Here is a 109,376-nt window from a genome sequence, read left to right on the forward strand (position 1 = left end):
AGGCGCTGCTTCACAAACCACTGACCACCTCCAGGCGCGTATCCATTGTCTCTCGAGATAAGGAGGCCCAAAAGAAAGAAACACTAATCCCATATTCCTACCACATCCTCACCTGTCCCTATATTCCCCTACCACCTACCTATACTCGGGGCAATTTATAATGGACAATTTACCTATTAACCTGCAAGTCTTTTGGCTGTGGGAGGAAACCGGAGCACCTGGAGGAAACCCACGCAGACACAGGGAGAACTTGCAAACTCCACACAGGCAGTACCCAGAATTGAACCCAGGTCGCTGAAGCTGTGAGGCTGCGGTGCTAACCACTGTGCCGCTATTGATCTCAGCTTTGAATATACTCAGCAACTGAACATCCACAACTTTCTGGGGTTGAGAATTCCAAAGATTCACAACATGCAGTGAAAAAATTTCTCTTCATCTCAGTTCTAAATGGCTGACCCCTTATTCTGTGACTATGCCCCAGGGCATTCGACTCCCCAACCAGGGGAAAAACAGCCTCTCAGCACCTATGCTCCCAAACCCTCTCAGAATCTTGTGTTTCAATGAGATCACTTCTCATTCTTCTAAACTCAAGACAGTATAGGTCTACTCAATCTCTGCGCATAGGACAATCCTCCCATCCTAGGAACTATTTAGCCTTCTGCACCTGTGATGGCTCTCCAAATTATCTATTTCGGGTCCAGATCAGGATTGTCCAACATTTTTATTTATTTGTTAATGGGATGTAGGCTTCGCTGGCTCGGCCAGCATTTATTGCTGATCCCTAATTGCCCACTGAAGGCATTTAAGAGTCACATGTAGATCAGACCAGGTAAGGATGGCAGATTTCCTTCCCGAAAGGATATTAGTGAATAAGATGGATTTTTACAACAATTGACAATGATTTCATGGTCACCAGCAGATTAACTTTTAATTCTAGATTTATGAATTGGATTCAAATTTCCTCATCTGCCATGGTGGGATTCAAACCCATGTCCTCAGATGATTAGCCTAGGCATCTGGATTACTGGTCCAGTGACATTCCACTATGCCACCGCCTCCCCCATACGGCCCACGGGCCAGAATTGGCCTACCAAAGGTTTCCATCCAGCCTACGAATGTATTTCAGAGATACGTAATTTCCCATTGTTGTCTTAGAGTTCAGAAAAACTGAGCATCTGACAGACTAATGTTTTTAGAACTCAGATTCAAATCCTTCCAACAAAAATACTACATTCAGTCCTTTTCAAATACGGAACAAAAAGCTACATTTAAAATCAATTAGGAATTAGACAGAAAACCCATGCTTTGACTATTTTCTGCCTGTAACAATGAGCAGTGTTGTGGCAATTTGGCACAAAGATTTTTATAACTAACCAATATCAGGATTAATTAGTCACTTTGCAAATGGAGGAATGAAATAGATAAAAACGAATGGACAATGAGCATGATGAGTTAGGAGAGATGACTGAAAACTTGGTTGCAAAGATGGGATTTCAGAAGGTTTTCAAGCTGGAGAGAAGTGGAGGCGGTCAGGAAATTAAGGAGTTCCAAAGTTGGGCTGAAGGAATTGAAGCAATGATTGGGAGTGGAAGCAGGAAGTTTCACGAAATAGGCGGAATAAGGCTGTAAAGATTTGAAAATTAGCACTTTTAAGTTTAGTGCACTTGGGGATAGCGAACCAAAAATGATGGTATCTTAGAGTGGCGATAATGATGCCAGATTCTATACCTTATGCAGAGGACTTGGTTGAGTGTTTCAGTTGCTTAATGTTTTCTAAAACTCACAAAACACACTGAACACTTGCTATAACTGGCAGAGAAGCCATTATACGAATGGAAGATTTTTCTTGATGTTCATAACGACTGTGTTGGTTATTCATCCCAATCATTCTTTATAAAATCCTATTGAACAGTTTATTCACTTGATTGATTTAAATTAACATGTTTAAAAAAGGGAAGCCTAGAGGAGGTAAAAAAAATTCTCTTTATGGAGCCAAGCACTGAACAACAGCCTGGTGGTAGCAATGACGATTGGTGGGGCAGGGGGGTGGGTGATGGCGGGTGTGAGGAAAGATTTAGGCGAATGGTTCCAGGGATGGGGGAATTTCAGTTATGTGGATAGATTGGAGAATCTGGGGTTATTCTCTTGAAAGAAGGTTGAGAAGATCTTGGAAGTCGAGACCCCCATTGCCTGGATAAAATGCTAGTTCTCAATTAAAAGGCCCTCACACCACGCAAAGCAAAAGGAAAAATCATTGGCACAAGTCCCACTTTAAACTTTGTCAAAGAGTTCAGATTTCAAAGATTAGATTCTCTTTCTGTGTTTATGACTGAGTTTGCATCATTGTCAGCGTACCCAAGTTAGAATATGTTTACCTAGTACACAATGCACATTTCCCCAGCTGCCTGATCGATTGACAACACCCATATGCAGTCAGCCACCAATTTAACACATTGCAGGTATTATTTTTAAACACTGAACACCCGATGAATATGGATAAACTGGACCAAGTGCAGCATCTTACCTCTTCACCCAGATGATAATCAATTTGATGGCAGCATTGTTCCTCAAGCTCCTCGAACAATCCCATGCTGCTGCGAATCAAGAGAATGAGACAAATTAATCATGAGAGAATAGAGGCAGATTAATCAATGGCTGTCAAAGACTCAGACATGTAACAGACAACAGAGATAATGGGGGGTTGGGAAGGGTTTAAGAATTTCTCATAACTAAATGCAATGCAGGGCATGAGCTAGCCTTTGGTAAATCTCCTGGCAGCAAGAGAAACTTCCAAGAAACCTAAAAATGCAGACAGGATCAAATTGTATGTGGCAAAGGGATTAAACTACAGGAAGTTGCTTTAAAGAGTTTAGCGCTCTTCCACAGCAGATAAAAGATTGTCTCGTCTGTGCTTTTAGCATCCTATACAAACCACCATCGTACATCACTGCACACAACATATCCACAGAGAGAGTATTTTATGGCCAGTTACAGCAGATCAATTTTGGAACGCAATAGTTTAAAGTTTAAGTTGCTGAACAGTTTTATTATTCTATTGAAGAAAACTGCCCAGTAACCCTCATTCTTGAGCCAAATAATGACAGACTTCTGGCAATGAGCCAGTTGTTAGAGGTGCACCATAGTGTCTCTGGTAGCCCTGCCAACACATCTAGAATCTGAAGCTCACTGAGCAAGGAAGCTCAGGGTAGAATCTGCAACTCATCATCACATTTTTATGACAAACATTACATGGCTATTTAGGAAAAGGAACTTACTTTGACACAGCAGCCCAAGTCGTCTTCAATTTATAGATTGGACTGGACTGCAGGGCTGCAACAATGGCCCGGAGTGAGGAGAAATTCTTCATTATTCTGGATTTCTATTTGGAAAAGAAGAGAGTTATTTGTAAATATCAGTGACTGCTAGTTTCCTGATACCTCAGACTTTTGAACTGTTCTACCAAATAGGTCAGCTGTGAAAATAACAGCATTAAAATCAGATTCATGGAAAAAAACATTTTCACACTTCTTGCCAACTCAAAGTTTGTTCACTTATTTTGCTGCTTTAACAACCTATTCAGTTCATCGTCTGTCAACTTTTGACAGATGGCCTACAGCTTTGGTGATTGACACCGAAGGGGGCTTCAAATTGAGCATGATCGAGACACAGACTCTTTTGGGGAGAGGTTGGTGGGTAGGGTGGTGGGGGGGAAAGAGGGGAGGGGGAAGCCTTCCTTCTCATTACATTTGGCTGCTGAATAATAAATTGTAATTTCTGGCATAAAGAGCAGACGGGCAGGACTGGCAGCACAAGATAACCATCTAATGAAAAGCATACAAAAATCAGAAAATTTTATGAGCTACGTTTGGATTAAAATAAAACTGTTGATACTGAGTTAGCTGATATCAGCAAGGACAGCAGCAGGAGTGTCCTCCATGTCCTTGGCCAATGCAGGCAGCGAGAGAAATAAGTCAGTCAGAATTCCCACTCCTGACCTCTTTCCAATCATACCTGTGGGAAGGTGCATGTATTCAGATATATGACAAGGACAGACCTGGCTTCAGATGTGATTCCTCTGTCTCGTCCACCTTTTCACAAGTGATTAGCATGCTAACATTCAGCACAAAATGTTGGAGGGCAGTCATTTGGGCATGGGATCATACAGCAGCAAGAATTTAGACTGGAAGGGAGAAAATGGAGAATGAAATGGAAACATTAATGAATTCCAGCTGAGTTGGAGGGGGTGGGGAGGTGGTAAACAAACTACACTATGCAATAAAGGCCTGCTCAGGTATAACATTTAAACCCGACCTGGGCCCGATCCGATCAAAGCCAAACCAAACCCAACTGGAGCCTGTGTCCTTTAATTTTTTTTAATACCAGACAGGAATGTCGCAATAAATTTAATAATATCAGACATGTTATTAAAACAGAAAAAAAGCGCCAAGACGTAGATTAAAAAGAAGACAAATTGCCTACTCTCACCTGGCAAGAGACAGTTAGGGAACATTTGATTTCATAGTCTCAGTTACAGATATAGCAAGTAGGTAGTCTCAGTTACAGACCGAGCAAAAAAAAAAGAAAAAAGGTCTCATAAATTGTCATGTTAGAAAAGGATAGAGTCAACAGGGTCGAAGGCTTAAGGGCAGTCCTCCGCTGGTCAATTGTCCTTCCAACTACACTGAAGTTCTTCTCTCTGCTGCTACTGCTCGCCGGAATGCAAAGTATACTTCTAGCCAGCATGGCCAATTTAGGGTATGCAACACTGTATTCCTTCCGCCAGCCCAACAGGTCATGCTCGTTATTGCATCGCCAGCACAGCAGGCCTCTGTGCTGTGGACTGCTGCACTTCATCATTTGTGTTCACTTCTTCATGAACATTCTCCCACTCAGCAAATTCGGTCAGCTGTAGGTTCATCATCAACCACTTTTGTTTGCTTCACAGGGTCTTCTGTTTTAAAGTTGTTGATCAGTCAGCGCACTTCAGAATGAACTTCTTCCCTATCATGGCCAGACAACATTCGCAGCTGATTAAATTTAGTTCAGAGAAATGTTGCTCTCTTGTGCACATCATTTACTTCAACTTTCTTCAGAAGCCACTCTCTTTGCCGTTGCTTGACAACTGCTTGCATTGGAGTATCTGAAGAAAGTGGCATACAGAGTCATTTCTCAAACCACGGAATTACCAGATTCAGTGGAGGATACTGGTCTCCCTCGAGTTCCCTCTGAGCTTCATAAAATGGTTGGAGGAAATCAACCAAAAACTGCAAGACATCGGGGGTGACGTTTTCCAGCCTGTAGTTTTCCCCAGGCTGTTCCAGTTTCTCGTGCAGCTCATGATAAATATCCTGAATTGAATTCAGTGTCAGATACACAGTACTGTACCTCGTTTCTCCCATTGGATTTACTGTTTTAGACAACTGTGCAGCAAGACCAGACTGTTAAACATATATCACCAAGGCTTTGGCATGACGTATGGTTTCTACAACATCCAGAGCTTCAGAAGCTAATTCCTTTGGATCAAGTGAATGTTGAAGAACCGTGTTATATACGTGGTCCTGACAATCCAGACTTCGATATGGCCTAAGAGCAAGCACTGTGTTAACACCCTGATCTGTCACCCAGACTAACTTATTTAAATTTGCTGGGTCGAATTTAAAAGTGTTCACGAGCAGCTTTAACATCTTATGCCTGATGTCCTCCAGTGGAAACATTGCTGTTGTGAAAACTTTGGCATTAAGTTTAAAATCTGCTGTGATGTAATGACAAATTAGCAACATATAATGGATTTTACGGTATTTGTCCGTCCATATGTCAGTTGTCATTCCCACATTCACAGCCTTCAGTGTGTCAATAATCTTGAGAAATTAGTTGTTTTCTCTTTTCTTTGACCACATCAGAACACCTTGAAACTGTACTTGGATTTGGTAACATAGTGGTTGCTGATACTCGACCGTATGTAGCACCCACATTGATGAGCTCTTGTGCTCATTCATTTGTCTGTAATTTCTGATTTCTTGTGAGCTTGAATGTTCAAACGAAGTTATGTACAACATAACTTGTGTCACTGCAAAGATGAATTTCCCATCTTTTTGCTGTCATATTTGAGTAAAAGTTTGCAAGATTTGCATTGAAATTCACTGGAACCTTTACGATCACGGCAAACAACAGTGTCAAAATGTTTCCAGATGGAAGATTTATCTTCTCCGGCTACAGAACTTCCCACTACTAAACATTCTCCCGTAGACAGCATTCATTTTACATCAACGGCCTCCATACTTAGTGTACTGTAGAATCACTTTTGGTTGTATTAATTACAGCATAAACGCGATGACGTAGGGATGCTCACTTGCTCACTGCAGAGTGCAGACTGCACGTTTCATGCCTTGTTAACGTTGGATGGAAGATTACTTCTGATTACTGTGGAATCCACGGTAATCGGAAGTAATTATAGGAGCCATTTGAACATTGAGAAGTGGAAAAAATACTTGCTAAAATGTAATAATGCATTTATTTATAAAATATGGAGCCAGTACAGTCCAGCCCAACCTGACCCAAGTCCGAATGCTGGACACAGAATATAGACCCGGTTCGGGTCGGGTAGCCACGGTTTACTATGCAATGCCTAATAGGCAAGTTCATCTTTGAAGTACAATTAAAATCCTGAAATAAATTTACTTTTCCCCTCCACATAGAATATTAGATATGTTTGAAATGTTCATCTTCAAATGCAAGCATTATCTGAGGCATGAAATGTTAGCTATGTAATGCCAATCTATTCCTCCTCAGACATGTTGCTGCTTTATTTTCCCTCAGGGATATCAATAGTTATAAAGTCTTGGTTTAGACATGGCTTAGAGGTGTTGAACCAGAGCCCAGCCAGCAATGGCTTTGTCTTTTTTAAAATATAAGATGATCATTGAAGCATTTCAGTTAAAAAAACAGACACATCGAAGCCACATGTTTTGTATAATTAAGTGACGCCTGACTGCAATGTGACCGTGGGATTTCTAATGCATAAGAGCCAGCACAACAACTTCAGTAATAGGCTCTGAGAATTAAGAAGGGGTGTGTTATCCGGTTTACTCCATTATTTGAGGCTAAGGGATACCATTTCTAGCATATACGAGGTGCTTATTGAGAATAAACACAAATTAGATTGATTTACTCTATAAGCTCTTAGCCCAATGGAAATAGTGCCAGGATTCAACATACTATAGAAGCATTCAGACTCTTCTTCCTCATAAACCTCCCTTCCTGAGATCTTCTCTCCCCTACAATCTAATAAGTTTTCAAAACCTGAGCTTAACATCTAATCACCCATTCCTGAGCTGCTTGGTCTTGACTTACAGACTCTCTTCCACCTTGGTGGCTTCCCGTACTGTGGGCTTTGGCCTTTCACATAGGCTAATCGATAAACAATACAGTACCACAGCAATAGTGATCCACTTCTCGATCACCCTGGCTTTCTTGTCTGGCTTCAGCTTGACGTCTTTGAGGATGGTGCTGATCATACATTTTGTGATGATATTAAATTGTATGACCATGGCCCGGATGGTAGATGCCAGGTGCTGATTTTTCTTTTTGTGCCGCTGAGACCAGATGCACCCCAGGCAGTGGTGGACCACTACTTTGTTGAACAGTTCCTGATCAAATGTGAAAAAGACAAAGATTAATGATGTTTCCAGTACCATGGACCACTTAAACACTGAAGTAAAGACAAAAATTATCCATTTAAGGGTCAATTAGCCTTGCTGCTTTGCAATGGTACAATTAAAGCTGAAAGACATGGTTTGCCAGTGTCCATGGGCTGGATTTTACCAGCCCTTGCAACATCAGCGGTCGTGGCGGGAGGGCCCAGAAAATGCCTGTGGGCCTCAATGCCAGAAAGGCCCCGCCCCATATTATGCCGGTGAGGCCTCGTGGCGGCCCCCTTGCCGCTCAGCGATGGGAACAGGATTTAAATATGTTATTTAATGAATTAATTACCCACCTGCTTCTGTCGACCGTCCTGCTGTCATCTTCCGGCCGGTTTCCCGACTCCCTCTTCCAATCAACATCAGTACAACACTCGCTCCGTGATTCATTTCTAATCAACTTAGATAAACTATAAATTCTGAAGTAATTTCAAAAATCCAAAAGGAAATACAACTGAACTTCAAAGCCAGTGGACAGAGTGGCAAACTCTCCAGGAACTCATGGCTATTCAGTGGGTGTCTTGAATTAGTTTACTTCAGATTGCCATTCAAAACGAAAAGTTTTATACATCATGCCTAAATGAACACTTGGGCGCATCACTATTCCATTCAGAATTGATTCTTTCATTTGTGCTGACAAATCCAATTCGTAATTCTGCAATACTGTGATGTTTTTTGTGAAAATTAGTACAGATGGCTAAAATGGTTCTGTCGGAGCCAAATGTATGGCACGTTGGTGATTTCCATTGCACAACACTGGTCTAAAAGATCACTGGTGAACGAAGTGGCAAAACGTCATTCCACCAATTTAATTAATTCCATCACAATCCATTGCATAATTAAACCATCTTATCTTTCATAGTGATTCAAATACTCAATACCTGTGAGTTACCATTGAGCCCTGGAATTAACAGTTTAACTGGCAGCAATTCAAGCTCTTTCTAAAGATGCTTCACTTTGAAACACAGAAATTACAACACAGAAGGCAGTCAATTGGCCAAAGGTGTCTGTGCTGGTCCTTACTCTCAACTGGATCCATCAACTGCAATCTCATTTTCCTGTCCTGCTTCCCAGATCCTGTTATATTGTTCAAATGATGATCCAATTCCCTCTTAAATGACGTTATTTGAGGTAAAGCATTCCACACTGTAATAACTGGTCATTTAAAAAACTCTTCTAACTGGCTCCTTTGTCCTGCTACAATAGTTTAAATGTTACATCAAAAGCTGACTGGTGAGATTTGCAATACAGCAAAAAAACAGATTCTCTTTTGAAGGAATGGAATTTGGAGTAAGAGTGTTTCTGGCTCTTATGTTACTCTACCTGCATGGTATAATATAACTTCTCAGTGATGAATTGAAAATAAGCTCCAGAATAGCAATTGCAGCCATCATCAAAAAAGGGGAACATATCTCCCCCAGTCCCACCCTCCACCTCCATAGCTTTTAAAATTGAAACAATTTTTTTCATTGCTACACAAAGATTAATCTTACTGTCCAGCTCCTGTTCTGCCACTTCTTGCTGCTGAAATTGTTCGAGGAGTTTCTGGGCCTGTTTCTCCAGTTCTGAGCCTGGCATCGTCTGCCTCAGGTGTTTGAGAATCTTCTGCAGGCATGTGTAATTTGGAATGTTGAAGTTTTCAGAAAACTGGTCCAGCCAGGCTTGCAGAATCGAGGCTATTGCGCTGGAAATATACATGCAAGACAGAGTCAGTAACTGTTTGTCAGGAGAAGCAAAAATGTTTAGAAATAAAATTCTAACTGGTAATTTGGAAGCTTCTAATGTTGTAATTTTAAACTCAATAAATTAAGGCTGTTTATTTGTAATTTATTCTTGGGATAAGGGTGTCACTAGCAAGGCCAGTATTTATTGCCCATTCCTAGTTGCCCTGAGAGGGTGGTGCTGAGCTACTTTCTTGAACTGCAGCAGTCCATGTGGTGAAGGTACTCCCACAGTGCCATCAGGGAGGGAGCTCCAGGATTTTGTCCCAATGAGGCTGAAGGAACGGCAGAATATGTCCAAATCATGATGGTGTTTGACTTGGAAGGGGACTTAGAGGTGATGGCGTTCCCAAGTTTTCATCTTTGGCAGTCACATATATGAGCCTCAGGGCTTATATAAAATTATTTTGCATGCATTTGAAGATACTTATACAAACAGGTCTTTGTGTTCGGATTTGGCTTTTTCCAACAGTCAGGCAGAAGTGGGTTACAAAAAGATCTTTACAAACCTTCACCAAAATTCCAACAGGACGAACCAAGCAAATAAAAGCTACAAGTATAAAGATGACTTGGTTGCTTGGGCTCTGAGGGCTAAATCGCCAAGGCTTGGACACTCCTATAATTTTTTTCTCAAAAATATACTTTATTCATAAAAATCTGTAAAAAATACATTACAAAGCAGTTCAAAGCAGCACTAAGTTGACATTCCAAAAAGTGCAAAGGAAATCAGTTTTCTTCAATTATAGGAGTCAGTTGCTTCCATTCCATTTTACATGCCATGTACATTTTACAGCTCAGCCATATTCAGTGTATACAGCCTGAGCGGTTTTCCATGGGTCCAGCCCCTCAGTTCACTATGGCAGGAGGACCCTTCCACAGTGGTCTTTCCCCATTGATTCTTTGCGGCGGCTGCCCCAAGCTTTAGTGCATCCCTCAGCACATAGTCCTGGACCATGGAATGTGCCAATCTGCAACATTTGGTCGTGGACAAATCTTTGCGCTGGAAGATTAGCAAGTTTCGGGCAGACCAATCTTTCATCGAATTGATAGTCCTCCAAAAGCAGTTGATGTTTATCTCGGTGTGTGTCTCTAGGAACAGCCTGTAGAGCACAGAGCTGCTTGGTTTGAACCTCGACAAACACCACTGCATCTCTTTCCACATCTGCTTGCAAAGGTACATTCCAGAAAGAGGTGGGCAACAGTCTCTTCCCCACCACCGCCACCTCGAGGGCAGCGTGCAGAGGGGGTAAGACTCCGGACATGCAGGAAGGATCTGACGGGGAGGGCCCTTCTCACCACCTGCCAAGCTACGTCTCATGGTGCTTGCTTGAAAGTTCTGGTGATGAGGGATTCTGCCAAATGTCTTTGGCAGTCTGCTCGGGGAACCGTCCGACAGGATCCACCATCTCCTTATGCAGTCGGGCCTTGAGGACATTCTGTGAAGACCACTGCCTGATGGATTGGTAGTCAAAGGTGTTTTTCCGCACAACCTTTTCCACGAACGATAGGTGATACGGCACGGTCCAACTGGATGCCGCATTCTGCGGCAATGTGACCAGACCCATACTTCACAACACCGGGGACAGATAGAACCTCAGCACATAATGACACTTGGTGTTTTCATACTGGGGCTCTCCACACAGCTTGATGCAGCCGCACACGAAGGTGATCATCAGGCTGAGGGCGACGTTGGGTATGTTTTTACCGCCCTAATGCAGAGGTTTGAACATTGTGTCCCTGTGGACACGGTCCATTTAGCATCTCCAAATGAAGCGGAAAATGGCTCAGGTGACCGCCACGGTGCAGGAGTGAGGTATGGGCCAGACCTGCGCCACATACAGCAGCAGCGTGAGCACCTCGGATCCGATGACCAGGTTCTTACCCACGGCGGAGAGAGATCGCTGCTCCCAGAAGCTGAGTTTATGGTGTACCCTGGCTACTCGCTCCTTCCAAGTTTTGGCGCACACCCCAGCCCTTCCGAACCATATCCCCAGCACCTTCAGGTAGTCTGACCTGACGGTGAACGGGACAAAGGATCGGTCGGCTCAGTTCCCAAAGAACATGGCCTCGCACTTGCCGCTGTTTACTTTGACTCCCGAGACCAGTTCGAACTGGACACAGATGCTCATTAATCTGCGAACGGACAGTGGATCCGAGCAGAAGACAGCAACGTCGTCCATTTACAGGGAGGTTTTGACCCGAGTGCCTCCGCTGCCTGGGATTGTCATTCCTCTAATGCCCACATCCTTCCTAATGGACTCAGAAAAGGGTTCTATACAGCAAACAAAGAAGACAGAGGAGAGAGGACAGCCCTGCCTGACTCCAGATTGGATCGGGAAAACTTTCTGATTCCCACCCATTGATTGAGACTGCACTACTGATGTTTGTGTAGAGCAGTTTGATCTAATTGCGGATTCCCTCCCCAAGCCCCATTTTGGAGAGCACGTCCATCATGTATGTGTGCAATATCCTGTTAAACGCCTTCTCCTGGTCCAAGCTGATAAGGCAGGTGTCCACCCTCCTGTCCTGTACATAGGCAATCGTATCCCTGAGTAGCAGGAGACTATCAGAGATCTTCCTGCCAGGTACAGTACAGGTCTGGTCAGGATGGATCACCAACTCCAGAGCAGACTTGACCCGACTGATGATGACTTTGGACAGGATCTTGCAGTCACCATTCAGCAGTGAGATGAGCCGCCAATTTCTGATCTCCGCCTCTACCCCTTCCACTTGTTAATGAGGGTGATAATGCCTTTCCTCATGGATTCTGACATGCTGCTGGTCAGAAGCATACTCTTGTATACTTCCAGCAGGTCTGGGCCGATCCAGTCCCACAGAGCCGAATACAACTCAACCGGTAAGCCGTCGCTTCTGGGAGTTTTACTCGTCTCGAAGGACCTGATGGCCTTTGCCAGTTTGTCCAGGCTCTCCCGCATACTGACATCTAAGACCTCCATGATAGATGACTGGGAGGCCGTGCTGTCCCCGGGCTTCACGTCATACAGCCCAGCATAAAAGGATTTGCTAATTCTTTGTATGTCAGACTGCGAAGATGTTACCGAGCCATTCTCTTCTTTCAGGCTGCTGATCACAGAGCTCTCTGTACCTTTTGGAAGAAAAAAACGCAAGCACGTCTCATCCTGCTGAACGGAACGGACTCTGGACCGGAAGATGATCTTGGAGCCTCCGTGGCAAAGAGCGAGGCCTGCCGGCTCTTCACCTCTTGGAGATCCTCCTTGACCTCAACCCCCATCGACTGCAGCCACAGCAGATTTTGCATTCTTTTTTGGAGTCAGGACATTTCCCTCTGTGTGTCTCTCGTTTTCTGAACACCTTTGAAGGTAAAGAACTTCTTGATATTCTCCTTGATCGCCTCCCGCCAATGCACTGGAGACTCAAAGAGGGGTTTCATGGTTGTCCAACGTTTGTAATTCCTTTTGAGTTCCTCAACATTTTCTGAGGTGAGCAGTATAACATTGAGCTTCCATGTTCCCCTGCTAGCCTGCTGGTCGTCTTGTAAGTGACAGTCGGCCAGTAAGAGGCAGTGGTCAGAGAAGAACACAGGCTTGACGTTGGTGGATCTGACCATGAAAGCACGGGACACAAACAGGAAGTCAATTCTGGAACAGGCAGACCCGTCCAGTCTTGACCAGGTGTATCTACGCTGCACTCCATCTGCAGAGTTGCTAAAGATGTGGTGCAGCTTGGCTTCTTTTACTGTTTCCATTAGGAATCTAGACGTAGCGTCCAATTTGCTGTGGTCCTTGCTGGATCTTCCAGCTGCGTTAATAATGCAGTTGAAGCCACCACCTAGAATGACCAGTCTGGATGTTGTCAGCAGCAGTGGGAGCTGGTGGAAAATGGTCAGCCGCTCGCTGCATTGAGCCAGGGTGTAAACGTTGACCACCCAGAGCAGAGCAGTATTGTACATTACATCTGCTACGAGGAGTCGACTGCCCACCACCTCCTTAACTTCGGAGATGATGAAGTTGCTTCCCCACAGCAGAATACTAAGGCCAGAGGAATGGGAATCATTTCCCCCGACCAGATTGATGACCCTTGTGACCACTATCGCGACCATTGCCTCTAGGTGCCGAGGTGCGGTATTCCATACTCCCGCAGAAACAGCAGGTCAGCTTTGACCTTGGCGAGGTTAATCAAAGCAATCTTTATATCCATTTTAAAGTTGTGTGTTGCTTCCCACACCAGGTGTCCTTGTTAGTCCTTGTCCTTGGGTATGTTCCTGCATACCAATAGTGTACACAAGCTGTTTCACATTTGTCGGGCTCAGAAACCCCTCCTGGTTACACATTGTGGGGGGGGGGGGGGTCTTGTTCCGCTGGGGTGTCAACGGGGGGTCTTCTAGGCAGCAAGGCTTGGGCTGTCCTCTGCTGTTGGTGTTTTTCCCCTCCGTTCCTCCTCGAAGACATTGCTGCTCCTGGCTTCCTGGAGCTGCAGTGCGCCAGATGCTTCATTGCTCTCGGTGTCCCGGAGCTTGGATGCGCTGGGCATCTCGCTGGGTTTGGGGCACACTGGGCCCATCACAGCTTCCAGTACCCTGGAGCTGGGGGGCTTTATCTTCCAGCTGCTTTGAGTTCTGCCGTTTCTTTTGCAGGTGCCATCGTTCCAGCCCTTCCTCGTCCAATGCGGGGGAGCTGCCATAGTCTGTCTCAGACGGTAACCTCCTCTTGTCACTGGTTTGGGTGCTGGCCTTTTCCTTTTTTGGAGGTTTCTTCTTTGTGGTTTTCCTTTGTACCATTTGCCACTGACCAGTTTGTCCATCTGCTGCCTCCTCCTCTATTGATTCTGTCTGCCCGGCTTCCGGGCACGGGGTAGGTGTTGGGTCGCTGCTTGCAGCTGCCTCCCCTTTCTTCTCCTTCTCAGGTAGACTTTCCTCACTGTGGAGAGGATTGCTTGTCTCCTTCCCAGCACCAGACGTATTCACTGTTCCTTCTCCCGGCCTTTCCTTGGACCTTGCCGCCTGAGCATAACTGAGGCAATGTTTGGGGCAGGTTTTGTAGAGCTGACCTGCCCCAGAGCACAGGTTGCTGCACTTATTCTGTTTACAGTCCTTGGTCTGATGGCCTTCCTTCTTGCAGTTCTTGCAGACGACTGTGCTTTGGTTGCCATGTGACCAGATTTGCCACAGGTGTGACAAACTCCGGCTGCCCCGCATAGATCAGGAAGCCTCAACTTTCTCCAATTGCGAAGCTGGAGGGGGATGGATGATGGCTCCGTTGGCCTCGACCTTCAAGGACACTCCTATAATAGAGGACAGTCAGGTATAGTTAAGGATATCTAATGAGATGCTCCAATATAGTCAGCTTGCCACTCACTCACTTTCAGCTCCCTGTTTAGTACTGGTGACCATATAGCATTACTTACTAGGCAGTTTAATTGGTCTTGTCATAAAAAATAAGCAGAACAAGCGATCAGTTGTACAGTGAAGCTATTACAATATTGAAACCCAAACCTTTAACACAATAAAACATCCCATGGCACGTCACAGGAGGTTAATCACACGAAACCTGATACCAAGACAAAGATGAAGATATTATAATAGGTGACCAAAAGCTTGGCCAGAGATTGATTTTTCATGAGCTTCTTAAAGGAGAGAGGTGGAGATGTTTGTGGGGTGGATTTTTAAGCTTATGGCCTAGACAGCTGAAGACCATACTAATGGTGGGGCAAAGGAAGTGGGAGATGCACAACAGGCCAGAGTTGGTGGAGACCAGGAGACAATGTAGGTCGGTGAACACAGGAGTGATGGGACTTGATGCAAATTAGGATATGGACAGAGTTCTAGATGAGATGAAGTTTATGGAGGGGGTATGTTACAGGAACTTTATATTTTGCCAAGAATAAGCTCCAAAAGCAAAATTTTTTTCACACAACAATTGAGACTTAGTGAGACTGACAGTGCTGTTCCAGCAACACATGGTTTCACTTCTACAGACCCTTGCCAATACTGGGTATAGATGAACATGCATTTTAAAAGCTGCACATATAACAAATCTAATCTTATTGCACAGCAATTCCATATTCTGTTGACCAACATGGGCTCTGTGGAGACAACCGATTCCATTCCGACTAAACTAGCTGGCAGGGGGTGTGGTGGGGTGTGGGTGGTCAGGTTGCAGTAGACTGCAGTGTCATGCAGTAAAAGCCTTATATTCGTAGAAATATTTTGTACTGGAGGGACTGTCTTTACATCATCTGACTTCAGTGCAACAACATTCAAGTCAGTTGGCATAGTTAAATCCAGGGATAAAAGCTATTTTACATCAGTTCCAAAACCTTGATGGGCCATATTTTTAAGGGTGCTGAATCATATTGGCTGTAAAAACATACAGCTTAGGAAATGAAGTACTATAATTTTTGCAAACATCAGTCGATGCACAAAAGGGTAGAATTGGAGGAACACAGAAATTCCAGTATTGGGCTTGAGGAGGCTGCAGAAATAGAAGGGCAAGGCCAAGGAAATTTTTAATTTTGTTTGGGGGTGGGGGTGGTAGTTATGTTTGTTAAAGAAAACAGCATCTCTAGGTTGAAACACAGTGGAAACATGACCTGAAGAAGAAGCCAAAGTTCATTTGTTATGTCAAGGAAGCCTCTCTTCCTTAACCATTTTCATACTGCTTAGGAGGACACGTTACATAGACTTGAATAAACACTCAACCAGTGACATTGCAGAAAAAGTTTAAAAAGAAAAATCAGTTCAAAAGATCGCCACTACGAGAGGATACCCCATTAACAAAATCTCAGGTGGAAATAAATTACTGAGTTAAAGAGGCTCTACTCCGCTGACTCACAATGCATAGAATTTAATCTGTACTGTCTAGAAAACTTGGCCCAAAGCACTCTTCTGTAGTCCCACAGAACTGAAGTCTCTATCTCCAATGTATACATACAAACATCCGAATTAGGAGCAGGAGTAGGCGATTTGGCCCCTTGAGCTTGCTCCACATTTGATAAGATCATGACTGATCTGATTTTGGTCTTAACTCTCCGAGTTAATCAAGAATCTATCTAACTCTGCCTTACAAATATTCAATGACCCTGCCTCCACTGCTCTCTGGGGAAGATTTCTCATCTCCGTCTTAAATGGGAGACACCTAATTTTTAAACTGTTTCCCCTAGTTCTGGTCACTCTCATAAGGGGAAACATCCTTTCAGCATCCCTCCTGTCAAGTCCCCTCAAGATCTTATATGTTTCAATAAAATACTCAAACTTTGAAACTTCAATGGATACAGTGCCAAACTGTCCAACTTTTCCTCATAAGAGAACCACTTCATCCCAGAAATCAGTCGCGTGAACCTTCTCTGAACTGCTTCGAATGCAGTTTTATCCTTTCTTAAGTAAGGGGACCAAAATGTTACGCAGTACCCTCGGTGTGATCTCACCAATGCCCTGTACAACTGTAGCAAAACTTCCTGACATTTATATTCCATTCCCCTTGCAATAAATGACAACATTCCATTTTCCTTCCTGATCACTTGCTCAACGTGCATACTTTTTGTGAATCATCTACCAGGATAGACAGATCCTACTGTACCACAGAGTTCTGCAGTCTCTCCATTTAAATAATAATAATACTGCATTTCTATTCGACCTGCCAATGTGGACAAATCCACATTTTCCCACATTACACATCAACAAAATTATATCCCTACGGAGTCATCTGAAATCTCTAATCAGCTGCACTGTACTATATTATTTACTTTCATGATTCATTATCATTCTTTCAGTCTCTGAAACCATCACTTCTTAAGTAGACACTGAAAGTACTCTTGGATGGTGGTGGCACTGGAGAAAGTGTAAGGAGGTGATCGAACTGGAGAAAGTGCAATCTTGGATAGTGTAATTGTAGTATTCTGGAGTTCAGGTTAATTATGCATGGATGCACTTTGCTTACTTTCCTCCGATTGTGGCCTCTTGAGCATCTCTGATTTTAATTGTTTCACCAATGGCGGCCGGGCCTTCAGATGCCAAGACCCTGAGCTCTGGAAACTCCACCCGAAGGGGGGAATTTTATGATCTACCCTGCGGCAGGTTTGGAGGTGGGGAGAACATAAAATATGCTGTGATGGTGGCGGGGCAGGGGTTGCCGCTACCATCCCGCCTCTGTCAAAATTTAGTCCAGGGCAAGAAGGCCTATGAACAGCCTCCCTCACCACCGCCCCCCCCTGCCACCGCCACCAATTGAGGCCCTTAACTGGGCAGTTAACCCCCAGTTAAGGGTCTCTTCCCGTTGCAGCCGCAATTGGCCATGCGACAGGCGACCCTGTTGCTGCATGAGAAGCACGACATAGCAAACCGTGATCTGGAGTGTAAAGGCACTTAGTGCCTATACAAGGGACACTACATCGGGAAAGGGCGGGGGAGTGGGGTGTGCTGAGAGCCAACCATCCCCCTCTCCCAAGCCCTTGCTACCAACCCGACTCTCCACCCACCCCCCCCCCCCCCCCCCCCGCCCCGCCTCCCACTCTGACCTACCTGTGGCCTGGGTCCAGCGACCCTCCTTGGTCTCCACAGTGGTGCTGCAGTTTCTGGCATCTGATTGGCTGGCAGCTCTCCAATGTGAGATTTTCAATGACAAGGTCCTTGCTCCTGTAGAAATCCCGCCACTGTCCATGTATGTGCCTGATTGACACTACATTCAGTGAGCCTTCTGAAGCAGAGACAACGTGGGGATCACATCATCCATTTTTCTGGACATCGTGACCTCCGCCGCCACGATAAAATTCCCCTCTAAATCTCTGCCTTGCTCTCCTCCTTTAAGACTCTCCTTAAAACCTACCTCTTTGACTGTGCTTTTGGGCATCTACTCTAATGCAACCTACTGTTGCTCGGTGCCAAACTTTGTTAAATAATGCTCCTCTGAAGCTTCTTAGAACGTTTTACTACATTAAAGAAACTACATAAATACCAGTTGTTGTTGCTGTTGAGATTTGTTTGAATAAACACAATATTCACATGTTGAAAACCACTCTGCTGTTTAAAACAAAAACAGCAGCTTCAAACCTCCCTCCACCCATGAAACTTGGATTAAAGTGGATGTTAATTTGCCAAACAACATGTCCAACTAGCACAGTATTTTAACATGAATTAGACTTTCCTCAATTAGGAAATGGTGGTATTTTGGCCCCTGTATGTACTTCATCACTACATACCTCCCAGTACAAGAGACAGGTACCTTGTAATGTTAATTAGGACTAATGTAGTCTAACGGACTAGCTTTGCTCATCTAAAGTGGGTGAGGGGTCAACTCCCTTATCTCTTTAAAAAATACTCAAGCTCTTTATGACCACTACGACACAATCCTTATTGCGGACACAACTCAATGTATTGTTTGATGTAGTGCACCAGTTTAGCAAGCATTTCTTATAATGCACAGCCCCCAATTTCACCGAGCTTAATTTCACATTAGCAATTATGGGAAGTTTTGTTGAAAAGCTGTTTTGATGCTTTATCTTTTCTTCCCCACTTCGAGCTCCGAGTTTAGTTAAAGAGCAGCACAAAGCAGAATAATCCTGGGTTTCATCCCATATCTCTCCTGAGTTAACATGTTTGATCCAGAGCAGTAAAATGACCTCAGCATCTGGGTGGGGGGATAAACTTAACTAGGGTTCCTGTTTATCTTTGATGGCTTCCGCAGAATTGCATGGATGTGAAACTGCCTGCTCTTGAAAGCATTTATCTATCAGGATTTGACATGAATAATAACCACTTGGGGGATGTACTTGAAGCCATGAATTCAGGAGTCAGCTGGGCAAGTTAGATTGTGACACAATGCAAAACATTCAATAGCAACACAGAGTTGAATGTCTACCAAGAACAGGTCACGCTCCAGATGTATGACTGCACCTAGATGATGATTTACATTTTTCTTCAAACTTTGAAAGGAAGTTTGCTAGACCTCATAGTGAGATTGAGTGGTGGAGTGGGGCATAAAGAGAGGGGGAAGGAGGAGAGGAGCCCAATTCTTCAATATTTTACCCTGACTGCAGAGTCCAACAATGTCAATCTAAGGTAAAAAAAAATCAAGAGCTTGATATTGAAGGAGGAGCAATTTTCCACTGAAGAGTTTTGGATGTTTGTGTTGATACAATTTGTATGATAAAAACCTCTCTAATCTCCAGGAATGTAGGGCAAATATTCGAGAGGCAATCAATCATCTCCTTTAATGTAATTGCTATGGCCAAAAAGTTATCAGCTGAGCAGTGGTGAAAATTCTTGTGTGCCCTAACTGAGTTTTGAACAGCGACCCCAATTAACCATTCTTGAAGCACATAAACTGGCAAACAATTCCACCAACATCCAGAGCACAGAAAAGCAAAGAATGGAAAGAATGAAAAGAGGTGGAAAAGGAGGAGTTCAATGTGTATGCTTTTTTCATTTCTTTCCCAAACCACCAGATGAAGTGGTTTACCATGCTGAGCGTCTCCTTTATTGGGGGAGGGGTGGTTGAAGGGAGATGGAGTTAAAGCGGCTGACTATAACTGGCTTGCCTTGCTGCAAAGATACAATTTACCAGCTAGCTACAGGGTGTTATCTAGAGGTGTTATAGAACCGTGCAGAATGCAAATCATTGAATTCATGAGGCTGCAGGATGGTTGTGCAAAAGAAAACACTTGCTACCAAAACTGATTTGCTGCATTAAATTTCATCTGCCACAAGTCCACTGATTCCACCAGCTTGACTGTGTCCTCTTGAAGTCTATCATTATCCTCCTCGAGTTCATAATACTTCCAAGTTTTGTCCCAAGTGCAAATTTTGAAAATGTGCTCTGCACACCCAAGTCAAAGTCATTAATATAGATCAAGAAAAGCAATGTCCCAATATGGATCCCTGGGGAACCTCACTATATATTTTCCTCTAGTCCAGAAAAAAACTATTCATCACTACTGTCTGTTTCCTGTCACTCAACCAACTTCAAATCCGTGCTCTCACTGTCCCTTTTCTTCCATGGCCTTCAACTTTGCTAACAAATTTGTTATGTGGAACATTATCAAATATCTTTTTGAAACCCATGTACACCATATGGACCACGTTACACTCATCAACCCCTGACCTCATCAAAAAAATTCAAGACAAACATGATTAAACATGTGCTGGCTTTCCTAAATGAATCAACATTTGTCCAAGTGACTGTTAATTTTGCCACAGACCTTCTTTTCTAAAAGCTTTCCCACCACTGAGGTTAAACTAACTGGTCTGTAGTTGATGCGCATATCCTTACACCCTTCTCTGAACATAAGGTATAACATTTGCAATTCTCTAGTCCTCCATAACCACCCTGTATCTAAGGAGGACTGAAAGATTATGGCCAGTGCCTCTGCAATTTCGACCCTTACTTCCTTTAGTATCCTCGGATGAATCTGATCTTGTCCTGGTGACTTATCACTTTTGACTTTTGCGTTGACACAATTCTTCTTTGACCTCTCTGATCTCGAGGAATAATGCAAATATTAGAGAGGTAGTCAAGCGGCTTCTTTAATGTGATTGTTATGGTCTGGAATGGTGTTCGCCACACTACTATGGGATGCTTTTGTGGAAAAGAAGTTCCTACATAACTTTACAGGAACTGCCCGCTGTCCAACAATTTCTTTTCACATTGTTGGAATCTGCATGAAGCATAATTTAGGCACACATTAGATCGAACTTACTTTCTGAATACGCCGCTCATTTCTTGAGATCTTAGTTTTCCATGTTCTTCACAGTTTGGACTGTCCAGGTTTCCACGCCTGCAATTGGTCATAAAGCACAAATGAAGTCATTTTCAAGAAGCACTTGCATCCAGATTTGGCTATCACTCATTAAAAAATAGTTATCCTCTTCACTATCAACTACAAGGCCAATTTTTGTGCATCAGCAAATTTCCCAATCATGCCTCCCACATTTAAGTCCAAATCATTAATATATACCGCAAACAGCAATGGTCCCAACACTGAGCCCTGTGGAACACCACTGGAAACCACTTTCCATTCGCAAAAACACCCGTTGACTACTATCCTTTGTTTCCTCTCACTGAGCCAATTTTGGATCCAACCTGCCACATTCCCCTGTATCCCATGAGCTTTCATTTTCTGACAAGACTGCCATGCGGGACCTTGTCAAATGCCTTAATAAAACCCATGTAGACCACATCCACTGCATTACCCACATCTATCCTTTTTACTTCCAAAACCTGAATCAAGTTAGCAAGACATGACCTTCCCTCAGCAAATCCATGCTGACTATATCTGATTGATCCATGCCTTTCTCAGTGGCAGTTTATCCTATCCCTCAAAATTGATTCTAATAATTTACCCACCACTGAGGTCACACTGACCAGCCTATAATTATTTGGCCTATCCCTCGCATCCTTTTTATATAGTGGTAATAACATTCACAGACCTCCAATCCTGTGGCACCTCACCCGTATCCGGTGAGGATTTGAAGATGATCCTCAGCGCATCCGTTATTTCCTCCCTGTCTTCCTTTAACAACTTGGAATGCAATCCATCTGGCCCTGGTGATTTATCCACCCTCAAGGATGTCAGACCCTCTGGTACTTCCTCTCTCACTGTGCTTTTCGTATCTAATATTTCTGTTACTACAATATCTGCAATCTTTGTCCTGGATTTTATACTGACAAGTCGGTGGCCCGTTCCTCCAGTATCTGCAGGAGGCTTCACGTACATGCTGAAGCCTTTCTGGTCATATGATCCATCGGGGGCTGGACAGAATGCAGCAGACTAGGAAAGGTAGGTATTTCAATGTCTGTCAAAAAACCCAATATTTCAGAGCCCTTTTGGAAGATCGTGAGTGAGGGTGTCACTTGCAATAAAATGGCGTGTGTTACAATGTGTGGTGTCTGTGCGTGAGTTTGTGTGAGTTCATCAGGAGAAACAGCACTGTTTGGAGATCCACCAATAATTACAATGGCACAACAGAATACTTATTGCAACAAAATATTTATTTATTTACAATAATTTACAAATGTAGAAATCATGTTGAGTGGAGGATCAGTTTGATGTTAAGAGGAGGAGCTGGAGGAGGGTCGGGGCCTGGGTCTCTCTCTAGGCTTTATTCTGGGACTCGACAACAGCAGTTGATTGCGCAGTTCTTTCATCACCAGAACTTTCAAACAAGCACCAAGATATAGCTTGGCTGGTGGTGAGAAGATCCCTCCCGTCAGATCCTTCATACACGCCCGAAGTCTCGCCCCCTCTGCACAATGTCCCCGCGGTGGCTGTGGTGGGGAAGAGACGGTTGCCCACCTCCTCCTGGAATGTGTCTTTGCAAAGCAGGTGTGTAAAGAGATGCAGTGGTTTTTGTCGAGGTTCATCCCAAGCAGCTCTGTAACACAGGAGTCTGTGCTCGACGGGCTGTTCCCAGGGACGCATGCCGAGACAAACATCAACTGCTGCTGGAGGACTATCAATTTGGTGAAAGACGCCCTTTGGTCTGCCCGAAACTTGCTGGTCTTCCAGTGCAAAGGGTTGTCCACGACCGAATGTTGCAGACTGGCACATTCCAAGGTCCAGGACTACGTGCTGAGGGTCGCACTAAAGCTTGGGGCAGCCACAGCAAAGGCTCAATGGGGAAAGACCACAGTGTAAGGTCCCCCCCACCAAGCTGAACTGAGGGGCTGGATCCATGGGAAACCCCTCGAACTGTATTGGGAACATTTTGTGTGCTGTAAATGTAAAAATGTATATGGCATGACAATGAAATGGAAGGGTTGTGAGGCAACTCATAATTGTATAGAAGGAAACTGATCACCTTTGCACTCTGTATTTTTTGACTTGATGCTGTTTTAAACTGTTTGGGAATGTAATTTTTACAGATTTTTATGAATAAAGTATATTTTGGAAATAAAAAAAAGTTCTTCCACCAGGTGGCCCACCGGCTGAGTCGGTAACATGCTGGCTGCCTCAGGAGGAAAGTTGAAAAGGCCTTTGCCTGATCTCAGAGCTGCTCCTGGTCATTGTTGAAAAATGATTCACAATCCATGGCGAAGACATTCACCCGTTGGGAATTCTTGAGCCAACTGGCATGACATGCGTCATGAGGGAGTCCATGTAACTCCAGTTGGGGTCATCTAGATATCTTTCAATTAAACAAGAACCCTTCGCAGATCCAATAAGTCGGAAGATCATCCACAGTGTTAAACTGCATGATCAGGTGATCTCCTCAATCCATCCAAGTGCAACAACAAGTGCACCAGGTTGGAATGGACCTGCTGGGAGAAGAAAGATGTGGACCCTCCAATTCCGCACTTGGTCAAGCTCCCCAACACGTTGAATACTTCCACCCGCACTTTCTCAGACTCTGCCCTGAAGAGTGGCTGAATTCTGGTAAGATTTGGATCCACAAAGAGCTGGATGGTGTTTGCCATTGACTGGATTATGTTCTTACTCAGGCAGGACAGCACCACATGCGTTAGCAACTCCGAGTTCTGCTCATTCCCCAACAGTCTAATCATTGTGTCCATCACGCTCCAAGACCGTCTTTTAGCTCCAAAGTTAATATTTCTCAGGGCTCAGACACACAGCAACTGGGTAACAGGAGAGACATACCTTATCAAACCGTTTACCACAGTGTCCGTGAGCTGCTGCCCTGAAGCTATTAGCAGTTCTCTAAAGAATGTGATTACTGTAACTGTCTGACAGTCTTGGAGCCTCATGATGTGAGAAGCCAATTGGTTCACGATATGAGGCAGACTGTAGCCAGCATGTTCTGCCATTGCTGTGGCCAACAGAACGACCCCCTTGTCGAAGTGGCTCAGCTTCATCATTTTGCACGATCCTCCATTTGTATTCATGTTTTCAACGATGTCCCCATTTGTTGCTTTGCTTCGAAGGACCTTTAGTGTCTGTACACACTTCTTACACAAATCCCAACTTGATGATGTTTGAAATAGGGCTGCGAAATCTCTCTGCTGCGATTCAGTATCTGAATGATCGAGCAGAGAAATATTAACGCAGCTGGTTAAGGACATAATTAGGATACTGAATATCAGTGGAAATAATGTATTCACCACCTCTGCCAACACAGGCTTAGTGATAATCTCACACAGCCCGCAGACAGCAACCAGTGATACAGCGGTTGAATACGTTTTTCTGTCCCACTGATGGGGCAGGTGCTTTTCCCAAGTGTGTACACCAGCTCCTTGATAGTCCTGACTGCACATTTTGTGTGTTCGGCCACTGATCTCCACATGTCTCTGACAAATTTCTCCGAAGGGATGGAGGAGATGAGGAGATGGGACACACTGCTGCTATATTGTGCCAGGCCAAAATGGTGAAAATACATAGAACTGAACGTTTTACATCTTTATACGGAACTGACTCCAACTTAACCCTCAGCGTGTATTTCTGAGACTTGGTCCCGTGGATCACTGCCTCACCTTTAATGATGATTTTTACGAGCACAGCGGCTGCAAAGGAACAGCTGGGGTGTTGGTCAGACAGTCCTTTAAAGACCATGAGGAGCAAGTTGCACAGCTGGTTATGGGGAAAATTCTTGGAAATTACCTTTGCGATCTGATGGCATTTTTGCAAGAGGACTGAAAGGTCATTGTTGTCTAACTGTTCTCTGAGTGTGTTCAGATCCTCTAGCTGCTCCTGTTACTGATCCAGATCAGCACCTTCATATTATAACTGAATGGACAGGATGGTGTCCACAGAGACCAGGGCCATCTGTCACACAGGTAGCGAACTGTCTGCACAGCGCAGCATCAATCGTCCAATTAGAGTCCCCATAATATTTCCAGACGCAAGGTTACTGACGTTGAGCTTCTGCAAGTAAACTTTCAGAAGCTCTAAGGTGGTCTGCATGGCTCTCTGTCGCTCATGGTCTTCAGTTGAAATGATCCCCTCCTCTGCATGATGGATTGTATTTGATATATTCTGCTGAGAATTTTCATTTTTCTCAGCGATCTCTTCAAGGACAGTTGTGAATAAATCTACTTTGATGTCCATTTTATACTCATTCCACAGCCCACTGATTGAAATCAGCTTTTGTTTGATTGACCTCTTTTGGATTTCTTTCGAATAGGTGATTTTCAAAGATTTGGATGTTTTTACGCACTTGGCTTTGCCTCTGCAGACCATAGGGACATTGCAAATTCACAGCCCTTGGCAGCCATATTTGGACTGAGCAGCTGTTTGTTCTGAATAAGAGCATAAGAAATAGGAGCAGGAGTAGGCCATTCAGTCCCTCAAGCCTGCCCCGCCATTCAATAAGATCATGGCTGATCTGTTCCAGGCCTCAATCCTCTTCCGGGCCTGCTCCGCCTAACTCTTAACTCCCCAAGATTTCAAAAATCTATCTACCCCCTCCTTAAATACATTTTGTGATCTAGCCTCCACAACTCTGAGGCAGAGAATTCCAGAGATTCACCACCCTCTGAGAGAAGAAATTCCTTTGCATCTCAGTTTTAAATGTGTGCCCCGTTATTCTGTAAATATGTCCCCTCGTTCGAGATTCCCGCACTATTGGAAACATCTTCTCAACATTTACCCTGTCAAGCCCCCTTAAAATCTTATATGCTTCTATAAGATCACCTCTCATTCTTCTAAACTCCAATGAATAAAGGCCTAATCTGTTTTGCCGTTCTTGATAAGACAACCCCTTCATCCCAGGAATCAACCTAGTGAACCTTTTCTGAAATGCCTCCAATGCTAGTATATCCTTCCTTAAATACGGGGACTAAAACGGTACACAGTACTCCAGGTGTGGTCTCACCAACACCTTGTACAGTTGTAACAAGACTTCCCGATTTTTAAACTCTAACCCCTTGCAATAGAGGCCAAAATTCTATTTGCCTTCCTAATTACTTGCTGCACCTGCATGCTAACCTTTTGTGTTTCATGCACAGGAACACCCAAATCCCTCTGCACTGCAGTATTTTGTAGTCTTTCTCCATCAAAATAATAATCTGCCTTTTTATTCTTCCTACCAAAGTAAATTACCTCACAATTTCCCACATTGAACATCATCTGCCAAGTTTTTGCCCACTCACTTAACCTATCTATATTCCTTTGCAGATTCTTTATGTCCTCATCACAACATGTCTTCCCAGCTATTTTTGTTTCTTCAGCAAATTTGGATACACTACACTCTGTCCCTTCCTCTAAGTCATTAATATAGATAGTAAATAGTTGAGGCCCTAGGACCAATCCTTGTGGCACCCCACTAGTTACTGCTTTCCAACCTGAAAAAGACCCATTGATCCCGACTCACTGCCTTCTGGGTGTTAGCCAATCTTCAATCGATTAGAATCCAGGACCAGCATGTTCCTGTGAGGAAGAAAGACAACTTTGGCAAGTTTCGGGAAGCTTGGATAACATGGGATATTGTGAGCCCAGTCAAAAAGAAAAAGGAAGCATTTGTAAGGGCTGGAAGGCTAGGAACAGATGAAGCACTTGAGAAATATAAAGACAGTAGGAAGGAACTTAAGCAAGGAGTTAGGAGGGCTAAAAGGGGTCATGAAAAGTCATTGGCAAACAGGATTAAGGAAAATCCCAAAGCTTTTTATACATAGATAAAGAGCAAGAGGGTAACCAGGGAAAGGGTTGGCCCACTCAAGGACAGAGATGGGAATCTATGCGTGGAGCCAGAGGAAATGGGTGAGGTGCTAAATGAGTACTTTGCATCAGTATTCACCAAGGAGAAGGACTTGGTGGATGATGAGCCTAGGGAAGGGAGTGCAGATAGTCTCAGTCACCTCATTATCAAAAAGGAGGTGGTGTTGGGTGTCTTGCAAAGCATTAAGGTAGATAAGTCCCCAGGGCCTGATGGGATCTACCCTAGAATACTGAGGGAGGCAAGGGAAGAAATTGCTGGGGCCTTGACAGAAATCTTTGCATCCTCATTGGCTACAGGTGAGGTCCCAGAGGACTGGAGAATAGCCAATGTTGTTCCTTTGTTTAAGAAGGGTGGTAAGGATAATCCAGGAAATTATCGGCCGGTGAGCCTTACGTCAGTGGTAGGGAAACTATTAGAGAGAATTCTTCGGGACAGGATTTACTCCCATTTGGAAACAAACAAACTTATTAGCGACAGACAGCATGGTTTTGTGAAGGGGTGGGGGGGTCGTGTCTTACTAATTTGATTGAGTTTTTTGAGGAAGTGACGAAGATGATTGATGAGGGAAGGGCGGTGGATGTTGTCTATATGGACTTTAGTAAAGCCTTTGACAAGGTCCCGCATGGCAGACTGGTGCAAAAGGTGAAGTCACACGGGATCAGAGGTGAGCTGGCAAGATGGATACAGAACTGGCTCAGTCGTGGAAGACAGAGGGTAACAGTGGATGGGTGTTTTTCTGAATGGAGGGATGTGACTAGTGGTGTTCCGCAGGGATCTGTGCTGGGACTTTTGCTGTTTGCAGTATATATAAATGATTTGGAGGAAAATGTAGCTGGTCTGATTAGTAAGTTTGCGGACGACACAAAGGTTGGTGGAGTTGCGGATAATAATGAGGATTGTCAGAGGACACCGCAGGATATAGATCGGTTGGATACTTGGGCGGAGAAATGGCAGATGGAGTTTAATCCGGACAAATGTGAGGTAATACATTTTGGAAGGTCTAATGCAGGTGGGAGGTATACAGTAAATGGCAGAACCCTTAGGAGTATTGACAGGCAGAGAGATCTGGGCGTACAGGTCCACAGGTCACTGAAAGTGGCAACGCAGGTGGATAAGGTAGTCAAGAAGGCATACGGCATGCTTGCCTTCATCGGTCGGGGCATTGAGTATAAAAATTGGCAAGTCATGTTGCAGCTGTACAGAACCTTAGTTAGGCCACACTTAGAATATTGTGTGCAATTCTGGTCGCCACACTACCAGAAGGACGTAGAGGCTTTGGAGAGGGTACAGAGGAAGTTTACCAGGATTAAAAACAAGGAATGCTGGAACCACTCAGCAGGTCTGGCAGCATCTGTGGAAAGAAAAGCAGAGGTAACGTTTCGGGTCAGTGACCCTTCATCGGAACTCACTGCCCCGAAATGTTAACTCTGCTTTTCTTTCCACAGATGCTGCCAGACCTGCTGAGTGGTTCCAGCATTTCTTCTTTTTATTTCAGATTTCCAGCATCTGCAGTATTTTGCTTTTATTTTAGGTTTACCAGGATGTTGCCTGGTCTGGAGGGCATTAGCTATGAGGAGAGGTTGGAAAAACTTGGATTGTTTTCACTGGAACGACGGAGGTGGAGGGGCGACATGATAGAGGTTTACAGAGTTATGAGCGGCATGGACAGAGTGGATAGTCAGAAGCTTTTTCCCAGGGTGGAAGAGTCAGTTACTCGGGGACATAGGTTTAAGGTGCGAGGGGCAAAGTTTAGAGGTGATGTGCGAGGCATGTTTTTTGAACAGAGGGTGGTGAGTGCCTGGAACTTGCTGCCAGTGGAGTTGGTGGAAGCAGATACGATAGCGACGTTTAAGAGACATCTTGACAAATATATGAATAGGAAGGGAATAGAGGGATATGGGCCCCGGAAGTGCAGAAGGTGTTAGTTTCGGCAGGCATCATGATCGGCGCAGGCTTGGAGGGCCGAATGGCCTATTCCTGTGCTGTACTGTTCTTTGTTCGATGCCAACACATTACCCTCAATACCCTGAGCTCTTATTTTGTGTAATAACCTTTTATGTGGCACCTTATCAAAAGGTGCCGTCTGAAAATCCAAACACACTACATCTACCGGTTCCCCTTTATCCACTCTGCTTGTTATATCCTCAAAGAACTCGAACAAATTTGTCAAACATGATTTCCCTTTCATAAAACCATGTTGACTCTGTTTGATTGCATTATGTTTTACTAAATGTCCTGCTATTTCTTCCTTAATAATGGACTCTAGCTTTTTCCCAGTGACAGATGTTAAGCTAACTGGTCTGTAGTTTCCTGCTTTCTGTCTCCCTCCTTACTTGAATCGGGGTGTCACATTAGCGGTTTTCCAATCCGTTGGTACCCTACCAGAATCCAGTGAGTTTTGGTATATTATGACCAATGCCTCCACTATCTCTGCAGCCACTTCTTTTAAAACTATTGGATGCAGGCCATCAGGTCCTGATGACTTGTCTGCCTTTAGTCCCATCAGTTTGTCCAGCACCTTTTCCCTCGTGATAGAGATTATTACAAGTTCCTCCCTCCCATTTACACCTTGTTCATCTATTATTGTTGGATGTTTATAGTGTCCTCCACCGTGAAGACCGATGCAAAATATTGGTTTAAATGATCTGCCATTTCCCTGTTATCTGTTATTAATTCCCCAGTCTCATCCTCTAAGGGTCCCACACTTGCTTTAGCTATTCTGTTCCTTTTCATATACCCGTAGAAGCTCTTACTGTTTGTTTTTATATTTCTTGCCAATTTAGTCACATAATCAATTTTGTCCCCCTTTATTATTTTTTAAGTCATCCGCTGCTGGTTTCTAAAAAATTCCCAATCCTCTGGCCTACCACTCGTTTTTGCTGCATTGCACGCCTTTGTTTTTGATTTGATACTCTCCTTAACATCCTTTGTTATCCATGTGTGGTTCATCGTTCTCTTCGAGTCCTTCCTTCTGACTAGAATAAATGTTTGCTGAGTGTTATGAAATATCTGCTTAAAAGTCTGCCACTGCTCATCTACTGACTTCCCCTGTAGTTTATCTTCCCAGCCCGCTTTAGACAACTCTTTCTTCATACCTCTGTAATTGCCCTTGCTTAAGTTGAAGACACTGGTTTGAGACCTGAGTTGCTCATCTTCAAGCTGAATTTGAAATTCTACCATGTTATGATCGCTTCCCCCAAAGGATCCTTAACTACAAGATCTCTTATTAATCCTGCCTCATTACACAATACCAAATCTAAGATAGCCTGTTCCCTGGTAGGTTCTGCAACATATTGCTCGAAGTAGCAATCCCGGAGGCACTCTACAAATTCGTCTTCCATGCTACCCTTGCCAGTTTGAATTGTCCAGTCTATATGCAGATTAAAATCATCCATAAATCATCCACAACACCACAGTCACTCAAAGTATTTATGACAAGAGATGTAGAAATGGGAGTGTTGGACAAACTGTTCTAGCAGAATTTCCCCCAAATTAAGATGTTCAAGTGTCAGATCATGGGAAACTGCTAGAATCTATCATTAGGGACATGAAAGCAGAACACTTGAAGAATCATAAAAGCAAAATACTGCAGATGCTGGAAATCTGAAATTAAAAAACAAAGTGCTGGAAATACTCAGATCAGGCAGCAACTGTGGAGAGAGAAGCAGAATTAACATTTCAGGTCTGTGACATTTCATCAGATCAATTGTAAGGCAAAGAGGTTTAAGCGACTTCAGTGGGGCTGGACACTGTCCTGTGTGCACAATTCAAAACTCCCAACTTGGCCAGCAGGTTCATCATGTGATTAATCCCTTATTTGAGATCAACTGCTCCTGCAGTTTCTGGATTCCAAAGCTTTTGGTTAGGGGACGGGGTGTTGTGCTGTATCTTACACCAAAAAGGTGTGGATCGCAGTCACCCAGCCCAATCTCTGTTAATTGAATCAGTGAGCAATTCTTTTGTCTCTCCAAGCACTGTCTCTTAGTATGCAAATGTCCTGCAGCCAAGTGTCTGGTGATCTCTTTTTAAACAAGTCATTTCTTCACTCCAGCAACACTTTAAAATTAATGTTAATATGACAACATTAATAAGCCCCATTCTTGGCAGGTGGGGGGTCTTCATGAAAGTATATTTTCTCTTGTCGACAGCGTTGGTTGTGGCCTACACAGTGGTCCTTCACAGGCCTGTCATTAAAAGGGCAGTGGAACACCAAGTTCTGAAGCCAAACAAGCAGCTGCCCACACTTGCCAATTATCCTGATTTTGAATCCTGGAGATCCATAGTCTAATACAGTAAATGACAGCTTCCCCTTGCTTTGGACAGGAATCACCATTTATAGAACCCATTGTGAATTTGTTTGTCATTTTGGGAAAACCATTTTTTTTATTAGTGGCATCGAAATCTTTGAGAGGGAGACCCGGTGATGTGACCAAAGGGGAAACAGAAGGGGCTGAACTTTATCAGCCCTTAAGGGATGGGCAGGGAGGTGGAGGGGCCCATTAAATAGCGAGGGGATGTTTGCTGGGTGGAGGGCCCGTTGCCTTCCCAATGCCATTCAATTTTTTCAGTGGTTGGGGGGAAGGCCAAGAACAGTCTTTCCACCCAGTGACCATTGAGATCCGAAGTGGACAATTAAGGGCCTGCTCCTGTCACAGTTGGCATTTAACCAGCGGCTGGTGGGGGGTGGTGATTGGGGCTTCCGCCATATGGGGAGGCCATCCAGTCCTCCCTGAAGGCTGCAGGGGCCAATCTGTGGCCCAGGGATGGTCCCCAGCAACAAAGGTTGCCCTGACACCAACACCCCTCCCCGGGGCATGCCTGACTAGCCAAGGTGAGCCAGCCCCACTTACCTGCAGTCTGGGGCTCCATGGCTAATCCTGGTCCCAAGCTTCCTGCAGTACCTGCAATGGCCACCACTCCCACTGGCATTGCTGTGGTGCTGAGCTTCCACCCAATCACAGGCCAGGATCTTGTCCCTTAAAGGGGACAGCAGGAAGTTAATAACTTGCCTACCGTTGAATTCGGATGGGGGTCCAATAAAGGGCCGAGGCAGGATTGTCCCTCCCGTCTTCTGGCACGTCGCCTGCAGAAATAAAATCCAGTCCGAGGAGTCAGTTGCATGGTCAAAGTTGGAGGAGAGGGGTTGCCTAAACTCCAGATTGATCTGGTCGCCACCCTGCTGACTGTGGCTGCAGATTGACCCGCTTGCAGCATAAATTCCTGGAGCCTAGTAGCTCGAAGGTCAGTGTGAACTCACAACATCCTGATCTTTACCATGGAGCCATTCCAGGAAGTAAGGGGTGACATCACTGAAGCTACTTCACACAGAAGGTGATGCTACACAAGGATCTCCAAGACACCAATAAAACTGGCATTGAGTGCCAGATGGTCCACCATAAACCTCCTTCACCTTTAGGTAAGATGTATATGATGTGTGATCATGTCAGTGAAAGAGCTCAAAGCACATCACTTCTAGAATACATATTTATTTATTTATTTATTTAGAGATACAGCACTGAAACAGGTCCTTCGGCCCACCGAGTCTGTGCCGACCATCAACCACCCATTTATATTAATCCCATTACCCTCTCACATCCCCACCTTCCACCTGTACTAGGGTTAATTTATAATGGCCAATTTACCTATCAACCTGCAAGTCTTTGGCTGTGGGAGGAAACCAGAGCACCCGGCGAAAACCCACGAGGTCACAGGGGAGAACTTGCAAACTCCGCACAGGCAGTACCCAGAATCGAACCCGGGTCGCTGGAGTTGTGGGGCTGCGGTGCTAACCACTGCGCCACTGTGCCGCCCATGAACATACAAAATTGATGGACAGGAAAGGACCAGCTAGTCCATCAAGCCTACCCCAAACACAGGATGCCTGGTCCATCGTGGTTAGATGCTTTGAGAGCACCCCACAGTTATATAACTTCCTGGGAGAGGCAGAAAACCATTATTCCCCGACTCCCTCAGGTAATTGAAGGCAGTCGAGGAGATCACATTGAAGCAGTGGCTGCTGTTACATAAACGAGTTGCAGCTAATCTTCCCCACCAATGTCAGACAGTATGGTGAATGATCCAATCGCTTATTTTTTGATAGTATTTGTTGAGGGAGGAATCATAATGAGGACGATGACAAAAACAACAATAGTGCTTTCATACGGTGCTTTTAATGTTGAAAAAAACATCCCAAGCTACTTCACAGAAGTGTAATCAGTCAACAATTAACATGGAGCTAAGGAAGGAGATAATAGTGTTTGTGACCTAATGAATGAGGCAGGTTTTGAGGAGGACCTTTCCCTCTGCTCCTGCAGCCCCTTTAGAATTATACGCTTTAGTTTATATTGTCCTTTTGAAGTTCTACACATTATCCTCCTCACAGTTCACAAAGCTTCCTAGTTTCATCTGATCTGCAGACTTTGACTTTGTGCCCTGTACACCAAGGTCTAGGTCATTATTACATATCAGGAAAAGCAAGGGTCCCAACACTGATAACCTTCCTCTCGCCAAAATAAAATCTATTATCCACTGCTGTTTGTTTCCTGTCACTCAGCCAATTCCGTATCCATGTTACAACCTCTCTTTTATTCCAAGAGCTATAACTTTGCTCACAAGTCTGTTCTGTGGCACTGAATCAAACGCCTTATGGAAGTCCGTGTACACCACATCAACTGCATTGCCCTCATCAACCCTCTCTGTTTCCTCCTCAAATAACACAAGAAAGTTAGTTAAACCTGATTTTCCCTTAAGAAACCCATGCTGGCTTTCCTTAATTAACCCACATTTGTTCATGTGACAATTAATTTTGTCCCGAATTATTATTTCTAGAAGTTTACCCACCGCCGAAGTGAAACTGACTGACCTATAGTTGCTGGACTTATCTTTGGAGCCTTTTTTGAACAAGGGTGAAACATTTGTAATTCTCCAGTCCTCTGAAACCGCCAATGAGTCTAAGCAAGACTGAAAAACTATGGTTAGTGCCTCCACAATTTCAACCCTCACTGCCCTTAGCACAATGAACTGTACACATGAATAGAGATCAGAGCTCAGGCTCTGGGTTGATTATCCAGAGATTTTTTCATGTCAGCTAAGTGACATATTGGATTTACCACCCTACAGGCTGGTGTAAAGATGGTTACGGTCATAAAACGTGTTCCTGTTGCAGCCTAGTGGATTATAAATCAGCCTGTAAAGCGTTATACTACCACACACTACTTCAAAAGGAAAAGTATGAAGATACAAAAACTATAATTTTAAGGATGCTGTAACTGATTTTCATGAATGCAGTTTCTTGGATTGTAGAGCTGGAAGCTTCAAGGCCCAAAGTTCAGGCGGGCCTGAGAGGGAGGAGACAGCAGCAGAGAAGTAGGGCAAATAGCGTTGGGCAACAGGCCTCATTTTTAGAAGCAGGTGTTGGTGACAACAGCAACTTGCATCTTTGAGATAGAACAGAGGGGTCAGTGTTAAATATCCCATAGCACCACATGTTTTGGAGACTGAATCCTCCCAGCTTAATCAGGGGCAAGTATCAATGTCCATCACCAAGAGCAGCTTGGTAGCAGCATTACTGGCCAAGTTCTAAAGGATATGGTTGCAAGTCTGGGCTTCACCAGGTGATGAGAACACCGTGAGGCAAAAGTCTACTTGACCTCGTCATCATCAGTCTACCTGTCGCAGTTGCATGTGTCCATAACAGCATTGATCGGAGACCTTGTGGAGTCAAAGTCCCACCCTCCATTGTGTTATGTAGTGCTGTCAATGTGCGAAATGGGATATAATAAGAACACATCTAGCAGCTCAAAACTGGGCATCCATGAAGTGCTCAGGGCCAACAGCACAATCTCCAGCCCAGCATATCCCTCACTTTGCCTTTACCATCAAGCCAGGAGACCAAACCTGGTTCAATGAGGAGTATAGAAGAATATGCCAGGAGGAACACCAGGTGTACCTGAAAATGAGTTGTAACTTGTGAAGCTGCAACACAGGACTGAACAGTGGGAGCAGCATGCTTTAGACAGCAAAGCGATCGCACGATCAATGAATTCAGCCGTGAATGATGGTTGACAATTAAACAACAAGAGGAATCTCAGAGAACATTCACATCCTGAACGATGGCAGAGCCTACATGAGAGTGCAAAAGACAAGGCTGAAGATAACTGAAGCAATTACCACCATCTTCAGCCAGGAGAGCTGCGTGGATGATCCAACATGGCTTCCCCATCATGGCAGCTTTTCCAAAACTCTTTCATTCAAATCTGGTGAATCTTCATTTTTAGCACAAGAATAGTTTTTAATAATAATAAATCCCCTCCTTCTCAAAATTCCACCATCTCAGCCACACAGCCTTACCATTCCCTCCATCTCATGCCATACCAATTCCATGCCATTTTATCTTTCCCATGCCTTCCCTCTCATGATTCCCATGCTATTCCCATCCCATGCCACCCTCATTCAATTCCTTCTATCCCTCTCATGCCATCTCCATCCCTCCCATCAATCCCATCTCATCCCTTATGAAAGCAATCTCTCCAGCCAGGGTAACTTTGTTGTGCTCCCTTACCTTCCACTGTTTATCTTCTCCCAAACCCCAGCCTGCCATCGCTGCAGCCACCAACAGTTGACAGCCTATGTACATCACGCACTCCAATCCTCTGCGTTCCCCATGTGCCTCTGTGTGCGACAGGCATCACCCACCAACAGAGGCCTGTGTTAAACTGAACAATCAAAATAGTCTGGATAGACAAAAAAAATGAGTATTATTGTAGGTGTACTTATATCTATGTGTTATTTGTGAATGCATTTTGTATTTGTGTTTTTTTAGTTTCCAAGTGTTTGATTTTACCTGTCTGTATGTTGTTTATCAATATATTTCTCTCTGTGTTATTGCTCAGTCTCTCTATCAGTTGTAAATGTTGTTCTGTGAAGTTTGTTCCTCAATCATCCCCAGTTTAATCATTTCCCATGATTTCTGCACTGTCTTATATGCCATCTTTTCGTTCCAATTGATCTGGGCTGCTTCTCTTTTTAAGTTATTGAAATTGGCCCCAGTAACGATCATTTATCATTGACTGTCCCCTTTCCTTTTCAGTTTTTGTATCAAACCTAATTAGATTGTCATCTGGCCATTGAGTCTCATGCTCTAGAGAAAGCTGCAAACTGATTCCTCTTAAGAGATTTGACACCAATGTTGTGTTTAAACACTAAGGATCCAGTAGATCCCTGTCCATAATGCACCAAATCCCAGCCTGCTGCCTCCCTCTGACTCCCAGTCACTCACACGACCAAGCTCAGGCCGTCAACTGCAATCTTTGTCCTGGATTTAGTAGTGACAAATCTGTGGCCTATTCCCCGTGGATCTACAGGAGGTTCATGAAGCCTTTCTGGTCACATGATCAATCGGGGACAGGACAGAATGCAGCAGACTCGGAAAGGGAGGTATTTCAATGCCTGTCATAAATCCCAATATTTCAGAGCCCTTTTGTAAGATCGTGAGTGAGGGTGTCACTTGCGATAAAATGGTGTGAGTTTCAAAGTCGTGCGTGAGTGTGTGTGTGCGTGTTCATCAGGAGAAACTGCACTGTGTGAAGATCCACCAATAATTACAATGGCACAACAGAATATTTACTGCAACAAAATATTTATTTATTTACAATAATTTACAAATGTACAAATCATGTTAAGGGGAGGATCAGTTTGATGTTAAGAGGAGGAGTTGAAGGAGCATCGGGGCCTGGGTCTCTGTAGGCTTTATCCTGGGACTCGACAGCAGCAGTTGATTGCACAGTTCTTCCACCAGGTGGCGGTGGCCCACCGGCTGAGTCGGTAACATGCTGGCTGCCTCAGGAGGAAAGTTGAAAAGGCCTTTGCGTGATCTCAGAGCTGCTTCTGGTCATTGTTGAAAAATGATTCACAATCCGTGGCGTAGGAATTCACCCGTTGGGAAATCTTGAACCAACAGGCATGAAATGCGTCTGAGAAAGTCCATGTAACTCCAGCTGGGCTCCTCCAAATATCTTTCAGTTAAAGAGGATCCCTTCGCAGTTCCAATGATTGGGCAGGTCATCCACAGTATTAAACTGCATGATCAGGTGATCTCCTCAACCAATCCATCGAAGTGCAACAACAAGTGCACCAGGTTGGAATGGACCTGCTGAGAGACAGAAGAGGTGGACCCTCCAATTCCGCACTTGGTCAAGTTCCCCAACACGTTGAATACTTCCACGCGCACTTTCTCAGACTTTGCCCTGAAGAATGGCTGAATTCTGATAAGGGTTGGATCCACAAAGAGCTGGATGGTGTTTGCCATTGGCTGGATTATGTTCTTACTCAGGCAGGACAGCACCACATGCGTTAGCAACTCCGAGTTCTGCTCATTCCCCAACAGGCTAATCATTGTGTCCATCACGCTCCAAGACTGTCTTTTAGCTCCAAAGTTAATATTTCTCAGGGCCCAGACACACAGCAACTGGGTAACAGGAGAGACATACAACAAATACCTTATCAAACTGTTTACCACAGTGTCTGTGAGCTAAGGCCCTGAAACCAGTGGAGCTTTCAGCAGTTCACCGAAGAGGTGATTACTGTCACTGCCTGACAGTCTTGGAGCCTAATGATGTGAGAAGCCAGTTGATTCACAATATGCGGCAGACTGTAGCCAGCATGTTCTGCCATTGCTGTGGCCAACACAACGACCCCCTTGTCGAAGTGGCTCAGCTTCATCCTTTGGCGCCATCCTCCATTTCTCTTCATGTTTTCAACGACGTCCCCATTTGTTGCTTGGCCTGGAAGGACCTTTAGTGTCTGTACACACTTCTTACACAAATCCCAACTTGATGATGTTTGAAATAGGGCTGCAAAATCTCTCTGCTGCAATTCAGTATCTGAACGATCGAGCAGAGAAATATTAGCACAGCTGGTTAAGGGAATAATTAGGATACTGAATATCAGTGGGAATAATGTATTAACTGCCTCTGCCAGCTCAGGATTAGTTGTATTCTCACACAGCCCGCAGACAGCAACCAGTGATACAGCAGTCGAATAGGGTTTTCTGTCCCACTGATGGGGCAGGTTCTTTTCCCAGGTGTGTACACCAGCTCCTTGATAGTCCTGACTGCACATTTTGTGTCTTCGGCCACTGATCTTCACACTTCTCTGACAAATTTCTCCGATGGGATGGGGGAGATGAGGAGATGGGACACAACTGCTGCTACATTGTGCCAGGCCAAAATGGTGAAAATACATAGAACTGAACGTTTTACATCTTCATAAGGAACTGACTCCAACCCAACCCTCAGCATGTCTAGTATTTCTGAGACCTAGTCCCGCGGATTGCTGCCTTACCTTTTAATGATTTTTATGAGCACAGCGGCTGCAAAGGAACAGCTGGGGTATTGGTCAGACAGTCCTTTAAAGACCATGAGGAGCAGTTGCACAGCTGGTTATGGGGAAAATTCTTGGAAATTACCTTTGCGATCTGATGGTATTTTTGCAAGAGGACTGAAAGGTCATCGTTGTCTAACTATTCTCTGAGTGTGTTCAGATCCTCTAGCTGCTCCTGTTGCTGATCCAGATCGGTACCTTCATATTATAACTGAATGGACAGGATGGTGTACACAGAGACCAGGGCCATCTGTCACACAGGTAGCGAACTGTCTGCACAGCACAGCATCAATCGTCCAATTAGAGTCCCCATAATATTTCCAGACGCAAGGTTACTGACGTTGAGCTTCTGCAAGTAAACTTTCAGAAGCTCTAAGGTGGTCTGCATGGCTCTCTGTCGCTCATGGTCTTCAGTTGAAATGATCCCCTCCTCTGCATGATGGATTGTATTTGATATATTCTGCTGAGATTTTTCACTTTTCTCAGCGATCCCTTCAAGGACAACTGTTAATAAATCTATTTTGATGTCTATTTTGGAACACATTCCACAGCCCACTGATTGAAAACAGATTCTGTTTGGTTGACTTCTTTTGGATTTCTTTTGAATCAATGATCTTCAAAGATTTGGATGTTTTTAACGCACTTGGCTTTACCTCTTCCTTCTTTGCTGTTGCAGTCACAAGGACACAGTTTTTCTCACTTTGCTGTGTTTTATACAGTCCTGCAGTTTCTCTAGTCATGGCTCCCATGTGAATACAGGTTACATTACACTTCAGTTGTGATGTGGCCCTGGTTCTTGCACCCACATAGGACCTGCCACCTACGCGTGGCCATTTAAGATGGGTGATGGAGATTTAAGACCCAGACCTGAGATGTAGACCAGAGGGACAAGGAAAATTCACAGCCCGTGGCAGCCATATTGGGACTGTAACCACTGTTAGGGAGTATCACTAAATAGGAAGGTAAGTAAAGAGAAAGGTAAGGTCTACAGTTTTTTCTAGTAAGTAGTGATTTTTTAGGGAATCAAGATCCCAAGTGTAAATAATCTCTAATTTATGAGTAATTTAAATGAGTAAATTAAGGGTAAGTCATGACAGGGCAGCTCGGCAGTGTGGAGTGCTTTTCCTGTGCAATGTGGGATGTCGGGAAGACTTCCATTGTCCAGGGCGAACTTGAGTGCAGGAATTTTCTGCAGCTGCAGCTGCTCAAAATCGGCACTTTAGTTCTGGAGCAGCGGCTGGGGACACTGTCGAGCATCCGCGAGGCTGAGATGTTTGTGGATAGCACGTACAGGGAGGTGGTCACACTGTAGGTAAAGACTGCTCAGGCAGAAAGGGAATGGGTGACCGCCAGGCAGAGTAGAAGAACTAGGTAGTGCAGGAGTCCCCTGGGTCCATCTCTCTCTCTAACAGATTTTCCGCCTGGATACAGTTGGGGGAGAGAGCTTCTCAGGGAATGCAGCAAGAGCCAAGTCTGTGGCACCACGGGTGTCTCAGCTGCACAGGAGGGGAGGAAAAAGAGCGGGAGAGCTATCATAAGGGGTAGAGACAGGTGTTTCTGTGGCCGCAAACCTGCCTCCAGGATGGTATGTTGCCTCCCTGGTGCGAGGGTCAAGGATGTCGCGGAGCAGCTGCAGGACATTCTGAAGGGGGAGGGTGAACAGTCAGAGGTCGTGGTTCACATTGGTACCAACGACATAGGTAGAAAGAGGGATGAGGTCCTGCAACAAGAATTTAGGGAGCTCGGTAGCAGATTAAAAAGCACGACCTCAAAGGTTGTAATCTCTGGATTACTCCAAGTGGCACGTGCTGGTGAGTATAGGAATCGGAGGATAGAGCAGATGAATGCGTGGCTGAAGAGATGGTGCAGGAGATAGGACTTTAGTTTACCGGATCACTGGGTCTGTTTCTGGCGAAGGTGGGACCTGTGCAAGTCGGACGGGTTGCACCTGAACCGGAACATGACCAACATCCTTGCAGGGAGTTTTACTAGTGCTGTTTGGGTGGGGGGGGTGGTGGTGGGGTGGAGCAGGAGGGGGTTGAAACTAATTTGGCAGGAGGATGGGATACAGAGTGGAGGTACAGTAGAGGGTGATGCACGGCCAAATATAGATGAGAAAATAAGTCAGTCTGGAAGGCAGAGCAAATATAGACCTGTCAAGGCACAAGCGAATAATGCAAGGCTGAATTGCATTTATTTTAACGCAAGGGGTCTGACAAGTAAGGCAGATGAATTGAGGGCATTGGTTAACACATGGGAATATGATATTATTGCTATCACAGAGACATGGTAGAAGGAAGGGCAGGACTGGCAGCTCAGTATTCCAGGGTATAGAATCTTCAGGCGTGACAGGGGAGGGTGTAAAAGAAGAGGTGGTATTGCACCGTTGATCAAGGAGTCAATTACTGCGGTAAGGAGGTATGATATCTTAGAAGGTTCCTCAACTGAGTCCATATGGGTAAAACTTAAAAACAAAAAGGGGGCTTTCACTTGGCTGGGAGTGTACTACAGGCCTGCTAATAGTCAGGGAGAGATAGAGGAGCAGATATGTAGGCAAATCCCAGACAGGTGTAAAAATAATAGGGTAATAATAGTAGAGGATTTCAACTTTCCCAATATTAACTGGGATAGTCTGAGTGCTGAAGGCTTAAAAGGGGCGGAATTCTTAAAATGCATACAGGGAGCTTCTTGTGCCAGCACGTAGAAAGTCCTGCGAGAGAGGGGGCGGTATGGTCCTAATCCTAGGGAATGAAGCCGGACAAGTGGTAGAATTGTCAGTGGGGCAGCATTTTGGGGATAGTGACCATAACTCTGTAAGATTTAAGGTAGTTATGGAAAAGGACAAAAACGGACCAGAAGTAAAGGTACTGAATTGGGGGAAGGCCGATTTCAGTATGATAAAACATGATCTGGCCAAAGTGGACCGGGAGCAGCTACTTGTAGGAAAATCTACATCAGACCAGTGGGAGTCATTCGAAAAGGAAATAGTGAGAGTTCAAGGCCAACATGTTCCCATAAAGCTGAAGAGTAGGACCAAGTCCAGGGAACCCTGGATGTCAAGGAATCTAGAGGATTGGATAAGGGAAAAAAAGGAGGCTTATGGCAGATTCAGAGGGCTGAAAACAGAGGAGGTCCGAGAGGAGTATAGAAAGTGTAGGGGGTTACTTAAAAAACTAATCAGGAGAGTGAAGAGGGGACATGAAAAAACACTGGCGGGCAAGATAAAGGAAAATCGCAAGGTGTTTTATAAGTGTATTCAGGGAAAGAGGATAACCAGGGAAAGAGTAGGGCCTATTAGGGACCAAAGTGGCAATCTGTGTGTGGAGCTGGAGAACGTAGGTGAGGTTTTAAAAGATTACTTTTCATCTGTGTTCACTATGGAGAAGGATGATGTAGGCGTCGAGATCAGGGAGGGGGATTGTAATATACTTGAACGAATTAGCAATGAATGGGAGGAAGTACTAGGGGTTTTCGCAGGCTTAAAAGTGGATAAATTCCCAGGCCCAGATGAGATGTATCTGGGCTGTTATGTGAGGCAAGGGAGGAGATAGCAGGGGCTTTGCCACAGATTTTAAAATCCTCTCTGGCCACGGGAGAGGTATCAGAGGATTGGAGGACAACAAATGCGGTACCATTATTCAAGAAGGGTAACAGGGATAATCCAAGTAATTACAGGCCGGTGAGTCTAACATCAGTGGTTGGGAAACTGTTGGAAAAATTCTGAGGGACAGGATTAATCTCCACTTGGAGAGGCAGGGATTAATCAAGGATAGTTAGCATGGCTTTGTCAGGAGGAGATCATGTCTAACAAACTTGATTGAATTTTTCAAGGAGGTGACTAGATGTGTAGATGAGGGTAAAGCAGTTGATGTAGTCTACATGGACTTCAGTAAGGCTTTTGCTAAGGTCCTGCATGGGAGATTAGTTAAGAAGGTGAGAGCCCATGGGATCCAGGGCAGTTTGGCAAATTGGATCCAACATTGGCTTCGTGGCAGGAGGCAGAGGGTGATGGTCGAGGGTTTTTATTTATTTATTTAGAGATACAGCACTGAAACAAGTCCTTTGGCCTACCGAGTCTGTGCCGACCAACAACCACCCATTTATACTAACCCTACAGTAATGCCATATTCCCTACCACCTACCTACATTAGGCAATTTACAATGGCCAATTTACCTATCACCTACAAGTTTTTGGCTGTGGGAAGAAACCGGAGCACCCGCGAAAACCGACGCGGTCACAGGGAGAGCTTGCAAACTCCGCACAGGCAGTAACCAGAATTGAACCCGGGTTCCTGGAGCTGTGAGGCTGCGGTGCTAACCACTGCGCCACTGTGCCGCCCCCTCAGTCACTCAGATCTCAGGTTACCATTGACCAGAAGCTCAACTGGACCAGCTGTATAAATACTGCAGCTATTACAGCAGGTCAGAGGCTTGGAATTCTGTGCTGAGTAACTCACCTTCTGACTCCCCAGGGCCTAACCACCATCAACAAGGCACTAGTCAGGAATGTGAGAGAATAGTCTCCCTTTGCCTGGATGAGTGCAGCAACAACAACACTCAGGAGGCTCGATGCCATCCAGGACAAAAGCAGCCCGCTTGATTGGCACCTCATCCACCATCATAAACATTCACGACCTCTACCATCGGTGCAAGTGGCAACAGAGTGCACCATACACAAGATGCACTGCAGCAACTCGCCAAGTCCCTTCAAAGGAAAAATTCTCAATTCCTCTGGTTCATTTGCCAATTATCTTAAACTTTACAATCATAAGAAAATTTGGAAACTCTTTTCCCTGAATACTGTTTGCTCCTCTAAAATCCGAGCACATCAACTGAAGGTGATCAGCTCAGCAGTGGTGAAAATTCTTTTGTGCCCTGACTGAGTTCTAAACAGTGACCCCAATTCACCATTTGAGAAGCACATAAACTGGCAAACAAATCTACCAACATCTAGAGCACAGGAAGGTAAAGAATGCAAAGTGGTGGAAAAGGAGGGGGAGAAACCAAAGGCTCATCACTGATGGTGTTTAAAATGTTTTTCAATTCTGTTACTGCAGAATGGATTTGTCGTATCTTGCATATTTCAGTGTTAAGCAGACATTTATTTAACCAAGATCTGGACAACAGATTTCCCAGAATAGCTTCTTTTTTTGCACTCGTTTCATAAACTCTGATTGTCATTAAGCCCATTTTAAAACCCTCTTTTATTGAAAATAACCTTCCCCCTCAGACATTTACACATCCAGGGTATAATTTGTTGCAGGTAGCTCCAACCTCCACATAGAGACTCACACTGAAAGTCTCTGTCACTCTGTTAAACTTCAATACCTGATAATACCTGATCATCGTTGTAAACCATTCACTGAACATTTCAAACTTTGCATGATTTACATTAAACACTGCGTTGGCATGGGGCCAAGATCATTTAGATATTTTGTGAAAAATTAAGCAAAGATACTGCCACATGGTTGTGGATTTGAGTTCCAAGGTTCTATTCCAAACCAGCAGATGGAGTGCTTCACCATGCTGGGTATATTCATTTTGACAGGAGTGGGGCATAGTGTGGATGTAAATAAGGGGACTGGCAATAACTGCCTTCCCTTTCTGCAAAGGTACAACCTACTGTCTGGTCACAGGATGTTATCAAGAGGAGTCATAAAACCATGCAGAACCTAAATCATTCAATTCATGAGGCTGCAGGAAGGTTGTGCTGCAGAAAATAATTCTACCCAAAAAGTATAATTTCATACAGTCTGTATCAAATTTCATCTGCCACATGACTGACCACCAGCCTATCTATGTCCTCTGGAAGTTCAACAACATCCTCCTCACAGTTCACATTACTTCCAAGTTTTGACATCTGAAAATCTTGAAAATTGTGTCCTGCGCACTCAAGTCAAGATCATTAATATAGATTGAAAAGCAGTGGTCCTAATACAGATCCCTGGGGAACCCCAGTATATACCTTCCTCCAACCCAAAAAAAAAATCATTCCCCATGACTGTTTCCTGTTACTCAGCCAACTTTGTATCCATTCTGCCACTTCCCTTTTATTCCATGGACTTCAACTTTACTGACAAGCCTGTTTTGCAGCATTTTATGAAACGCCTTTTGAAAGTCCATGTACACCACATCGACCGCAGTACCCTCAGCAAAAAACTCAGTCAAGTTAGTTAAACGTGATTCAGTCTCAACAAATACATGTTGGCTTCCTTAATTCATCCACATTTGTCCAAGTGATTGTTAATTTTGGCCTGGATTATCGTTTCTAAAAGCTTTGCCACCACTGAGGTTAAACTGAATGGCCTGTGGTAGCTGTATTTATCCAACATCCTTTTTTAAACAAGGGTACAAGGTTTGCAGTTCTCCAGTCCTCCAGCACCACTCCTGTATCAAGGGAGGATTGGAAAATTATGGCCAGTGCCTCCGCAATTTCCACTCTTACTTCCCTCAGTATCCTCAGATGAATCTGATCTGATCCCGGTGACTTATCAAGTCTTTCTAATACCTCCTTATCAATTTGTAGCCCATTCTGTATCTCAGCTACCTCCTCTTTTACTATTACTTTGGCAGCATCTTCCTTGATAAAGACAGATGTAAAGTCCTTATTTAGTACCTCAGTCATGCCCTCTGCCTCCATGTGCAAATCTCCTTTTTGATCCCGAATTGGCCCAACCTCTTCTTTCAGCACCCTTTTCTTATTTATATGTCTATAGAAGACTTTGGGTTCCCCTTTATCTTAGCTGCCAGACTCTTCTCATGCTCTCTTTGTTGCTCTTATTTCTTTTCTCGCTTTCCTACTGAACATTCTATATTTAGCCTGGTTCTCCCTTGTATATCAACCTGCAATATGCTTCATCTTACCATGTCCCTTTCATCATCCAGGGAGCTCTGGCTTTGTTTCAACTACCTTGCCCCCTGTGGGAATGGACCTCCATTGTATCTGAACATTATTCTCATTAAAGATTTGGGTGGCACAGTGGCGCAGTGGTTACCACTGCAGTATCACAGTTCCAGCAACCAGGGTTCAGTTCTGGGTACTGGGTGCGGAGTTTGCAAGTTCTCCCTGTGACCGCGTGGGTTTCCGCCGGGTGCTCCGGTTTCCTCCCACAGCCAAAGACTTGCAGGTTGATAGGTAAATTGGCCATTGTAAATTGCTCCTAGTGTAGGTAGGTCGTAGGAGAATGGTGGGGATATAGTAGGGAATATGGGATTAATGTAGGATTAGTATAAATGGGTGTTTGTTGGTCGGCACAGACTTGGTGGGCCAAAGGGCCTGTTTCAGTGCTGTATCTCAAAATAAATAAATAAAATAACTCATTGTTGACAGGTTTTGTCTGCCAATCTTTAGTTCCAATTCAACTGGGCCCCAGATCCATTCTCACCCTGTTGAAATTTGCCCTTCCCCAATTCATTATTTTTACTCTGGATTGTTCCTTGTCTTGTTCCATAGCTAACCTAACACTTATGTACTATGATCATTGTCTCCTGAATGTTCCCCGAATGACACTTGATCCACTTGACCCACCTCATTCCCTAGAACCAGATCCAGCAATGCCTTCTTCCTCATTGCACTGGAAACATACTGCTCCAGAACATTCTCCTGAACACACTTCTGAAACTCTCTGCCCTTTTTTGTTATTTCTATCACAGCCTATATTAGGATCATTGAAATCCTTCATTAAAACTACGGTATAATTCTTGCACCCCTCTGTAGTTTCCTTGCAAATGGGTTCCTCTATATCATTCCCACTGCTTGGTGGTCTGTAGAATACACCCAGCAGTGTAATGGTAGCTCAGTTGATTCTTAGTTCTAACCAAATCGATTCTGCCCTTGGCCCCTCTTGGACATCCTGTCTCTCCAGTATTGTAATATTCTCCTGAAATCAATACTGTCAGCCCTCCTCCTTTTCTTCCTTCTTTGTAGTATGGAAACAACTGGTCAGCATTTGGCAGCCTCGATGGTTGAATGATACAGCACACAAGGTGTCCATTCCACAATTCCTTGACATCACATCCTGTGGAGAGCAGGAGTTCTTACACAATAAATCAACAATGGATCTATTCCCAATTTTTCCATCTCCATCCACAGATGCTAAGGCCCAGCTTTCATGCCGATTCAAATCAATCAGGTACAGATTAGGATCTAAATCTATGGAACAATCAGGGAGAGAGGAGGAAGCCAGCAACGACCCTTCAAACAAAATTTAAAATGGCAGCCGTATTTCACACACAGAAATTATATACAACCATTTGTTTTATGACCGTTTAAATACATTTGAGCCCTTTAACCCAAACCTTGATAAAATCTAATATGTCAGTTATCCCAGCTAATTATTTCCTTGCTGTCTCATGGGTGTATTCCTCCTCTCCAAGCTCTAATCTAGTCCAGTTCAGCATGCTTCACTTCCAGTCTTGGAATATCTGCCTGACACCAAATTAAATTCAGAACCCAAATAGAACCATTCTAAGTTAAACATAACTTTAATATTTGGCTGTTTTATATTTGCCAGGATTTATTGGCATGGGTGGTGGTGATGGTGATGGTGGGGTCGGGGTGGAAAGAAGAAAGAATGAACCACTGCACAAGTACTGAAACAGATTCCCAAACTTTGGCCCTAAGTTCAACTCTCTCAACTTTCAAAAAACCTCAAACTCTTTATGAAGCACTGCCCATTCAATGCGCATCGCAGACACAACTTAACGTTTGATCGAGAACACCAATGTAGCAAGCATTCCTCATAATGCACATCCTCCAATTATCACCAAAGCTTAATACATATTTGCAATTATGGGCTGTTTCTAGGAAAGATATTTTGATGCATTTTCTTTCCTTCCTCTCTAATATTTCTGAGTTTAGTTCATCGGCTGTACACACCAGAATAATCCTGGGTTTAATCCCAAGCTTCTACTCAGATAACTGACCTGATCCAGGGCACTAAAATGACCTCAGCAATCTTGGTGAAGAGCAAAAACTTAACCAGGTTCCTGTTAATCTCTGATGATTTATGCAGAATTGCATGGATGTGATGCTGCCTGCTGTCGAATACCATTGAAAGCTTTTAACTATCACAATTTGAACATGAGTAAACATTACTTGGACAAAGTACTTGACTTCATGAATTCGGGAGCCAGATGGGCAAGTTAGATTATGGCACAATGCAAAACATTCAGTGGCAACAGAATGGGAGTTCTGCCAAAGCCAGGATACCAGGAACATGTCACAATCTAGATGTATGATTGCACTAAATGGTGATTTATTTTTTCAAACTTTCACAAGAAGTTCACAGGACACCGCAGTGAGACTGGCTTGGCAAGATCGGATGGACAAAAAGCAAGGGGGAAGGAGGAGGGAAACCCATTTCTTTTACTCTGGCTGTATAGTCCAGAATTGTCAACTTGAGGTAAACAACTCAAAACCTTGATATTGAAATTCAAGCAATTTTCTGTTGAAGAGTTTTGGATGTTTTGTGCTGATACAATTTTTTTTAAATTCTCTGATCTCTCGGAATAATGTAAGTATTAGAGAGGCAGTCAATGTTTAATGTGATTGCTATGGTCTGGCAGGATGTTCACTGTACTGCTATGGGATGCCTTCATGAGGAAGTTCCTATATAAATTTACAGGAACTGCTGGCTCTCCAGCAATTTCCTTTCACATTATTGTATTCTGAATTTTTTTTTTATTTGCAAAATATACTTTATTCATAAAAATCTGTAAAATGACATTACCAGTTTCAAACAGCACCAAGTCAAAAAATACAAACCGTGCAAACCGTGCAAAAGAGGTCCGTTGCTTCATTACAATCATGAGTTGCCTCACAGCCCTTCCATTTCACATTTGTCATGCCAATTACATTTTGACATTTTACAGCAAATGAAAATTTTCGGCCCAATATTGCCAGCGGCGGTGAGGCCTCATGGCAGCAGCCCCCATCCCCACCCACCAGTCAGCAAAGGGACCAAAATTTAAATATGTTAATTTAGTAAAATTAATGAATTAAATACTTAACACTCCCGCTGTCCGTCCATATTGGAGCGGGATTCCGGCACTCCCGCGCCATTGGATCTCCATCTGGTGATATAAGGTGGTACACTGGTGGGGGCGGGGGAGCAGGTACATTTCTCAGTGCAGGACGGTGGGGTGGGGGGGGGGGGGGTTGCGGAGTGGGGTAAAACTAATTTCATTGGTCTGGGGGTGACGGGAAGGGGTAAAGTTTAAAGTTGATAAACTTTGCAGGTGGGAAGGTTGGGAGCACAAGGTAAGTGTTTCGTGGGGTGGGGGAGAGGGCAGGTAATGAATTTCATGGTCATTGGCAGGGCGGTGGGAGAGGGTCAGGATAATGTTATTTAATTTTTTACAATCATTGTCCTTTAAATATTTAAATTAAATGGAAGTGCAGGAAGCCCTTTAAAAATGGCGTCGGTGCCTGCACAGTGGCGCCTGATGCCATTGTCGAGGATGGAATGCCCGCCATTTAAATGACCGCTGCCTTTAATATTGCACCGGCTCTGCGTCGAGTGATCCACGCGGGCAGCCAGCCATAGTTTACGTCGGCCGCCTATCTCGGTGGCAGACATGGAAAATTCAGTCCAAAGTCTAATCACTGATGGTGTTTAAAATGTATTTGAACTGCTGCAGTTGCAGAATTGTTTGTTGTATCTTGCTATTTCAGTCATAAGCAGACTTTATTTAACCAAGATTTTGTCAACACATTTCCCATAAAAGCTTCTTTCTTTGCACTCAATTTCAGCACTTTGATCGTCTTTAAGCCCGTTTTAAAGCCCTCTTTTACTGAAAATAACCTTCCCCCCCTCAGACATTTACACATCCAGGGTACAACTTGTTGCAGGTAGCTCCAACTGACACATACAGCCTCACACTGAAAGCCTCTGTTACTGTGTTAAACTTTAACACAGGTGCCAGATCATTATTCACTGCACATTTCAAATTTTGTATGATTTGCACTCAACATTGCGTTGGCATGGGACCAAGATCAATTAGATATTTTGTAAAAGATTAAGCAAAAACATTGCCACGTGGTTGTGGATTTGAGTTCTGAGGTTATACTTTATTCTATTGTACCGTAAACCACTAGATGGAGTGCCTCAGCATGCTGGGTGCCTCCTTCTTTGGGGGGAGACAGGTGTTGGGGGGATGTCGGGAGGTGGGACGTGGGGGGCTGGCAATAACTGGCGTGCCTTTTTGCAAAGATACAACCTACCAGCTCGTCACAGGATGTTATCAAGAGGAGTTATAGAACCACGCAGAACTCAAATCATTGAATTCATGAGGCTGCAGGAAGGTTGTGCAACAGAAAATATTTCCTACTGGAAATGAAGGAGGAAACACTGGGCTGAATTTTAATAGCTCGGCGCTGTTCTCAGCAGCAAGCTTCGAAAAGTGCGCGGTGCACGTGTGGGACGTGCGCTGTGGAACCGCCACGATACTTTGCACGGCAGCTCATTAACATGGAGTGGGCGGACTGCCCACCCCTGATGATGTCGAGGGGGAGGGTGCTTCGTTGCCAGCAATGGTATCCGGCACCACCGTGCAGGCGCCGGCACCATTTTTAAAGTGCAAAAATGCCTGACAGGTCATTTACATCTTTATAAAAATAAAATTGTAATCTCACTTTGAATCCTCTCTCCTACCGCCCGCCCACCGACCCATCCCCCCCCCCCCGCCACCACAATGAGTACTCAATATATAAATTGCTTTGTCCCACCGCCCCCCCCCCCAAACAAACTTTTATTCTGATGCCGAACTTTCCCCCCTGAACTTCGTTACCTTTGAAGTTCGCTCCCTTCCCACCATCCCCTCAGCCAAGAGTAGGAGGTTTTCCCACTAGAACTCCCACCTGCCCTGAAAATTTCACTCCTCCCCTCTCCACAGCTGTGTTATGCCTCGGATCTCCGCTCCGAAGGCGCAGGACCTCCGGCATCCGGCTGGAATATTGGCATGGGACAGCCATCACGATGAGTTATAATTCTTTAATTATAATTTATTTACAGATGCAGTTTTTTTGCCGAGCGGCGGGGTCCCTGAGGCTTCGCCATTGCCAGTAGAATGGGGCAGGACCTTTCCAGGGTCGAGGCCCGTGGCGGGACTGTCTCGGAAGGATTTTCTGGTGCCCCCTGCACCCCCGCCACGACCCCTGATGTTGTGAGGGGGGGGGGGGGGTCAGTAAAATTCAGCTCGATGGGCCCAAAACATTCACAAATTTTCCTCTTTAAGAAATATCTTACACAAATGCTTGAGAATATAAAAGAAAGTCACAGAATATGAGATTTTAACATTTTTCCATATTGAACACTAGAATAGTCGTCTATTGATTGCGAATTTGGGTAAAAACGTAAATACGTGCAAAGACCAAATGTAGTGGGCACAATCTTTTGTTAGCCTTCAAATAACTTCTGTCTAACTGAGTCTACAGCCTGGAATGTACCAATGTTTGTTGCAAGGCATCAGTAAGGAATGGACTGTACGTCATTTCACTAAAGAGCAATGAAAGAAGAAGTGTTTAGATGGTATTGTACCAGAAGAGCTTCCAGCAGCAAAGCATTGCCCTTCTTCTCAAAAACTGGGAGGGACACCCAGCCCATGAGCAGTGAACTTTGACACTTGCAATAGATGGTCTTCAGTAATTCCTATCCAGATTGGTAGATTCATGATATGAAAATAACCTGACTGAAGAATCCTGTCATTGCCATTAAACAAAGATTATTTGCTCTCACCTGTCCAGCAGCAGATCCAATACAGCTTCTGGAGAAGCAAATGCTCGGTACGTTAACAAACAGATTCTGGTGTAATTAGAATCACCGTCTCCAGAAGCTGTCAACAAATTGTTTCCAAGTTGTTGTAACGTGTCGGCCTTTATTGCACGGATCTTTTTTGTTGACTGACTGCTGGTGTGACCTGGAGGAACTTGGTCTCCTTCCACCTACAGGGTGTTGAAAAAAAAATTTGTGCAATGCAACAAAAGATATCTCAACAACAACTTGCATTTCTATAGCATCTCTGACATAGTAAAAACATTCCAAGGTACTTCACAGGAATGGAAACAGGCAAAAATTGACAGCAAGCCACATGAAGAGGTAATAGGACACATCACCAAAAGCTTGGTTAAAAAGATCGATTTTGAGGAGTGTCTTACAGGAGAAGAGAGGTGGAGAGGCAGAGAGGTTTTGTGAGGGAATTCCAGGGCTTTGGGACAAGGCAGCTGAAAGCATGGTCGCCAACAATGAAATTCAGGGATGCACAAGAGGCCAGAATTGGAGGAGCATCACATACCTGTGTGTTTCAGAGCTGGAGGAGGATACAGAGATAGGAAGGAAATCCATCAGAATATGGACCCTTTCACTCTTACTGGAAAGGAACTGGTCATTTCATGTATTAGTGAAATGATCTCCTTTAACAGTTAAAGTTGAAACATTGCAGACACACGACTGGTTTGCAGGTGATTGCATTTCTTTGTACTCAAGTGCACCAACAGCTCTCGGTTAACTCCCAGTAACTGTCAACATTATCCTTTTAAAAACAAAAAACAAACAGCTCCCCTCTTGACACAGAACAAGAATATCCCAGGCTCAAAGCTGTTCAGTTGGAGCAGTAATAGCAGTATTACAATTAACTTCAGGAATGGCGGGGGAAGGGGAGGGGGAGAAAGAGCAGCTCGAATTCATAGTGATTGCAATCCAGAAATTCTCTCTGAAAAGTATGCATTTTCATAAGACAATTGCAGGATTGGACCTGCTGCAATACCCCTGCACCCCCACCTGGTTGAATGGACTGTCAATGCTGTATTCAGGCTGACACCTGGATGTGGTACCAGTGGGTAGTTTGCCTGTGGTACATCCAGGAAGGGGGAATTTAATTTCAACATTAAACTGTACGTTGAATTCCAATCATCTTCAAAATCCTATTATTGTCCTTAATTTTTTCATTGAACAGTGATTTCAAGAGAATTGATCTGCAGGGGGAGTTACTGCAGGTGATAATGTGGAAATGGAATTAACATTGGAGTCAGCCAGCCATTAACCTGGGATGACTCGACTTTTCATGTTAGTTCAGCTCTCACACAGTAATGCCCACCAACATCTCCCAGCTAGCTCCTCCATGTCAGCAAGCAACAGAAAGACAGAAAATTCAAAATTTGTGATTTACTTCAAATCCATCCTTACTTTCTCGTGTTTCTTTCAACAAAACTACTGTTCTGCTACCTTGGGTCCACAGTGACAGAGAATCTGTCCCTTGATGCAGAGCTTGATACACGCATAGGGAAAGCAGCTACCACCTTTTTCCGACTTGCGAAAGGCGCATAGAGTAACACCAAGCTGACACATAGGACCAAGCTCATGGTGTATAAGGCCTGTGTTCTCAGCACCTCGCTGTATGGCTGTGAAACATGGGCAACTTACATCTACCAGGAAAAGAAGCTCGATAATTTCCATCTTCACTGTCTGTTGTGCTTTATGGATATTTCCTGGCAGGACAAAAATCAGTCCTCTCAAAGGCAGTGCTCCCAAGTGTGTTGGCACTAATCAAACAAAGGCAGCTTCGGTAGATTGAACAAGTCCGCAGGATAGAAGACGGTCGCATACCCAAGGACCTTCTGTATGATGAGGTAGCCGGGGCCAGACGACCAGTGGGGCCCCCAAAGCTCTGCTCCAAGGATACGTGCAAGCGTGAATTGAAGGCTCTAAATGTTGACTATCGCTCTTGAGTCACTAGTTGGTGAAAGAGGGAAATGGCGACACATCCTGTGGACTGGTGTGCACTACCATGATGACTAGTTGCTATGGTAGCGTGGCAACAGGCGCCAACGTCAAAAACAACAACTCAGAGCATCACTTGACAGCTTCACCTGCAACACTTGTGGCAGAACCTGCCTCTTAAGGAATGGCCTTCAGAGCCATCAACAAAGGTGCACCAAGAGAAGACGCCCCATTTAAATGGATTGTTTGCTGTATGTCCATCATCTTTCATAGATGTAAGGATGCCAACAAACAAGAAGAAAGGAGAACTGGTCCTGAAAACCTGAAAGCTCGAGGCAGTTTATTAAACCAGGAATTATTGTGCATTGCAGTGTAGTTCGCCCTCTGCAAAAAAAAACAGCTTTAATTAAATCATACCTCTTCCTCAAGTCAATAAATGCTTTACAGCACCTGATGAATCACAGATCACTTGCCAATAGTAATACACATATTGGGCTGAATTTGTTCTGCTTCCGATGTCAGGCTCCGTGGTGGGGGGGGGGGGGGGGGGTGGTGTTGGGGGGGGTGAAAGATTGCGGCAGTAGCGGCCTGCCATGGAGCCCAATGCCGGCATTGCTGGGCCCGATCTTCCCGGCGGCGGCAAAGCTCCCTGGTGGCTCCTCCACCGCTCGGTGACAAGACCCTGCTTTAAATACTTAAATAAAGCTCATGTATCTATTTAAATACACTTCCCCACCATCTTACCCTCGGATCTGGATCTTCTGTGTGATGGGAGGCACTCTTCGGCCTTCACTTTCCTGAAGACGGTGCCACCAAGGTGGGAAGGGGGAACTCAGTATTTTTAATGTAGCTGGGGAGGGTTGGGGGGATAGTTGGTGAAGGGATGACCTCTGCATTTTGTTCAGTTGCAGGGCAGGTTGGGGGGAGCGGGGAAGGGTGAAGATAGCAATTTGTGCAGTTTGGGGGTGGGGGGGGGGAAGTGGTGAACGATGAACTTTGTGCACTTGTTGGGAAAAAGGGGTCAACTGCAATTTCGGTGTGGGGGGAAAACAGGACAAACATTTATTTTTGGTGTAGAGTGGGGGACAGGGGTTTAACTCTGCAGTCTCTGAGCAGGGCTGGCAACTCTTTAAAAATGGCGCCAGTGCCTGTGCAGAGATAGATGACGCCATACACGGTGTCGCCAAGGCTGGCTCCACCACGTGATTGGGGGGGAGGGGGGATGGCCACCTTGCATATTGTAATGAGCCACCAGGCTGAAGATCGCTTTGGTGTGGTGGCACGTGGCCCATCCGTGCCAGATGCATTTTCTACACCCACCACCACTCCTGGCAGCGGGGAAACAAAATCCAGCCCATTTCTTCCTGTAACTTGCACTTTTACGCTTGAGTAATTAGTCTTGTATTTCATAGTAGACTTTCAATCAGCCTCAGTTTCTGTTTAAACTATTTCATCACACAGGGTCAGCTGAAACGCAGGATCATACAATTTTTCTTCCAGTGAACCACTTAGCTCCCAGCTGTTATTTATTCCACAGCACATGGATGTCATGTTTGACATGTCCTACACCCCCTCCTTTACCAAAATGTGAATTCCCAGTGCCTTTGCGATTCTAGTCACTTTTTCCTCAACTAAATGTGTTTTCTGCAGCTGGGTACATGACTAAAATTATACGCGGCGGGTATGGTGACAGTTCGCCTAAAGATAATGTGCAGGGGGTGATTGAAATCCCCAGGACCAACTGGAACCATCTGGGGTGTGACCCGAACACAGAATACTTCACACCCAGATCAGGAGAACCATGGATAGCTCTGGTTGCCAGAGGGAACTGTGCTTTCAAGGAGAAGAATTTAAATGCTGCAAAAAAATGGCATCTGCTGTTGTGATTTACAATTTTCTTGGGACTGGGAATGCAACAGTCACCATGAACCACATTTCGAGTAAGAACAGAAAATGCTGCAAACACACAGCGGATCAGTCAACGTCTGCGGGGTGGGTTCACACCCACGACATGAACTTGTCCATTCTCACCACAGATACACCCAAGGCCTGTTGTGTGTCTTACTGGCATTTTCTGTTTCATGCACTCTTCAACAGTCCACTTTGTCAAAAATCCGTACAGGCAGAGCACACAAAGAGCAATATCATCATAAAGACAAAACATAGAATTTTTTATCATAACTGGACTTCCACCAATGACAGTAGTTTCAGTTCTTCAGCGATCCCTGTAAAATTTGGATCAAACTCAAAGAGCAATCTTTTCTTATTCAACTGAATGCACAGCTATCAAGTCTCTTGTTAAACAAAATCCAGAAGAGTCAAAATTACTAATCATAAAACAAAAAGTAGTATCAGTATCAGCATTGTGAAATCCAATGGAGGGCATGGCAGCGGGACCTGGCAAATGCCTCCAGGAAAGGCCCGCCTCGAAGCCGGGAAGGCCCGGCCCCATATTGTTTGTGGCAGCGAAGCCTCATGGTGGCCACCACCGCCCCCCTCCACCACTTGGCGATGCGAGCATGATTTAAATATGGTAATGAATGTAAATTAAAGACTTACCAGCTCCTGCCGGCCGTCCTACTGCAATATTTAGGTCGGTTGCCAGGACTCCTGTGCCTCCGGATTTTCGTTTGGAGATCCAAGGCAGAACACTGGTTGCCGGGGGGGGGGGGGGGTGGAGAGCAGGTAAGTTTTCAGGGCAGGAGCAGGGTTAAATGTTTCCAGTTGATCTCGAGGGTGATGGGAAGGGGTAAAGTTCATAGTTTATTAACTTTGGTGGGGGAGGGGGGGAAGGTCGGGAGCACAAGGTAAGTATTTTGCAGGGAGGAAAGGGCAAGGAATAAAACATGAGGTTATTGGGTGGGAGGGGGGAAGAAGGGCTGGGAACATTTATTTAATTATTGTTAATAAATTTTCAAGCAATGAAGCAATGTGTGTTTAAAAATTAAAATGAAATGTAAGAGCTGAAAAGCCCTTTAAAAATGACGCCAGCCCTCCCTTCCCACCTCATTGTTATACTACAAGCTATGTGTGGATGCTGTGAACAAATATTCATTTGAATCCTTTCTCCCTTATGTACTTATTTAGTTTCCCTTTAAATGCTTAATGTTTTGAATACTCAACATGCCTTCTATTAAATAATCAGAGCACCCTTTGCATTGTGCTATTTTCTGATTAGTGACCAATGCAGAGAGTTACTGGAATCCAGACACAACCTGAGCACTCATAGAATCATAGAAAGTTTATGGCACAGGAAGAGGCCACTTGGCCCATTGTGTCTACACCAGCTGAAATATGAGCCACCCAGCCTAATCCCACCTTCCAGCATTTGGTCCGTTGCCCTGAAGGTTATGGCACTTTCGGTGCATATCTAGACACCTTTTAAATGAGTTGAGGGTTTCTGCCACTACTACCCTTTCAGGCAGTGAGTTCCAGACACCCACCATTCTCTTAGTGAAAAAACATTTCCTCATCTCCCTTCTAATCTTTCTACCAATCACTTTAAATGTATGCCCTCTAGTGACTGATCTCTCTGCTAAGGTAAATAGGCCTTCATATCCACTCTATGCAGGCCCATCACAATTTTGTACATTTCAGTCAGATCTCCCCTCAGCCTTCTCTGCTCCAAGGAGAACAACCGCAGCCTTTCCAATCTTTCCTCATAACTGCAATTTTCCAGTCCTGGCAACATCCTCGTAAATCTCCTCTGTACCCTCTAGTGCAATTACATCCTTTCTGTAATGAGGTGACCAGAACTGCACACAGTACTCAATTGTGGCCGATCTAATGTTTTATACAGTTCCAACATAACCTGCCTGCTCTTGAATTCTATACCTTAGGTTAATAAAGGAAAGGATTCCACGTGCCTTCTTTAGCACCATATCGACCTGTCCTGCTACCTTCAGGGATCTGTGGACTTTCACTCCAAGGTCATAGAGTCGTACAGCATAGAAACAGGCCCTTCAGCCCACTGCATCCATGCCGACCCATAATGCCTATCTATACTAATCCCACCTGCCTGCATTAATTCCATATCCCTCTACGCCTTGCTCATTCAAGTACCTGTCCAGATGCCTCTTAAATGTCACTACTGTTCCTACCTCCACCACCTCCTCAGGCAGCTCATTCCAGATACCCACTATTCTTTGTGTGAAACATTTACCCCTTTGATCCCCTTTAAACCTTCTCTCTCTCAACTTAAATCTATGCCCTCTAGTTTTAGTCACCCCTACCATGGGAAACAGACTCTGGCTATCTATCCTATCTATGCCTCTCATAATTTTATATACCCCTCTCAGCCTCCTTCGCTCCAGGGAAAACAGACCCAGCCTATCCAGTTTCTCTTTATAACTCAAGCCCTCCAAACCAGGGCACATCCTTGTGAATCTTTGCTGCACCTTCTCTAACTTAATCACATCTTTCCTGTAGTGCGGTGACCAGAACTGCACACAGTGCTCCAAATGCGGCCTAACCAACGTTATGTACAACTGTAACATGATGTCCCAACTCTTGTACCCAGTGCCTCGGTCGATGAAGGCAAGCATGCCATATGCCTTCTTCACCACCCTGTAAACCTGTGTTGCCACTTTCAGGGAACTATGTACTTGCACCCCAAGGTCTCTCTGCGCAAGAACACTCCCCAGGGCCCTGCCATTCACTGTATATGTCCTGCCCTGGTTTAACTTCCCAAAATGCATCACTTCACACTTGTCTGCGTTAAATTCTATTTGTCACTCCCTTGCCCACTTTCCCAGTTGATCTATATCCTGTTGTAACCAAAGACAACCTTCTTCACTGTCCACTATACCACCAATTTCGGTGTCATCTGCAAACTTATTAATCATGCCCCTTACATTCACATCCAAGTCATTAATATATATGACAAACAACAGAGGGCCCAGCACCGATCCCTGCGGCACACAACTGGCCTCCAATCTGAAAAACAACCCTCCACTACCACCCTCTGCCTCCTATCACCAAGCCAATTTTGTATCCAATTTACGAGCTCACCCTGGATCCCATGTGTTCGAACCTTCTGGACCAGCCTATCATGCGGGACCTTGTCAAAGGCCTTGCTAAAGGCCATGTAGACAACGTCCATTGCCCTGCTCTCGTCAATCCTCTTGGTCACCTCCTCGAAAAACTCAATCAAATTCGTGAGACATGATTTCCCACGCACAAAGCCATGCTGACTATCCATAATCAGACCATGCCTCTCCAGAGGCATATAAATCCTGTCTCTCAGAATCCCTTCCAATAACTTTCCCACCACTGATGTAAGGCTCACCGGCCTGTAGTTCCCTGGCTTATCCCTGCTGCCCTTCTTAAATAAAGGCACAACATTAGCTTTCCTCCAGTCTTCCGGTACCTCACCCGTGGCTAATGATGATACAAAAATCTGTGCCAGGGCCCCAGCAATCTCCTCCCTTGCTTCCCATAGCATCCTAGGATACACCTGGTCAGGCCCTGGGGATTTATCCACCTTAATGCGCTTCAAAGCCTCCAGCACCTCCTCCTTTGTAATGTTGATATGCTCCAGGATATCGGTGTTCCCTCCCTTGAACTCACTAGCTTCCATGACCTTCTCCACGGTAAATACGGACGAGAAATATTCATTTCAGACCTCGCCCATTTTCTGTGGCTCCACACATAGATTGCCACACTGATCCTTAATGGGACCTACTCTCTCCCTAGCTACCCTTTTACTCTTAATATACTTATAGAATCTTTTAGGATTCTCCTTGATCTTATCTACCAGGGAAATCTCATGGCCCCTTTTCACCCTCCTAATTTCCTTATTAAGTGTAGTCCTACATCCCCTATACTCCTCGAGGGACTCGCTCGATCCCAGCTGCCTATACCTGACATATGCTTCCTTCTTTGTCCTGACCAGACCCTCAATATCCCACGTCAACCAAGGTTCCCTAAAATTGCCAGCCTTGCCCTTCCATCTAACAGGAACATGCCGGCCCTGAACTCTTCCTATCTCACTTTTAAAAGCCTCCCACTTGCCAGATGTCCCTTTACCTGTAAACAGCCTCTCCCATTCAACTTTTGAGAGTTCCTGTCTGATGCCATCAAAATTAGCCTTCCCCCAATTTAGGACTTCAACCTGAGGACCAGTCCTGCCCTTTTCCATATCTATCTTGAAGCTAATAGAGTTATGGTCACTGGTCCCAAAGTGCTCCCCCACTGACACATCACCCACCTGCCCATCCTCAGTTCCTAAGAGGAGATCGTGTGTAGCCCCTTTTCTAGTAGGGCCATCCACATACTGCTTCAGAAAACTATCCTGCACACACTTAACAAATTCTTCCCCATCTGATCCCTTAGCACTAAGGCAGTCCCAGTCAATATTAGGGAAGTTAAAATCACTTACTATTACAACCCTATAATTCCTACCCCTATCTGTGATTTCCCTATATATATGCTCCTCCACTTCCCTCTGACTATTGGGGGGCCTACAGTATAATCCCATCAAAGTGATCACCCCTTTCTTATTATATTAAAAGCAAAATACTGCAGATGCTGGAAATCTGAAATAAAAACAAGAAATGCTGGAACCACTCAGCAGGTCTGGCAGCATCTGTGGAAAGAGAAGCAGAGTTAACTTTTCGGGTCAGTGACCCTTCTCCGGAATCCCTTTCTTATTTCTGAGTTCTACCCATATGGCCTCGCTGGACATTCCTCCTGGGATATCCTCCCTAAGTACTGCCGTGATGTCCTCCCTAATCAATAGTGCAACTGCCCCTCCTCTCTTACCTCCACGTCTGTCACACCAGAAGGATCGGTACTCCGGAACATTGAGCTGCCAGTCCTGCCCATCTCTCAACCACTTTTCTGTAATAGCTATAATATCACAATCCCATGTACCGATCCATTCTCTGAGTTTATCTGCCTTACCTGTAAGGTTTCTTGCGTTAATGTAAATGCAGTTTAGCCTACCAGACCTTTCACGCTCCCTGTCCTGCCCCTGTCCGGCCTGCCTACTTGACTTGCTTGCTTTAACCTTTACATTTGCCTCAACTATCTTATCTGAGAGACTGCTACTTTGGGTCCCACCCCCCTGCAAGACTAGTTTAAACAGTCCGGAGTACATAGAACATAGAACATAGAACATACAGCACAGAACAGGCCCTTCGGCCCACAATGTTGTGCCGATCCTTTGTCCTCTGTCAAGGACAATTTAATCTATACCCCATCATTCTCCTTTATCCATATACCTATCCAAAAGCCTTTTGAAAGTCCCTAAAGTTTCTGACTCAACAACTTCCCCGGGCAAGGCATTCCATGCCTCGACCACTCTCTGGGTAAAGAACCTACCCCTGACATCCCCCTTATATCTCCCACCCTTCACCTTAAATTTATGACCCCTTGTAACGCTTTGCTCCACCCGGGGAAAGAGTTTCTGACTGTCTACCCTATCTATTCCCCTGATCATCTTATAAACCTCTATCATGTCACCCCTCATCCTTCTCCTTTCTAATGAGAAGAGGCCTAGAATGTTCAGCCTTTCCTCGTAAGACTTATTCTCCATTCCAGGCAACATCCTGGTAAATCTCCTCTGCACCCTCTCCAAGGCTTCCACATCCTTCCTAAAATGAGGCGACCAGAACTGCACACAGTACTCCAAATGAGGCCTTACCAAGGTCCTGTACAGCTGCATCATCACCTCACGGCTCTTAAATTCAATCCCTCTGCTAATGAACGCTAACACCCCATATGCCTTCTTCACAGCCCTATCCACTTGAGTTGCAACCTTCAATGATCTCTGCACATAGACCCCAAGGTCTCTCTGCTCCTCCACATGCCCAAGAACACTACCGTTAACCCAGTATTTTGCATTCATGTTTGTCCTTCCAAAATGGACGACCTCACACTTTTCAGGGTTAAACTCCATCTGCCACTTTTCAGCCCAGCACTGCAACCTATCCAAGTCCCTTTGCAGACGACAATAGCCCTCCTCGGTATCCACAACTCCACCAACCTTTGTATCATCTGCAAATTTACTGACCCACCCTTCGACTTCCTCATCCAAGTCGTTAATAAAAATCACAAACAGGAGAGGACCCAGAACTGATCCCTGCGGCACGCCACTGGTAACTGGGCTCCAGGCCGAGTATTTACCATCTAAGACCACTCTCTGCCTTCTATCAGTTAGCCAATTCTTAATCCAACTGGCCACATTCCCCACTATCCCATGCCTCCTGACTTTCTCCATAAGTCTACCATGGGGGACCTTATCAAATGCCTTACTAAAATCCATGTACACCACATCCACTGGTTTACCCTCATCCACTTGCTTGGTCACCTGCTCAAAGAATTCAATCAGGCTTGTGAGGCAAGACCTACCCCTCACAAAACCGTGCTGACTGTCCCGAATCAAGCAGTGTCTTTCCAGATGCTCATAAATCCTAACCCTCAGCACCTTTTCCATCAACTTGCCTGCCACCGAAGTAAGACTAACTGGCCTGTAATTCCCAGGGTTGTTCCTATTCCCTTTCTTGAACAGGGGCACAACATTTGCCACCCTCCAATCACCTGGTACCACCCCCGTCAGCAGAGAAGATGAAAAGATCATTGCCAGCGGCTCTGCAATTTCATCCCTTGCTTCCCATAACATCCTTGGATATACCCCGTCAGGCCCGGGAGACTTGTCTATCTTCAAGTTATTCAAAAACCCCAACACATCTTCCCTCCTAACGAGCACTTCCTCGAGCTTACCAGTCTGTTTCACACCGTCCTCTTCAGTAATACACCCCTTCTCATTCGTAAATACCGAAGAGAAGTACTCATTCAAAACCTCACTTATCTCTTCCGGCTCAACACACAGTCTCCCGCTATTGTCCTTGACCGGACCTATGGTCCCCCTAGTCATCCTCATATTTCTGACATACGCGTAAAAGGCCTTGGGGTTTTCTTTTATCCTACCCGCCAAGCATTTTTCATGCCCTCTCTTAGCTCTCCTAATCCCTTTCTTCAGATCCTTCCTGGCCATCTTGTATCCCTCCAGAGCTATGCCTGTGCCCTTTTTCCTCAACTTTATATACGCATCCTTCTTCTTCCTAACAAGACTCTCAACCTCTCTTGTCAACCACGGTTCCCTCACATGACCATCCCTTCCCTGTCTGACAGGGACATGCTTATCAATGGCCCCTACTATCTGCTCCTTGAAAAAGTTCCACATTTCGACCGTGCCCTTCCCTGCCAGCATATGCTCCCAACTTATGCTCCTCAGTTCCTGCCTGACAGCATCATATCTACCCTTCCCCCAATTGTAAACCTTGCCCTGTTGCACATACCTATCCCTCTCCATTACCACAGTGAATGCTACAGAATTGTGATCACTATCTCCAAAGTGCTCGCCCACCAACAGCTCTATCACTTGCCCTGGTTCATTACCTAGTACCAAATCCAATATTGCCTCCCCTCTGGTCGGGCAGTCTACATACTGAGTCAGAAAAGCTTCCTGGACATACTGCACAAACACTACCCCATCCAAACTATTCGATCTAAAGAGTTGCCAATCAATATTTGGGAAGTTGAAATCCCCCATAATTACTACCCTGTGACTTCTGCTCCTTTCCAAAATCTGTTTCCCAATCTGCTCTTCCACCTCCCTGCTGCTATTGGGGGGCCTATAGAAAACTCCCATCAAGGTGACTGCTCCTTTCCTGTTCCTGACCTCAACCCACAGTGCCTCAGTCGGCAGATCCTCCTCGAAAATTCTTTCAGCAGTTGTTACACTATTTCTAACTAACAATGCCACCCCCCCACCTCTTTTACCACCATTCCTAATCTTATGAAAACATCTATAACCAGGTACCTCCAAGAACCATTCCTCCCCCTCACCTATCCACGTTTCAGTGATGGCCACAACATCGTAGTCCCAAGTGCCCATCCACGCCTTCAATTCACTCACCTTATTCCTGATGCTTCTTGCGTTGAAGTATACGCACTTTAACCCTTCTCCGTGCCCATCTGTCCTCTGTGACAGTGCTACCTTCCCCAATACCTCACTACACTCTTTGTCTTTCTGAGTGGACCCACTGGTCCCTGGATTACAAGTCCGGTTCCCATCCCCCTCCCAAACTAGTTTAAACCCTCCCGAACAGTACTAGCAAACCTCCCTCCCAGGATATGCTAGCAATAAATGCTGTCCTAACTAGCCACGCCCACGTCCCATGAATGAATAAAAAAAATTTGGGGAGGTGCTAGCAAATCTTCCCGCAAGGATATTGGTCCCCCTCCAGTTTAGATGCAACCAGTCCTTCTTGTACAGGTCACCTCTGCACCAGAAGAGATCCCAATGATCCAAGTAGCTGAAGCCTTCCCGCCTACACCAGTTCTTCAGCCACGCATTCATTTGCCTAATCGCCCTATTCCTACCCTCACTAGCACGTGGCACAGGGAGTAATCTTGAGATTACAACCCTCGAGGTCCTGCTTTTTAACCTTCTGCCTAACTCCCTGCATTCACTTTGCAGGACCTCATCTCTTTTCCTGCCTATGTCGTTAGTACCAATTTGGACCACGACCTCTGGCTGCTCACCCTGCCCTTTCAGAATGTCCTGCAGCCGCTCCGAGACATCCTTTACCCTAGCACCAGGGAGGCAACATACCATCCTGGAGTCTCGTTTGTGGCCACAGAAACGTCTATCTGCACCCCTTACGATAGAATTCACTATCACCATAGCTCTTCCAACCCTTTTCCTCCCCTGCTGTGCAGCAGAGCCCTCCGTGGTGATGCGAGCTTGCCTGGTGCTGCTTTCCCCTGGGAGGTAATCCCCGCCCCCCCCAACAGTATCCAAAGCAGTATATCTGTTTGAGGAGGGATGGCCACAGCGAACTCCTGCACTACCTGCCTACGCCTACTACTCCGTCTGGTGATCACCCATCTCTTTTCTGCCTGTACAGCCATTACCTGCGGTGTGACCACCTCACTAAACGTGCTATCCACGACTTCCTCAGCATCACGGATGCTCCACAGTGAATCCACCCGCAGCTCCAGCTCCGCAATGCAGGTAGCCAGTAGCTGCAGCTAGATACACTTGCTGCACACAAGGTCACCAGGGACACTGGAAGCGTCCCTGATTTCCCACATAGCGCAGGAGGAGCATATCACGGGGCTGAGCTCTCCTGTCATGACTTACCCTGAGGTTAATTAGTTACTCCCTGAATTAAAAAAATACTAATTACACGAGGGGCCTTGCTCTACCCACTTCAATATAAAGTCCTTAAAAAAACACTTTATTAGTGCTCACCTTATCACCAGAGGTTTTATTTTCAACAAAAAAAACAACTTTCCCCTTATTTTTTTGAGATATTCTAACAGCTGCTACTCACCAACCAATCATCTTGCAGCTCTCCTGTGATGTCACTGTCGGCTTTTTTTTTCAAAACTCAGGCGCGCTGGAAGAGCTCTGACTGCTCTCACACAGGTCCTCTCTGCTCCTGTCCCGGAAGGTAAGAGGACTATTGGCTGGTCTTACTCAGTCTCCTTCTTTCCCGCTGTCTCTGCTCTTTTTAAACACCACAGGTCTCACTCAGTCTCCTTCTTGCCCGCTGCCGCTGCTCTTTTTAAACACCGCTGGTCTCACTCAGTATCCTTCTCTCCCGCTGTCGCTGCACTTTTCAAACACCGCTGATCCCACTCAGTATCCTTCTCTCCCGCTGTCGCTGCTCTTTTTAAACACCGCTGCTCTCACTCAGTCTCCTTCTTTCCCGCTGCCGCTGCTCTTTTTAAACACCGCTGGTCTCACTCAGTCTCCTTCTTTCCCGCTGTCGCTGTACTTTTTAAACACCACTGGTCTCACTCAGTCTCCTTCTTTCCCGCTGTCACTGCTGTTTTTAAACACCGCCGCTCTCACTCAGTCTCCTTCTTTCCTGCCGTCTCTGCTCTTTTTAAACACCGCTGCTCTCACTCAGTCTCTTTCCCGCTGCTGCTGCTCTTTTTAAACACTGCTTCCCTCACTTCCTCTACACCTTTCAGTATTCTCCCTTTAATTGTGTATTCCTTTGCCTGGTTTGACCTCCCCAAATTTTTTTTATTCATTCATGGGACGTGGGCGTGGCTAGTTAGGACAGCATTTATTGCCCATCCCTAATTACCCTTGAGAGGTGGTGGTAAGCTGCCTTCTTGAACCATTGCACTCTATGAGGGGTAGGTACTTCCACAGTGCTGTTAGGAAGGGCATCGCCTCACACTTCTCCAGATTGAATTCCAATTGTCACTTTTGTGCCCACCTGACCAGTCCATCGATATCTTCCTGCTGTCTTCAGCTATCCTCCTCACTATCAACCACAGGCCAATTTTTGTGTCATCTGCAAACTTCTTGATCATGTCCCTACATTTCTGTCCAAATCATTAATTATTTACCACAGAAAGCAGGGGCCCTGGTACTGAGCCTTGTGGAATATCACTGGAAACAGCCTTCCAGTCACAAAAAGACCCGTCAACAATTTGTTTTACTGCCACAGCCAATTTTGTATCCAGTTTGCGATATTTCCCGGGAACCCATGGGCTTTTTTTTTAACCAGTGTGCCATGTGGGACCTTGTCAAAAGCCTTGCTAAAATAAAGATTAGAATCGTAAGGTGCTTGATGGCTGGCACAGACACGATGGGCCGAAGGGTCTGTTTCTGTGCTGTATAACTCTATGACACTATATAGACTACATCAACTGCACTACCCTCATCAATTCTCCTTGTTACATCTTCAAAAAATTCAATCAAGTTAGTCAGACAAGATGTCTTTTTGTATTCGTTCATGGAATGTGGGCATCGCTGGCTAAGCCAGCATTTATTGCCCATCCCTAATTGCCCTTGAATTGAGTGGCTTGCTAGGCCATTTCAGAGAGCATTTTTTTTAGAGTCTACCACATTGCTGTGGGTCTGGGGTAGGCGGTGGCGTAGTGGTATTATCACTGGACTAGTAGCCCAGAGACCCAGGGTATTTCTCTGGGGACAAGGGTGCGAATCTCACCACAGCAGAAGGTGGAATTTGAATTAAATTAATAAATCTGGAATTAAAAGCTAGTCTAATGATGGCCATGAAACCATTGTTGATTGTTGTAAAAACCCATCTGGTTCACTAATGTCCTTTAGGGAAGGAAATCTGCTGTCCTTACCTGGTCAAGCCTACATGTGACTCCAGACCCACAGCAATGTGGTTAACTCTTACATCCCCTCTGAAATGGCCTAGCAAACCCTCAGTTGTACCTAACCGCTACAAAGTCAATAAAAAGGAATGAAACCGGGCGGACCACCCAGCATCAACCTCGGCACCGGAAACAACAACGGCAAACACAGCCCTGTTGACCCTGCAAAGTCCTCCTTACTAACATCTGAGGGCTTGTGCCAAAGTTGGGAGAGCTGTCCCACAGACTAGTCAAGCAACAGCCTGACATGGTCATACTCACGGAATCATACCTTACAGACAATGTCCCAAACACTGCCATCACCATCCCCGGGTATGTCCTGTCCCACCGGGAGGACAGACCCACCAGAGGTGGCGGGACAGTGGTATACAGTAGGGAGTAGAGCTGCCCTGGGAGTCCTCAACATCGACTCCGGACCCCATGAGGTCTCATTGCATCAGGTCAAATATGGGCAAGGTAACCTCTACTGATTACCACCTACCGCCCTCCCTCAGCTGATGACTCAGTACTCCTCCATGTTGAACACCACTTGGAGGAAGCACTGAGGGTGGCAAGGGCACAAAATGTACTCTGGATGGGGGACTTCAATGTCCATCGCCAAGAGTGGCTCGGTAGCACCACTACTGACCGAGCTGGCGGAGTCCAAAAGGACATATCTTCTAGACTGGGTCTGCGGCAGGTGGTGGGGGAACCAACACGAGGGAAAAACATACTTGATTTCGTCCTCACCAATCTGCCTGCTGCAAATGCTTCTGTCCATGACAGTATTAGTAGGAGTGACCACCGCACAGTCCTTGTGGAGACGAACTCCCGCCTTCACATTGAGGATACCATCCGTCGTGTTGCGTGGCACTATCACCCTGCTGAATGGGATAGATTTCGAACAGATCTAGCAATGTAAAACTGGGCATCCATGAGGCGCTGTGGGCCATCAGCAGCAGCAGAATTGTACTCAACCACAATCTGTAACCTCATGGCCCGGCATATCCCCCACTCTACCATTACCATCAAGCCAGGAGACCATCCCTGGTTCAATGAAGAGTGCAGGAGGGCATGCCAGGAGCAGCACCAGGCACACCTCAAAATGAGGTGTCAACCTGGTGAAGCTGCAACACAGGACTATCTGCGTGCCAAATTGCATAAGCAGCATGCAATAGACAGAGCTAAGCGATCCCATAACCAACGGATCAGATCTAAGCTCTGCAGTCCTGCCACATCCAGCCGTGAATGGTGGTGGACAATTAAACAACTAACTGGAGGAGGTGGCATCCTCAATGATGGGGGAGCCCAGCACATCAGTGCGAAAGATAAGGCTGAAGCATTTGCAACAATCTTCAATCAGAAGTGCTGATTTGATAATCCATCTCGGCCTCCACCTGAAGTCCCCAGCATCACAGATGCCAGACTTCAGCCAATTCGATTCACTCCGCGTGATATCAAGAAACGACTGAAGGCACTGGATACTGCAAAAGCTATGGATCCTGACAATATTCCGGCAATAGTACTGAAGACCTGTGCTCCAGAACTTGCCACGTGCCTAGCCAAGCTGTTCCAGTACAGCTGCAACACTGGCATCTACCCTGCAATGTGGAAAATTGCCCGGGTATGTCCTGTACACAAAAAGCAGGACAAGTCCAACCCGGCCAATTGCTGCCTCATCAGCCTACTCTCAATCATCAATAAAGTGATGGAAGGTGTCATCAACAGTGCCATCAAGCGGCACTTGCTTAGCAATAACCTGCTCAGTGACGCTCAGTTTGGGTTCCGCCAGGGCCACTCAGCTCCTGACCTCATTACAGACTTGGTTCAAACATGGTCAAAAGAGCTGCACTCAAGAGGTGAGGTGAGAGTGACTGCCCTTGACATCAAGGCAGCATTTGACCGAGTATGGCATCAAGGAGCCCGAGCAAAAGTGAGGTCAATGGGAATCAGGGGGGAAACCCTCCACTGGCTGGAGGCAGACATAGCGCAAAGGAAGATGGTTGTGGTTGTTGGAGGTCAATCATCTGAGCTCCAGGACATCACTGCAGGAGTTCCTCAGGGCAGTGTCCTAGGCCCAACCATCTTCAGCTGTTTCATCAATGACCTTCCTTCAATCATAAGGTCAGAAGTGGGGATGTTCGCGGATGATTGCACAATGTTCAGCACCATTCGTGACTCCTCAGATACTGAAGCAGTCCGTGCAGAAATGCAGCAAAACCTGGACAAAAGACAGGCTTGGGCTGATAAGTGGCAAGTAACATTCACGCCACACAAGTACCAGACAATGACCATCTCCAACAGGAGAGAATCTAACCATCTCCCCTTGACATTCAACGGCATTACGATTGCTGAATCCCCCACTATCAACATCCTAGGGGCTACCATTGACCAGAAACTGAACTGGAGTAGCCATATAAATACCATGGCTACAAGAGCAGGTCAGAGGCTAGGAATCCTGAGGCGAGTAACTCACCTCCTGACTCCCCAAAGCCTGTCCACCATCTACAAGGCACAAGTCAGGATTGTGATGGAATACTCTCCACTTGCCTGGATGGGTGCAGCTCCAAAAACACTCAAGAAGCTCGACACCATCCAAGACAAAGCAGCCCACTTGATTGGCACCCCATCTACAAACATTCACTCCCTCCACCACCAACGCACAGTGGCAGCAGTGTGTAGCATCTACAAGATGAACTGCAGAAATGCACCAAGGCTCCTTAGACAGAACCTTCCAAACCCGCGACCTCTACCAACTAGAAGGACAAGGGCAGCAAATACATGGGAACACCACCACCTGCAAGTTCCCCTCCAAGACACACACCATCCTGACTTGGAACTATATCACCATTCCTTCACTGTCGCTGGGTCAAAATCCTGGAACTCCCTTCCTAATGGCAATGTATACTTACCCCAAATGGACTGCAGCAGTTCAAGAAGGCAGCTCACCACCACCTTCTCAAGGGCAAGTGGGATGGGTAATAAATGCTGGCCTGGCCAGCGTCACCCACATCCCATGAATGAATAAAAAAAAACATGTAGGCCAGACCAGGGAACAAATCCATGCTGACTATCCTTGGCCTTTTTAAGTGACAGTGTATCCTGTCTCTCAGAATTGATTCCAATAATTGGCCCTCCACTGAGGTTAGACTGACTAGCCTGTAATTATTTGGTCTATCGGTACAATGTTAGCAGTCCTCCAATCCTCCGGCACCACACCTGTATTCAGTGAGGACTGGAAAATGATAGATAGACCCTCCATGGCCTCTTTTAACAGCCTGGGATACATTTCATCCGGCCCTGGTGGTTTATCCGTTTTCAAGGATACGAATCCCAGTAATGCTACCTTTTTTCCTATGTTTATCACATCCAATAATTAACACCCATATTCCTTAACTACAATATTTGCATTGTCCCCTCTTTTGTAAAGACAGATGCAAAGTATTCATGAAGAACTATACCAACATCTTCCACCCCTACACATAGGTTACCTTTTTGATCTTTTATGGGCCCTACTCTTTCCTTATTTATCCTTTTACTCTTAATGTATTGATAAAACATCTTTGGATTCACCTTGATTTTGCTTGCCAATATTCTTTCATGCCCTCTCTTTGCTTTCCTAATTTCCTTTTTGATTTCACTCCTCCACTTTCTCGGTGTCGGACATAAGCTTTCCTTTTTTGCCTTATCTTACCCTGTAACCTCCTTGACATCCATGGGACTTTAGATCTGGCCATCACACCCTTTTTCTTTGTGGGAACATATTTACTCTGCCGCCCTTGAATCTCCCCTTTGAATACTTCACACTGCTCTGACATTGATTTACCTTCAAGTAACTGTTTCCAGTCTGCTTTAGCTAAATCACTCCTCAGCTTAGTAAAATTAGCCTTGCCCCAATTGAGAACTCATAACTAAAATAAAACCAAAATACTGCAGATGCTGGAAATCTGAAATAAAAACAGAAAGTGCTGGAAAGATTCAGCAGGTCTGGCAGCATCTGTGGAGAGAGAAGCAGAGTTAACGTTTCAGGTCAGTGACCCTTCTTCAGAACTGGCAGATATAAGAAATGTAAAAGATTTTAAGCAAGTAAAGTGGGGGTGGGGCAAGAGATAACAAAAGGGAAGGTATTGATAGAACAAGGTCACAGAATAGCTGACCAGAAGGTCATGGATCAAAGGCAAACACTATGTTAATGGTGTGCTGATAGACAAAGCATTGGTACAGATAGAGTGTTAATGGACTGAAAACCGAACAGCACAAACATGAAAAAAGTGGGTAGGCATAGTAGAAACAAACTGAACAAACTAAAATAAAATAAACTCAAAAAAAGGAAAACATAGCTAAAGATAAAAGTAAAATGGGGGGCCCGTCATGCTCTGAAATTATTGAACTCAATGTTCAGACCGGCAGGCTGTAGCGTGCCTAATCGGTAAATGAGATGCTGTTCCTCGAGATTGCATTGATGTTCACTGGAACACTGCAGCAATTCCAGGACAGAGATGTGAGCATGAGAGCAGGGGTGGGGGGGGGAGGTGTTGAAGTGGCCAGCAACCGGAAGCTCAGGGTCATGCTTTCGGACTGAGCGGAGATGTTCCGCAAAGCGGTCACCCATTCTGCGTTTGTCTCCCCTCTTAAGCTGTAGAGGAGACCACATTGTGAGCAGCGAATACAGTATACTACATTGGAAGAGGCACAAGTAAATCGCTGCTTCACCTGAAAGGAATGTTTGGGGCCTTGGATAGTGAGGAGAGAGGAGATGGGCAGGTGTTACACCTCCTGCGCTTGCAGGGGAAGTTGCCGTGGGAAGGGGACGAAGTGGTGGGAGTAATGGAGGAGGGGACCAGAGTGTCGCGGAGGGAATAATCCCTTCGGAATGCTGACAGGCGAAGGGAGGGGAAGATGCCTTTGGTAGTGGCATCATGCTGGAGGTGGTGGAAATGGCGGAGGATGATCCTTTGGATCAAGGCTGAGGCTAGAAAGTGAGGACAAGGGGAACCCTGTCATGGTTCTGGGAAGGAGGGGAAGGCATGAGGGTAGAGGTGCCGGAAATGGGCTGGACATGGTTGAGGGCCCTGTCAACCGCAGATGTGGCGGGTGGGGGGGGGGAATCCTCAGTTGAGGAAAAAGGAAGACATATCAGAAGCGCTGTCATGGAAGGTAGCATCATCAGAGCAGATGTGTCGGAGACAGAGAAACTGGGAGAATGGAATGGAGTCCTTATAGGAGGCAGGGTGTGAAGAATTGTAGTCAAGGTAGCTGTGGGAGTCCTTGAGAACTCTTAACTCCTGTTCTATCCTTGTCCTTTTCCATAATTATGTTAAAACTGACTGAATTCTGATCACTACCACCAAAATGCTCTCCCACTGCCACTCCTTCCACCTACCCGGCATCATTTCTGAAAACTAAGTCCAAAACTGCACCCTCTTGTTGAACTTGCTACATACTGGGCAAAAAGTTCTCCTGAATGCATCCCAAGTATTCTCCCTCAATTCCTTTCACAATTAAACTATCCCAGTTAATATTGGGGAAGTTAAAATCCCCTACTATTACTCTATTACTGCACTATTGATTTTGCACCTCTCAGAGATTTGCCTACATATCTGATCTTCTATCTCCCTCTGACTGTTTGGGGGTCTATTGTACACTCCCAGTAGTGTGATTGCCCCATTTTTGTTCCTTAGCTCAATCCAGGTGGCCTCATTTGATGAACCTTCCAACGTATCATCCCTCCTCAGAGCTGTAATAGTTTCCTTAACCAAATTGCCACTCCCCCTCCTTTCTTGTCCCCCTTCCTTTTGCATCTGAAAACCCTGTAACCAGAAACATTGAGCTGCCATTCCTGACCCTCCTTTAGCCATGTTTCATTAATAGTTATGATATCATACTGCCATGTGTCTATCTGTGCCCTCAGCTCGTCTGTTTTATTGCTATACTCCTTGCATTGAAGTCGATATCCTTGAGCACTGCCAAACTCTTTTTTTAACATTGTTTCCTTTGCCTTCCAAATTCATCCACTAATTTTCTGCCTTCCATTTTCATTTCTGACTTTGTCCCAACTGAGTCTACCTTCAGGTTCCAATCCCCCTGCCAGACTAGTTTAAATTCTCTCCAACAGCACTAGCAAAACATCCCACAAGGAACTCAGTCCCAGCTCTGTTCAGGTGCAGCCCGTCCGGCCAGTACAGGTCCCATCTCCCCTAGAGCCAGTCCCAAGAATCTAAAACCTTCCTGCACCAACTTTCCAGCCACGCATTTATCTGTCTTATCTTTCTTTTCCTGTACTCACTTGCGCGTGGCACTGGGAGTAATCTGGAGATGACTACTTTTGAGGTCCTACTTTCTAATTTCTTACCTAGCTCAGTAAACTTTTTCTGCTGGACCACATCCGTCTTCCTACCCACGTTGTTGGTACCAACGTGGACCACGACTGCTGGCTGTTCAACCTCCATGCTCGGGAAGCTGTGCGGCTGCTCAGTGACGTCCTTGACCTTGGCACCAGGGAGTGACATACCATCCTAGATTCATGTCTGCGGCCACAGAAATGTCTCTCTGCTCCCCTATCAAATTGCCTATCACTAGCGCTCTTCCAGTCTTCCCTGTGCCCCCCTGTGCAACTGATCCACCTGTGATGCCATGGCCTTAGCTCTGGCTACATCCCCCAGATGAACCATCACTTTCCTCAGTATTCAGAACTGAATACCTTTTGGAGAGTGAAATACATTCAGGGGTCTCTTGCACTACCTGCCTGTTTCTTCTTGACTATCTGGTGGTCACCCATTCCCTCTCTCCCTGCATACTCTTAAGCTGTGGGGTGACCACATCTATAAACATGCTATCCATGAAGCTCTCATCCTCACAAACAGTGTCGCCAGCTGTTGCTGAAGTTCCAAAACCTGGAGCGAGAAATCACATCATATAAATTTTCCCCTTTATGACCAATTATCAATGTAATATTAACCATTTGTTCCTCAGTACCATATCATCAGGGGGAATCATATAGAAGTCACTTAAATTTGTGGAGGTCAACTATTAGTGTGAATGAAAGAAATATGGAAGAATTAACTGGTGAGGAATAACAATAAATCTAATAGGGAATTCAGGAAAAATGTCTTTACTCAAAAGTGGTTAGAATGTGGAACTCACTACTACCTGGGGTAGATCAGGCAAATAGCATAGATGGATTTAAGGGGAAGCTGGATAAGTACATGGGAGAAAGGAACAGAAGGGTATACCTGATACGGTTAGATGAAATAGGGTGGGAGGATGCTCATGTGGAGCATAAAAACACCAGCATAGACCAGTTGGGTGAATGAATTCAATGTAATATGTAAATCAGATTGGGTAACTTTTGAAAGACATGGCTTAACAGCTGGAAATCTGGGACAGGTCCAATCGTGCACTTGTTCAAGTTTCAAATACATGGAATAGAAAGGAAGGAGAAATTGCACCATAACAGTGTGATTGCTGCAAGTATTTATTTACAAAATCCATTCGATGCCCTTGCTACATTACATTAAATATTGTTTATGTTCAGATCCATTATTTCATGAAACTACTGTTCATATTTCAAGGCAGCTTCACTAGCTATGGGGAAATAAGGAATAAACCTTTGCCATCAAGCATCATTCTAGCAGTTTTCCCACTTACCTGGGCAATTGATTCTACTCCGTGCAGATACCTGAATACAAATAAAGCTACTGAGAATTTGGCAGTGGAAACTACTGTGGGAATTAAGGGGTGAATAAACTGCTATGTTAATCTGTTTTTACTGTTTAGCTTCAATTAAATTGTGCAAGTTGTAGTCTGCTGCAGAATTTATGGGTTGCTATATTTTAATATGGATGCTTTGAAGAAAATCTTACAGTAATGCTAGTTCACAGAATCACAAAATTGTGACAGCACAGAAGGAGGCCATTCGGCCTGCCGTCTGTGCTGGCTCTGCGAAAGAGCAATTTATCTAGTACCACTCTCCGGCCTTCTCCCCATACCCCTGCACATTCTTTCTTTTCCGGTAACAATCCAATTCCCTCTTGAATGCCTCAATTGAACCTGCCTCCACCACACTCTCAGGCAGTGCATTCCAGATCCGAACCACTTGCTGCGCGAAAAGGTTTTTCCTCATGTCACTTTTGCTTCTTTTGCCAATGACCTTAAATCTGTGCCCTCTTGCTCTTGATCCTTCCACCAAAGGGAACAGTTTTTCCTATCTACCCTGTCCAGACCCCTCATGATCTTGAATACCTCTATCAAATCTCCTCTCAACTTTCTCTTCTCCAAAGAAAACAGTCCCAACTTCTCCATTCTTAAGGAGCCTAAGACTAGAGGCATAGTCTAAAAATTAGGTCAGACCTTCCAGAAGTAAAACACTTCTGCACAAAAAAGATGGTAGAAGTTCGGAACTCTCTTCTGCAAACAGCAACTGATGCTAGATTAATTGTTAATTTTAAATCTAAGATTGATAGATGTTTGTTAATTGAAGGTATTAAGGGATATGTGAAGGTATATTGGGTAAAGACAGGTATATGGAGTTAAGTCACAGATCAGCCATCATCTCATTGAATGGCTGAGCATGCGTGAGGGGCTAAATGGGTGTTTGTACTAGGTGTGTCAATGCCTTACATTATGATTAAGTTGTATACCTTATATCTGAAATTATGTTTGCTAAGCTATGAAATGTATATTTGTATGCTATATTGCAAAGATTATTAAAGAGAGTATCTGCTGTAGTACGATTGCAGAAATGGCTTTGACAGTTATAGCAGAAGTGGCTTTTGAGATAAGGCAGGATGCCTAATGACAACCACAATTGTGCCCCTACTGGTAAAAATCTGATCTTTTAAACTTTTGTAAGAACTTGTTAACCATTTGTTAGTGTGTACATGCTGGCAGAGAAAGAGACACGGTATGGACAATGACATCAACTCTGAACTAATCATACAAGCTATGTTGGATTGTGGACTAATATGACTTTGAGGAAACCACAGAGAAGGATAAAAGAAGGCGGTTGAGAACCATGGAAACAAACTGATTCGAAGGAAAAAACAGACTACAATCAGCAGCACACTTGAAGAAAGGAGACTGCGCCACAGCGGCTCGGGAAGCAAGACTGAGGAAACTCTGCACTCTGCTATATAACTACTGCCATTATTAAATATTGCATTGTAAATTCTGACTGTGCTGAATAAACTCTATTTTGATTAAGAATAACACAGTCTGTACCCCCACCCCACACAAACACACAAAAAACTTACACTACTTGCATATTTGTGCTGTCGGACTTTGTAAACTTCCTATCTCTCTCAGTCCATGACAACCTCTTTCAGATTTTCTGGATCTGGAGAAAATTTAGAGGTTGACTATTCCAGTCTTTTGTAACAAAAAAAATCAGTTTCTCTGTATATTCTATTTTTTTATAGCAAATTATGGTGTTACCCCAGCCAAAGGCTTAGTGACAGCTCAGAATCCTGGGTTTAAATCAGTCCTAGGCAAGTGTTACGGAATCAAGGAAGGTAATGGAGATTAGACACAGATCAACCATGATGGAATTGTATGGAGGAATAATTCAAAGAGACTGAAAGACCTATTCCTGTTTCTCTTTAGTTCTTAGCTTACACTAACAAACTGTCTCCTGACAATGCAGAGTGATCGCAGACGTCATCCGAGTGTCAGAACACTTGCCAACATTAATCTGACATCACCACTAACCGACTGTCCGAGTGGTTGGGTGGGAGGGAAGTGTGAACGGTTGGGCAGGAGGGAGCGGGGAAGAGAAGCCATTGCGGAGTGCATGCACTTTTCTGTGTGAGACTGAGCAGCACCATCTTTATTACAGGCAGCTGACATCACTGACAGCGGCATTTCAGTCAATGATACTGTACATTTGTCAGGCATGAGTAGTACACCATCCAGTGGTTGCGTTATCAACAAACACATTCTTATGCTAATTGGTTAATGACCATTAGTTTTGTACACTGATATATTTGGGAAAAAATCAGGATATAAATGCAGCAGAGTTTGATAAACCTGAAGTTTCTGGAGGAAACAGGCCCGGAAGATTTTGTCTGGTTAAGTCTGGAGGGAACAAATATGAATGAGGGTTTTAGCGCAGTTAGACTGAGATAGGGGTGGAGGCAGTCTTTGTCATGGAGAGGATATGGAATTGAACTGGACTCTAAAGTTGTCAACAATGGTTACAGCCAGGACACTAACCTGAGAGGTTCACAGAATGGGTGATGATGGAGTGACAGGGGTCAATGACTGGCTGGAGGAATTATGGCTCGTGCAAGACTGAATGTCAGGCAAGTAGTTGGACATAATAATGGGAGTGGAGAAGTGGAGAGAGTGGTGAATAAATAGTTGCACTAATACGGAGAACAGAGGAAAGGTGATAGAGAAGGATGGTACGGTCAACTTTGTCAAAGGTTGCAGGAGTGTCAGGGAGCAGGTCAAGGAGGACTAGGAGGGAGAATGCGCTGCCACAGCACAGAGAATGTTGTTCATGGCTTTGGTTTGGGCTATTTCAGTGAGTGGAGCAGTAATCCGATTGGCGGGATTCAACAAGAAGCTGGAGTGTTAGGCAGGGTTCGGAGACAACAACACATTCAAGTCTCTGGTAGAAATGAAAGGTGAGAGATAGGGCAATTGTTAACTAGAACAGAGGGTTCAAAGGGACACTTGTTTGGGGAGTTCCATGATGATGACAAGGATAATGCTGGATGAGAGAATGATCTGCAACGCCAGCTCTGACGGGTCTGAGGAAGGTGTTCGGAGAACAGCAGCTCAATGGCAATGGCGTTAAGAGAGAAAGAAGTAGGTATTGTGGGCAAAATAAGGTTCCCAACAAACCTGAAATGACCTGCACAACACAGCCTTTCCAGTTCAACATTCAACCTCAAGCCTATGTAGTCGTGATCATCCACTATCAGAAAACTCAATATTCCTTCATCCCAGTACCCTTCTGTATCACAGCTGTAACTTGGATTTCCATGTAGAGAATTTGTTGCACATTAACTACCATGTTCAAAAGCATTAGGTATACTGTAAGGCAAGTAAACCATCAATAAATAAAATTAGATTGCCTCAACGATATTATTTTTCAAACCTTGTACTGCCCACATAACCAGCAACTTTATCAAATTCCAAAGATCTTGGCTGTGGTCCTGTGTTGATTGAGTTTTTTTTCTTTTACACTGTTAGGTTATTTGAGCTTAAAATCAGCACTGATTTGCAATGACCGACTGTAAACAGCTGGGCCAGAATCCCAGCAGATCATTTCCAACTGCAATTAGATATCAGATGTGAAACTACTTTGGTGGAAAAAATTGAAACACCAGAAAGAACAGCTCCAGGTCAAAATAATCTAAATTGAATCCAAAGGCAACAAAAAGGCCTTTCTTTGATTATGAATAAGCATCTCCAGTCCCTGTAAATGCTCAAAAATGTTTCCACAAATAATTTGTACAGGCACATTTCACGCAAGCGTCTGTGGGATCACTCGTCCGGGCAGTAGTGCTTACAGGATGTATCTGAAGTTTGCTTTAGATTAAATATGAAAACACACATGTAAACATGACCATAATTAATTATTGGTAAATAGCATCAACAAGATGAATGCAAGTACATTTACAGCATTTACCGAAGATGGCGAAGCTTCAATTTTATTGCTAACATTTGATGTTACATCTTGCTGCAACTTTCCCTTGCTTTAGTCCTCGACACCCTATTTACCAAATTTGGGTAAATGTATTCCAGATGTTATCGAATGGACAATTGTCATGTAATCTCTATATCATAACTATCTCGGTCCCAGCGTAATCCTGATATTGGCATTTATATATATGTAAATTAGTTATTGCAGAGGAGGAAAGGAAGAAGGGAGATAAAACTGTATTCACCCCCAACCATCTTGCACTCTTGTTGGGTGCTTGTTGTATCTGCACTTCCTTCAAGGTAACATTTTAAACCACTCCTTCCTTTACCTCTCTTACCCTGTCTTGGATTGAATTGCGATGTAGAAGAACCAAACCCAAAACAGAGTAAATCCCTCTGGAGAAGCTGCTGAAACTTTGCAGCTAGAATTCAAATACAGTGCTGTGTCTAATTAGAGACCCCTGGAGGGAGAATTGAAGAAACTGGGTCTACTCCATGTACTGCTCTCAAAATGGCAGGAAAGTATTCCGCAGCAAAGCTCATGGGGACTTCAAGCACTTTAGGGAGTCTTTGCGACATTAATTAAATTGACAAGAAATGCAAACTGCTCCCATTTCAAAGTTTGAGCAAAGAAACATTCAACACACTTGCCATTCCCCATTGCATGTTATTCCTGACACCCAGAACACAGAATCCCTTCACACAGTGAAACAGGTTGAAAAAGTTTCTAGTTTTAGAATCAATATAAATCCGCATATCAGTGTTTAAACTAACTGAGATAGATGATATGGAGTTAGTTACCTACGACACAGTATGCATGACATACATGAATGAATGTACAAGATGCCAATGAGAGAAAAGTGTCCTATCCTCTCCCAACTCATGACCCAGCATCTTCCTGACAACATGTTGGGAAACCCCGAGGGCTCAATCTTGATTTAATTTTGGTACCAAATGGATATTACAGAAACAGCATCATTTCGAGGACACATGTTGAAAATCTTTTGCTTCAGTTTCCCCTTTGGCTAGAAGCAAATTAAGCCGAATTGATGTTGGCACAATAGGAATCAATTAAAAATTTAATCTCAGACTTTACTAAGGATCCCATGAGATCATGAAGGATTTTTGTTGTAGCTCAAGCATGAAAAAAAAACTTGTGGAATATCAATTTCATTTAAAATTTATAGTCAGCAGAAAGGACAATGTAATATTTTTCAGCCATGGCACTACACTAAGGCCAACTTATTAAGTGACAAGGAATGCTAGCCAGAAGGTGCTTTGGTACTGGTTCCCTTAGACCCAATGCTTAAATGGAACACAAAGAGAAGCATAACCAACTTTTACCATTTATGCTTCCAAGGTAACCACTTGTTATCTTCCTCTTCATGATGTTGAAGCACTCTGATCTGAAGTTTTAGCAATCCTGTTACATACACCAAAGCCAAGCAACACAGTAACTTAGTGGAACAAGTCCATTTCTGGCACAGAGTTCAGCTGCAAATCCTCCCACTGTATGTAAAGCAACGATTTTCCTGTTTGTATTCCCAAACTTAAACCTTTGTTTCCAATGTCCATTTCCACGTCCTCTGCAAAAAATTCTAACCGCTGTTCTGGCCACACAATAGCCCATCTCCTTCGCATACTCTGTTTATCGACATATAATTTCAGAAGCAAGATTAGACCCCAGTAAATTGTGAGCTGGAAAAAGACAGTTCTGTCAGCATTAGAACAAAGGGAAGGAGTGCTGGAGAGCGGCGGGTTTTCAGGCATCATTAGCTGCTTGTGTAGATTTGCATGAAAAATTAAAATCAGACCAACTCAATTGAGCTATCTACACTGCACAACCCAGTAGTCTATGAAGAAAGAAAAACATCTACGGTGGTATGGACAGGTGAAAGATGATAGGGATGATTTCCACTTTTCACCTCCCAATTGACTGCACACAAAGTGTTTTCAAAAGTATTTTCAACCCTGAGCATCTTATTGGTCAAATTAACAGTCAAATGACAGGTTTTTGCCGCAGGATTAAAAGACATAAATATTTCTGAAACAATATCCAAAAATTCGCAACTTCACCCATTCATACACGCACACACACAAGAAAAGATAGAGATTAAAGGATAGCATGCATTTTTAAAAATTCATTCATGGGATGTGGGCATCGCTGGCCAGGCCAGCATTTATTGTCCATCACTAATTGCCCTTGAGAAGGCGGTGGTGAGCTGCCTTCTTGAACCGCTGCAGTCCATTTGGGGTAGGTATACCCACAGTGCTGTTAGGAAGGGAGTTCCAGGATTTTGACCCAGCGACAGTGAAGGAACGGCGATATAGTTCCAAGTCAGGACGGTGTGTGACTTGGAAGGTAACTTGCAGGTGGTGGTGTTCCCATGCATTTGCTGCCCTTGTCCTTCTAGTTGGTAGAGATCGCAGGTTTGGAAGGTGCTGTCTGAGGAGCCTTGGTGCATTGCTGCAGTGCATCTTGTAGATGGTACACACTGCTGCCACTGTGCGTGGGTGGTGGAGGGAGTGAATGTTTGTAGATGGGGTGCCAATCAAGTGGGCTGCTTTATCTTGCATGGTGTCGAGCTTCTTGAGTGTTTTTGGAGCTGCACCCATCCAGGCAGGTGCAGAGTATTCCATCACACTACTGACTTGTGCCTTGTAGATGGTGGACATGCTTTGGGGAGTCAGGAGGTGAGTTACTTACCTCAGGATTCCTAGCCTCTGACCTGCTCTTGTAGCCACGGTATTTATATGGCTACTCCAGTTCAGTTTCTGGTCAATGTTAGCCCCTAGGATGTTGATAGTGGGAGATTCAGCGATGGTAATGGCATTGAATGTAAGGGGAGATGGTTAGATTCTCTCTTGTTGGAGATGGTCATTGCCTGGTACTTGTGTGGCGCGAATGTTACTTGCCACTTATCATCCTAAGCCTCGATAGTGTCCAGGTCTTGCTGCATTTCTACATGGACTGCTTCAGTATCTGAGGAGTCACGAATGGTGCTGAACATTGTGAAATCATCAGTGAACATCCCCACTTCTGACCTTATGATTGAAGAAAGGTCATTGATGAAGCATCTGAAGATGGTTGGGCCTAGGACACTACCCTGAGGAACTCCTGCGGTGATGTCCTGGAGCTCAGATGATTGACCTCCAACAACACAACCATCTTCCTTTGCACTAGGTATGACTCCATCCAGCGGAGGGTTTTCCCTCGATTCCCATTGACCTCAATTTTGCCAGAGCTCCTTGATGCCATACTCGGTCAAATGCTGCCTTGAAGTCAAGGGCAGTCACTCGCACCTCACCTCTTGAGTTCAGCTCTTTTGTCCATGTTTGAACCAAGGCTGTAATGAGGTCTGGAACTGAGTGGCCCTGGCGGAACCCAAACTGAGCGTCACTGAGCAGGTTATTGCTAAGCAAGTGCCGCTTGATGGCGCTGTTGATGACACCTTCCATCACTTTACTGATGAATGAGAGGACGCTGATGGGGCAGTGATTGGCCAGGTTGGACTTGTCTTGCTTTTTGTGTACAGGAAATACCTGGGCAATTTTTCACATTGCAGGGTAGATGCCAGTGTTGTAGCTGTACTGGAACAGCTTGCTTAGGCACGTGGCAAATTCTGGAGCACAGGTCTTCAGTACTATTGCCGGACTATCATCAGGGCCTATAGCTTTTGCAGTACCCAGTGCCTTCAGTCATTGCTTGATATCACATGGAGTGAATCGAATTGGCTGAAGTCTGGCATCTGTGATGCTGGGAACTTTAGGAGGAGGCCGAAATGGATCATCAAATCGGCACTTCTGGCTGAAGATTGTTGCAAATGCTTCAGCCTTATCTTTCGCACTGATTTGCTGGGCTCCCCCATCGTTGAGGATGGGGATATTTGTGGAGCCACGTCCTCCAGTTAGTTGTTTAATTGTCCACCACCATCCATGACTGGATGTGGCAGGACTGCAGAGCTTAGATCTGATCCATTGGTTATGGGATCGCTTAGCTCTGTCTATCGCATGCTGCTTATGCAGGTTGGCATGCTGATAATCCTGTGTTGCAGCTTCACCAGGTTGACCCCTCATTTTGAGGTGTGCCTGGTGCTGCTCCTGGCATGCCCTCCTGCACTCTTCATTGAACCAGGGTTGGTCTCCTGGCTTGATGGTAATGGTAGAGTGGGGGATATGCCAGGCCATGAGGTCACAGATTGTGGTTGAGTACAATTCTGCTGTTGCTGATGGCCCACAGCGCCTCATGGATGCCCAGTTTTCATTGCTAGATCTATTCGAAATCTATCCCATTTAGCACGGTGGTAGTGCCACACAACACGATGGACGGTATCCTCAATGTGAAGGTGGGACTTCGTCTCCACAAGCACTGTGCGGTGGTCACTCCTACCAATACTGTCATGGACAGATGTATCTGCAGCAGGCAGATTGGTGAGGACAAGGTCAAGTATGTTTTCCCCTCTTTTTGATTCCCTCACCACCTGCCGCAACCCAGTCAAGCAGATATGTCCTTTAGGACTCGGCCAGCTCGGTCAGTAGTAGTGCTACCGAGCCACTTTTAGTGATGGACATTGAAGTCCCCCACCCAGAATACATGTTGTGCTCTTGCCACCCTCAGTGCTTCCTCCAAGTATTGTTCAACATGGAGGAGTACTGAGTCATCAGTTGAGGGAGGGCGGTAAGTGGTAATCAGCAGGAGATTTGCTTGTCCATGTTTGATCTGATGCCATGAGACTTCATGGGATCCAGAGTCGATGTTGAGGGCTCCCAGGGCAGCTCCCTTCCTACTGTATACCATTGTGCCACCACCTCTGCTGGGTCTGTCCTGCCGGTGGGACAGGACATACGAGGGGATGGTGATGGCAGTGCCTGGGACCTTGTATGTAAGGTATGATTCCATGACTATGACTATGTCAGGCCGTTGTTTGACTAGTCTGTGGGACAGCTCTCCCAACTTTGGCACAACCCGCAGATGTTAGTAAGGAGGACTTTGCAGGGTTGACAGGGCTGGGTTTGCCATTGTCGGTTCCAGTTCCGAGGTTGATGCCGGGTGGTCCGTCCGGTTTCATTCCTTTTTATTGACTTCGTAGCGGTTAGATACAACTGAGTGGCTTTCTAGGCCATTTCAGAGGGCATATAAGAGTCAACCACATTGCTGTGGGTCTGGAGTCACATGTAGGCCAGACCAGGTAAGGACAGCAGATTTCCTTCCCTGAAAGACATTAGCAAACCAGCTGGGTTTTTACAACTATCGACAATGGTTTCATAGCCATCATTAGACTAGCTTTTAATTCCTGATTTATTAATTGAATTCAAATTCCATCTTCTGTTGTGGTGCGATTTGAACCCATGTCCCCAGAGCAATACCCTGGGTTTCTGGGTTACTCCTCCAGTGACAATACCACTACGCCACCGTCTCCCCCGATAAGTCCGATAGGTTAAATAGATTTCACTGTGAACCCTTGATGGTTTTCCTGGGAGGAAATGTTGAAACGTGCAGGCCAGTTTTTCCTTTTCCTGGTTACTGAAGTCGGAACATGGAAAGATTCACATTGTTGAATTCTTTACTGCCGACTCCTTTGGTTAAGATACAGTCAAAATTCATTGGTGCACAGTGGCACAGTGGTTAGCACCGCAGCCTCACAGCTCCAGCAACCCGGTTTCAGTTTTGGGTACTGCTTGTGCGGAGTTTGCAAGTTCTCCCTGTGATCGCGTTTGTTTCTGCCGGGTGCTCCAGTTTCCTCCCACAGCCAAAGACTTGCAGGTTGATAGGTAAATTGGCCATTGTAAATTGCCCCTAGTATAGGTAGGTGGTAGGAGAATGGTGGGGATGTGGAAGGGAATATGGTGTTAATGTAGGATTCGTATAAATGGGTGCTTGTTGGTCAGCACAGACTTGGTGGGCCGAAGGGCCTGTTTCAATGCTGTATCTCTAAATAAAATCCTGTTACAATTTCTTGGATGGGAAATTTTCAGGGTCACTTTTCAGCCTCTGCCTCTGTTTTAAAGATCGTAATTTGGCAGGGTTCTCTTCTTGGCTAGAATTGATATCTCTCAGCCTCCTGGCTGCTGGCTTTCTGTCTCCTGCTCTCTGGCTTACTGCACATAAAAGTCCCTTTTATAATAAAGAACCTTATGAGGCTTGGTTTCTTTCAAGTGGCCAAAACTACTCTCCCCTGATATGTTCATACAATGTCTCTCAACGTGTGGCAATTGTTAGACAATGGTGTTGAATGTTGCCCATCTTGATACAGTGGTGGTATTTCACACCTATTATCTTGGCTTGGAGTTTGGAGTCTCTGTGAAGTCATGGTCAACCCAATCCTTGAAGATAGGTACCATGAACATCGAATGGACTGATTGCATTTCAAGCTTTCTCCAAGCTGGTCCAGGTGTGACGATGAGTTCAGTCTCCAGAAGTCACCAAGTATATTCTCAGTACAGGAGAGGTCACCTGGCCTCTTACTCCATTTTGTCTTGTAGCAAAAGTGTGTCCATTTTGGAATTTAATTCTTCAGTTTACTTTATAGTTCATAATTACCCCTTGTGTGAGCATGACAACAGACGAGGAGAATGTAAACATTCCAGCCAAACATACAGTAATTAAATGTGAAGCGCCTCAAAACAAATAAAAAACAATTTTATGTTCACACACAGCCCCTTTTGCTCTGCACATTTTCTTGAACCTAAAACATCATTGATATGATGCTAATGAACTCACAGGATTTAAGTCAGGCACAGAAACTTCGGGAAAATCCTTAAAATGTTTTGGATTACAACATTTTTTGCTTCAATTAATAATTTTTGATTCCTTTCCAATCACTCCCTCTCCAGTGTGACAAAGAAAAAGCCACACTAAAGATCATGACCATTTTTAGTATAGTAGCCTTTTGGAACTCCCTTTGCTTCAGCTTCATCTGGAGCCATTTGTACCACTTTACTTAACTCGAGATCGGCTTGCTGAGCCTTGTTCAGAGAAGACTTACGGAGCATTTCCTGTGGATTATCTAAATTCTCAAAGAAAGTTTCAGATATTGGGTTATCTGTGGTGCTAATTGACCTCCGTCACTGGAACTTGTTTCGCTATTGCTCAGATCACTACACATGAAGGAAAAATTCCTGGAACCTTTTCCTGCAACTGTTCTGTCTCTTTGACGTCACTTGGTCTTTCCGTGACTATTCGAGAAGTTACTACTATGGACAACTCCTACGATTACTGTTCCAGACATTTGGTCACAGTCCAGGTACACCAGATACAAAGGTACAGGTACATGCTCTCTGCCGATACCATTCATTAAAACCTTGGCATTCGGTGTGCTCCCTGTTGGAAATATTATGCCTTTACCCAACAAAAGAGTTTGGGTGGCTCCTGTATCCGTAAGTATTACTATAGGTCTACATGCATCACTTGAAGGATAAGGGGCTGTATTTTAAAACCCTCCTGCCGGAATCGGCAATTCCAAGCGTGGCAGCTCATTAGCATGGCCGCAGCATCGACCCGTCCCAATGACACAGGGGGTGGGCTGAACGATGGCGTAAATGGCGTCAGTTGACGACTAATCAGGTGCTGGCGCCAGGTTTAAATGGCAGCCAGCCCTGCATTATTTACAAAGGTGAACTCTAACCATTTTGTCTGCACACTGCTGAATCCAGAGAAACATCTTGACAACAACACCCCTGCAACTTTGAAAGATGTCAGTGGTATGATTCAGGGTGGCCCCACAGTTCAGCGATGCCTCCCTGCTCAGCCTCCTCCAGGCTGTGTGAATGAGGCGTGTCGTTCTTTTCCCCAGCGATGGCAAGAAGAGGCCCTCCCGCCTGACCAAGCAAGCCTGGATGGAGATTGCAGAGAAGGTAAACTGCCATTGGATCACCCACCGAGACTGGATCCAGTGTCGCAAGAGGATGAACGATCTCATTCGCTCGGCAAAGGTAAGTGGCACTTTTTTCTTTGGGCCCCATCTTACCCGTGTTTGGAGTGGCAGGTGAGTGCCATTGTCGTGTCAAACACAGAGAGGCCGGGCGGGGAGGATTGATGCCACATGGGTGTATGCATATGTGAAAGAGTCAATCCCTCATTTGCGCCCCAGAGCTTGGTCCTACATGACAGGCTGAGTCTGTCTGACACACTGACTGTCATTCGCCTTTTATTGCAGCGGCCCTGTTGTGCAATGCGTCATATAGTGTAAATCAATGGTTAACATCTACATCCTTGCTCTTCCAGGCAAAGAGTGCACACAATGTGAGGGAGTCCTCCATGACTGGAGGAGCTGTGCCGGACATCTGACCACTGACCCAGCCTGAAGAAGAGATCCTCAAACTACGTGCAGGATGTCCAATGTCAGAGGTGGAGCTTGGCTTCCAGGGTGAACATTCATCTCTTTGACAAACGCAGTTATTATCAGAAATATGTCATTATTGGACACAATGCCATCATGTTAATGATATGTACACCAGTGAACCTAAAACTATGCTCTTCAATTGTATCTGGCAGGGCGATGCTCTGAGGTGGCATCGGAGGTCCCGGAGAGTGCCAGCACCTTCCACCAATGCAGAGACACTCACCTCAGTGGGAATGTATTCAGCTCTAGAGTCTGGGTCACAAGCTAGTGAGAACTCCACACATGCACCCGAGCTGTTGGCTGAAGCTGAGACAGCTGAGGCCTCTGACAGTCGGAGGACTTTAGGTGGCCAGGCCTATGCTGAGCCCCAGGTTGATGATGACCCTCTGGTGTCGACAGCACAGAGGACTCTGGAGTTGCAGGGAGAGGTAAGACAACATCTGCCAGAGATGCCACATGCCATACGCAGCCATGATCCATCCAGGCCATGACAGCTGCCACGGACGAGCAAATGAACACATGGCTTCCTCCATGGAGAGGATGGCGACCCTCATGGAGAGTCACATCACATAGACGAACGCTGACCTGAAAACCAGGGACTTGGCCATAAGCTGGATGCAGCAGTGGCTAGGTGAGAGAGGGACCAGTGGCCTGGACACTGTCTCTGCACCTGGTCTTTGTCAGGAGAATAGCGAGGTTCCTACACGCCTTGAGAGGGACGAGGAGAGCCATTCATCCATATGTGGGCTCTCCCCTCAGGGCGATTCCAATGTGGACACTGACTCCTCAGCCCCTCTGCCGGTGAGTCCAGCTCCAGCAGCTACGATGTCAGAGGAGAGCCCTGCACTGGTTCAGGACGCCCTCAGCCAGCCGGGGCCCTCCAAGCCTGGTGAGCCCAGAGGATGACCGTCCTAGTCATCTAAAGCCAAAGGACGTCCTGAACAGCAGCCTGCTTCCAGTCAAGCTGCTAGTGCAGAGGTTGCACGGCGAATGGGCACCTGCAAGCGCCTAAACAAAGGCACATTTACACATATGGATTATCACGGGCGCAACGTACATGTTTTGTTAACTTCTCATTAAATGTGTTTCTACTTTTTACTGTGTTAATGACGCATGCCAGCAGGTGACAACTGTAGGATTGGAATCCCCTCCTCGAAGGGTTTGGCACTGCAGTTTTGTGAAGAAGGATGGGGACTGGTCATCTCAGATCCAGGCCTACAATCAACATTGGCAATAACCAGCATGCGGGTGATTGTAAGTTTTTCAGTCAAGTCTTCAAGCGGTTTGTACTGTGGGGGCTGCAGTCGGAAGAAGGGTCAAAGTTGGTCATCTTGACTCAGGACCTACAATCAACACCGGGACCGACCGGCCATGTAGGTGATTGTAAGTGTTTTCAGCCAGATTGTAGTGATCTTAGTCTGAGGGTTTTGGGACAAAAGCGTAGTGTTTTTGCCTGAAATTTGTAAGTTTGAGCCAAGTCGTAGTGACTTTGTTTTGGGTAACTGGGAAGTTTGAGCCAAGTAGTAGTGACTTTGTTTTGGATAACTGGGAACAGTGGTCAAATCACTGAGGGCTTCAGCTCGGAATTGAGGTGTCAATTTTAAGTTACTGCAGAATGCTTTGTACGAAGGACAGTTTTGTTTTATTTCTGTTTCAACTAACCAGAGAGGCGTCTGTATTAGGGATATTATTGGATTCAATAAAACAACAATTCATGGTTAAGCCAAACCCTGTGTCGTGTGCAATTTTGTTCTTGTAATTCCTAAAGTCCAAGAACTGTCGTAAGAGGGTACGGGAACGGAATGTCTTAGCGACCATGGCAAGACTTTAGGTTAAGAACAAAATTAAAATTATGGACAGGGTCATAGGCAAGAAACCCTCAATGGAGGATAGGGTATCTCAGTATGTGTGGAGCAAATTAAACCTTTCTGACCCATGGGTGCTGGAAATGATGCATTCTGGCAGTCCCCAGGAGAGGGCAGCAGAGTGGACAGGTGGCAGCAAGTACAAGAAATCAAAAGGAAAAGCAATTTGGCTCCCGTTTATGCAGAAACAAATTCAAGTTCTCACAGAAAGGGTTAAACAGTTAGTATAGGAAAAAGGGAATCAGAGAACAGGGCGAGTGACAGAGGCTGTAGTGAATCGGCTAATGGAAGATCTAAGTAAGGAAATGCAGGAGAGGAAGGCACAGGAGGAAATGTCCAAGAATACGATAGCGTACCTACAGTGCCAGGTCACAGAGTGTAAAAGGGAGGGTCAGGCTCAGCATGAGGAAAGTGCCAAGAACTTGGAGAGAGCTGACAAGGCTGAGGGGCATTTGAAGGATATCAAGGTGGCATACAGGGTAGCTCAGAGTCGGATACATGAAGAGGCTGATCACGGGCCATGTAATGAGAAAATTTGTAAGCTGACCCAGGATTATCCAGCACCAGGGGCATGGCTTGTTTTACGGCACCAGGGGAAGTTGGGATAGACTGGGATGTGGAGAGAAGGGCATCCGATGATGGGACCCAGTATAGAGAGTGTCAGCCGGCATCTGAGGCACCAGGACCACCGAGACCAATGTGCCCCCGCGACAGCAAAACTTCGGTCCACCCCTGCCGTTGCAGAGCGATTATGTGTTCCCCTATGCGACCCTTCAGTTGCGGGAAATACTAACCAGTGTGCCGAAACTGAAGATTGGAGGGGATGCCTTTGTCCATTTCGTTAGCATAGAGCAGATAGGAGGAATTCATAACTGTGATGAGGAGGAAATGAAGAAACTGATCCTGTTGTCCCGAGATGGGAAGCTGTATCAGAGTCTGTCTGCAGCTACTAAGTTGGGAAAGGGAACCAGGGACGGTTTAAAGGAGGAAATGTTAGTGGTGCTGGGACATAATCAGAGCAGTCCTTTCTTGCAGCTTGAGCAGACCAGACAGCTAGCAGGCGAGGCACTGCAGGCGTTTGCGGATAGGTTATGACCCATATAAATGAAAGCTGCTGGACGAAATCTCGCCCAAGTGCAGCTGATAGGAGCTCCCAGGAATCATTGGTTGAGGACCCTAGTCGCTAACAGCTTGCCACGGTTCAGGGCAAGGGCAGAATCATGGTTTGACCCTGAGGGTGAGACAAATACAGAGGCAGGTGTGTTAAGGAAACTGACTCTGGCTTTTAAATCTGACTGGGGGGAGGAGAATAAACAAAAGGGAAAGGTACTCAAAATAAAGGGAAGTGTGAGTGGTGGAAAGGAATGGAAGCAAGAAGTGGGTAATGCAGACAGATCCCAGTCATGTTTCAATTGTGGGAAAACGGGACACTGGAGTAGGGAGTGTAAGTCTCCGAAAGGGGGGAAATCAGGAAGCGGGAGTTCCTCAGGGTGGAAATCACAGGCAGTAGAGGCAGAGAAAGAGCAAGCAGAAGATCCAGTGAAATTTCTGGTGGCCGCATTACAGCAGCACAGTGGCGCAGTGGTTAGCACCGCAGCCTCACAGCTCCAGCGGCCCGGGTTCAATTCTGGGTACTGCCTGTGTGGAGTTTGCAAGTTCTCCCTGTGTCTGCGTGGGTTTCCTCCGGGTGCTCCGGTTTCCTCCCACAGGCCAAAGACTTGCGGGTTGATAGGTTAATTGGCCATTATAAATTGTTCCTAGTACAGGTAGGTGGTAGGGAAATATAAGGACAGGTGGGGATGTGGTAGGAATATGGGATTAGTGTAGGATTAGTATATAAATGGGTGGTTGATGGTTGGCACAGACTCGGCGGGCCGAAGGGCCTGTTTCAGTGCTGTATCTCTAAACTAAACTAAGGTTATGGGCAAAGGACAGAGAAAGATGCTCGGATTGAAAGATAATGGTTGGAGGAAGTTAATCGGAAGAGTCACATGGCAGGTTTTAAAACACTGCATGAACAGTAAAAGAAAACCTTGTGTGTGTGTGAGTTGGTTCAGTTTTCTGTTTGTATGTTTTATTAGTGTCCTGTTTGATTTTGTGTGTCTGTGCTCCAATGTTCAGTGTCTGTCACTGAATGGATGTTGAAAGTGTTAAACTCTAATTGTGCTGTGCTCTTGTGCTGAGAGGGAGCAAGCGTGACTCATGTCTCTGATTTCTCTGAGTCTGTGTCACTTCAAGGTTGTTTAACCCCTTGTGATCTGTTTTTGTATGTGATTTTGAAACAGTTGGTTGTTTAATGTGTTTCAAGAGGTTTTTTAATGGATGTAAAAGTGAGAAAGAAGTTATGATAACATGGATATTGAACTGAAAAAAATGATTGTTTCATTGTTCTGAGAGATAGAGATATAGGGGGTTCTCTCCCATGCTGTGTGAGGCTGCTGTTAGGTTTAAATTTCATCTGAAGTTGTACTTTGAAAATTCACCTTGTCTTGAGTTCCTACTTACAGTTGCTTCAAAGGGGACCTTGAAGAAAGAAGACCTTAGAATCCAGAACTTAAGTTATTTTCTTTTGTTTCTTTGTATAACATGTGTTGATTGATTTAAGTGGATAAAGTTTAAGGTGTGTGAATGGAGAATGCAAGTGGGAAGTTACCAGCAGGAGAATGTGTGTGTGTAATACAGGTTCTGTGTGGAGGATGTATGTTTTAAGTTTGTTTTCTGAAATTGTGACTTTGTAGTCTAAGTTTTACTACTTTTGGGTTAAAGGGGATTTCACAATAAGAATTGTGACCTTGTTAAAAGGGAACTGTAATGGCAATGAGTAGCTGTTCGAAGTTATAAATTTGAGTTGGAATTTCGGATCCAAATTTCAATTCGTATGGAATTTTGTTTCGTTAAACTTGTGGGGATTTTATTCCAGACAGAAATTCACACATGCAAGTTAGAGACTGGAAAAAAAAACATGCTCAAACTGTGTGTTTTAAACTCAGACGGCTTGGGCAGCACAATGGCGCAGTGGTTAGCACTGCAGCCTCACAGCTCCAGCAACCTGGGTTTAGTTCTGGGTACTGCCTGTGCGGAGTTTGCATGTTCTCCCTGTGACCGCGTGGGTTTCTGCTGGGTGCTCTGGTTTCCTCCTATCGCCAATGACTTGCAGGTTGATAGGTAAATTGGCCATTGTAAATTGCCCCTAGTGTAGGTAGGTGGTAGGGGAATTGAGGGAAGGTGGGGATGTGGTAGGAATATGGGATTAATGTAGGATTAGTATTAGGGTGGTTGATGAACAGCACAGACTCAGTGGGCCAAAGGGGCCTGTTTCAGTGTTGTATCTCTAAAATATAAATAAAACTATGGGAAGAACAAAGGATCATTTGCCAAAAGGAATTTAAAGGGTGGAATAGGACAATTTGGGGGAAAAATTTAAATAAAAGGGTTTTAATTTTGAAAAAGGGAGTTTCATTTGTTTAAAGGCAAGACCTAGTGAGCAGGACGGTAAGGAGTGGTAGTCGCTCACACCGATCCAAGGTGCCCTGGACACCTCCTCGCACACTGACTACGAACCGCAAAAAAGTACCAACCTGGGAAAAAACAAAAGGGGACACGGTGATTGCGGCACAGTGGAAAGTAACATAACAGGAAATCTCACCTGTGGAGAGGGTCAGATCTCTCAGGTAGTGTAAATTTGTACATAACCTAAGTCTGACCTGTGGAGGGAAGACTCCTCACAGAGTGGTGCTATTTCCTTTTCTTTTCCTTTTCTGCAGAAGCAAAATTGAGCCAGGAACACAAGACGGGTAGTACCCTGTGGTTGAGTGTGATGATAATCCTGATTGGAGCAGGACAGACAGATCAAAGGCGCACCGAGATGTCTTTCACTTACGGGTATATGGGACGAGCCAGGCCCACTGTAACACAGCGGGGTAAGACATGGGTCACTGATGGGATAGCTACATACTTCCTTGAGGGAAGGTGGCTGGGTAGGTTGAGGTCAAATTCATCCAAGTATTCCAATCACACTGGGTATATTCGTTGAATCATCAGTGCCCTGCCCAAAATTATATATCACAACCAGCAAGGTACAGGTGACAGAGGGAAGGCAGGTGGCCTAGAATGTCAGGGACGCATCCCCGTGGGATGGTGGTAGTGGTTACATAAGACAGACAAGGCAAAGGGTGATGAATTTGGGGATTGGGAAAGATTGGGGAACAACACATACAGATGGATTATGGGGAGATAGCAGGGTGTGAAATTGTGTTAGAACAAGTGGTGGAAGGAAGAGCAAAGGGTTTATGTGGCTAAGTGGGGGAACTCTTATGATTGGCACTGATCTGAAAGGGTGTCGGGGAAGGGGCGCACATGAAGTGCTGTATCAGTATCACCTCAATGAGTCTGACTGACCAGTATTGGGTTTGAGTCTGAAAGTACACAGCCCATCAACTGTACTATGGAGGTGATGGCTCAGAACCATATTCCTCCCCAGGTTGCATATCAGGGTAATGGAACCTACTGTGCTGCTACCAGTATAGATACACAATGACACATGGTGCCCAGTTTACGACTCGATCTTTTGTTTTAAACCCCAGATCGAGGTACAATTTCACAGGAAAGGATTATCCCTATCTCAGTCCTTCCATAGCTCAGTAAATCTAACAGTGACTGATGCTTTACCAAACCTTCACGAATACATAGTCCATTTTGGGTATGATATCCATCATTACCCGAGCATTTGACAAAACTGGTAAAGGAAGTGGAGCTCTCTCATAAGCATTATTACACTCTGGAACAGAAAAATAGGGACACAAGAGATGGGATCAGCAGAATAACTACCCCACCTGAGTGGGATACTGGGTTTAATATTGAAATCCCTTCCTGGATTCGAATTGCTTCACATGTACTAGTAATTGCACAATTGATTGCAATATTGTATGTGTTAAAATTATCATGCAAGTTAAAACGAAAAGTAAAAAGAGAAAAATCGGAAAGATTGTGTAAGAAGGGATTTGGGATGATGGATGCAAATGTATAGACTGTTTAAAGAAAGACTTTATAGAAATGTACAATTTGGCTGGAACTTACAATACACTCATCACGGCAGAAGATTCATTGGAAGTAATATCTCTCGTAGAAAAGAGATATTAAAGGGGGCAGAGGTAAGATCACGATCCCCTCCCCCTCCACAACATGACTTTAAACCTGGACTTTGTGGAGTATGGGGAAGGACCCCCAACCCCCACGGACAATAGTACTGTGAATGAGAGCCAAATCTCAACACAAATGTTGCGGAACTCAGAAGGTAAGAGCCGCGGTGACTTTGAGGGCCACAGGCATAAGGTGTTCAGCAAAACCCATTGGCTGCAGGTCATCATTCAGCATCTCTGGACATCCACAGCCGCCTCTGACACTGGTGCTCTGACATGTGCAGGTATATCATACGGGGCCTGTCGACCTGCAATCTTCTGAGGCTTCGAGAGTGCCTTGGTGGCTGCTGTTGCTCCCTTCCATGAGCTGCTACGTGGGCTGTGCCTGCCTGTTGCTGGCTCCTCACGGCACTTGGATCAAGAGAGTCAGGATGGACCAGCCCCATCTGAACGCTGCAGGTGAACTCGGTGCCTTCAGTGGATCAACGGCAAATATCAGGCCTGACAGTGATGTACATTGGTGCTTCAACTGCATTCCATCTAAAGCCTGGCTACCCGACCCGAACCCGACCAAATCCAACTACATCTATCGGGTTCGGGTCAGGTCAGGTCGGGTCTGTATTCTGCATCCAGCATTCAGGCTCGGGTCGGGTTGGGCTGGACTGGACTGTTTAGTTTTGTATTGTTTTTGTTTTAATCTACAATTTTTATCTGTTTCAATAATATGTTTGTTATTTTCGGGTCGGGTCGGGCATTTAAAAAAATTAAAGGTCTCAGGCTCAGGTCCGGTTCGGGTTGGCTGTTGTTGGGTCAGGTTTTAATTTTATAACCGAGTCATAGGGTCATAAAGACTTTCGTTCCATCATCACCTGTATGGTATGACATCGGCCATACTAGCTTTGCATGAAAGTGGAGAAGCATGAACACGGTCATGTTATTGACGTTGCGAGGATGCAACCATCGGCCACATGACCTTTGACCCCATACCATTTCTAGCCCATACCCCACACAAAAGGGGTCATGAAGTGCTATTGCTCCCCCCCTCCCCCAAACAGCCAATTGCAGGGTCAGCCCCCATCATCACCACCCCCCTCCAACAAATGTTAGCGTGCGTTGCGTGACTCCCTTTACGTTAGAAGATCCCTCCCTTATTTCATGCAGAGTTATGTCCCAGCCCTTATTTCATGCAGAGTTATGTCCTGGTCATCGGAGAACCCCACCCACTTCCCCCATTTCATGCAGAGTTATGTCCTGGTCATCGGAGAACCCCACCTACTTCCCCCATTTCATGCAGAGTTATGTCCTGGTCATCGGAGAACCCCACTTACTTACCCCATTTCATGCAGAGTTATGTCCTGGTCATCAGAGAACCCCACCCACCGTCGCCTGCTCCAAGGACTGATGCTTCAATGCCGTCAGTTTTTTACAGATGTGAACATGAAGGCACGCCAGTGCTGCAGTTTCGAATGACGATCACAACCTGGTGCCTGGATCGCTGCGGCCTGCATATTAATGAACGGTAAGTAACAATTTACATATTTTAATGCGGGTCCCGTCGCCAGAGTTGGGGGGGCGGCGCCATTGGGCCTCGCCGCCCAGATCAGGATGGGGCCTGCCAGCATCGGGGTCGGTAGCAAGCCTCATCTATTGCGATCATCATGGCCCCTCCGCCACCATTCCTGGCATCGGAGATTCTATAAAATCCAGTCCAAGGTGTTTCTTTTTCTTTTGACAAGAATTCCCTATACCTCTCAGGTATCCTGTTCATGTCCCCTGCACTCACACCAGTTTTTGTACTTGGCCTTACAGTTGCAGTCAGAGCTTCAGCCTGATCTGTCATACTCTCTGTCAGGGCCCCTTGCTCTGCATTAGCTTTGTACCTCATTGAGTCCCATGGGTTTACCCCTGCATGAAGGAGTCCCACCTTGTGAAAACTTGGGCTTTCGAACCTGACTTCCACTTTCGGCATCTTCCTTTCTGGTCTGAGGACATTCCCAGCTGTCCCTTCTTATCCCCAGCTACTTGCCTTCCTTTCACCTTCTATCCTTCTCAGGTTTGTGAGGGTGCTAGAGAAAGGCTTTGGGCTTGTAAACAAACTCAAAATCATCAGCGATTTCAGCTGCCTGTCTGGCTGTTGGAATCTTCTTGTTCTCGACATGGGTTCGTACTAACGGAGAGAGTGAATTTGTAAATTTTCCGAGAGAATTATTTCCCTAAGGGTCTCATATGTGGCCTTGACCTTTCATGCTCGCATCCGACGAGCAAAATTAATTTGCTTTACCCTCTCAAATTCTGTATAATTCTGCCCAGGCTGTTTCCAAAGTTCTGAAATTTCTGCCGGTAAACTTCAGGGACTAACTCATAAGCGACGAGAATAGCCTTTCTTGCCATCTCATAATCTGCAGAAGCCCCCTCAGAAAGCATGGCATAAACTTCATGAGCTCTGCCCATCCATCTGCTTTGCATGAGCAGTGTCCAGCTTTCCTTCGGCCACTTCATCTTTCTAGCTATCTTTTCAAAAGAAATAAAAATGCCTCTGTACCCCTTTCCTCAATCATTGTGTGGGCGAGTACAAAATTTCAAGAACCCTCCGTGGCGTCCTGGGTTGGAGTCAGGTCTTTCTTCACTAGAATTTTCATCCGGGTCAAGGCCACCCTTTTTTAGTTCTTGCTTTTTTAATTTCAATATCCTTTCTTGCTCCATTTCTTCTCTTTCTCTTTTTCTCTCTCCTGCCACCCTGCTTGCTCCCAAGTTTTTTTTCATTTCTTGTTCCTCTTCAATCTGCTTCATCTGCAACTGAATTCTAATTAACTCAACTGAACTATCATCTGGATTGCCTTTTCCTCATTCCAATTTCAAATGGTGTGCTATTACCTCCAGAACTTGCTGTACCCCTTACCAAGCTGTTCCAGTACAGCTACACCACTGGCATCTAGCCGGCAATGTGGAAAATTGCCCAGGTATGTCCTGTACACAAAAAGTAGGACAAATCCAATCTGGCCAATTACCACCCCATCAGTCTACTCTCGATCATCAGTAAAGTGATGGAAGGAGTCGTCGACAGTGTTATCAAGCGGCACTTGCTCAGCAATAACCTACTCAGTGATGCTCAGTTTAGGTTCCGCCAGGGCCAGTCAGCTCCAGACCTCATTATAACCTTTGTTCAAGCATGGACAAAAGAGCTGAACTCAAGAGGTGAGGTAAGAGTGACTGACCTTGACCATCAAGGCAGTATTTGACAGAGTATGACGTCAAGGAGCCCTAACAAAACTGTAGTCAATGGGAATCGGGGGCGGGGGGAAACTCTCCACTGGTTGGAGTCGTACCAAGCGCAAAGGAAGATGCTTGTAGTTTTTGAGGGTCAATCATCTCAGCTCCAGGACATGAGTGCTGGGGTTTCTCAGGATTTTAGAGTCATAGAGTTATACAGCACAGAAACAGGTCATTCAGCCCATCATGTCTGCCGGCCATCAGGCACCTACCTATTCTAATCCCATTTTCCAGCACTTGACCCGTAGTCTTGTATACTATGGCATTTCAAGTGCTCATCTAAATACTTCTTAAATGTTGTGAGGGTTCCTGCCTCCATCACCTCTTCAGGCAGTGCGTTCCAGATTCAAACCACCCTCTGGGTGAAAAAACCTTTCCTCAAATCCCCTCTAAACCTCCTGCACCTTACCTTAAATCTATGCCCCCTGGTTATTAACTGCTCCGCTAAGGGAAAAAATCTCTTCCTACCTAACCTATCAATGCCCCTCTTAATATTGTATACCTCAATCATATCTCCCCTCAGCCTTCTCTGCTCTAAGGAAAACAACCCCAACCTTTTCAGTCTCTCTTCAGAGCTGAAATGCTCCAGCCCAGGCAACATCCTGGTGAATCTCCTCTGCACCCTCTCCAGTGCAATCACATCCTTCCTATAGTGTGGTGCCAGAACTGTACACAGTACTCAGCTGTGGCCTAACTAGCATTTTATACAGCTATTGTCCTGGGCTTCAGCTGCTTCATCAATGACCTTCCTTCAATCATAAGGTCAGAAGTGGGGATGTTCGTTGATGATTGCACAATGTTCAGCACCATTTGTGACTCCTCAGATGCTGAAGCAGTCCGTGTAGAAATGCAACAAGACCTGGACAATATCCAGGCTTGGGCTGATAAATGGCAAGTAACATTCGCGCCACTCAAGTGCCAGGCAATGACCAATGGCATTACGATAACTGAATCCCCCTCTATCACCTGGGTTGCCATGGACCAGAAACTGAACTGGAGTAGCCATATAAATACCGTGGCTACAAGAGCAGGACAGCGGCTAGGAATCCTGTGGCGCGTAACACACCTCCTGACTCCCCAAAGCTGTCCACCCTTAACAAGGCACAGGTCAGGAGTGTGATGGAATACTTCCCACTTGCCTGGACGGCTGCAGCTCCAACAACACTCATGCAGCTCAACACCATCCAGGACAAAGCAGCCCGCTTGACTGGCACCCCATTCACCAACATTCATTCCCTCCTCCTCCGACGCACAGTGGCAGCAGTGTGTACCATCTACAAGACGCACTGCAACAACAAACCAAGGCACCTTAGACGGCATCTTCCAAACCCACGACGTCTGCCACCTAAAAGGACAAGGGCAGTAGATACATAGGAGCACTACCACCTGCAAGTTCCCCTCCAAGCCACACACCATCCTGACTTGGGATTATATTGCCATTCCTTCACTATCACTGGGTCAAAATTCTGGAGCTGCCTTCCGAACAGCACTGTGGGTGTACCTACCCCACATGGACTGCAATGGTTCAAGAAGAAATCTCACCAACACCTTCTCATGGGCAATTATGGATGGGCAATAAATGTTGGCCTGGCCAGCGACGCCCACATCCCCATAAACGAATAAAAAACAAGTCTGCTTTCTTCGCAAATGATTTTAACTCTAACTCCAACTTTTCTGCCAATTCTTTTAGCCTAGCCTTGGTTAAGATTGTTAAATCACTCAGGAATAAATCTTCCCTCTCCAGAAAGGTTGTAGCAACTGACAAAGCCATTCCGGTAATGTAAACTTTACTCTAATGCACAGGAAACCTGGTGTTTTCCTTTTCCCCTTTTCAATTATTATTACCCCACTTATAATTGCACATTGTCGGCTTTGGGTTATCCCGCACAGAGCCCCCAATTATATGTTATGACCGAGGCTGGAGGAGTGCACTGTTTTTCTCTAGTTCCATTTCTCCATAGGTCACAACGTATGTTTAGTTTAGTTTAGAGATACAGCACTGAAACAGGCCCTTCGGCCCATCGAGTCTGTGCCGACCATCAACCGCCCATTTATACTAATCCTACACTCATCCCATATTCCTACCACATGTCCCTACATTTCCCTACCACCCACCTATACTAGTGGCAATTTATAATGGTCAATTTACCTACCAACCTGCAAGTTTTTTGGCTTGCGGGAGGAAACCGGAGCACCCGGAGAAAACCCACGCAGACACAGGGAGAACTTGCAAACTCCACACAGGCAGTACCCAGAATTGAACCCGGGTCGCTGGAGCTGTGAGGCTACGGTGCTAACCACTGCGTCACTGTGCCGCCCTATATTTAAATGTTTACCCAAACACTGATGTGGCCAATTAAAGACTCTATTTTTATTTCAGAATAAAATCCACAAACCAGGTTTCTTTAATAAACAACGAAATAATTAATTTGTTATAAAACAATACTTATTCAGTAAAAATACAAAGCATTAACACACATATTGAAATATGAAAGTTCCCTTCTAAATTAGTCAAGCACACATACACAAACACACACACACACATAAACACAAACACACATGGGTCAAAGAAAAAATAAATACGTTTTCTCAGCAGTAATCTGTTTACAAAAAGAGAGTTGGCATGGACATGACAGGCCAAATGGCCTCAAACTATCATAGAAATCTACAACACAGAAGGAGGCCATTCCACTCATAATATCCACGCCAGCCCACAATAGCCTTGTAGGTTCTTCAGGTGCATATTCAAGTGCTTTTTAAATGTTATGAGAGTTTCTGCCTCTACCACCCTTTCAGGCAGTGAGGTCCAGATCCCCAGCACCCTCTGGGTGCAAAGGTTTCCCCTTGAATCCCCTCTAAATCTGCCAAGTCCTATCCTAAATCCTGGTTATGGACCACTCCCCTCGCCCATCCCAATCAAGGGGAACAGGGCCTTCCTAGTCACTCTATCTAGATACCTCAGAATTTTATACACTTCAATTAGATCTCCCTTCAGCCTCCTCTGTTCCAAAGAAAACAACCTATCCTAACCAATTTTTCCTCATAACTAAAATTCTCCAGTCCAGGCAACATCCTGCTCTGCACCCTCACCAGTGCAATCACATCTTTCCTATAGTGTGGTGAACAGAACTGCTGACAGTACTCCAGCTGTGGCCTAACTAGTGTTTTATACAGTTTCAGCATAACCTCCCAGCTCTTATATTCTGCACCTCAGCTCATAAAGGCAAGTATCCCATATGCCTTCTTGACCACCTTATCTATCCGTTCAGCCACTTTCAGGGATCTGTGAATGTGCATTCCAAGGTCCCTCTGTTCCTCTACATTTCTCAGTATCCAACCATTTATCGTGTATTCCCTTGCCTTGTTAGCCTTCTTCAAATCTATTATCTCACACTTCTCCGACTGAACTCATTTGCCATTGTTCCATTCACCTGACTAGCCAGTTGAGATTTTCCTGCAGTCTACAATTTTCTTCATTATCAACCACAGGGCCAATTTTTGTATCAACTGCAAACTTCTTAATCATATCCCATACATTCAAGACCAAATTATTGACATATACCACAAAAAGCAAAGGACCTAGTACTGAGCCCTGCGGAACCCCACTGGAATCAACCAACCAGTCATAAAGACACCTGCCGACCATTACCCTTTACTTCCTGTCTCTGAATCAATTTTGATCCAACTTGCTTTGGATCCCATGGGCTTTTAATTTCAAGAATAATCTGTCATTTGGGACCTTATCAAAAACCTTGTTAAATTCATATAGACCACATCAAATGCACTTTCATCAATCCTCCTTGCTACCTCTTCAAAACATTCAATCATGTTAGTTGGACATGACCTTCCCTTAACAAATTGTGTCTTTGTAAATGAAGATTTTCCTGTCCCTCAGAATTTTTTCCAATAATTTTCCCACCACTGAGGTTAGGCTGACTGGCCTATAATTACATGGTCTATCCCTTTCTCCCTTTTTAAACAATAAACATTAGCTGTCCTTCAGTCCTCAGGCACCATACCTGTAGTGAAAGAGGATTGGAAAATGATGGCCAGATACCTTTCATCCAGACCTGGGGAATTATCCACTTTCAAAGATGTTAAACCCCTTCATACTTCCTCGGTCACTATGTTAATTTCAACTAATATTTTACACTCTTCCTCCCTGATTGCATTGTCTGTATCGTCCCTCTCTTTTGTAAAAACAGGAGTGAAGCATTCATTGAGAACTCTACCAACATTCTCCTCCTCACACACAGGTTATCCTTATGGTCATTAATTGGCCATACTCATTCTTTAGCCATCCTCTTGCTCTTTGTGTATTTATAAAACATCTTTAAGTTTTCCTGGATTTTACTTGCCAATATTTTTTCATGTCCTCTCTTTGATTTCCAATTTCTTCTTTTAATTTCACCCCGACCCTTATTATACTTCCCTTGGTTTTCTGCAGTATTGAGACCGAGGTCTCTGTCATAAGTTTCCCTTTTTTGTCCTCTCCTTTAAACCCCTTGAGATCCGAGGGATTATGGATTTGTTAGTCCCACCCTTTCTCTTTAAGGGAACATACTTGTTCTGCACCCTCACTATCTCTTCCTTGAAAACCTCTGACTGATCTGGCATTGATTTACCTTCAAGTAGCTGTTTCCAGTCCACTTTAGCTAAATCACATCTCAGCCAAGTAAAATTAGCTTTTCCCCAATTGAGAACTTTTATTCCTGGCCTGTCTTTGTCCTTTTCCACAACTACTCTAAATCTAACTGAATTATGATCACTTCCAGCAAAGTGCTCCCCAACAGATAGCCCTTCCGCCTGCCCAGTTTCATTACCTAAAATTAAGTTCAGAACCACCCCCTCTCTCACTGAGCTTGCTATGTACTGGCTACAAAAGTTCTGCTGAATGCATTTTAGGAATTCTGCCCCCTCTGCACATTTCACTCTAATCTATCCCAGTTAATATTCATGTTTTTGAAATCCCCCATTATTACTGCCCTATTGGGCTGAATTTTACAGACTCCCCGATAATGGGGGTTAGCCTCCGGCAGAGCCCTGCCATAGGCCTCGGCTCCGGGGAGGCCCGGCCCGATATTGCCAGCGGCGACGAGACCTCGTGGCGGCCCACCTGCCATCCCAGGCACCCCCGCTGCTTGGTGATGTCAGCCAGATTTTAATATGTAAAATATATTAAATGAACAAATAAATTACCTTCTCACTCCTGCCGTCTGTCCCAGAGTGATATTGGTGCCGGTGGCCTGCACTTCCGTGCCTTAGGATTCCCGTTCAGGGATCCAAGGTGGAACACTGATGGGGATGGGGGGAGCAGGTACATTTTCAGTGCGGCAGGGGAGGAGCAGGGTCAGAGTCCTTTCATTGGTGTAGGGAATGGTGGGAAGGGGTAAAATTGACAGTTTGTGAACTTTGGGAGGGGAAGGTCAGGTGCACAAGGTAAGTGTTTTGGGCAGGGGAAAGGGCAGGTAATTAATTGTATAGTTATTGGGGTGTCATAGAGTCATAGATTTATACAGCACAGAAACAGGCCCTTCAGCCCATGCTGACTATCCCTGATTAATCCATGCCTCTCCAAGTGGAGATTAATCCTGTCCCTCAGAATGTTTTCCAATATTTTCCCAACCTCTGATGTTAGACTCTCATTTCCTGGCCCGTAATTACCTGGTTTATCCCTGCTACCCTTCTTGAATAATGGTACCACATTCACTGTCCTCCAGTCCTCTGGTACCTCTCCTGTGGCCGGAGAGGATTTGAAAATTTGTGTCAAAGCCCCTGCTATCTCCTCCCTTGCCTCACACAACAGCCTGGGATACATCTCATGTGGGCCTGAGGATTTCTCCACTTTTAAGCTCACTAAAACAGCTAAACATTCCTTCCTTTCAATGTTAATATTTTCAAGTATATCACAATCCCCCTCTCTGATCCCTACACCTACATCGTCCTTCTCTATAGTGAACACCGATGAAAAGTAATCATTTAAAACCTCCCCATTCACATTGAAGAATAGGGAAACGACAGTTCACTGGCTGGCTACACTTCAGGCAGAATGTAAGGGTCATTGAGAGGCTGCTGAGCAGATATACCAGAATGGTTCCAGGGATGGAAAAGTTTAGTGCAATATTAGGTTGGAAAAGCTGAGTTTGTTCTCCTTAGAACAAAGGAGATTGAGGGGAGATTTAATCGAAGTGTGCAAGATTGTGACAGTCTTAGATATGCTAGACAGGGAAAAACTATTCCCATTAACAAATGGCAGATGGACTCAGAGACACAGATTGAAAGTTTTAGGCAAAAGATGCAAGCGGGATATGAGGAAGCACCTTTTTACACAGCAGGTGGTGATGACCTGGAACTTGCTGTTCACAAGTGTGGTGGAAGTGGGGACGATCAATGACTTCAAGAGGACATTGGACAGCCACCTGAGAGAAATAAACTCACAGGGCTAGGGTGATCGAGCTGGGGAGTGGGACTGACTGGATAGCTCCGTGGACAGTTGGCATGGATTCGATGGGCCAAATGGCCTCCTTCTGTACTGTAAATACCTCTATGGTCAGGATTTTACTGAGCTCCTGACGTTGAACTCCGTGACGGGTATTTGGGAGGGGGAGGGGTGGGTATGTTGGTGGGGTTGGGTGCGGAAGATCGTTCCGGCAGTAGCCCGCCACGGAGCGCGATATGTCTGCCGGCAGCGAGGCTCCATGGTCGCCCCCACCCCGCAATCCCCACCCCCCCGCCGCTGGGCGACGGGACCCGGATCAATATATTTAAATAAGGGCAATGCAAAAATTTTAATCCAATAAACAACTATCTTACCTTCAGCCCACAATCTGCAGAGCAGCGGCCGGCACTTAAGAACACAAGAAATAGAAGCAGAAGTAGTTATAAAGAGAGATTGGATAGGCTGGATCTGTTTTCCCTGGAGTAAAGGAGGCTGAGAGGGGACATGATAGAGGTGTATAAAATTATGAGAGGCATAGATAGGGTAGATTGCCAGAGTCTATTTCCCATGGTAGGGGTGACTAAAACTAGAGGGCGCAGATTTAAGGTGAGAGGGAGGAGGTTGAAAGGGGATCAAAGGGGTAAATTTTTCACACAAAGAATAATGGGTATCTGGAATGAGCTGCCTGAGGAGGTGGTGGAGGCAGGAACAGTAGTGACATTTAAGAGGCATCTGGATGAGCAAGGCAGAGAGGGATAAGGAATTAATGCAGGCAGGTGGAATTAGTATAGATAGGCATTATGGTCAGCATGGATGCGGTGGGCCGAAGGGCCTGTTTCTGTGCTGTAAAACTCTATGACTGTAGACTAAATGGCCCATCAAGCCTGCTCTGCCATTCAATATGATCATGGCTGATCTTGGGCTTTAATTCCACTTTTCTGCTCTCTCCCCATATCCCTTGATTCCCTGCAAGACCAAAAATCTATCTATCACAGCCTTAAATGTATTCATTGATGGAGCATCCACAACCCTCTGGAGTAGAGAATTCCAAAGATTCACAACTCTTTGAGTATTGTAATTTCTCCTCATCTCAGTCCTGAATGACTGACCCCATATCCTGAGACTGTTTCCCCATGTTCTAGGTTCCCTGCCCAGTGGGAACAATCTCTTAGCTTCTACCCCCTCAAGCCCTTTCAGAATCTTGTATGTCTCAATTTGATTGCCTGTCATTCTTCTAAACGCCAGAGAATTTAGGCCCAATTTACTCAGCCTCTCATCATAGGACAAGCCCCTCATCCCAGGCACCAATTTAGTGCAAGTCTATCCTTTCTTAAATGTGAAGACCAAAACAGCACACAGTATTCCAGGTGTGGTCTCACCAAAGCCCTGTACAATTTTAATAAGACTTCTTTATTCCTGTACTCCAATCCCCTTGCAATAAAGGCCAACATGCCATTTGCCTTCCTAAAAGTCTGCTGCACCTGCATGTTAACTTTGTGCGTTCCTTGTACGAGTGCCCCCAAGTCTTTCTGAACATCAACACTTACCGGTTTAACCAATCCTGTATCCACACAAATATATTACCCTATTACCATGAGCCCTTATCTTGCCAATTAACCTTTTATGTGGCACCTTATCAAATGCCTTTTGAAAATCCAGGTCTATTACACCTACTGGTTTCCCTTAATTTACCCCAATACTCTAATAGTTACATCCTCAAACAACTAATAAATTTGTCAAACAGGATCTCCCTTTCGTAAAACCATGCTGACTTGATCTAATCATACTATGCTTTTCCAAGTGCAATGTTAAGACTTCTGTAATAATAGTTTACAGCATTTTCCCAACTACTGATGTTCGGTTAACTGGCCTGTAGTTCCCTGTTTTCTCTCTACCTCCTTTCTTGAAAAGCGGTGTAACATTGGCCAACTTCCAATCTGATGGGACCATTCCTGAATATAAGGAATTCTGTAACATCATAGCCAGCGCATCCACTATCTCTGCAGCTATCTCTTTTAGAACCCTAGGTTGTAGGCCATCTTGTGCCAGGGACTTGTCAGATTTTAGTCTATCAAGTCACTCCAAGACTTTTTCTCGACCGATATCAATATCCTTAATTTCCTCAGTCATTTTAGCCCCTAGGTGACTGTCCATTTCTGGTACGGACGTTGTGTCTTCTACTGTGAAGACAGACACAAAATATCTGCTCAACGCCTCTGCCATTTCCTCATTCCCCATGATGATTTCTCCTGTCTCTGCCACTAAGGGACCAAAGTCTACTTTAACCACTCTCTTCCTCTTTATGTACTTATAAAAGCTCTTACAATCTGTTTTTATATTGCTGGCTAGTTTACTCTCATGTTCTTTATTTTCCCTTTTTATCAACGTTTTGGTGGACCTTTGCTGGTTTTTAAAACATTCCCAATCCTCAGACTTTCTGCTATTTTTTGCAACATTGTAAGCCTCTTCTTTTAGTCTAATACTCTCCTTAACTTCCTGAGTGAGTCTTTGGTGATGAGTTTTTGTTTTTGAACAGAATGTATTTTTGTTGCACCCTTTGAATTGTTTCTTTAAATGTTTCCCACTGTTCATTTCCCATCATACCTTTCAGTCTTTTTACACAATTAGCCTTAGCCAGTTCTCTCTTCATACCTTCGCAATTGGCTTTAAGTTTAAGATCCTTGTTTGTGATTGAAATGTGTTCACTTTCAAATTTAAACATGAAATTTAATGGTATTATGATCACTATTTCCCAGTGGATCTTTTACTATGATGTTGCTTATTAACCCTGCTCATTACATGCCTCAAGAAACTGTCACAAAAGCATTCTACAAATTCATCTTCTCGAGCACAGTAGCCAATTTGATTGTCACAGTCTATATGCAGATTAAAGTCCCCACAATTAATGCATTACCTTTTTAAAATGTCCCAATGATTTCCCATTTCATGTTCTGTCTAATAATCACGTGCCTTCACTTTCCCACCTAGGGAAAGCAGGTGCCACCGTGGAGGGGTAGGGGGGGATCTTATGTTTTTAGTGCGGGTGAGGGGACAGGGTCAGATTTACATCACTGGTGTAGGGGAGGGTCGGTATTCCTCTGCACTTTGTTCAGTTTGGTGGGGGAAAGTTCAAGTATGGAATGGAAATGTTTTGGGTGGGGGGGAGAGGGCAAATGCTGAATTAAATTGTTACTGTGGGGTGGGAAAGGGGCAATAGATTTTTAATCGATACATTGGGGAGGGTACGTCTTTAAAAATGTAAATGACCCAAAGGTGCTGGCCGTCCCTTACCAATGTGGCAGCACCTTCACACAGGCAACTGACGTCATTTTTTTAAAAATTCATTCATGGGATGTGGGCGACGCTGGCCAGGCCAGCATTTATTGTCCATCCCTAATTGCCCTAACTGATTGGCTTGCGAGGCCATTTCAGAGGGCATGTAAGAGTCAACCACATTGCTGTGGGTCTGGAGTCACATGTAGGCCAGACCAGGTAAGGACAGCAGATTTCCTTCCCTTAAGGACATTAGTGAACCAGATGGGTTTTTACAACAATCGACAATGGTTTCCTGGCCATCATTAGACCAGCTTTTTAATTGCAGATCTATTAATTGAATTCAAATTCCACTTTCTGCTGTGGTAGGATTTGAACCCATGTCTCCAGAGCAATACCCTGGGTTTCTGGGTTACTAGTCCAGTGACAATACCACTACGCCACCGCCTCCCTGTAGCATTGCCAGCATCGGAGAGCCCCTCCCCTGCAGGTGATTGTGGAGGACGGGCCGACTGGCGCATTTACATGAGCCACCGTGTACAACATCGCGGCGGCATAGCAGCACACGACCTGCACGTGCAGGCCGCCATTTCTCGCCCGCGTGTGAATAAAATCCAGCCTTATGGCCTTAAGGCCCACCTGACCTGACTTTCAAGAGGGTCTTGAAAGAGGGGGCCAGTCCACGTCTCTGCAACAGTATTTCAGTCGATTCCCTGTGCTGTTTGTAGGACCCAGCTCAATTTTCTAGTACCAGCGGGCAGGCATACGTGTAATGACACTCTGCCCGGTATTACTGGGCATAGAGAGGCCTTACCAGTTTTGCTTAAAGAGACCACTGGACGCTGCTCCCAAAACAGCCATGAAAAAGAGATGGCTTTGATTTTTATGGGCTTGGAGATGCAATTATATAATTTTGCAGGATCTATATAGGCTTGGCATTAGCCCCCTTGCTTTCATATTTTTAAGAAATGTTCTTTGAAATGGCTCAACGCAGGCTTTATATCTGAATATTTTTTTCAAAAAATGCTGCTCCCAAGCTTAAATCAAAAAAAAGACTTCAACTTCTTCGGACAATCTGATGTGGCAGGTGAACATTGGCCTTTCAGTTGTGAGTGTTGATTCCAATCCAGCCTAGGTCAATGGGATGAATGTCTGCTCTGCTGACTGTAATGATCTGAAAGGAAATGAGTGTGGGCAGTCTCAGTTTAGCTTTTAGGCAGAATGGGCTCACAACAGAAAATCTCCCCCTTAAATCAGTGCTAAATCAGGAATATCATTCAGTGAGACCACAGGATGATGCAGTAGATGTTGCCCTTCTAATTTTGGGATGAAGCACTTTGGGGCTTTACTTTGCATACAGCCGTGTTCTATCTGACCTGGGAGCAGTTGATCCTGGCACTGGATGGAATGAACGGAAAGTGCTCCTTTCAGTTTGCACCTTGAGTAAAATAAATTAAATTACTTTTTACTTCAAAGCACCTGACTTACTGGTCAGAGCGAGGACCTTCATGTCATTCTTGAGTCAAATGATAAGGCTCAGTATGGGAAACTGGGAATAGAAGCTGAGCAATGCAATGCCATAAACCAGTGTCCAGCCTCAAACTGTATGAAGATAATGATTCCAATTGGAAGACCAGTTACTGTCAGGTCAAAGCAAGTGAGTATTGTGAATACGCAAATGTTAAGGCCTGTCCTTGAGTATTCCTTTATGTTAATACTTCTATTATTTTGCGTTATATCTATGATCATATGTTGTCGAATTACACTTTAGAAGTATTTTTCTCTTAACACTCTTGTTCAGTTATCTATGCATCATACTGAGTTTAGGATCGGGAGTGGATGCAGGATTATATTTAACCTTTTGGTCTGCTCCTTTCCCACAAAGTCACTTACATTTTCCATTGTTTTTACTTCATTTACATTGGTCGGACCTAGGTGCAAGTGGAACAGCTAAAAATGTCTGCCTGGCATTATGAACCGAGTAGAAGCAGATTATTCCTACTGGACATTGGCCTCCGTCATATCCCAGCAAGAAGCCAAAAAAACTGGTGGCAGCTGAGACTTCAGGGAAGATCTTGCCACTGGATGAATTTCTACCCATCATGTACATTAAACATCCAGCGTAAGTAACTAACATATATCTGGGCGGTGGGCAGGAAGAGGGGGCATGGTTAAGCAGTGAAGAGTTCAGCAGAAGGATCCTAACCATAAATAGCATCTGTTGAGAAAAAATAATATGAGAGATGCAAGTGTCTGATGATTTCTACAGTAGAAATGGTTCTTTATTGGTGGTAGACTTGGTCGAGCTCACAATAGAAGTAGGCTACTGGGATCTCATTGATGAGGCCTGAATCTAAATTCGATCTAACCTGACAATGACCCTTGATTGACTGATTGTTCACAGCAGGTAGGTTCACTCGCTGTCAGCCAGATTTGTTTGACGAAGCATTTTTCCACCTGTCGAGTACATCATCTGAGGTGGCAGGATGCTGTTAGGAAGTACTTATACGTTCTTGTTATTACCACAAATCGGCCGTGACAAAACTACTGTTAAATAAAGCTCAGATTCCATCCTATCACCGCTAGATTGCTGAGATTCAAACTGATAACCCTCCCCCATAGACTCGACATATATTAACAGAAAGGGTAGTTTAAAATCTGGAACTCTCCCCTGCAAGAAGCTGTGAGGCTGGGGGTCAACTGCAAATTTCAAAACTGAGATTGATAGATTTTTGTTAGGCAATATTATTAAGGGCTATGGAATTAAGGCAGGTGGATGGAGTTAGGCTACATATCAGCCATGATCTAATTCAATGGCAGAACAGGCTCGAGGGGTTAAATGACCTATTCCTGTTCTTATGTTCCTAGCTCATATTCCAAAATAGACCTCCTGCTCTTTCAAATGTGCCAACCCCAATGACTGAGTGAGTAAGCACCACCAAGTAATGTGACTCCAAACCATATATACATTGGGCAAATTCTAGATTTAATTGCTAGTTTGTGCTGGGCCACATGATCTCAACTTGGTTAACACAGGAATTTCAAGTTGGCATCAGCATCCTCAAGCTAAGGAGGTGTAAAATCAGCCATGGCACCTGTTGCTGATAGCTACCTAGCAATCGATTGCTAGAAGGATGAGCTTGTCGATGCTTGGTGAGGATAAGATAG

At 45.0% G+C, this 109,376-nt stretch overlaps 1 pseudogene; it reads right to left on the reverse strand.

Annotated features, from left to right (window-relative positions):
• Positions 1-8,407: 8,407 nt before the first annotated feature.
• Positions 8,408-84,379, reverse strand: LOC137373251 (ral guanine nucleotide dissociation stimulator-like 1; annotated as a pseudogene).
• Between the last annotated feature and the right edge of the window lie 24,997 nt (positions 84,380-109,376).

This window comes from Heterodontus francisci, chromosome 8, assembly GCF_036365525.1.
Source record: "Heterodontus francisci isolate sHetFra1 chromosome 8, sHetFra1.hap1, whole genome shotgun sequence".
NCBI classification, from domain to species: domain Eukaryota; kingdom Metazoa; phylum Chordata; class Chondrichthyes; order Heterodontiformes; family Heterodontidae; genus Heterodontus; species Heterodontus francisci.